The sequence below is a fragment of the Aegilops tauschii genome, chromosome 2, assembly GCF_002575655.3.
Source record: "Aegilops tauschii subsp. strangulata cultivar AL8/78 chromosome 2, Aet v6.0, whole genome shotgun sequence".
Classification (NCBI taxonomy): domain Eukaryota; kingdom Viridiplantae; phylum Streptophyta; class Magnoliopsida; order Poales; family Poaceae; genus Aegilops; species Aegilops tauschii.
The window spans coordinates 648,705,619-648,849,797 of NC_053036.3; the positions used below are offsets into that span (position 1 = coordinate 648,705,619).

Here is a 144,179-nt window from a genome sequence, read left to right on the forward strand (position 1 = left end):
CATGCAAAATGGTAACCAACGGAAAGAAAATGCTACCATGTCCACATGATTTGTCTTGAGTTAAAATCGCCGTCATGCAGATCATGTACAACTTTGAGTTTGGTATATGGACCGTCAGCAGATCATCCAGAAGCTTTCGAAGTACCATCTCTCAGCGTTGTAAGAATGGAAAGGGGAACACACAATGCAATGCACAGTAGATTACATACAGAGCAAATGCAAAATGGATTCCAATGGATCTAGTACATAGATATGGAGAGATCGAAGGCCCCCACAAAACCGACCAATTCTTTAGAGACAATAATCGGAACGCCGACCAGCCTACTTTGCACTATGCGGCAACAGAAAGGGATGGTGGAGACACAAGCAAGCGTGCAAACCAACAGAAGACGAGACCACCAAAAAGCAGAGGACAGAAAGAAACAAGAATGCAGTTTAGACCCGTCTAAGTTTCTGGTTCCGGTCATCTATCCAAGACTGACTTAGCTACTCAATCTTGCAAATTATCTAAAAGGTGGCGTGGCCAGAAAGCAGCAAATAAAGGCCCATGATCAATATATAATACGTACTCCTACATGAGTCTTGACGTGGAAACGACCTGAAGAAAAATTAATCAACAGTGCTAACCAAGGTGGAGACCTTTCGAGATCCGACGAAGACAGAAAGAAATGGTTCAGGATTCTTCTTTGACCAGTGACCAAGACGACGCGCCTGGTTGATGTCCTTGTTGTCATCACTGTTTGCGTCTCGCCATCATGTAATGTCTGGTGCAATAAAAACGATCTCGACTGCAACCTCATTCGCCCGTTCTCTAGATGAAGAAAAGGCTAGAATCAACTAATTAGGAGTAGAAGCCAAATGGGAACCGGGATGTGAGAGCGACCGGTATTGATCGATGCACGCGTATATATTGATTGGGTAGAATGTGTGGCCGGCCATGCATTGCATCATCGATATATAGATCTTTCAAGTGTTTAACTCAGTGAGCAGCTGCTATCTTATCTTCATGACCTGCGATGGGTGCTTGCACTTTGGAAGTTTGGAGGCCAAGGAGAAGAAGAAGATGGAGTATGTCTCCTCGGCTCGAGCCAATCCAGCTGTTCCCGAAATGCCCGACGCGCATATCCATTGGCCTCCATCATTTTCTTCCAACGTGAGACATGGAAAAAAGCATTGGCAAGTTAAACCCACGGTGTAATCTGAACACGTGGAATGCAAATCGGGTTCATAGTAACCCAATAATCGAGTACTTCACCAAAAATACCACGCATCGACACTTAAAATAAATTGTACATATAGAGGACGAGTAAAAACATCCACATAAACTGTAGTTAAAACAAATTAGAGAACTCCTTCTTTTTGTGGTGCTTGCTTTACTAAAACATCTGAATTATTCACATTTATTTTCTAATTTACTGCCGCACGTGGTGGGCCAAACAGCCCAAGCCTCACCATGTCCTATTTAGTTTGAGCAACGATCCTCCTATGCTCAACTCATTATTATTAATATTGATAGAAAAGGATGGAAACAACATTAATTCTCTTTGTTGTTTAGCGCGAAAAAGAAACCTGTCACGTTTTTGTCTGGTTTTCTCACTACTCCTATACTAATAACTTGAATGTCTTGTCCATGTCCATTCTTGACTCAATGTTGAATTATTGTTTGATTTTCATGAATTCATGCACTTACAAGACAATTAAAATGAAATCGGTCGTATTCAGTGGAAGGATCCATCCACCCCAAAAGGATAGCGTTCGTTCGAGTACCATGTGTCATCACCGCTTACGCGGTCCGTGTTGAATCTACTTTTCTTCAATTTGAAACTGAAAAATGACACTGCATGTTCTGTGTTAAAATTTTAGTTACTATGCATAGACTTAACTATCTAGCAACCAACACAAAGATGAAGATGTCCAGCATTGCGTGGCTGATGATTGATCTATCTAGCTCATATGGCCATTAGTCGAGATCCACTTGCAACTGTCACTGGACCATTCATTGATTTATCAATCGGACAATGACTCCTAGTTGCACTGCCCAATTGGGCATGTCACGTCTCGGCTTTTTTTTTTGGAAAAGGAGGCTTGCGCCGGCCTCTGCATCTGAACGATGCATGCAGCCATATTATTAAAAGTCTCAAAGTAGCACAAAGTCTTCAAAGTATTACAGCTCGCAAAAGGAGCAAAGAAACATAAAAAACGCAATGCCACAACCGGTATGAATTAAAGGACTAGGGACATGGACTCCTATCCTGTTATGCGACCGCCATCTAGTAACCAACCGCTCCCTTGAGTCCGTAGGAGTGAGTAAGGACCACGTAAGAATCGTTCGCCAAAGTAATTTGGCGAGAGGGCAATCTATGAAGAGATTTTGTATTGTTTCATCATGATCACAAAAACAACATCTTGAACTGCCTACCCATCATCGCTTTAACAAATTATCTTTAGTGAGGATCACTTGCTTGTGGACAAACCACATAAAGATTTTAATACACAAGGGATCGATATGCACAGATCTCGGGATTGGGCCAGAATTGATGAGATCCATATAAAAAGATTTTACCGTAAACACTCCGTTTCTAGCCAACTTCCAGTGTAATGAGTCAGGTTGGTCGGATTATTGAACATCCATCAATCTCCGTACTAAGTGCATCCAGGAATTCCAACGCTCCCCAACTAAAGATCGCCTAAACTGAATATTCAAGGGAACCGATTGTAATACTGTACCTACATAATCTTCCTTACGTTGCACAATATTTTAAAGGCTTGGGTATTGTATGGCTAATGGCGTCTCCCCTAGCCACGTATCCTCCCAAAGTCTTGTTGTCATCCCATTGTCAACAAGAAATTTGGTCCTACGAAAGAACAAGTCTTTCGTTCTCATAAGCCCCTTCCAGAATGGCGAATCATTGGGCCTCGCGGTGACTTGGGCAAGAGTTTCCAATTGCAGATATTTGTTGTGTAATATCTGTGCCCACATACTGTCATTCCCTACTAATAACCTATAAAGCCATTTAATCATAAGGCATTTATTCTTAATTTCTAGTTTTCAATACCGAGACCTCCCTAATCCTTGGGTCGGCATAATATAGCCCATCGTGCTAGGCGATATTTGTTCATGGCCTCATCTGACTGCCAGAAGAATCGAGATCAAAAGAAATCTAGTCTCTTCTGTACCCCCTTGGGTACCTCAAAAAATGATAGCAGGAACATCGGCATACTAGTAAGTACTAAGTTAATAAGCAGTAGCCGACCGCCATACGACATTAGCTTGCCCTTCCAACAGCTAAGCTTCTTTTCAATTCGATCTTCGATGCATTTCCACTCTTTATTGGAGAGTTTGTGATGTCACTTCTGGGCTGGGTGAGCGTTTCACAAGTAAGCTCGACTCGATCGACGCATTTCTCAGTCTTTTTTGCAGTCTAGTTTAATTGCTACATACGTACTACCTCTGTAACGAAATATAAGATGTTTTTGCTGTTTAATTTGATCTGCAAAAACATCTTATATTTTATTATGGAGGGAGTACATATGTACGGATTCGAGTTTAACATGGTTAGAACTACACTAGTCCGGACACTCTCTGCTCAGTGAACATTTAGACTATTGTCACCGCAGTAGTGAAGTACTACCGATCCATTAAGAGGGGTGGAGCCAGAAATTAAACAAGAAAAGAAGGAAGAGACAGGGATCACAGAAAAGATACTCAGTGTTAAGCTCATCAGCTAGGGAGGCAAAGTACATAATGTGCGATCACTGTTGTAATTTCAGTCGTCATGACGTATTTCCCGAATACACAGTGTTGCTCTGCTCAATTAATATTTATGCATAACGTATATCCTACCATTTGAGATCACCAGAACAATCTGAGATCAATCTACCTCTTTTTCAGAGATTTATTCTGGGACCAACCTACCGTTGACATATATCCAATACCATGAAAGTTGGGCAATTTTCGAAAGTTGGTACTAGAATTCCAAATGTTACCAAAAAAGTTAAGTGACAAATTAGCAATTTGCGAAAACAAAAAAAGGGTGAAAATCGACCGCCTGGGGTGATCACTAAGTTTACCCATGCAACCTTTGTTTTTTCTTTACATAACAGCTAGAAGGAGCTATATCTACCACGAATGATTATTTAGAAAATTCAAACCATGAGATTATAGAACATATTGGAGCTCTGATGAACCTTTAGAGTCGGCAAAATGCAAAGAAAAACAAACAAAAAAGCACTACTCGAGGTATAACGTGTGAACCAGATACAAGCGTGCAAATAACCAGTGCCCAAGAGCACTAGGCGTGTCTCATATTCGAAAATGGCGATGAACAAAAACCTTGAAAGAACTTAGGAAATACGGGGCTCGCCGTGGAACCTCCTTTGATGGATTGATGACAGACACCGCAAACATAAAACACCACGGTGCTAAAGTAACCCCAAATCTAGAATCTTGTGGTCTATACAAAATGATAGCAATTATTGGAGAGGCATCAATGTTCTTAGGGGTATTGATCTTTTGTTTGTGGATCCTAGATGTGAAGGCGAGGGGGGTTGAACTCTTTGGTGGTTGTATTAGATTGATACAAAGTTACAAAGAATCGCTAAATGGGTTCCAATCGTAAAGGAAAAAAACAAGCAAACAAAATTCTAACCGAGTGTTGTTAGATAGACCGGCATGTCCGTGGTGGCCTGCCCAACCCAGCAACAAAACAGTGATGATTGTTGAATTAGACACTGAGAGCAAAATTTGTAAAGTATCCACTAGCCTATTCTGCCCTGGTCCACCCAATAATGAGTTGTATGAACCCTATTGTTGCGACTTCTTTCTACTGGTGCATGGATGCATATCAAATAGGATGAAACCGAACAACTCCTAAATAAATATGCAGATCTGTATGTACAATTAATGAGTAGTAGAGAGAAAAAGGATGGAACACTTGTTCAAAAAAGAAGGATGGAAAAGACATTAACTTCCTCCCGTGTTCATCGTGTAGCTTGGATTGGAACTTGATTGGATGTCTTCTTCAGTTGTCCTTTCATCCTTAATTCCCACTTTTCCAGTGAATTAACATTTTAGATGACACGTCCATTCAGTGATATGTACACCCTTCATAAAGAAATATAAGAGCGTTTAGTTCACTAGTGATCTAAACGCTCTTATTTCTTTACGGAGGGAGTATCATGTATGTATTGTACGGCAGTAGTGCAATTCGACCGAACCGATCGACCAGAGTAATCAGACACACGCTGTACGTTGTGAAGCTGCATGCATTCATGCTGGTCTCACATCTGGTGCAGTGGTACTACACTTTACTCGGTAATTCGGCATGCAAAAGATAGAAGAAAATGCTGGCAGACTTGCGTTTGAACGCAAACGCAGATCTTCTAGAAGCTTCAAAACTGGGAGTATCAGCTGGTCAGTTTGCAACAACAGAAAGCAGAGAATGCACTGCACTGCACACATGATGAAATGCAAATGCAAAGGCAATATGCGGATTACTTAAGAAATGCGAAGTGGGTTCCGATGAATCTAGTGGATACTGAAAGATTATTGCAGGATCCCCACATAACCGACCAGACTGCTGTACTAGTCTGCAACAAAGGGAGACACAAGCAAGCGAGCGTGCAAACAAAAGAGGAAGAATAAACAACGGAAAGAAACAAGAATGCAGTCTGTCTTTCCGGCCGGTCATCGATCAAAGACTAGTCATCTGGCAAAGATCTATGACAGAAAGCAGCATATAAAAGTCAGATGATCAATATAATACGCACACCTACGTGCGTCTTGTCGTAGACAAATTTATCACTAGATATCTGAAGATAAATTAATCAGCAGTGCTAACAAAGGCGAGGTCTTCAGAGATACGAAGCAGGCCGAAAGAAACTGCCCAGGATTCTTCCTTGACCAGTGACCACAACGGACGCGGCCGTTGTGTCCGCCTCCTCCTCCTCATCATCATCACTGTCGTGTCTCACGATCATGTAAATTCCGGTGCAATAAAAACGATATGGACACATAGCTATGAATAGTGGCACTCCTCCTAGTAGCAGCTACCGCTCGTTCGTTCCTTCTCTAGAGAATGAGAAAAGCAGAATCAATTAGAAGCCACTTGGGAGTCGATCAGGATGTGAGAGTGACAGGCCTATATTGATCAAATGGTGCACGCGTATATATGTTGGTTGGATCGAATGTGTGGTCCTGCATTGCAAAGGATCATTCAACTTATCTTCATTGACAGGGATGGCTGGGTGCATGCACTTTGGGAAGGAGAAGAAGATCCATACAATTAGCCTCCATCAATCAATTAGCCTCCATTGTTTTCTTAGAAAGCGAGAGAGAAGGCATCAATGAAATGAACACAGTGTGCAGACAGACATGTTTTTACGTTGTTAATCTGGAGCATCCAAATTTAGAGCAAGGCAGATATCAATAAATCATATCAGTTGTCGTACAAGGATCACATAGGTTTCGTCTCGGATGCAACATCGTTCATCGATGAAATGAATAAGCTGTTGCCAAGGAATGCAAATCGGGTCTGTATGTGCAATACCCCCTGACCTGCCTAGATAAAACCCTAATTTGTATTCGAAATAGTATACAGATCATTCCCAATGTTAGATAAAACCCTAGGCTGGAAACCTAGCCCCTGCGTCGCTCCTCCCGCGGGCGACACGGGCGGCGCCGCCACCCCTTGCCGCTAGCCCTCCTCCTCCTCCCCTTCCCCGCCGCCGCCGGCCAGAGCCGCCGGGGCAAAGCCCCCCGCGGTGGCTAGCGGCGGGGGCCTTCTCCCCTCCTCGCGTTCGTGGCCTGCGGGAGCGGCCAGGCTGAGCGGAGGCGCCGGGGCGCGCCGATCCTGGCGGCGCGGCGGCGACGATCTTGACGGCGACGGGCCCATGGCGCGGCTGCAGATGGCTCGACGCGGAGCTGTGTGGCGGCTGCGTGCGGGTCTCCTCGTGGCGACGGCCTTCGCCGGCGGCGGGGCGGCACGTGCGCGGCATCCGGCGAGGGGTGGGGACGCGACCACGGTGGCTTCTCGTTCGAGTACGCGGAGAAGAGGCTGCGGCGTGTGTCCTTGGGGAGGATGGCTATCCTCGCCCAGATCCGTCGGCGGCACGGCGGCGGAGGTCGCAGTGGCCGGTCGGCGGTGGCGGAACTTGGCCGGTGGCAGCGGCGAGATTCTGTCTGGATCCCGGGGCGGCGGCCCTGGAGGGTGGCGGCTGGTCAAGCTAGGGTTTCCCGCGGCGGCATGGCGTGGTGCAGTCCCTGTCCAAGGCGGATTTGTGATGGCGATCTGCTTTGGATTGGTTCGGATCAGAGACGGTGACGAGCGCGCGGGATCCTTCTCGGCGGCTCTCGCGGCGTGGCGAGGCGGGGTGGGAGCCCTCCTCCTAGGCTCCAGTGGTGGCACACTCAGGCAGTGGCCGGTGCGCCAGGGATCCCACGGTGGCACTGTTGTTGCGGTTGGTCGCCGGATCTAGGCGGCTGGATCTGGGGCTTTGAAGGTGGTCGAGACGGTGCACAGATTGTTGGGTGGATTTCTTGGGACAGATCCGGGTGAAAACCTGGTCTTCGGTTGATGGCCGGAGCCGGTGATGCGATGCCCTTATCATCGTTTCCTTCATGAAGGCATCATCGAGGTGAAGCTCCCAACTCCACTCAATACCTCCGGGGGAAACCCTAGATCAGCTGATCGGATGTTGGCGGCATTCATGTGTCGTAACCCCCTTTGGGGCGGCATTCTTGGAGGTGCACTCGGCTTCACGGGACCAGCGGACGGTTTCTTTGGTGGAGCGGTGCTTCATCCTACACATTGATGGCGACGGATATTGACGGCGTGGTGTAGTGCAGATTCGGAGTTCGATGTGGGTGGATGGACTCACGCAGGAGAACGGCGCTGTCTGGCGTCGTGGTGGCGTCGATGGCAGAGAGACCTGACACGGTAGATGCAACAGTACAGCTCTGAAGATGGACTCGTGGCAGGTGGCTATGGCAGCCTCATACCCGGCAGGCGTCCTGGTTGAGGAGTGCGCCGGACCGGTAGGTGCCCCATACCAGGCAGGCGTCCTGGTTGGGACATCTGGTCTTAGATGTTTAGGTTTGGCTGCGATGTCTGTTTGTTATTAGGCCCAGGCTATCAGCGCCCCTTCATCAATTGGATAGGTGTAGCCATAGTTGTTGCTTAGACGGTGGCTTTAGTCTTGCTGTTGTATGACTTTGTAAGGTCTTGTGAGAATAATTAATAAAGTGGCCGCATGCATCGTCCAGATGCAGAGGCCAAGGGTCATCCTTCTTTTTAAAAAAATTCCCAATGTTAGATTATGAATCATTATACCTACTTTCCTCTGAAAAATAACCCCAAATATCACTCGCCCAGGTTTGTCTAGGCGCTCGCACTAAAAATGGGGCATGTACCAATCCCAGACACTTCAAAATAATGTGACAACCAAATAATACATATAGAAAGTAACAACACACATGCAAGCTATCGTTTAAAATACACTTGTTTATGGCATGTTATACTAAAATTTGCATATTTTTATAAAGATACATTATTTTATTGTATGCTAACCATGGAATAGCTTGATGAGTGATTTTTTTAGGATCAACACTTTTTTTGCGGGTATCTTTTAGGACCAACACTTGATGTGTGACTTATCTCTAGCTCAAAATAATCGTTATTATAAACTAAACAGACCCAGAATGTTTCTCTCTCCTTCCCATCGGCGGCAGGATGAACTCTCCCATCTTGGCTTCACCGAAGAGCACGTGGATGCGCCTCCTCTCTGTCCGAGGCTCCGGCGGCCGGTAGTGAGGATGGGGATCCCGGTACCTCTTCTCCGGCAAATAGTTTTGGTTAGAGTTTACAGACTCGCATATGCAGTGCTTGGGTAGATGGCAATTCTTCTTCTTATTCGAATTTGTCTTCCAGGCTCAGATCCTCGTCGAGTTCGTCCCTCCGGACGGAGTCGACAGAACTCCGGTGTATATTCATGATGGCCCCTTGGGGCACCAAGGTTAGGATTTCTTGTCACACGTGTATGATGGTGTGTGATTTCGTGTCAGGTACTTCAGATCTATTTAGTGGTTCAACACTGAAGACTGTAGCTTCAAGGTGCAGGTCCTTAGAGGCACATGCATGAAGACTTCTCGGCTGTCATAGAAAAGTTCAACCCGGTTCCGGTAGAGAAGCGGTGAGAGCGGCGCGTCGGCGACTCATTCTGATTGCGGTAATGATTGTTTGGTTGTCTAAGTGTCTCGATATATGTTTTAATATGTTTGAGATGTTTTATACTTCTGGTGAACTTTTGTAATAAATCTGAATCTTTTTCACACAAAATTTATTATTATTTGATTAAAATTACCGGATATGATTTTTCAAATAAACATCTGGATATTTATGTATGGTGCAGGAGTGTAGATTCCGAAGGATGGAAAAAAGACATTAGTGTCCTGTCTGGTTCATGGTATGTACTACCTCCGTCTCAAGTACAAAAGCTGCGACATTCATAGCTCGGACCACGACCCACGATCGATAGAGGCTAGCGACCTGTCCACCTCCTATACCACCAACCTGCGCTGGGCTTGGCACGAAGCTTTTCTGAATCTTTTTCTCTGTCTACTTCAACCTGTAGTACGTATAAGTACACACTGATCCGGAGATGCGTAGAGAGCTACAGCCCGTACATATACTCCATTAAACCAACATTTATCTTCTGAGTGACACTGTCCGTGGAGCTACTGTCTGCGTACGTAATTCTTGTGTACGTATACGTAGACATGACACCGGTCCGAACCTAGCGAATATAGTGTTGTTCTTTATGATACGAACGAAACACATATTACCAACATTGTTGCTCTCTACGGACACACCTGAATGACACATGAGTTATGAGTCCGCGAATACAGTGTTGCTCTGCTGAATTATATTAAGCATAACATCCTGTGTTTTGAATTTCGGCCATCTCGGCCTGGGGCGAAAAATATCATTCAGCAAAAAATAGATTTTGGTCAAATTTTGGGCAAATTTTGCCGTTTTTTTTAAATGGCTGAAGTTCGACCATCTCGGCCTGCGGCAAAAAATTTCACAAACCAAAAATCAAAACCTTGTCTTACGATTGCCGTTCACTGTAATATATATAATCTGGGACCAATAATCTATCTATTTTTTTTGGAACGAAGACGCACGGAGCGTCCGGCTTTAAATTAATAAAGCCCCAAGGCAACATCCACACATGGTTCCATCCTTACATACAGAACGACATAAGTTCAGCGGGCTCAACGTTCCGGCAAAGATAAGAGTTCAAACTAGATAGATAGGCAATAACATAGTTCGCGGCAAAGCATAACTAAACGCAAAAGGCTCAAGCGTGTTGTCCTTGCAGTCTTGATTTCGTCATGCACAGCTTGATCTGCTCCATGATCTCGGTCATGCGTCCCTCGTCACGTTACTTCCCCAATGGCGCCCAAGCCTGTAAGAAAATGTGACATTTGAAAAGAATCTCAGCTGGGTGAGTAGGGAACTTGTGTTCTATGGTAATTTTGTTCCTCACTGTCCAGATCGACCAAAGCTCGTGCCATTGTCTGTTCTCGGCGCCATAGGCTCACGGCTCGACTCGCCCATCAATGTGTTTGCCGATTTGGGATGCAACCCTTCGGCAATGTCTCATCGTCGCCAATGTCGGATTCATTGTTATAAACTCAGAAAGTACCATATGTTCGTCCTGCCATTGAAACTACATAATCTTCGACATTATTAATGTTTTTTTAGAAAAGGAGGATGACCCCCAGCCTCTGCATTTGGAAGATGCATGCGGCCATATTATTGGTTATTCACAAAGACCTTACAAAGAGACACATCAATAAGTCTGAAGCCACCATCTTCGCAACATCTGTCGCTACTCCTATCTAACTGATGAAGGAGGTGCCGAGAGTCTGGGCCAAATACCAAACAGACCTCGCACCAATGCCTAACATATAAAACCTGAGGCCTCAACTAAGCCACCTGCTCTGGGGCACTCACCGGTTAGGCGCCCTCTCAAAGGCTGGCGCCGCCATCTTCCACCGATCCATCTTCAGAGCATGTACCGATGCATCAATTGTCAGGCCTGCAGTGGACGCCACCACGACGTCAGACAACGCCACCTCCCTACGCGCGTCCAACCTCACACACCCGTTGCCGAGACCCTGCTGCGCCACGCCGCTGAGACTCCACATCACCGATGCGAACAAGAAACGCCGCTCCACCAATACAACGGTAAAACCGTCCACTGGTCCCTCGATCCAATGCACACCTCCAAGAATGACGCCCCCAAGGAGGGAAAGATACGAGAGAGCCGGGAGGAGCTGGGAGCTTCACCTCGATGATGCCTTTAAGAAGGAAACGATGCAAGGGCGTCGCCATCACCGGCTCCGGCCACCGGCCGAAGAATAGATTTTCACCCGGATCTATCCCAAGTAATCCAGCGGACAACCTGTGCACTGTCTCGGCGGCCTTCAAAGCCACAGATCTAGCCACCTAGATCCGGCGACCATCCACAACAACACTGCCACTGTGGGAGCCCTTGGCACACCGGCCACTGCCTGTGGGTGCCACCATTGGAGGCTGGGAGGAGGGCTGCCACCCCACCTCTGCAAATCGTGAGAGCCATCGAGAGGGATCCCGCGTGCTCGTCACCGTCTCTGATCCGTACCAATCCAGAGACCAAGCCACCATATCGCCGGTGCAGATTCGCCTTGGACAGGGACATCACCACGCTATGCCGCCACAGGCAGCCCGAGCTTCACCAGCCGCCACCTTCCAGGGCCACCGCCGCAGGATCCAGGCCGAACGTCGGCGCCGCCAGACCGACAAGCCGTCGGCCACCGCAACCATGGCCGTGGTGACCACGCGGACGCGCCCAGCAGCCCGCGCCACCCGTTCTCCCATGTCGCCTGCAGCTCCGCCGCCTCCGCCCGCCACCACGCCGCCGCCTTGCGTCGTCGCCGGAGGCAAGTCGCCGCGCCGCCGCGCCCAGATCTGGGAGAGGCGCCCTGGCACCGATGGGTGACCTGCCTCACCCAATCTGGACATGGGAGGGAAGTGGTTCTCCGCCTCCGCCGTCGGCTGGCCGGGGCTTCGCCCGGCGGCTTCCTCCGGCAGCGACGGAGGGGAGGACGCAGGGGAGATAGCCCGGCGGCGCAGACGAGATCTCCGCCCGAGTCGCCCTAGCAGGGGGCGACGCGGGGGACCTTCCGTATAATTCGTCGCTGGTCCTCGACGTTATCAACGTAACTACTTTCTGGTTTAATTCTAGAACTAATGCTATAAAAGTTTGGCCAATCCTCAAACTATTCAATCAATGGCTAGCATGGGACTACTAGAATCGATCAACCAAACTAGACTATATGCGCATGTATATTCTGTTACTTATATATGCATGCACTTCTCTCACCCTGCACAGTCGAGTGCCATGCCATGCAGTTCACCGGCGACGTCGTGAGCGAGTGAATCAACATGGAACGGTACGATGCGTCCTGGTGCACGGCCGCCATCGACGCTGGCGACGACGTCTTGGCACACGGCCGCCGTCAAAGAGGAGTCCACAGGGCCAGCAACATGGGGTGCGGCCGCCGCCGGCGATGAGGTCGTTCGGCTAGTCCATGGACGAGAAGGCCTGGTGCCGTGTGGCCGCCGGCGACTTGATCGCTGGGCGCCGCCATGGCAGAGAGCAACAGGAGGACGCAGGAGGACGCGACGACCGAGCTAACCCTAATTCACTCGACATGTCCAAAAACATACAGAAGAAAGATGACACACATATAAAGAGTGTTCCGGATAGTTCTATCCTGAGCTTCGGCTTGATGGCGGGCCACATTATTATACTCCATAAATTCGGTTCATATCTTCTTTCATAATGGCTTCCACGCAACATCTTACAGATGGAATGTCAGAATTGCAGCTTGTAGGTAGAACTTAAATGTCTACATAAATATAGTCCATAAATGTTTTGGTTCATGTCTTCATTTAGAATAGCTTTCATGCAGACAGAGACATATCTTTCAGATATTATATCATACTAGCATCATGCATATATTTTCGATAGGATTACACTACCTTATCAATAACATTTTTGGATCTCATCTTTCCATGCTATATATTATGGCGTAGCCTATTCTGTTGTACCTCTTTCTTATTTTGCTAACTTTCCTTTGTGACTGTTTATTCTTGAAGACATGGGACGTGTCAAGGTGTCAACTCTGATGTTCCTTCTACTACACATTCCAGTTCTTTTAGTTCCTGGTAAGCGTTTCCTCAAAAAATTACATGAAGAAAAAGGCACTTCCTTAATGCATTTTTTTATATTTGAAAGAAATAAGTGAAATTCATACTCCATGCCCATATTTGTATGTTGTTTCTCGATAGAACATCGTTGGATCTAATTTTTTAAATACCATATTTTCGTTGTTGTTTTGTAGGCTCACATACCAAGATATGCAGAGTATACAGCGTGAGCTATACCACCCCTTTATGCAAGCCGCGTCAATGTGTTGAGGCATGCCACAAGGAGGGGTTTCCCCAAGGGTGGTGTTACATATTAGGTACTAAATACATTATAATTTTGTGTGTGTGCGAAAAACAGTGCTGAAAAAAAATGACGCAACTCTCGCAGGATGTGTGATGTAATAAGTAATAAGGTTGTGTTGTATGATGAAGTGACGTTGAGCATTGGCAGAAGTTGAGCCTCTTCCCTATATTCTTCACTTTTTTTCCTAAATTAAGTTCAAAGATGACAACTCACTACACATGAATATTTATCACATTTAGCAAAATACTAGGAAAAACATCACATTCTAGAAAGGTGAGATGTAACTGAGGCATCGGCGTGAGGCGAGCGGGAACGGGCGACGTGGAGGGCACTATCATGTGTCGATGCGCCAAGGAGGTGGGTTCTCCGGGATCCTTTATGTGAGTATTATTTGGTATCTGATCACTCCAGCCTCCTATCATTAATTTATCATTACACATTACTAAACCTCAAGTGGGAGCTAATGTACGTTTATACTCGTACTATCACAAGTCACACCGCCATTACAAAAGAATTAAAACATAATATTTGATCTCGAACTCCAAGCGGACAAAGAAATTACTACAAAATGGTGTAAAATAATGCAATAGATCATCGAGAAATAATTTGCTGCAACAAGGACCATGAAATGGTAGAGGATTATAGAGATTTAGGGAAAAACAAGGCACTATACGAAGGAAAAAAGATTGCGATGAAGAAGAGGTCGCCTATGTCAATGACGTTTATGCTACTTACCTTGTGATGTTTTGGAGATACACCTAGCCACTCGATGAGGCATCACATCCTATTTTCCTCACCTTCTTTATTATCATGATCCTGATCTGACACGTGTTAATTAGGCACACACACACACACACACCCATGCCTCCTGCTCTAAGGGTACCCTCCAAATAGTCTTTCACTAATTTATATTGCCATTAATTTAGACACAAACCATTTCTCTTTCCTATATTTACTTTTTGTATGTTAACTATCCATTTTTTAGATAAAAATGACATATTAATATCTAATAGTGGCCTTGTTCAATGGAGCAAAACATAAAACTTTGTGTAAAATTTTGTGCTAACTATCTTGGAATGTTAGAAAATCCATATGCACATGTGCACGTCTTTAATACATAGAAGTTAAATGCCCACATTATTATACTCCATAAATTTGGTGGTTCATCTCTTCTTTCATAATGGCTTTCGTGCAGATTGATGCACATCTTATAGATGGAATATCAGAACTGCATCTTGTAGTTAGAAGTTAGATGTCTACATAAATATAGTCCATATATGCATGATGCTAGTATGATATAATGTCTGAAAGATATGTCTGTCTGTATGAAAGCTGTTCTGAAAAATGGTTATGTTTGGAAAAGTTAAAATTTTGTGGAAAAAGTTCACAAAGTTTTCAAACTTTTTAAAATATCTTGTTGCATGTTTTTTTTCAAAAAATCTTGGAAAAGCACAGACACGGGGCACGCTACAGTGCCCGAGCGCTACAATCCTCGCCCCCGCTTGCAAAAGGGCACGAGCGCTACATTGTAGAGAAGTGGGCCAGTTCAGTCGGGGTTTGCCCTGTGCAAAAAGGGGGCATTTTTACGCAGTGAACCCTCCACGGGGCCTACACCAGGATATGTAAAAATCAGAAAACACCACCTCTGTCTCCACTGCGCTTGGTCAACAACGAGCTCCTTCGCTGGAAATCTAGAAAACTCAGAAAATCAATCATGTTTTCAGAACCATTCTGGGAAATTATCAGATGATTTAGGAAACTGGTTTTTGGTTGTTTAAATTCTCATCTTCAAACTTTTGGGGTCAAGTTTCAACATTAAAGAAAACTATAAAATTTCCACAAATCCATTAATGTTTACGTAAACGATCGGGGCACATTCTGCATAATTTATCTGGGCACCTTGAATTACTTTTTTGTAGAATTTATTCCAAGCACAAGTGAAGTATTCCTTCCAGTTCAGAGGATATGTATCAGATGGTATCAGAGACAAGGGCTTGTACAAAGGTTTAGGCTCTCCTAAGAGATAATACCCTACGTCCTGCTTGTGTTTATATGGATCTTGGATTTAGTACAAACACTACGGGAAACAGGAGATTTGCCGTCAGTACTGTTCTTTGCCGTCAGCATTTCGTCGGGCCAGACGGCAAAGACTAATTTTGCCGACAGTGGCTGATGGCAAAGAACAACTGACGGCAAATCCATACTTTGTCGTCTTTAGAAAAACCACAGACGGCAAAGAATATTTGCCGTCTGTGATTTTTTTACAGACAGCAAAGAAAGCTCTTTGCCGTCTGCGATTTTTTTTACAGACGGCAAAAAATCTTTGCCGTCTGTGATTTTTTTACAGACGGCACAGAGATCTCTTTGCCGTCTGTAAAAAAAATCACAGACGGCAAAGAGAAAGCACAGCACACGGATCGATCCCACGGATCGATGACATGGCGTGATCTGCGCCGCCCGCACCCGCCCATGTCTCTCACCACGCGCGCCCCACCCACCCACCCATCCCATCACTCTCTCTCTATCTTATCCCCAAGGCCCACCACGATCTCTCCCACGTCGATCCCATCTCTGCCTCGATCCCCTTCTTCTCTGCCGCACACCCCACGCCCGGTCCAGGCCACCTCCTCGTCCACTGCTCGTCAACTGCCGCGGTCGATCCCGCCCCGCTATCGCCTGAGCCGAGGATGGCGCGGGATCCTCCTCCTCCTCCCCTGCTTGTCAGCCCCTGCCGCTCGACCCCGCCTCGCCGTCGCCTGAGCCGGAGGCCGCCGCTGGGTTCTCCTCCTCCTCCTCCCCACCCGTGACCCGGCGCCTCCTCCTCCTTCCCTGCTCGTCGACCGCCACTAGTCGACCCCGCCTCACCGGCGCGGGATCCTCCTCCCCGCCCGCGACCCCGCGGCTCCTCCCCTGCTGGTCAACCGCCACCGCCCTTTGACACGGCGGCGCCGTTGCTTTGTCAACACCTCGCCGGAGCTCCTCTGCAGCACAACCTCGCGCCTGGTCGACCCCGCCTCGCCGCTGCCTAAGCCGGAGGCAACAGAGGGATCCTCCTCCTAACCGTCCGTGACCCCACACCTCCTCCCGATCCAGGGCTCCATGGCGCCATGGTCAACTCCGCCCGAAGACCACTGTTCGCCTCCTCGAGCTCGAGGCCCGCTCTCGGATCTATGCTAGCAAGGGCCAGTTCATCCATTTTGTAATAGTTTTTTTTTGTGATGTTTCGTTCGTCCGCTCGTCCTGTAAATGGAGAACATTATATCGTGTAAATACTGGGATGATGGATATATAGTACTATGTAAGTAGAGTACTTCTGTCATGTAAAAATCCATTCTTTTGTCATCGCTGTGAAAGATTTTCCCTACGCCTTCGGCCATCTACAGCCCATGCACCTGTACTGTTGTTTCATTTTTTTAAATAAAAATATTAGCTTTGCCGTCTGGGTATATGAGGATGACGGCAAAGACATAGCCTAGCTGACGGCAAAGTACTTGACGCCGTCCGTCAGCGCGACTGCTCCGTCTGTTGGCATATTTTTGCCGTCTGGCTAGTCCGCTGACGGCAAACCCTATTGACTTCTTTGTCGTCATCCCGACAAATAGCAGACGGCAAAGTATTCTTTGCCGACTTATCTTTGCCGTCTGACTTTGCCGTCTGCTTCCTGACGGCAAAGTCTTTGCCGTCTGGAATTAGGTCTTTGCCGTCTGTGATCCACAGACGGCAAATTACCTGTTTCCTGTAGTGAAAGTACAAGTTGATCTACTGCAAGATCGTTGTTTGTTGTCGAGCCCTACCCCTCGGCTTATATAGGTACCGAGGGCCTTAGGGTGAGAACCAAGGCGGTTACCCATAAGGTAAACAAGTTGTAAATGACCTCTAAATACCTGGAGTATAAGTAAAAATCTTTGGGAGTCTTCTTTACGCCATGGGCCGCCTCATCATGGCCTGTTGGTGAACTGACACAGTGTTCCTTGGCCCAGCCCACCCGGCCGGGATACGACCTGGAGAGTGAAACCCAATCTGGGACACCATCACTTAGCATGAATTTTTCATGGTGAAATGAATGCTATTATTTATAAACAATACTAGTATTATGCTAAGGACTACATAAAATGGAAAATTTTGCTCAACTTAATGTTTTGGGGGGAAAACAGGTTAAGTACGACTCATTTTCCATATATCATGAATAAATATATTTATCATATTCACATGCATGTTGCGTACTGTTTTTCTTTAAGATTCTAATATTCATCCCAAAGGACACATGACACATAAGGAGCAGTTTTATACCTGTTTATTTTTTCAAATACATGTATTTTTTTCAAATATATGTTTTGACGTCTACCTTTTTCATACATATGAACCATTATACATACATTTATCTGTTTCATTTTTTATTTAAACTGTTTTTTTTTCTTTTTTTATTCTTTGTTTCTTCTCGGGTTTTTTGGGGATTTTTTCAACATAAGTCTATAGTTTCACTATACACTGGTTTCCTTTTTTAATACACATTTCACATTTTTCAAATACAGGACTATCATATTTGTGAAGATTAGTTTCGATGCATGTTTTCTTTTTCATACACATTATAAATTTTGGTATACATATAAAACATTTTTATATAGGTTCCATATTTTCCACATACATTATTAATATTATTACCAGGCTTATGTTTTGATGTCTAATTTTTTTACATCTTTCGTAGATATCAGGAACTACACATTTAACTTATATATATATATATATATATATATATATATATATATATATATATATATATATATATATATATATATATATATATATATATTGACATCTACTTCTTTTACATACATGTTGTTCATTTTTTTATCCTTCAGAAAAACTTTCCTATATACATTTAATATTTTTGAAATGCATGATTCACATTGTTTTCAAAATTTATTTAAATTGATTTTTGTAATATAAATATTTATCACATTTCGAAATTTAAAAAAAAAGTAAAAACTAAAGCAAAACATAAATAAAATTTGCAAATAAGAAAACGAGAAAAAGCATGCTTAAGGTGTCCGGTAATTTGAAAATACTATTCATACCATCTAAAAATGAACAAGCACCTCGTGGAGGAAATTCAAAATAATACCAAGTTGATCCAACATTTGCTCCAAGAATTACAAACCCTGAAGGGAACACTGACTAGTGTAATGGGAGACAAGGCCACTACTTCATCATCACCATCATCACCAAAGAAAGAAACTTGAGTACACGGGTATGGGCACTCCCATTGGGTTGTGCCAAGCATGTGGGAGGTGCCCCGGTATCGTCTCACCATAACTTTTATTATCTTTACTTACTTTAGTTCGCTCTTTAGTTATTCCATGATTTAGTCTAATAAAAGTTCAGTATGATCTATTTTTCAGTGCTAGTTTTGTGATCTATCTATCTATCTAATCGAGTAGAGAGTTATATAATAAATAGTAGTTTCAGTTTTTATTCTTTACTCTAATGTTTCATTGAGCATTAAAAAGTATTTTTAAAATTCAAAAACTTGTCCCGTAATTTAAAAACACTATTCATACCACGTAAAAATTGTTTTGTACAAATGAAACATATATTCATATAAATGTTCATGGTTTACTTAAGAATGTTCAACCTGTATATGAATAAACTTCAACGTGTGTTTAAATAAAGTCTACATGTATTTAAAAACCACGGTGCAGAAAAAATAAAAGTAAAACAAATGTGTGGGACCTTTTCAAAATTCTGCGGAAAGTTCTAAAACCTCTCTTTAGAAGCTTCCCGAAACTGCAATAGTGAGCCGGCCCACTAAGATGAACGCTTGAAGTGACGCTCCCTTCTGCCTCGCAGTAAGCACTGGCAGTAGCCGATTAGATCCTTGTTGTGACTTTCTACCGTTCGTGCTCATCTGTTAGTGAGGCCGCGCTGAAATGGCCCCTGGCTAAAGAACTAGCTTGTCCCCATGTTGGTGCCATTGGAAACCAATGATGAGTTCTCTCTTAGTCTTCCCAAGTAGCCAATGCAATAGGGAGATGAGTCCTTTGAATTAGTATGTGAAGTCAACAAGCATTATCTTTCTTGATGAGGTGTATGTCTAGCATTTCTGCAATCACATTGGCATGATTAAAATTTGACAGTTTAGGCAGACTGTCATATACTAGAATATGATATGGTACTTGTTGTTTGAGTTGCGAGATGTAAATAACTGGACGAACCAAGCTCCACCATACCAACTTCAATTTGTATGCACCAAGACCAATTCATTCCATGATTTAAAAAGGGCCAAAGTACTCCATATACAGGTTTGGATATATAGGGTGCAACATGTACGTTAGAGAACTATTGGCCAGTTGGTTGCACTTGACAACACCTATTTTCTGGGGTTGGCATGAGAGAATAAAACAATGAGTAGATAGGAGACTCCAAAAAATATGCGCCCAGATTGCTCAAAACGTGGAAACCCTCCGCATGAATTCAGCATGCGGTAATGGATCGATCCCTAATTGTGAACAGAAAATTCTTTGCTCGGTTGGATGCGGCAGGCGACAAATAGGAGAGGCGATGCTTGCAGGAGAGTCGATTAGGTCCGGCGCAGTATGGGGGTGGGGGGTTTCGTGCATTGGCTACTATTTGGTTCTATGCTCCTGCAGATTTTTTTGTTTTTGCTGTGGGTTGCTACTTTTTCGGTTTTCTATTTTGGTTCTTTTTATCGATTTTTTTTCTTTTGGATGTGATTTTTCATATTTTTTATAGTTTTCTTTGCTATACTTTTTATATACAGGAAATATGTTCAAATACACATTTTCATTTTCTTTAATATGCGGTGAACATTTTTGTATATAAAGTGAACTGTTCTTATATACATTCTTTCAATGTACAATGAACTTCTTTTCTTATGCGGTAAAAATTCAATATATGATGGACTTTTCTAAAATAGACAATAATTTTGTTCAAAATATATTTTATACGTTTTATCTCCACAAACAAAGTCCAACAATTTTTTTCTGAGACACCCCAAAGTCCAAGGACTGAACAAAGAGGACAACCAGGTCGTCGAAGAAAATTGTTGACCGCGAACTGGGCCAGTGGCCCATTGACTTAACTATATTACGGCTGAATTTTTTAATCAGCAACTTTTTTAAAATTCGTGAATTTGAGAAATTCTCACGAACATGAAAAAGTTAACAAATTTGGACAAAAAATCATGATTTTTATAAGAAATTGGGAATTTGAAAAAAATCAACCATTTTAAAAAAGTTGTTGAATTTTATAAATGTTTCATAAAAATTCACCAATATGAAAAAAATCATCAATTTCGATTTTTTTTAAACAAATATGAAAATAATTAATTGATTTATAAAAATCCATCAATTTTGACTAAATTTCATGAATTCCAAATCGAAATTCGTCGACTTTTAAAAATTTCATGAATTTCAAAAAACAAATAATCAATTTGAGAAAATTCCAGCAATTCGAAAAAAAGTTCACAAATTTTAGGAAAAGTCAAAAAAATTGAAATGATGACGTCGATTTGAAAAATTCCACCGGTTTTGTGAAAAAGGTTCACCATTATGAAAAAAACTTTTGAATTGAACAAAGTTTCACGCATTAAAGAAACACAGAAAACTCCGTTCAATAGAAATTAGGATTAATCAAACAGAAAGAAAGAAGAAAAGAAGAAAAAGGGATTAATAAATCACAACATTTGTGGTGTATAGGGTGGTTACCGCAACTTATACAAAATAATGTGGTCGCAGGTTCAAATGTCTCATTGTGATTTTTTGCACTTTAACCAAAAAAAAAAAAACAGACCGGCCCAACACGGAGGGAGGGTGTGCGCCGGTTTGTAGATAAAACAGTAACGGACGCTGAAGACACTGAATAGGAAACGCTGCCATAGGGCCATCACGTTTCCTTTTCAGTTAGAGATCAGAGTAGACCTAGGCTTGATTCTACCGCAGCTCTCCCCGGTCTCTTCGAACCGGCTTTGCAATCTTCCCTCGTGTACTGGTTTATCATTTTCACATCACCAGACCGCCTTTTCCTTTTTTCTCTCGTTTCCTTAGCGTGTCCGAATTGACCAAATCTTAATATGTATGTATTCATTTTTAACATTTTCTATCGATAGTGGATGAAAACTTATTATTTTTATTATTCATCCATTCCATGAGAATGACCACATGTCAGAAAAAAGAACGAGATGCAAAATCATACACCTTGAAACATTCTATCTTTTTTTGCGAATTTTTTTGGACCTTTGTTTTAGGATTGCTAAATCTTGAAACACTCTGTACTACTCCCTCCGTCCAATGCGGACTACATACGAAGCAAATGTGTGAATCTACATTTCAAAATTTGTCTATATACATTCGTATGCAGTCCTTATTAAAATATCTAAAAAGACTTATATTTAGAAACAGAGGGACTATATATGTAGCATGAGGATTCGGGAGAAGAAAAAGAAAAACCAGGGATCGATGAGTAGCTGATGTACGTAGTTTCTGGTGGCACCAAAATAATAGGCTGAGGAGAAGAGAAGGATATTGTGGTCCAGTCGTCCTTGATTTTCGTTAAACAGGTAGCCGGCATGTCCATTCATTAGGCAGGCACATAGGTTTTGAATGCTGGTCAAGTTGGATCGAGAACATCGATCACTTAAATTTTATGAAGGGGGAGAGACTTTCCGCGTACTTTTTTTTAACACTAGCAGACAAGGCCGAGACATTTGTCCCATTTGCAACATCAGCAAGCACGAACGAATTGTATAATGTGATGTATGTTGTGAGTACTATATAGGATTCTTTTGACTGAACTGAACTGAAATGAGGGAAATAAGTGTTTGCCACCGATCTGCATAGAGATCTTCCAGAAGCTTACTTTCAATTGGGTAGTATTGCAGGAAAGGGAAGGCAGACCACACCATGTAACATACACCTACTAGATTACGTCAGAGATGCATATAAAGTGGAAGATTCTGACAAATCCATTAGATAGAGATGGTTGGGGTATGGAAGGTCTGCCCCCACAGGACCGACCCGGCCGTCAGCACTAGGCCATTGGCCGGTTTGGGTATGAACACCGACCATGCTGTATTGGCTTGCATGGATGCAACCTCTTTGCATCCAAAAAGAAGAAGAAAATGGGCACCAGGACAGAAAGAACATTACAAATTGGACCCGGTCTTTATTTCTAGTCATCGGTCCAAGTCTTGCAAACAAAGGAGAGGACATAAATTGAGCAACAGACGGCGAAACGTACGCAGGCCAGCTACTCTACGTGCGATTTGAATGTAGATACCTGAGGAACCCGGTCTAGGTCATACGCAAAATGACAATAGCACAAGTGACCATCGTATACAGTTTGTCGTCTTGAATTGTCCATCGATCCATCTCGATTGAAAATTAAATCACGCGTGATGCAAATGGAGGTCGTGCTTCCGAGCTAGCTTCGTCGGCAGTATGCACATTTACCCCCCCCCCCCCCTCCCCGCGCGCAACCTCAGTCCCGGTGTTTTCAAGAAGATCAGCGAGGGGGGGGGGGGGGGGGGGGGGGGGGGACCAAGTAAAGGAGGGATCCGTCCCTGAATTTTAGCACAGCAAAAGTGATATGGCACAAAATATATTGTACATTGTGAAGTGCCACATATATTTTATTCCGCACACGGGCAGTAGGTCTAGTAATGCATGCAAAAGTATAATCAACTGAAAGAAAATGCAGCCATGTCGGCGCGATTTGTCTTAGTTAAAATCGTCGTCACGCAGATCTTCTATAAGCTTTGAGTCTGGCATATGTCCCATACGTCATGCAGACCTTCCAGGGACGCAGCTGTTCAGATCCGAGCTCACATGAGCTTGAGCTTGGATGAACAGTAAAATAAATAAAAAAGTCAAAAAGTTATGAATTTTTGTGCATGAAACTTTGGCAAATGTTTCCAGAGCTTGAAAAATTCCAACACCATATGACACCGAGGAAAAATGTGTCAAAAAAAGATGCATTTTGGAGCAACGGTTTTGTTTTTTTGCCATATTTTACATGAATGTCATCTGGTGATTAAATTTTACAAGATACGGAAACATTTGCCAAAGTTTCAACAAAAAAAATTCTAGAACATCACTTTCGGATCTTCCAGAAGCTATCAGATGCATTATTTGCCAGTTTTGCAGGAATGGAAAGGGAAACACACAATGCAATGCATTGTTAATGACGTAGCGAGCAAATGCAAGACGACGAAAATGTAGAGGATGGAAAGAAACAAGAAACAGTTTAGACCCGTCTTTCTTTTTGGTTCAGGTCATCCAACCAATCCAAGACTAACTTAGCTACTCGATCTTGGAATTATCTATCTAAAGGATGGCGAGGACATAAAGCAGCAAACAGAATATATAATACGCACTCCTGCGTGCATCTTGGCCTGGAAAACGGCTTCAAGACAAATTAATCAACAGTACTAACAAAGGCAAAGATCTTCCGAGATCCGATGAAGACAGCAACAAATTGTTCCGGGGTTCTTCTTTGACCGTCACCACGCGGCCGATTGATGTCATTGGCGTCGTTACTGTCGCGTCTCGCCATCATGTAACGTCCGGTGCATTAAAAATGATCTCGACTGCAGCCTGTGAGGCTGGTCATAGTGGTAGTAACTTAGCAAGTAATATAGCGTATTTCAAGACAAGTTTGTTTATGTGGCATATAGTTAATGAAGAAAGAAGTGTTTGGAGTAACATAATATGTTACTGTAACATAACACAATCCAAAGCAAAATGAGTCTATAATGTAATAAATAGATCCAGGCCATGCATTGGCTCATAGATATATAGATCTTTCAAGTGTTTAACTCAGCAGGCCGTAGCTATCTTATCTTGATGTCCACTGATGGGTGCTCGCACTTTGGAAGTTTGGAGGCCAAGGAGAAGAAGATGGAGTATGTCTCCTCGGCTCGAGCCAATCCAGCTGTTCCCGAAATGCCGGATGCACATATCAATTGGCTTCCATCGTTTTCTTGCAAAGTGAGACCTGGAAGAGTGTTGCCGAGTTAATCCCCCGGTGTGATCTGAACACGTGCAATGCAAATCGGGTAATAGTAACCCAATAATCGAGTACTTCACCAAAATATCACGCATCGACATTTAAAATAAATCATACTTTTTTTTCTAGAAATGAAGGAGGACCCCGGCCTCTACATCTGGACGATGCATGCAACCACTTTATTAATTATTCATACAAGACTTTACAAAGGCATACACCAGTAAGACTAAAGCCACCGTCTAGGCAACATCTGTCGCGCTACTCCTATTCAGTCGATGAAGGGATGCTAATAGTTTGGATCTAATACCAAACAGACCTCGCAACCAAACCTAACATCTAAGACCTGAGGTCCCAATCAGGACGTGCGCCGGGTATGGGGCACCCACCAGTCCGGCGCACTTCTCAACCAGGACACCTGCCGGGTATGAGGCCGCCGCAGCGACCTACCACCAATCCATCTTCAGTGATGTACTGCTGCATCTAGCTTGCCCAGTCTAGCTGCCGCCGACGCCACCATTACGCCACACAACGCCACCATCCTGCGCTCGTCCATCATCACACGCTCACCGGCGAGACCCCGCTGCTCCATGCCGCTGAGACCCGCCGTCGTCGACGCGAGAGAAGGCACGCCACACCACCTCACGCCTCTTCCAGTCGGCGCCGCTTCACAAACGATGCCCCCAAGAGGGAACACGACACCACCGCGCCGCCATCGTCCGATCCGGCGATCTTAGGATTTCTCCCGGAGCAGCACGAGCAGGTTGACGATAGTTGCTTGACGATGCCTTCATCAAGGTAACAACGTAGACGCCGACATCGTCCACCATGACCGGAGTCGGCTCGGTTTTCACCGGCGACTACGTCTCCCCAACTCGCCGCCGGTGTTAATAGTGGGATCCAAGATCCGTCACTACGAGCCTGGCCAACCACCTTCGATTGAGAAGGCCGCCACCACCACCATGTCCGGGCCAAGAGACCCGGACGTCCTCGTGCCGCGAAGATAACCCAGAGGGGTCTCCTCTTACCGTTGTCGAGACGAGGTGCAGTCGCAGTGGATCTCGATCTAAACCCCTCGGGCCCAGATCAGATCTCATCACAGTCAAAATCTCATCCGCCAACGGCCGCGGGAGGTCTCCTGGCCACCGCCAACCCACTGCGCACTGCCATTGGAGGAGGAGGGAGATGTACGCCGCTGCCCCCACGCGTTACCGCCGGCCGAGGACTGCGCCGCCGCCGCCTCACCACAGGGTCTTTGCCCCGCGGCATCCTCAGCGACGGCGGCGGTAGTGGGAGGCGATGGAGGGGGAGGCCTGAGGGCGGTGTGGATGGAGACTCCCCGGGGGCGGCGCGGCGCCGCAGCCTCGGGGGAGAGGTGGGGGAGGGGCCTCAGTTTACTTTGGCTATGACTCCCCCTACATAAAATCATTTTTTTGTGGTGCTTGCTTTACTAAAACATCTGAATTATTAACATTTGTTTTCTAATTTACTGCCACACGTGGAGGGCCAAACAGCCCAAGCATCAGCATGTCCTATTTAATTTGAGCAACGATCCTCCTATGCCCAACTCACTATTTTAAAAGGATGGAAATGACATTAATTCTCTTTGTTATTTAGCTCAAACAAGAAACCTGTCACGTTTTGGTCTGGTTTTCTCACTACCCATATACTAAGAACTTGAATGTCTTGTCCATCTCCCTTCTTGACTCAATGTTGAATTCTTTGCTTGAATTTCAGGAATTCATGCATGTACAAAACAGTTAAGATTAAATCACTTGTATTGAGTGGAAGTATCCATCCACCCCAAAAGGACAGCTATCGTTCGAGTACCATGTGTCATCACTGCCTACGTGGTCTGTGTTGAATCTACTTTTCTTCAATTCAAAACTGAATGAGAAAGGACACTGCATGTTCCGTGTTGAAATTTTAGTTACTATGCATAGGCATAACTATCTAGCAACCAACACAAATTGAAAATGTCCAGTGTTGCGTGACAGATGATTGATCTAGCTAGCTCCACGTATATATAGCCATCAGTCGAGATCCACCTGCAACTGCCACTGGACCATTCATTGATTTATCACTCGGATCCCGACTCCTTGTTGCACTGCCCAGCTGTGCATGTCACGTCTGGGCTGGGCAAGCGTTTCACAGTAAGCTCGACTCGATCGACGCATTTCTCATCATTTTCGCAGTCTACTTCAATTGGTATGTACTCCCACCTTAAAGAAATATAAGAGCGTTTAGATCACTAGAGTTATATTTGTTTATAGAGGAAGTACATACTACTTCCGTAACAAAATATATGATGTTTTTGTGGTTTAATTTGATCTGCAAAACATCTTATATTTTGGTATGGAGGGAGTACATATGTATGGATTTGAGTCTAACATAGCTAGAACTACACTAGTCAAGACACTCTGCTCGGTGAACATTTACACTACTTTTTTGTCACCACAGTAGTGGAGTACTAACAATATTTTAAAAGGGGTGGAGACAGAAATTAAATAAGAAAAGAAGGAAGAGACAGGGATCAGAAAAGTACATAATGTGCGATCCACTGTTGAAATTTCAGTAATCATGACGTACTTCCTGAATACACAGTGTTGCTATGCTCAATTAATATTTATGGATGACGTCTATCTTACCATTTGAGATCACCAGAACAATCTGAGATCAATCTACCTCTTTTTATTCGGAGATTTATTCTAGGACCCAGCTATCGTTGACATACATCCAAAACCATGAATGTTGCGCCATTTTAGAAAGTCTACAATTCCAAATGTTGCCCAAAAAGGAATGTCCCAAAATTAGACCACCAGGGGTGATCACAAACTAACCCATGCGCCCTTTTTTTTCACATAACAGTTGCAAGGAGCTATATCTACCACCAATGATTATTGAGAAAATTCAAACCATGAGATTACAGAACTTGAATGTATATCAAAACAACATACTTGAGTTTTGATGAACATTTCAAGCACTACTCGAGGCACAACATGTGAACCAGATACAAGCGTGCCAATAACAAGTGCCAAAGAGCACCATGCGTGTCTCATATTTGAAAATGGCGATGAAAATAAATCTTGACAGAACTTAGGAAATACGGAGCTAGCCGTGGCACCTCCTTTGATGGGTTGATGAACGAGGTCATAAACTTAAAATACCATGGAGCTAACCTAACCCCAAACCTAAAATATTGTGATCTATACAAAATGATAGCAATAATTGGATAGACATCGACGTGCTTAGGGGGGTTGAGATTTGGTTGGTTGAGCTTTGGTTGTGCGCATCCTAGATGTGGAGGTGAGGGGGTTGAACTCTTTGGTGGTTTGTATTAGATAGATAATTGTACAAAGTATAAATGGGTTCCGATCGCAATGGAAAAAACAAACAAACAAACAAACAAAATAAGATTAAACCGAACTACTCCCGAATAAATATGTAGGTAGTTATAGATATTTATGTACAATGAATGAGTAGTAGTTTGAAAAAGGATGGAAAAGACGTGAACTTCCTCCCTTGTTCGTCGTGTAGCTTGGATTGGAACTAGACTGGGTGCCTTCCTTAGTAGTCTCTTCGTCCTTAATTCTGACTTTTCTAGTGAATTAAATTTTTGCTTTGTATCATTTATGTCATTATATAGTTGTGTCCCACTACTCAGTTTTGCCATTAGGAAATTCAACTGCTAAAAAAGAAGCCATCACACTTTTAGACTCATACTAAAAAATGTTACTAGACACCATTATTGTCAGCTCAAAACCTGTTTACCTGTTATAATGATCCAAATACTTATGGACCAACATGTTGGCTCTCTTTGTAGCTCACCATGATAAAGTGCAGGTCCCATTCAATCCCCAACAATGTTCTTATTTTCCTCCAAAATTATTTGCTCAGTTTCTCCTAACAAGTGCCCCCCACAGTTATCATTGCGAGATTGAGAAAGTTGACATGTGATTCTAGAGGTATTTTGGTCATATAACGTGCTCAACAGGTTATACTTGCAGTAACAAGTCTAATGGTATTTTTGAGGAAAAGTCTAATGGAACAATGACACCTCTTAGCTATCTAATGGCATTTTTGAGCAAGCATCTCACAAAACGATGACATTTTTTAGCAGTTGTAATTTCGATGGCAAAACTGAGTAGTGGGACACGTCCATTCACCACGTATCGTTGGCCACCTGAACGCAGAGCATGCACTGCATTGCACACACGATGGAATGCAAATGCAATATGCGGATTACATAAGAAATGCGAAGTGGGTTCCGATGAATCCAGTGGATAGTGAAGGATTATTGCAGGATCCCCACATAAACGACAAAGACTGCTTTACTAGTCTGCAATAAAGGGAGACAGGAAAAAGAGGAAGAGTAAACAATGGAAAGAAACAAGAATTCAGTGTGTCTTTCCGGCCGGTCATCGACCAAAGAATACTAGTCATCTGGCAAAGATCCATGACAGAAAGCAGCAAATGGCATGCGACCAATATAATACGTAGGATGCGTCTAGTGGGCGCATGTGCGCCAGAGAGGGTTCGTGAGCGGCCTACAGATTTAGAAAGTGTTTGTCCTCATGTGGTTCAATACTGTTAAAAAAATTGCTAATCAATCATCTCACGTGTTCTGGATGCCCGCATATCTCTTGCTGGATACCCACGTTTGTCTTTTGTGTATTTAATTTGAGTTTCAATTCTTTTAAAAGGCATAACTTTCAAATCGCGTGTCGGAATTCATATTCGTTTTCACCGTTGGAACACTCGCGGCGTGCTCTTCGAAACTAGATCCCACATGAGTATGTTTCAACGAATTTTCTTTTTGTGCAATTTTGTCTCCGTTTTGTGCAACTGACTAGCCGTCGATGTGCAACTATCTGACAGGGATGTGCAACTTTTCTCCTACACTGTAGACGTGCAGTTTTACTCTATGATACCTCCACCCCAAACTACCTCCTTCCAGCGAGATGTGCAATTTCGTCTGTTGCCCAGGCCAACTGCATAGTAATTGATATGCAACTTTCCCATCCGTGAATGTACTTGACTGTTTGCTACACCGGCCAACAGCCTAACAGTGGATGTGCAACTTCGAATACTGCCACGGCCAACTGTGTAACAGTGACGTGCAACTTTCTCTCGTACTCCGTGGATGTGTAGTTTCCCTGCTAGAACCCGGCCCAACCACCCCTGCTAGTGAGATTTGCAACTTTAGCACTCTATTTATATGCAACATTTCACTGCCCTCATGAATGTCAAATTTTCACCATTTAACTGTATCTGCCTGTGAGATGTGCAACTTTGTATGTTGCCCTGGCCAACTAACTAGCAGACTATGTACAACTCTATTTGTTGCCCCCGCCAACTGAAAATATATGTCCACAAATAGGGAGGGGGAGGAGTTGCACATTGACTAATAGACAGTTGGCTTGCACAATAGACTAAGTTGCACATATTGCTTGCAGGGAGAAGGGAGAAGGGTGTGCCAACAGTAAAAAAAATACACATCCACGAGTAGGGAGAAGGGTTGCACATCGACTACTAGGTAGTTGGTCGAGATAGTAGACTAGTTGCACATCAAAGTTGACATGATTGCTAGATTGTAATCTCAAAGAAAGTTGAATGATGCAGATCCAAAAGTTTGTTTTGGAAAAAGTTGCACGATGTCGTAGTAAAGTTGCACAATACAGTACTAAAGTTGCACCATATAGCACGAGAGTTGGCATCGAAAAATTTTCGTCAAAATATATCCATGCGGGATCTAGTTTCAAAGATCTCGTCACGAGAAATCCAACGGTGAAGACGGATCTGAATTCCGATGCGTGGTTTGAAAGATATGACTTTTTAAAAATTTAAAAATCCAAAATAAATGCACGTGGATCTGTTTTCCATTCACATGTGACAAATCTGACCGCATTTAATGCCACAATCATATGCACTAGCAAGCAGACAAAACATGTATGCATGCATGCAAGTGGGAGAGCGCGGCCGCTTGTTTCGCCTGGTGCGTGTGCACTCTTGAAGAATTTAGGTAATACGTATTCCTACGTTCGTCTTGTCGTATACAAATTAATCACTAGCAATCTGAAGATAAATTAAACAGCAGTGCTAATAAAGACGAGACCTTCGGAGATACGAAGCAGGCAGAAAGAGCTGCCCTGGATTCTTCCTTGCCCAGTGACCTGGACGGACGTGGCCGTTGTGTGCTCGATCCTCCTCTCCTCCTCCTCCTCGTCACCGTCGCGTCTCGTGGTCATGCCAGGTCCGGTGCAATAAAAACGATCTCGACCCATAGCTATGAATAGTGCTACTCCTCCAAACAGCAGGCACCGCTCGTTCGTTCCTTGGGGATCAATCACGATGTGAGAGTGACTGGCCTATATTGATCGATCGGTACACGCGTATTTTTTCGACAAAAGGTAATATATTAATATCAAGATGATATGAAGTACACCCGGCCTTTGCAACAACTCAATGCCACGAGCAACTCAAGGCATCAAGGGTGCACGCGTATATGTTGGTTGGATCGAATGTGTGGTCGTGCATTGTAACAGATCATTCAACTCAGCAGGCAGTAGCTATCTTATCTTGCTTGGAAGCGATGGGTGCATGCACTTCGGGAAGGAGAAGATCGATACAGTATGTCTCCCCTCCTCGCACCAATCTAGACACTTTATAAAGATCCCCAATATATACGCCAACATGAATACGATGGGGGGGGGGGGGGGGGGGGGGGGGTTATCAATGAAATGAATACGATGCGCATACGACACTTTATAAAGATCCCCAATGTTTGTATCATGCCAACATGAAGCATGCAAATGTAGAACAAATGAGATATATTTTTTATGCAGGAAGAACAATGGAGATATCAATAAACCATATCAGTAGGATCATATAGGTTTCGTCCTGCGTGTAGCATCATTCATCAATGAAATGAATAAGGTATTACCAAGGAATGCAAATCGGCTGAAAAGGCCCGACCTGCCGATAAAACTCCAAATTATTTTCAAAATAGTAAATAAATCATTCCTAACGTTAGATTATGAATCAGTATACCATTTCTTTTGAGAGAAATGGAACATTATACTTACTTTCCTGGGAAAAATAAATCCCAAATATCACTCGTCCGGGTTTGTTTAGGCTCTCTCACTAAAAGTGGGCCTATCACAGACACTAGGTAGGGGTACCAATGCCTAGGTTTAACCTGAGGAATACATATTCTCTACGTTTCAAAGTAATGTGATAGCCAAACAATACATATAGAGAAGTAAAACCAAACATGCAAACTATTGTTTAAAATATACTTCCTCTGTCCCAAAATATAAGAACGTTTTTCATACTACACTAGTATGAAAAACGTTCTTATATTTTGGGACAGAGGGAGTAGTTGTTTACGGCATGTGCTTTACCAAAACTTGTATTCTCTTTTGTACAAAGTTACATTCTTTAATGTATGATAACAATGGAATTACTAGATGTGTGAATTTTTAGGATCAACACTTCTTTGTGGGTATTTTTTAGGACCAACACATGATGTGTGATTTATCTCTATAATCATTATTATAAACTCAACAAGGCCAGAACATTTCTCTCCCTCCCCTTAGCGGCTAGGGCAAACTCTCCCATCCAAGCTTAATCGACGAGCCCGTGGATTCTTTCCTCTGTCTGACGCTCCAGTGTCCGGTGGCAAGGAGGGGGATCACGACGCCTCTCCTTCGGCATGTAGTTTAGGTTAGCAGTTTTATTCTCGCACGTGCGGCGCTCGGGCGAATAGCGATGCTTCTTCTTCGTCGTCTGCTTCGCATTTGTTTTTCAAGCTCCGATCCTCCTCGTGTCCGTCTGTTCAGACGGAGATGGAGGAACTCCAGCGTATATTCATGTCGCCTCTTTGGGACTGTGAGGTTAGGTTTTTCTCTTTGCGTGTGCGTGGTGGCGTGTGATTTGGTGTCAGTCACTTTAGATCTATTTAATTGTTCAACATCGAAGATTGCAACTCCAAGGCTTTGGTCTTTAGGGGCAGGTGCATGAAGACTTCCCGATTGTTATCAACAAGGTCAAGCCGGTCCTGGTAGGAGAGCATTGACCGCAGTGCGTTGGCGCCTCTTTCTGATGGCGATGGTGGTCATTTTGTGCTCTAAGGGCCTCGATATAGTTTTAAATATGTTTGAGATGCTTTATACTTCTGGTGAACTTTCATAATAGATCCAAATCTTTCTCGCAAAAATTCAATATTATTTTAAATAAATTAGTCCGATGTGAATTTTCAAATAAATGATATTTCTGTATAGTGTAGGAGTATAGATTGAAAATGATGGAAAAATACATTAGTTTCCCATCTTCTTCATGGTATGTACTTATGAAACCGGACCCATCTCTATGGATCTGCATTCACACTCGCTCCTCTGATCACAGTTTGAAGACCTTCTTAGGCCTCGTATTGACTCAGTGTTGAATTCTTAGTTGATTTATTATTGAATTTTTCTTTTGCTTTTTCAAGAATTCCTTTACAACGCAATCATGTGGTGTTCAACGAGAGCTTTGCTACACTTACGGATGCTTTACAGGACATTTATGGACAAGGCTAATATGGGTTGTTTTAATTGGTTATTGGATGAGGCGGGCCCCACCCTGAAATTCAGGGGGGGGGGGGGGGTGGTGGGCAGAAGGGTCGGTCCATAACTTCCTGTAAAAACAATCCGTAAGTCTAGCATTTTTGGTTCAATGAAAGGATCCATCCATCCGAGAGGATGGCAACCGATAGAGAGACATACCGTACCATTTCTCATCACCACGTACATGTTCCGTGTTGAATCTGTTTGTCTTAAATTCATCAAAACTGATAAAACGACACTGCATATATTATATGCTCCGTGCTGAATTTTTAGTTACCATGCAGAAACTTACCTGCCTAGAGGCGCAACCAACATGAAGCGAAAATGTTGAGTGCTCCTAAAGTAGTCGCCAATCGTGGTCGACTACAACTGTCACGTTGATACACGAGATCACTGCGCCATTTATAGCTCGGACAACGACCCCCCGATCAACGATAGAGAAGCTAGCCACGTGTCCACCTCCTACACCACCATTCTGCGCTGGGCTTGGCTCGGAAGTTTTTTCAGTCCTTTTCTTGATATACTTCAACCTGTGGGGACGTATACGTACACTGATCCGGACATGCGCGCGTTGAGGTACTGTCCGTACGTACACTCTGCTGAACCAACATGTATCTTCTGACTGACACTGTCCGTGGAGCTACTGTCTGCGTACGTATTCATGTGTAAAGCATACATGCCACTGTTCTATCTTCTGTGTTATGCGTTCTGAGTCCACAAATACAGTGTGGCTCTGCTTAATTAATTAATATCGAACATCCATCTTACCATTGGCGATGGCCGGAATATATAACCTGGGTCCATTCTACCTCCTTTTATTGGGAGATTTATTCTGGGGCTAACCTATTGTTGATATACATCAATGTCTAGCTACAGTACTACTTTTCGGTTGTGTAGTACTTGATCACTGAGTAGTATCACAATTACGGCGCAACACACTTTTCAGCCACGTACGTCTCACAACTTTGCATCGGCCAGCATGTGCAGTGTAGTGTACTAGTATAACCGCGTTAACTATGATATGTGTATTCTACCCGTCCACCCAATCCGGCTCTGAACGTAGGATGCAAGCAAAACAGTGGACAAATATACGTACACACAGCTACAAGGTACAAGTAGGATTATCTAGCTTGCAGTGGTACCTACGTTGCACCCTTGTCTGCCACTGTTGTGTTGGGTCCGTGCATCCTTCCTTCATTATGGATTGATTCCGTCCGGCCTCACCTATTTTAGTTGCGGCTTCAAAAGCAGCCCTACTTTTGAGCATGGGGTGTTTTTAGGGCACGAGAGCACGAAAGTCGGACTTCAACGGCTGGGGGAGGGGGGGGGGGGGCTTTTTTGGATTTATTTCAGACTTTTTTGGCAATATTTTTTTAGTGGTATGAGTTGCACGTCAACTACGAGGTGCCTTTGATGACTTCACTGTTCTCAAGATTTGCTGGTTTGGTCTCTCGAAAGTGCATTGGGGCATGGCAAGTGTATGTGCATCTATGTAAACGTGCATGTCTGTCCTGTTTTTTTATCTCTCTCGTGTTGAAATATATTGCCCAACTCCCTTCATCAGTTCGGACTTTTGGATGAGGTTGCTGGAGCATGAATTTAGTATGATATCCGAGCCAAGAGGTCCTGAGTTCAAGACCCTGTAAACGCAGTATTAAATAAAACGATTTTGTGGCCTACATCGATCCCACGTCTCAGTACTAAAATAGCCTAAACGTGATGGGGAGTGTTGTAATATATTGCACACCTAACCTTTGGATGAGTTGGCCGGAGCATGAATTCAATATCTCGTTCGAGTGGCACGGTGCTCAAAGGGCGCCTATAAACCATCTTTATTAATACATTAACAATGGAAGGCGGCTTAGATTTATTAATTAATCAATATAATAAATTGAAGCTTTTTCAAGTGAGTGGAGTACGGAATTTGCAACAGATGGTATATAGTATTACTGATTTATCCGTATAATCAATGAACGAGATACGAAGCACGCGCGACATGTCCATATCAATGGAAATGGGCGGCCATGGGCATGCTGCTATGATGTGCACAATCTTGGCAAGTGAAAATCCTTTCAACTAGATAAGAGTAGAAGGCATAGCATTCACCAAGTCACTGGAGATGCAATGAGTGGCGGCGCACTGCCCGAGGATGATTCGCTCGCCGGTGCCGGGCCCATAAGAAAGTTTCTAGAGTTGCTGCAAAGAATCAATCAATATAAGTATTATCCTCAATTCCTCGTTGTATAGCACCCAGACTAACTTGAGGTTGAGCTAGCAGCTAGGCCTAGGCTAACGTGTGTTGCAAGCACGTAAGCCGGTCAGTAACAATCAGTCTTGCACACCAATATAACGGCGGCAGTAAAGCTAACTTAAGGACATGCTACGTGATCAGCTGACAGCGAATGATGTGTAGACATGCAACCGAAATATGCTTATGGACTCGTGAGTGGGGGTGGTCGCCAATTAGCTAACTTAAGGACCATGTCTCTTCTTCTTCTCAGCCGACCAAACCAACCGCCGCCACCACCACCACCCGGCTAGCCGTGTAGCCACCCCCACGCGCAATCCATGGCTTTTCACTCACTTGTACTCCCTCCGTTCCCCCGCAAAAAAAAAAGTACTCCCTCCGTTTCAAAATAGATGACCCAACTTTGTACTTACAAAGTTGGGTCATCTATTTTGGAACGGAGGGAGTACAAGAGATTGATTAGTGTGTGTCTCTAATCTGTCACTCTCAGTGCAAAAAATCGACTGGTGGATGTGATCAGCCATGGATGTGCATGCTTTCTGGGTTATATAAATAGGGACCCAATCAAGCTTCCCTAGCAGTTACCAACCCCGTTCATAGTACTACTACTGCATTTGCAATCCAGCTCCTCATCTCTCTCTCTCTCTACTGCATCATAGAAACAACAGCGCTCCTCTGCTCCAACAACCAGCCAGGCAGGCAGGCAGGCAGGCAGCTCTTTTCAAGCCATCTTACTACTTCTCTTTTCGTCTTCTCCTCGAATCGGCTAATTTGGTGAGTCCCCACCTATGATATCGTTCTACTTGTCTATATGTGCTTTGTATGTTAATTATTTTGTCACTTCTACAAGCGGGTTGCATGGCTGATGGATGAGCCTGACTACTTAATTTTAGTGCAGTGTTGTACCACCAGCTAGCTAGTAGTACTTGCATTTTACCATGCAAAAGTGCCCTCATATTCCTGCACCAAATTCCTGCTGGTACTACTCTTATATAGTAGGTAGTGTTGAGTTTGAATTCAGGTTGAAATTAGTCTCTGCAACCATATTCCCTTGCTGGTAGCCTGGTACTCGTAGTACATGCCTGTCGTTCAGTCCTCTAGTCCACCACAAAATTGACCACAGACCCAACCGTCTCTCTAACCACAGTGTTGGTACGTGCCCGGTACCAGTAGGCCGGCGCAGAAAAATGATGGAAAATACACGGATAGAGGTGGTGGAGCGGCCAATCCTGAAGTGCACTCAAAGATACATGCTGGCCTTTGCATTCATGCCCCTAAAAGTTTCGCTCTCACAGCTATAGGCAGCATCCACTGCAGGTCCTTTTCATTCCTCTTTTCTCCTAGATTACAAGCTAGATTACAACTGTACTTTGTAGTTTGTACTCAAAAAATCAATCCAGGACATGATTGCACTAGTTAGACAGATTTGGTGTGGGCTACATAGGCTGCTGGAGCTAGATTACAATATAAATAGCAATTCATATTTGCGTGCGCATACATACGTGTGCTCGGCTTTGCTTGCTGTCAAGTGTCTGTGGTGACCACCTCTCTATAACACTAGCTATCTATAAAGATCTTCTCTTCTTCTCTCTAGCCTACACGCATACATATATACATGATCGATCGCCACTGTTCCTCCTCTCTGCACACAGCTACCTACAGCCAGTAGTAAAAAGTTGAAAAGGTTGTGCTTTGATTTCAGTTCACAGGAGAGCTAGATGCTAGCAATGAACCAACATCAGGAGGAGTCGTGTGTTCCCCCGGGATTCAGGTTCCACCCAACAGAGGAGGAGCTGGTGGGGTACTACCTGGCTCGGAAGGTGGCCGCCCACAAGATCAACTTGGACATCATCCAGGAGGTGGATCTCTACCGGATAGAGCCATGGGACCTCCAAGGTACAAACAAATTTTGGCAGTTGATCTTGGAATTTGTATACGCATGGCGTTCTATATATCAATTCAAGTTACTAATTAACAGTGGTGTTTTTGCAATTATCGATGGTGCAGAGAGGTGCGGCGGCGGCAGGGGTGGCGGCGGAGCACGGCCGGATCAGGAGGACCAGTCATCATCGGAGTGGTACTTCTTCAGCTTCAAGGACCGCAAGTACCCCAGCGGCACCCGCACCAACCGCGCCACGGCGGCAGGGTTCTGGAAGGCCACCGGCCGCGACAAGCCGGTAACCTCATCCAAGAGCCAGGGCGTCATCGGCATGAGGAAGACACTCGTCTTCTACAGGGGCCGCGCACCCAACGGTAGGAAGACCGACTGGATCATCCACGAGTACCGTCTCCAGACAAGCGAGCACGGGCCCACACATGTATGCAATTCTTCTCTTCCTCTTCTTCACCCCCCATCTCCACTGTTTCTTTTCCAAAATCTCCAACGCTTCTTTTCCTTGTTCCTCTTCTTCTTGAGAATTTAGCGATGAAAAAAGTAGCGTGACCTTTAAAATACGCTATTAGGGTGCTATAGCAGGCTATTAGCAAGACACTAACTTATTTAGCGAGACTTTTCTCAGAACACTATAACGTGCTATTAGCGACACTATAGTGCGCTATTTTTTTCACTCCGAATTTAGTTTTGATGATGATGATCATTGTGATGAAGCAGGAGGAAGGTTGGGTGGTGTGCCGGGCGTTCCAGAAGCCGACCCCGAACCAGAGGTCATCCTACATCTTCCCCACATACTCCGCCGCTCCACATCTCGGTGGCTACTACAACGCGCGGCCCTGGCTGTACGACCAAGGCGGCGACCTCGGCTTCCCCGGCCAGGGTGCCCAGTACTCCCCCTATGACCCGCTGGAGAGCAAGCAGAGCATCTTCAGCAACATCCCGCAGCTCATTGAGAAGCCGCCGATGACCACCGCCGCTGCTGGTTGCGGCGACGCCCGCTATGACTTTGTCCAGCAGGGACAGGCGGCAGCCGACATCGACTGGAATTTCCTGGACAGCTTGCTGTCTACGTCTCCGCAGCTAGTGCCACCTCACACCTTCAGCTTCCCTCATGAGGGGGACCGAGAGGCCCTTGGTCTTCCACGTCCACTAGAAGTAGATCAGCGCAAGTTGTAGCGAATGAACTATTGGTATACGTCAGCCTTGGTGCATGTGAGCTTCCTCTAGCGCGAGCTTCCATTGTATCATTGTACCATGTACATTTGCATCTGACCCCTTGATTTGTTGGTCATGTAAATATAAAGGAACCTAGGTGTAACATCCCCGGACAATTTTCATATTCATGAATATTTTTGAATAAAAGACTCAAAAGAAAACTGAAAATATTATATAATCAGAAGAAAAGAGAAGCTAAAAAAACCGAACCGAAAGCATAGAAATATAATCAAGGGAACAGATTGGTGGCCGAAAAAAAATAGCTGAAACTGATCAATACATGGTGTAAGAGCATGTGATCTAAATCAAGAACTAAGTGGATGCATAAAATTAAAGTCGGCGACTACTACCGCATATGCATACGAGCTGAACCAAACCACAGCATCGTGGTGACGGAGTCGAATCCGACAGATTTCGGTAGGGGGTCCCGAACTGGTAGCCTTGACACAATGGTAACAGGACACAGAGGAGACTCGATGTTTACTTATATGTGTTTTTCTTGACAACTCCTATACAATTATGTTGGCATATGTTGTGTTTGTGGAAAAATATAAAAGTGTAAATCGGGACACTGTCGCTTAGCATTGACCTTGTTCCCTCCTCCTGTTAGTTGTTGTATCAGTACTCCCTCCGTACTAAAATATAAGACATTTTTGCAGAGGTAGTACATGACATAATAGCCATTAACTCACGCGCCGCTCCACCAGCAGCTAGGAATATGAAAAGCAAAAAATGCACAGTTAGCGATTTATCGAGGTCGACCAGCCGTATTCATCTGACCCGTGAAGATCAATATCATGCATTTCGTGTTGAAATTTCGGCCACCATGGATGTGCTACTAAACCAATCACAAACAGAGTGGGCAAGACTGGAGAACATTCTCGCCCGGTCCTAACATTAGCTAGAGAACCACAGTGTTGTGTTTGGTGTATGTTTGTGAACCTCCACATAGTGTAGCTTGGATTGGAATGGTGGGTGTCTTCTTCAACTGTCTTTCGTCCTTAATTAACTAGATGATACCCCATGCCGTGCCGCGGAACTCTTAGCTAACATTAAGGTTTTTGTTGTAAAGATAGAATAAAATGCTAAATTGGCTAACAATTCCAATAACAACAAACTGATAACGATGAGTAATTTAGACACGTCTGTGATGCATCTTAACAAAACTGTGTAGTTTTCATTTATATGTCCTATATAGCTCCCATGAATGATGGTCCAGGATAATCAAAATAAATGGTGGTGCGGTTGATTACCAATGTTCTGATGTTAAAAAAAACCATGTTTTGGCTTCTTGTACTGCAAACAATTTCCTGCATATTAAAAATTGAAATGTTATAAATCAAAGTGAAAAGGGGTACCGATGACATATACTTTGTGAGTATTGTTGTGCTAAAGTATATGCAGGAAATTGGTACATTTGGAAGTGAAAGGAATTGTTAGAAGTTTGAAACGCCATGTAATCTCAACTATCTCTCCCGCTATCCCGTATCATTCTCTGTCTCTTTCTCTTGTAACGGGATGAATCCTAGCGATCGTCCTATCTTGTAATCCACGACAGGTCTTCTGTCCGCATCAATATATAGCAACGCGGCTCTCCCCTGGAGAGTAGGAACACTTCCATCAGTCGACCTAATAGGAATGTCATAGCACACATTAGGAAAAACAGAGAAGAGCGAGTGTCGAACATCACCTAGTATCCCATCTCCAGGAGTGATTCTAGTGTCTGCAGGTCTGGCCAAAAGGAAGAACATAAAGAAAAACTCATCTACTCCCACTTCCACGGCACGCCATGCTGTCCGCTTTGCCGAGCTGCATGCTAGAACAAAGGGAAGAGGGACCAAGGTGATGCACGATAAACAGCGGCAAGATCCTTGGCGCTGCTGTGGTGACGCAGGGTGTGTGTGGAACGTAGCCGGGGCCAGGCGAAGACAATGACGGTGGGAGTGCCCGGCCGGGTGAAGCCAATGCAGACATGGAGGTGGTGTTACGGGCATGCAAAGGTGGCGTCTAGGCACGGCATCGCGGCCGGGAGAAACCGGGGCGGGGCACCGAGAGGAGGCGCTACGAGTGCCGGCGACGCACGCCGGGCGTGAGGAGACGTCGTCCAGCCGTCCAGGAGCGATGTGGTGGCGACATGGAGCAATCTTGGCGTGATGATGAGGTGATGCAGACAAAAAATTAACGGATCTGGACCAGGGACACCTAGTTGTGCTGGTGCCGACGGGAATGAGGAAGATGATAAGGAGGAGAAAATCCATCAAGTTCTTAGCTTAAAAGACCAAGAGGGACCAGATTTGATGCAAGCGTATGAAAGAACATACAGGTAGAGGAATCGGTGGACCATGTGAAGACGACGAGGACAAACAATCAGGAAGACCATCCATATGAAAACAGTGCGTGGGCTTTAATACAAGAGGGGAGGTAGTAGAGGAATCGACAAAGAAAGTGAATATGGAGAGGGGAATTAGTTGGTGGTAGAGTAATCACCGTGAAGATGGGAGGCTGCTGGGTTCGTCCATGGTCAGTTCTTTGCACTTTAATATGAGAGGGGAATTAACGCTAGTAATGGAACGTGTGGCGTGACATATGCACTTTAATACTGTGTAGAAGAACGGCTGGGACGGGAGAGACACTGGTCAGGGAGAGAGATAGTTGTAAACTTTTAATTGGTTGGTATCTGATGACATGGCATGTTGAGTTGGACCATTTGCATGTTAAGAGAATGCCTTATAATGGGGAGCAACTTCTTAAGAATGGTAGATTCCCACTTTTTCGATGAATTGAAAATTTAGATGATACGTCCATTCAGTACGTACAAGACATTGATACATATGCACGGATGTACACTAGTACTGCAACGCTACCAAACCGATCAACAAGAGTAATCAGAAACTACGACAATGACATACCGAACTGGCAACAGTCGTAGGCCAGGTACGTTTATTGCACACAAGTTGTGTGATGTGAATTAGCTGCATGCATGCGTACATGCTGGTCTCACATTCAGGTACTAACGATATTTTAGTCCGTATTCTATACTCCGTAGATAGACAGTAGTCTAGTCAATGCATGCAAAAGTTACTCAACTAACTAAACTGGTCTGAAAGGGCTCGCAAAAAAAAAAACTAAACTGAAAGGAAATGCATGCATGCTTATGATTATCAGAATTAAAACCGCTGGCATGCATTCATCTGCATGGGCACGCTTTCCCTTTCTTTTGTGTTTCAGTTCTACTTTTCGACACTTTTTGAAAAACGACGGTGGCAGTTTATCTAATGGAAATCGACAAGGAGGCTCGTTGTTTTGAAAAAGAAAATCCATCTGCATGCACACACGCACGATGAAATGCGAACACAGTATCGAATGTGTTCTTCTGCTCATGAGCTCAAATGGTGATGAATGGTAAAATTGAAAGAAAAAGGAAAAAATGTATCATTGATTACAGAAGAAGTGCAAAATGATGATGAACAGTAAAAGTTTATCAGAATCCAATATATATATATATATATATATATATATATATATACATATACATATACATATATACATATATATATACATATATATATATATATATATATATATATATATATATATAGAGAGAGAGAGAGAGAGAGAGAGAGAGAGAGATTGTTGCAGGATCCCCACAAAAACGACCCTTACCAGATATTTAATCATGAGAATACGGACCAGACTGCTTTGCATTGCACTATACTACAGAAACAAGCGTGCAAGCCGATAGAAGAAGAGACAAAAGGAAAAACAGAGGACAGAAAGAACCAAGAATGCAGTTTAGTTAGGCCCGTCTTTCTTTCTGGACGTTCATCGATCGTCGTCTAGTTTTTCAATTAAAGGAGATTGGTCAATCTAGGACAGAAAGCAGCAAATAAAAGGCAGGTGATCATGAATTAATCTTGGTCGCAAAGAAGCAAATGAAAGGAGGATAATCAATATAATACGTACACCTACGTGCGTCTTGTCGTGGAAACCTGAAGCTAGACCATATTCAAACAACGCAACAAAGGCGGACGGAGATCTTGTGAGATCCAAAGCGAGATCCTGGATTCTTCTTTGACCAGTGACCAAGAAAGATACACGCGTCATGTGTGTCCTTATCACCGTCCTCGGGATTATGTAATGTCCGGTGCAATAAAAATGATTGCGACGGCAACCTATGAATACTACTCCTCACAGTGGCTCCTTCGTTCAAACGTTCTGTATATAGGGAGAAAGAAAAAGGCGCATGTTTATCCACTGGTGCACGGGTGCGAGTCGAATGTGTGGCTGCCAATGAATAAGATTGCACCATCGGTCGATCGCATTAGCTGTCTTATCTTCTTTTTTTAGGTGAAAGTAGCTATCTAATCTTGATTGGCAGTGATGGGTGCATGTACTTTGCCACTATGGAGGCCTAGGAGAAGAAGAAGATGGAGTATGTCTCCTCTGCTAGAGCTAAATCCAGCCGGTTCCCAAAATGCTGGACACGTATATATATTTCCCTATTTCAATCCTTGCATTTAAGCTAGCCTAGATTTTAATCAGTTAGCTTCCATCGTTTCCTTCCATAGCGAGACAAAAGAAATCCCAAGTTATAGCCTTGGTGTGATCTGAAGACGTGGAATGCAAATCGGGTTCACCAATAATAATAATAATAATAATAATAATAATAATAATAATAATAATAATAATAATAATAATAATAATAATAATAATAATAATAATAATAATAATAATAACAATAATAATCAAGTGTCTGCATTTAAAAAACGAACATAAAAATTAATCATATATTATGTACATGAAGCGTCTTATTTCTTGTGTGTGCTTACTATAACGTCTTAATTTTCCACGTTTTTTCAACATGCGTAGCTATTCTATTTCCTAAAGGACTTAAAACCATACAATGTCCATGTATATGGACTCATGTTTAGAAAAAGACATTCATACGTCTTACCAAAACTAAAAAGGACTTGTCATGGATGTAGTGGTTTTTGTAAGTACAAATTTATGGTACATGAAATTTTGTAATAGTTCAAATTACAAATTCTAAAACTTCAAATTTGGTATTTAAAAATCCTAATAGTTTCAAGTTCTAAAAGCTGGGCCATTTTCGAAAGTCAGCATTATAATTCTAGAAGTTGCCAACAAGGGAAATAAGTTGGGCCATTTTTGAAGGTTGCCACTAGCTAAACTTGCAATGATCCTTGGCGTGGCACCTCCACTCTCACCATGCCCACCGTCATGATGCACCAATGCCACCCTATGGAGAGCCGCAACCCATTGCACCAATTTGATTCTATCATCTGATGTTTGTAATCCTGTGCAAGAATGTACTAAACTAGACATGTCTACATCTGGTTTTGTCTCTCACTCTTGTAATAATAGAATGAATATCTTCTCGGTGTCTTCTTGACTCAATGTTGAATTTCCACCTGAAATTCAGGGATATAAAGGGAATGTTCAATCTCAGCGGACCCCTCCTCCCACCCAGCAAGCAGAAATATTCGTTGCGAGGAGTTCTCTAGCACGAGAGAAAGCAGCTCGAGAAGCGTTTCCTGAAGGAGCTCCTCCCCAAAAGCATCATTTCAGGTGCAAAAATGTTGGATCTGTATTTGAACATAAAAGTTGCCAAACCTAAAATATGCCATATGTCAAAATTTAGAAAATTCCTATGCATTAGAATCTAAAATCTAACGCATCTTATAAGCAAACAATAAAAACTTAATTTTTTTTGCTCGGACATAACTTGCCATTGTTTTCATAAGAAGATGATGGCACAAAATAAACTTGGAAAATAAAATGATGAAAATAGCCTTATGAAAACAACTATGCCATGGGATGTTCACAAATATTTTTCTATTATTTTAAAAGACGGTTTTCCCGTGGAATGGATAAAAATTGCCATAGTAAAAAGGGAATTTCACATGGTTTGTTCTTGAAAAAATTGCCAGTTTCCAAAAAAAGAATGGATAAAATTTATCATAGTAAAAAAACCTAACGTGCTACAAATACTAAAAATTGCCATGGTTTCAATAAAATTTTAAATTCGTCCCAAAAATAAAAATTGCCATGGTCATAAAAGTATGCCATGATCCATATATGCTGAATTTATCATGGTCCATACACTAAATTTGTTGTAATCCATAAACTCAATTTTCCATGATCCATAAACTAAATTTACCCTGATCCAAAAAACGTAATTCATGATCTACGATAAAACAATTAGGCATGATGGCAAATATAGTGTAACTTTTCCAAGATGGCATTTAGTACAAAATACCATTATACATTGAAACCAATATCCACAATGCCCAAAGAAACCATCACCTCAATTGCCATGGTCCAATTTTTATTTTTGTCATGGTAAGATTAAATTTGCTATGCTTACAAAATAATTCATGATCTAAAACTATATTTTCTATTGTGCATAAATTAAATTAACTACAAACAAAACTCAAAATTTCCTTGGTCCATGAAGTAAGATTTGCCATGATACATGAATTAAATTTACCGTGAACAATTGGACATGGCAAAATTACTTTTATGGTTCCTTATGAATTTGACACAAATATTTTCATTTGCGCAGGGGAAAAATTTAAGAACGAAACAACTAAATGCCACGGTGCAGAATATAGCAATGTCATGGTAGACTAAATTTGCCATGTTTACAAAAAGGATCGAAGATATAAAACAAAATTTTCCATTGTCCATAAAATAATAATTGCCATGATCCATAAACTAAATTTGTTGTTAACAATTAGTCGTTGCAAATTACTTTTATGGTATCGTAATGGGTTGCAAAAAATATTTTTATTTTGCATCCGACAAATTTATGAAAAATGTTCTTTTATGAATGATGGAACTTTATGGGTTTTGTTAACTAGAAAATAGTAACAACCACTTGGAAAAAAGCATGTGAATAGTTATTCAAAAATCATAGCAACCAGCCTTGTAGCTAAAACACAAGTAAATTTGCCACAAAATGATGGTAGAACTAAGACAAACATGAATGTGTGATGGCAAAAATTGAAGTTGTCGTGGCTAATTTAGATGTAGTGATGTTCTATACCTGAAAAGCTAGCCCCCACTAACTATTTCTCTCAACAAGCAAGCATGCCACATCATCACCCAACATGCATGGGAAAAGGCACACACCCACTAGCATATGTCTCTCAACATGCAAGCATGCAACTTCACGAAACATGCATGAAAAAATACCCATCTCAACATGCAAACATACATGGAATTTTTTTTCTATTTATAATTAATTAACATTTTACAACTATAAATTGATCAAACATAGTAAATTTTTTTCAATTTTAGACTTTTATATTATTACCTAAGTAGTCATGTTTCATGCAACAAATCACATTGAAATATGTTGCAAGATATTTCCGCAACAATGTGAGGGGTATCATCTAGTAAATGTAAGTGTCCACTTCAAGATTTCAAGAAAATAGGTTACAGAAGATGTAAATTTGCCATATGTTTAGTATATAAATTTGCCATGTCAAATTTGAAATTCATAAATTTTTCACTGTGGACATTTACGAACAAATATACAACTTGCAAATGTTTAGAAACCACAAAAATGGGTATACCTTTGCCATGTGAGCATATATGAAATTGCCATCTAATGGACATGGACATAGTAAAAAATGTGTCAAGCAATCTGCAAATTACAAAAATAGACAATCATCATCTGATACAGTGTGAAGATAACAGAGCGAAAATGAAGTGACCTGAACAAATGACGACGTCCGTGCTGCCGACGGAGTACTTGGTGACCACAAGCGCGACTAGGTTGGTGGCGGCCGCGGCGCCGCCGCGACCATGAGCGCCCAGGCGAATGAGTCTGGCGAAAGACACTCTTGACGGTCATAACGGCGGGCAGCGCACCCGATGGCACCGCCGTGGAGTAGAGATCGATGTTCGACAACACACCACTGCATTATTTCTTCCACGTGGGCACCATCTCCCACCTCCGCGCCCCCACACCCCCTTTGCTCTAGCTCGAACTCAATGTGCATCACCTCTGCAGGGATAGCGGGGGAAGAGTTGAGGGGTGGGGGCTGGTTGGGCAAGGCAAGGTCCGACAACGAGGGGCGTGGAGGAGTAGAGGTAGACAGTCGGTGGCGCCCTTTCGTGAGGAGGTTGATAGATAGGGGAGGAGCGGAAACCGGCCATGGAATCCCCTGAATTCACTGCCCATGGAGGAGTTGTTCCACGCAGCCATGGGCTAGTCCACCGCCGCATCAACCACCGGCTCACCTGCTTGACTCTGCAGGAACCAGGGAAACCCTAGAGCCGCCGCAGTTGCCACTAGAAGCTCCCATTGCACAATGCTCATGCACCACCTAGGGATCTGGTCGGGATCTGTGTGCTGGCCGCCTCATCTCACTAGAGAGTTTGTCGGGATCCAGCTGATTTGGGGATCCCTAGGAGAGAGAAAGTGAGTGAATGAAATGAGCCATGCGACCGTTTCGTGGGTGAGGGGGAGAGGGGTGGTGGGTTGCGGTGTTCGCTCGTCTGGTCTATGGATCGAACTGCTCTTGGTGATGACGTGGCTATTCATTGTGTGCCAAATATTAGCGTGTTCGATCCAACGGCGACCGATGCATTCGCTCTAACCCGCTAAAAATGTGACATCATATTTTTAGCCTTTTCGTTAAATTAAAGTTAACACTCCTGTCTGTCTTGTTCGGTGAAAATATACATCCACCCGAAAAGAATGGTGATCGATGGAGAGACCGACCGTACCGTGTCATCACCACATACACGTTCGGTGTTGAATGTACATCTCTTCAATTCATCAGAACTGAAAAACGACACTGCAGGTTCTACGTGTTGAATTTGAGCTTTGCTACACCTATGTAAATTCTTTACGTAAAGTTAAGTACTAGTTGATCTGGATTAATTGGATTGGATTAGAAAGAGGCCCAGGCCCACCCCCCGAAAATCAGGGGGGTGATTAGTTTTATAGGAAGGAAAAGAATGTAAGTTTACATAGGAGGTTACGTAGGTCTAGTGCTTTGGGTTGAATTTTCAGTCACTATAAACTTAACCGTCGAGATGGTAGCAACCAACACAAAACGAAATAATTCAGTGATCGATCCTTGTGGTCGATGAGGGATGGATTCAGTCAGACGTCCATAGGTCCACAGAGATATAGTCGCCGGTCAAGATCGACCTGCAACTATCGTGATGATACACAAGATCACTGCGCCATTCAATCAATTTATCACTCGGAGCACGACTTCGGGTCGATTCGGAAACGGAAGCCACGTACGTGTCGGCCTCCTATACCTCCATCCATCCCACGCTAGGCTGCGAATGTCACGTCGGGCTGGACGTTCAACACTTGACCTCGATCCATCGAAGCAATTCTCGCATTTCTCGGTCTTTTTCTCAGTCTACTTCAACCTGTACGTACGTGTTAATTCAAGCAAAAATGTTAGGACTACAGTCCGTACACTGCTCAATCAGCATTATTTACACGTCCTTGTTGTCATTATAGTCGTGAAGTACTACCAATTACAAGGGGCGGAGACAGACATTAAAGAAGAAAAGAAGGAGAAGTCAGGGATCACAAATATCTACGTGTGCACATATAGATTTAGGCACCCATCTGCATCTCCATGATGATCGGTCCAGAAATTAAAGAAGAAAGGAAGGAAGAGTCCAGACATGGAACAGAAATGCAGTTGCGTCCAAGAGCTTGTGTACGTTGCGTAGTACCTGAAAAATGCAGTTGCAACTTGCAAGCAGTAGCCGGATGCATGTCTCCTGTGCTAATTAGTGTACTATAAGCAGAGCTAACTGTACATAATTGAGTACTTAATCTGCAATGGACTCGCATGATATGTGTATTTTACCCGCACAATCTGGCCGCAACGTAGGATATAAGCAAAAGAGTGAAAAAAAATACAGAGCTAAAAGTATGTAGCTTCTTTTTGTAGATTTTTTTATCTAGCTATAGCTTGCAGTTATACGCACTTTGCACCCTTGTCTGCCACTGTTGCGTGCATCCTTACGGTTTTCTATTAGCGCTAATTAACTATATCCAGTAGTTAGTACACAGCATATTGCATAAACTATCAAAGGGTGGCGGCTAGGATTAATTAATCAATGAACTTTTTGAATTCACTGGAGTACGTAATGTAATTTGCAACAGATGATACATACACTTACGTATTATCTATGCATAAGATTCGAAATGGGCGGCCATGGGCGTGCATGCTGCCATGCCATGATGTGCTAGATTGAGTACAAGGCATACCACCATTCACCAAGCCAGACAGCGACCACTCCATCTCCGGCCTCGGCGACCTGTATGTATGTTATATACGTTGCATATTACTCGATCTACAGTTACACTACCTACAGCCAGACACGAGTACAGAGACAGAAATGGAGGTGCAATGATTGGCTGCGCACTGCCCAAGGATGATTCGCTTGCCCGTGGCAGGCCCACCAGGAAGTGCCTCCAAATTACCACTAGGAATCAATATGTGTAGTATGTCCTCATCCAGACCAACGTGAGCTTGAGCTAGGCAGGAGTCTAACGTGTGTTGCAAGCAGCAGGGAAGATAGTCAGTCAGTCTTGCACACCAATATAACGGCGGCGGTAAAGATAGCTAGCTACTTGATCAGTTGACAGGGACTGATGTAGATATACAACCGAAATATGCTACTCCATGGATATGTGAGTGGTCCTCCTTCTTCCTAGCCGACCAAATCGACCACCACCCCCCTCCGCCTTCTCTAGCTAGCCATTAGCCACCCCCACGCGCAATCCAGGGCTTTTCACTCACTTGCAGAATAGATCGATTATCCCGGCCCCGGCCTGCCCTCTCTCTAACACGTCACTGTTGTAAAATCTAGGGTTGGCTGCGTTAAGCGTGTTGCCTCCTGGCAGGGACGCCTTCGTGTTAATATAGACAGAACGATTACAGGATATGGCGCAGGTGGTTGGTTGGTTATCAACTTGTCCTCTACTCCAAGCTATACACGAGATAGAGGATATCCTAGCCAACAACCTGCGCCCAATTCTCGCGAATACAATCACGTTACAATGTCACGATACAACTACGGTCCTACACTTTTAACGTCCTCCCTTAATCTTAACGTATCAAGGTTCAGATTGCGCTTGAAGGCCTGTAGTTGCTTCACTTGTAACTGTTTTGTGAACCCATCTGCGACTTGATCTCCTGTTGGAATGAACTGAATATCTAGCAACTTTTGTGCAACTCTCTCTCGTACAAAATGGTAATCAATCTCTATGTGTTTCATTCTTGCATGAAACACTGGATTTGCAGACAAATATGTTGCTCCAAGATTGTCACACCATAAGCATGACACACCAGTTCTTCCAATGCCAAGTTCATCAAGTAAAGTTTCAATCCACATTACCTCAGCTGTTGCATTTGCCAAAGATTTATATTCTGCCTCAGTGCTCGAGCGTGACACCGTAGCCTGCTTATTCGCACTCCAGGATATAAGACTCGACCCAAGGAAGATTGCAAATCCTCCTATAGATCTTCTATCATCAGGGCATCCAGCCCAGTCTGCATCCGAAAATGCACTTACTGTGGTTGAAGAAGATTTACACAATTTCAGCCCTGTGTTTGCACTCCCTTCAAGATACCTCAATATCCTCTTTACAGCTGTCCAATGTACAGAGGTTGGAGCATGTAAAAATTGACAGACTTTATTAACAGCAAAGGATATATCAGGTCTTGTTAGTGTCAAGTACAGGAGAGCACCAACTATACTTCTGTACTTAGTTCCTTCTTCTGGGCTTAGTAATTCTCCTTCATATAATGACAACTTATCAGTGATAGCCATACGTGTACTGGAGGGTTTGCAATCCTTCATACCTACACGTTTGATTACATCTTTGGCATATTTTTCCTGAGTTAGCATAATACCATCATGCAACTTTTTTACCTCAATACCTAGGAAGTAGTGTAACTCTCCTAGGTCTTTAAGAGCAAACTCATTTTTCAAATTTTATAGCAATGCTGTGGTAGCTTCCTGTGAAGAGCTGGCAACAATTATGTCATCAAAATAAATTAACATAAATATAATCACCTTCCCTTTCATAAAGAAGAAAAGAGAAGTGTCACCCTATGAAGGCTTGAAACCGAGTTGCTGAAGCTTTGCACTTAATCTTGAATACCAGGCTCTAGGTGCCTGCTTTATACCATATAAGGCCTTGTCCAACTTGCACACATGATGTGGCTTTGAACCATATTCAAACCCAGGTGGTTGTCTCATATAGACCTCCTCCTCGAGAACGGCATGTAAGAATGCATTCTGAACATCCAATTGGCGAAGACTCCATCCCCTGGAGACAACAATAGACAGAACAAGTCTAATAGTAGCAGGTTTAACTACGGGACTAAAAGTATCCTCATAATCAATACCATAGCATTGTTTGAAGCCCTTAGATACTAGTCTAGCCTTATATCTATCTATTGTGCCATCAGGTCTCTTTTTAATTTTATATACCCACTTACAATCAATAATATTCCTCCCTTGCTTAGGAGGAACCAAACGCCAAGTTTGGTTTTTCATAAGTGCATAATACTCTACATTCATGGCCTTTTTCCAATTATAATTTCCTAGAGCTTCGGTCAAAGTTTGAGGCTCACCAGTAGCAGCAAAATTTGCAAATTTGAAGTGCTTATCATACCTGAGTGTCCCATCTTTGTAAACTGTGGGTTTTGAAATACCTCGTTGTGCTCGTGTAGTCATCCGAGGAGGTGTGCTGGAGCGTACGGGTTCGGTTGCCGCAGAAGATCCCGATCCCGCCACAGCAGAACCAACCTCGTCTATCGCGCGGTCGGATGATGTTGGATCGCGCGCTGGTGGAGCAGGAGAATCCAGCGTTGACAAGTCGGCGGGCGCCACATGACCATGGGCCAGCGCGCGGTCGCGCCCGCCATCATTGCGCCGCGCAGCGGGGGACACGCGACCAAGTTCAGGCCCACCCGCCTCGTGACAACTAGGGCGCGGAGACAGAGAGGGGGCCGGCCCACCCGACCGGCCTGGAGACCCGTGCCAGGCGTCACTCGTGGAGTGGATGTCCCCGGATTCTGGCGGGGGCGGCGTCAGAGTATCCGCCTGGGGCGTCAGAGGATCCGCCTGGGGATCTGTTCCCGCGTCAGCTCCAGAATCGGCGCGACCAGGCGAATCTGCCTCGTGTCCGCTGCCAGATGTTTCCTGCTGCTGTTGCATAAAATCACAAGCATTTGGAGTGCAGTTTTTTTCACCGCTATCTCCGTCAAAGGTAGGGCTATGTAACAAATGATCATCAGCATAATGTTCATCCCCATGATCGGTTGGATTTAGTAACTCCGGATTCAAAAGAAGAACTTCTGCCCGAAGCCGTGCACCGGCATTTGGGTGTAGTGTAGCGAAGGAAATACATTTTCATCGAAAATAACATACCTGGAGATATACACTCGTCCTGTTGAAATATCAAGGCATTTAAAACCTTTGTGAAGATTACTATATCCAAGAAAAGTGCATTGTTTGGAACGGAACTGAAGTTTGTGCTTGTTATAGGGTCGGAGGTTAGGCCAACAAGCACACCCAAAAATTCTAAGTGAGGAGTAATTGGGTTTTTCATGGAACAATCGCTCAAGAGGGGTCTCAAGCTTGATAACTTTGCTAGGAAAGAGATTGATCAAATAAGTAGTAGCAATAAACGCCTCATCCCAAAATTTTACGGGCATAGAGGCTTGGGCAAGAAGAGACAAGCCCACTGCAACTATATGTCGATGTTTTCTCTCTGCTGATCCGTTTTGTTGATGCGCAAGGGGACAAGATACATGATAAGATATTCCTATCTTGGTGAAGGAGTTGAGTTTTTCATACTCCCCTCCCCAATCTGTCTGAAGAGTAAGAATTTTGCGATTAAACTGTTGTTCAACAAGGTGCTGAAAGTCATGAAATTTTTGAAAAACTTCAGACTTGTGTTTGATCAAATAGATCCACGTGAATTTACTGAAGTCATCGATAAAACTCACATAATATTTCTTTCTGCCTACTGTTTCAACAGCAGGTCCCCAAACATCAGAGAAAATAAGTTCTAAAGGAAACTTGGATTCACTTATTGATTTTGGATAAGGCAACTGGTGACTTTTTCCCTTTTGACAGGAGTCACAAACAGAATCATTATTGGAAAAACTAGCACAAGGGAGTTTATTCTGACTAAGAATTCTCCTGAGAATGAGAGGAGATGGGTGACCTAAACGTTGGTGCCATCTATCCGAAGATATTTTGGTGGCACTGAGCATCTGCTTCTGGACGTTGGATCCCTTGTGCTTGACGAGGTATAGACCACATCTTCCCCTGCCTCGAAGGAGTACCTTCCTCGTTCCCCGTTCCTTAAGAAGAAAAGAATGAGGGTGAATTTCACATAATGTATCATTGTCAAGTGCAATGCGACTACCAGAGATTAGGCTCTTGCTAGCTTCTGGAACATGAAGAATATTATTTAGGTAGAGATCGCGATCAGGGGATACGAATAGCTAAGTGACCAATATGTTTTATCGCCATACCTAACCCACTAGCAGTGTGGATTTGCTCGTTCCCGGTGTAGCGGTCGCGGACAGTCAGCTTCTCAAGGTCTCCTGTGATGTGATCGGTGGCGCCGCTGTCAAGGTACCAGTTGGTGTCCACCCCATACTGAGGTGCTGCCAGGTTCGCCGTCCTCTCTTCTCCTCCTTGGTAGGCTTCATCATAGCGCTTCCAGCACTTCCACGCTGGATGGCTCAGTTTGCCACAGATCTGGCACTGGATCCTAGGTGCAGGGGCATTGTTGTTGTAGTTGCCCCCGCCACCGTTGTTGTTGTAGTGGCCGCCTCCTCCTTGTCCACCGCGGCCGCCAGACTTGATGTAGGGGCGACCACGGTCACCACCGTTGTTGTCGTTGCCGCCACGGCCACAGCCACGGTCATCGCGCCCGCGGCCTCTGGTGGCAGCGTTAGCGGAAGACTGCGACACTCCGCCGCGAAGCTTCATCCGCGTCTCAAAGCTGATGAGTTGAGAGAACAGCTCAGGCACGGTGATCGGCTCCACTCTGGAGCACATAGCAGAGACCACCGGATCAAATTCCTTGTCCAGGGCAGCGAGGATGTGGGAGACGATGTCATCATCGTCGATCTTCTTCCCTGCAGCGATGAGTTCATCGCACAGAGACTTGAGTTTCCCGAACGTAGTCGGTGATGGAGGAGTTCCCCTTCTGCAGGTTGGCCAGGGTGATGCGCACGTTGACAGTCTGGGCACGAGTGTGAGACGCAAGCATCTCTGCGATCATGTTCTAGAGCTCCGCCGACGTATGACAGGTAGCGACCTGGATGGCCATCTCACGGGGCAGAGTTGTCAGAAGGTAAGAAAAGACTTGCTGATCTTGAGTGTACCAGGTCTGGAACTCCGGGTTGGGCTTCTTCATCTTGGTTTTGCCATCATATGTGGCCTCTTCAAGGTGCATGAGTGGCACCGGGTGATCGACGTCGAGGTACTGCTCCATGCGGGCACCTCTGATCGCCGACAGAACCGTCGCCCGCCATAGGGCTTGGTTGTTCTTGTTGAGCTTCTCGGAGACGGCGTGCACAAACGGAGAGGATGGGAAGGAGTTTGAAGGTGTCGCCATGGATGATCTCGAGAAGGGCTCTGATGACCATGTAAAATCTAGGGTTGGCTGCGTTAAGCGTGGTGCCTCCTGGCGGGGACGCCTTCGTGTTAATATAGATAGAACGATTACAGGATATGGCGCAGGTGGTTGGTTGGTTATCAACTTGTCCTCTACTCGAAGCTATACACGAGATAGAGGATATCCTAGCCAACAACCTGCGCCCCAATTCTCACGAATACAATCACTTCACAATGTCACGATACAACTACGGTCCTACACTTTTAACAACTGTCCCTGCCAAAGATCGTCTGGTACGGGTGCTCTTGGGGTTATATAAATAGGGCCCCAATCAAGCTTACCAAGCTATCAACCTCATTCTTACTTAGTACTACTGCAATTGCAATTGCTGCAGCGCCTCATCTCGCTCTCTACAGCATCATAGAAACAACAGCACTCCTCTGCTCCAACAACCCAAGCAGGCAGACAACATCTTCCCCTCGATCAGCTAATTTGGTGAGTCCCCACCCCTATGTACATGATATGGTTCTATTTGTCTATATGTACTGTTGTTAGTAAATTAATTTGTTTGGTCGACGGCCAGCGGGTTCTGCATGTACATACAAGCTAGCTAGCCATGAGTCATAGCTGATCGATGTGCCTAGCTATTTTAAGAGAACTGTGGTACTCATGAAAAAGTGACCAATTCATGCACTATATTCCTGCTGGTACCTATCTAGCTTTGAGTTTGAATTATGGTTGAAATTCACCTCTAAAATTTTGCAATAAGTATGTAAATTCTTTATGACTAATGTTGAGTCGTATGGATTATACGCACTCTCACCCTTCCACCATTGCTAGCCTCTTCGGTACCGTGCATTGCCCCTTCTCACCTTGAGAGTTGGTGCAAATTAACTTTGCCGGTGCATTCAAATCCCGTGATATGATACGCTCTTTCACATATAAGCCACCTTATAACTTCCTCCAAACAGCCACCATACAGACAGAGGTGGTGGTCTGGTGGATGATTTAGAGAGAGAGAGAGAGAGAGAGAGAGGGAGGGAGGGAGAGACAGAGAGAGGAGACTAATCCTGAAGTGCACTCAAAGAAACATGTTGGCTGGCCTTTGCATTCATGCCCCTAAAAGCACTGCAAGTCCTTTTCATTCACCTTTTCTCTTTTATTTTCTTCCATTCCCACTTTACATTACAAGCTAGACCAGACTACCCACATTCCATGCCATGATGTGCTTGCAATCAGCCTAGATTACAATTGTACTTTCTCCTCAAAAAATGGATCCAGGACATGATTGCACTACACTTATTGTAGATAGATAGATAGCTTTGGTGTGAGCTATATAGGCTGCTAGAGCTAGATTATACAAGATAAATAGCAGCTTATATAAGCGCGTGCTCACCTCTCATTTCAGTGTTGCATTAATGCACCTAGCCTTCTTGTTTGGTCCACAGGCATAATAACATGATTGACCACTTAGTGGACCAACTAGCGCTATTTTCCTCCTCTCTGCAGATCAGCTGTGACCTCCACACATGCATGTACTAGTGGTAGTAAGTTGAAAATGCTGTGTTCTCGATTTCAGTTCACAAGAGATCCAGCTAGCTACAGGCAGAAAGCTAGATGCTAGCAATGGACGAGCACCATCAAGAGTCTTATGTTCCCCCTGGGTTCAGGTTCCACCCCACAGAGGAGGAGCTGGTGGGGTACTATCTGGCCAGGAAGGTGACCGCCCACAAGATCGACCTCGGAATTATCCAGGAGGTCGATCTCCACCGGATCGAGCCATGGGACCTCCAAGGTACTACAAATTCATCTGAATTTTAGTATAGTTAATTTTCTAGTTTGGACATGGTATTCAGTTGATGCCAGTTGGATGTTAACAATGGTGGCTGGTGCAGAGAAGTATGGTGGCGGCAGGGGAGGACGGGGAGCGCGTCAAGCGGCTTAGGACGAGCAGTCATCGTCGGAGTAGTACTTCTTCAGATGCAAGGACCGCAAGTATTCGAGCGGTACGCGCACCAACCGCGCCACGGTGGCCGGATTCTGGAAGGCCACCGGTAGGGACAAGCCGGTGACGTCATCAAGGAGTGATACGTCCATTTTGCATCATGCTTTTATATCGATATTTATTGCTTTATAGGTTGTTATTACACATTATGTCACAATACTTATGCCTATTCTCTCTTATTTTACTAGGTTTACATAACGAGGGAGAATGCCTGCAGCTGGAATTCTGGGCTGGAAAATGAGCAAATATTAGAGACCTATTCTGCACAACTCCAAAAGTCCTGAAACTCCACGAAAGTCGTTTTTGGAAATAATAAAAAATACTGAGCGGAAGAAATACTAGAGGGGGCCCACACCCTGACCACGAGGTTGGGGGCGCGCCCTACCCCCCTGGGCGCGCCCCCTGCCTCGTGGGCCCCCTGTTGTCTCTCCGATGCCCATCTTCTGCTATATTAAGTCTTTCGTCTGAAGAAAAATCAGAAGCAAGCTTTCGGGACGAGACTCCGCCGCCACGAGGCGGAACCTTGGCGGAACCAATCTAGGTCTCCGGCAGAGTTGTTCTGCTGGGGACACTTCCCTCCGGGAGGGGGAAATCATCGCCGTCGTCATCACCAACGCTCCTCTCATCGGGAGGGGGCCAATCTCCATCAACACCTTCACCAGCACCATCTCCTCTCAAACCCTAGTTCATCTCTTGTATCCAATTCTTGTCTCCAAGTCTGGGATTGGTACCTGTAGGTTGCTAGTAGTGTTGATTACTCCTTGTAGTTGATGCTAGTTGGTTTATTTTGTGGAAGAACATATGTTCAGATCCTTTATGAATATTAATACTCCTCTGATTATGAACATGAATATGCTTTGTGAGTAGTTACATTTGTTCCTGAGGACATGGGAGAAGTCTTGCTATTAGTAGTCATATGAATTTGGTATTCGTTCGATATTTTGATGAGATGTATGTTGTCTCTCCTCTAGTGGTGTTATGTGAACGTCGACTACATGACACTTCACCATTATTTGGGCCTAGAGGAAGGCATTTGGAAGTAATAAGTAGATGATGGGTTGCTAGAGTGACAGAAGCTTAAACCCTAATTTATGCGTTGCTTCGTAAGGGGCTGATTTGGATCCATATGTTCCATGCTATGGTTAGGTTTACCTTAATACTTCTTTTGTAGTTGCGGATGGTTGCAATAGGGGTTAATCATAAGTGGGATGCTTGTCCAAGTAAGGTCAGCACCCAAGCACCGGTCCACCCACATATCAAATTATCAAAGTACCGAACGCGAATCATATGAACGTGATGAAAACTAGCTTGACGATAATTCCCATGTGTCCTCGGGAGCGTTTTCCTTTATATAAGAGTTTGTCCAGGCTTGTCCTTTGCTACAAAAAGGATTGGGCCACCTTGCTGCACTTTATTTACTTTTGTTACTTGTTGCTCGTTACCAATTATCTTATCACAAAACTATCTGTTACCTATAATTTCAGTGCTTGCAGAGAATACCTTGCTGAAAACCGCTTATCATTTCCTTCTGCTCCTCGTTGGGTTTGACACTCTTACTTATCGAAAGGACTACGATAGATCCCATATTCTTGTGGGTCATCAAGACCCTTTTCTGGCGCCGTTGCCGGGGAGTGAAGCGTCTTTGGTAGGTGGAATTTGGTAAGTAAATTTTTTTATAGTGTGTTGAAATTTACTGTCACTTGTTACTATGGAAAGTAATCCTCTGAGGGGCTTGTTCCGGGTATCTTCACCCCGACCAGTAGAGCAAAGAGTTGCTCCTCAACCTACTGAACCTACTGAATATGAAAATGTCTACTTTGAAATTCCTTCGGGTATGTTGGAAAAACTGCTAGCTAATCCTTTTGCAGGAGATGGAACAATGCATCCTGATGAGCACCTAATATATGTGGATGAAGTTTGTGGATTATTTAACTTGTAGGTATACCCGATGATGTTATTAAGAAGAAGGTCTTCCCTTTATCTTTGAAGGGAGATGCATTGACATGGTATAGGCTATGTGATGATATGGGATCATGGAACTACAAACGATTGAAATTGGAATTTCATCAGAAGTTTTATCCTATGCATCTTGTTCATCGTGATCGCAATTATATATATAATTTTTGGCCTCGCGAAGGAGAAACCATGTTAAATCAATGTTATATCCTATGCAGCTTGGGGGAGGCTTAAATCAATGTTATATTCATGCCCCAATCATGAGCTCCCAAGAGAGATAATTATTCAAAAAATTTATGCTCGGCTTTCTGATAACAATCGCACCATGCTCGATACTTCTTGTGCTGGCTCTTTTATGATGAAGACTATTGAATTCAAATGGAATTTATTGGAAAGAATTAAACGCAACTCTGAAGATTGGGACCTCGAGGAAGGTAAGGAGTCAGGTATGACACCTAAGTTTGATTGTGTTAAATCTTTTATGGATACCGATGTTTTCCGTAAATTTAACACTAAATATGGACTTGACTCTGAGATACTAGCTTCTTTCTGTGAATCTTTTGCTGCTTATGTTGATCTCCCTAAAGAGAAGTGGTTTAAATATCATCCTCCCATAGAAGTAAAAGTATCTGCACCTATTAAAGTTGAAGAAAAGACTATTACTTATAATGATCCTATTGTTCCTACTGCTTATGTTGAGAAACCACCTTTTCCTGTTAGGATAAAAGATCATGCTAAAGCTTCAACTGTGGTTCGTAAAAGAAATATTAGAACATATACACCTCCTGAGCAAGTTAAATTTGAACATAATATTGCTATTGTTAAAGATCTCTTGTCTGATAATATTGATGGGCATGTCATTCATTTCTGTAATGAAACTGCTAGAATTGCTAAACCCTGTGCTAAAGATAAACATAGACCGGTGGTAGGCATGCCTGTTATTTCTGTTAAAATAGGAGATCATTGTTATCATGGCTTGTGTGATATGGGTGCTAGTGCTAGTGCTATACCTCATGACTTATACAAAGAAATTATGCATGATATTGCACCTGCTGAGATAGAAGATATTGATGTTACCATTAAGCTTGCCAATAGAGATACTATTTCACCAATTGGGATTGTTAGAGATGTTGAAGTCTTGTGCCGGAAAACTAAATATCCTGCTGATTTTCTAGTTCTTGGTTCCCCACAAGATAGCTTTTGTCCCATTATATTTGGTAGACCCTTCTTAAACACTGTTAATGCTAAGATAGATTGCGAAAAGGATGTTGTTTCTATTGGTTTGGGTGACATGCTCATGAGTTTAATTTGTCTAAATTTCGTAGACAACACCGTGAAGAGGAATTGCCTAGTAAAGATTAAATTATTGGTCTTGCTTCTATTGTCGTACCTCCTAGTAATCTTTTAGAACAATATTTGCTAGACCATGAAAATGATATGTTTATGAATGAAAGAAGGGAAATAGATGAAGTATTCTTTAAACAGGAACCCATCCTGAAACACAATTTGCCTGTTGAAATCCTAGGGGATCCTCCTCCACCCAAGGGTGATCCCGTGTTTGAACTTAAACCGTTACCCGATACTCTTAAATATGCTTATCTTGATGAGAAGAAGATATATCCTGTTATTATTAGTGCTAACCTTTCAGAGCATGAAGAAGAGAGATTATTGAAAACTCTGAAGAAGCACCTCGCTACTATTGGATATACTCTTGATGATCTTAAGGGCATTAGTCCCACTCTATGTCAACATAAAATAAATTTGGAGAAAGATGCCAAACCAGTTCGTGATCACCAACGACGGCTGAATCCTAAGATGAAAGAAGTGGTAAGAAAGGAAATACTAAAGCTCCTTGAGGCAGGTATAATTTATCCCGTTGCTGATAGTCAGTGGGTAAGTCATGTCCATTGTGTCCCTAAGAAGGGAGGTATTACTATCGTTCCTAATGATAAAGATGAATTGATTCCGCAAAGAATTATTACAGGTTATAGGATGGTAATTGATTTCCGCAAATTAAATAAAGCTACTAAAAAGATCATTACCCCTTACCTTTCATCGATCAAATGCTAGAAAGATTATCCAAACATACACATTTTTGCTTTCTAGATGGTTATTCTGGTTTCTCTCAAATACCTGTGTCAGTCGATGATCAATCAAAGACCACTTTTACTTGCCCTTTCGGTACTTTTGCTTATAGACGTATGCCTTTTGGTTTATGTAACGCACCTGCTACCTTTCAAAGATGCATGATGGCTATATTTTCTGACTTTTGTAAAAAGATTTGTGAGGTTTTCATGGATGATTTCTCCGTTTATGGATCCTCTTTTGATGATTGCTTGAGCAACCTTGATCGAGTTTTGCAGAGATGTGAAGAAACTAACCTTATCTTGAATTGGGAGAAGTGCCAATTTATGGTTAATGAAGGCATTGTTTTGGGCCATAAAGTTTCTGAAAGAGGCATTGAAGTTGATAAAGCCAAGGTTGATGCTATTGAAAAGATGTCGTGTCCCAAGGACATCAAAGGTATAAGAAGTTTCCTTGGTCATGCCGGTTTTTATAGGAGGTTCATTAAGGACTTCTCAAAAATTTCTCGGCCTCTGACTAATTTATTACAAAAATATATACCATTTGTCTTTGATGATGATTGTGTAGAAGCATTTGAAATACTTAAGAAAGCATTGATTTCTGCACCTATTGTTCAGCCACCTGATTGGAATTTACCTTTTAAAATCATGTGTGATGCCAGTGATTATGCTGTAGGTGTTGTTCTAGGGCAAAGAGTTGATAAGAAATTAAATGTTATTCAATATGCTAGTAAAACTCTAGACAATGCTCAAAGAAATTATGATACTACTGAAAAAGAATTCTTAGCAGTTGTATTTGCTTGTGATAAGTTTAGACCTTATATTGTTGATTCTAAAGTAACTATTCACACTGATCATGCTGCTATTAAATATCTTATGGAAAACCTAGACTTATTAGATGGGTTCTCTTGTTACAAGAATTTGATTTGCATATTATTGATAGAAAGGGAGCTGAGAATCCCGTTGCAGACAACTTGTCTAGGTTGGAAAATGTTCTTGATGACCCACTACCTATTGATGATAGCTTTCCTGATGAACAATTAAATGTCATAAATGATTCTCGTACTGCTCCATGGTATGCTGATTATGCTAATTACATTGTTGCTAAATTTATACCACCTAGTTTCACATACCAACAAAAGAAAAAGTTCTTCTATGAATTGAGACATTATTTTTGGGATGACCCACATCTTTATAAAGAAGGAGTAGATGGTGTTATTAGACGTTGTGTACCTGAGCTTGAACAAGAACAGATCCTACGCAAGTGTCACTCCGAAACTTATGGAGGACACCACGCTGGAGATAGAACTGCACATAAGGTATTGCAATCCGGTTTTTATTGGCCTACTCTCTTCAAGGATGCCCGTAAGTTTGTTTTATCTTGCGATGAATGTCACAGAATTGGTAATATTAGTAGACGTCAAGAAATGCCTATGAATTATTCACTTGTTATTGAACCATTTGATGTTTGGGGCTTTGATTATATGGGACCTTTTCCTGCCTCTAATGGATACACACATATTTTAGTTGCTGTTGATTACGTTACTAAGTGGGTAGAAGCTATTTCAACTAGTAGTGCTGATCATAACACCTCTATTAAGATGCTTAAAGAAGTTATTTTTCCGAGGTTTGGAGTCCCTAGATATTTAATGACTGATGGTGGTTCACATTTTATTCATGGTGCTTATCGTAAAATGCTTGCTAAGTATGATGTTAATCATAGAATTGCATCTCCTTATCACCCACAGTCTAGTGGTCAAGTAGAATTGAGCAATAGAGAGCTCAAATTAATTTTGCAAAAGACTGTTAATAGATCTATAAAGAATTGGTCCAAGAAACTTGATGATGCATTATGGGCCTATAGAACTGCATATAAAAATCCTATGGGTATGTCTCCGTATGAAATGGTTTATGGAAAAGCATGTCACTTACCTCTCGAACTAGAACATAAGGCTTATTGGGCTATTAAAGAGCTCAATTATGATTTCAAACTTGCCGGTGAGAAGAGGTTGTTTGACATTAGCTCACTTGATGAATGGAGAACCCAAGACTATGAGAATGCCAAATTGTTTAAAGAAAAAGTTAACAGAATACAAAAGTGTGAGTTTCATGTAGGTGATTATGTATTGATATACAACTCTCGTTTAAGATTTTTTGCAGGAAAACTTCTCTCTAAATGGGATGGTCCTTACGTTATCGAGGAGGTCTATCGTTCCGGTGCCATAAAAATCAACAACTTCGAAGGCACAAATCCGAAGGTGGTGAACGGTCAAAGAATCAAACATTATATCTCAGGTAATCCCATAAATGTCGAAACCAATGTTATTGAAACCGTGACCCCGGAGGAATACATAAGGGACACTTTCCAGAACGTTTCAGACTCCGAAAAGGAATAGGTAAGTGGTACGGTAAGTAAACCGACTCCAAAACAGTTCTAATGGCAATTTATCTCTGTTTTGGAATATTTAGAAAAATAGAAAAATAAGAAGCAGTCCGGGAAGGACACGAGGTCCCCACGAGGGTGGAGGGCACGCCCTACCCCCCTGGCGCGCCCCCTACCTCGTGGGAACCTCGTGCACTCTCAGGACTCCGTTTTCTTGCACGTTACGTATTTTGGTTGGTAAAAATTCATTATATAATCTCCTGAAGGTTTTGACCACCGTATCACGCAATTATCCTTTGTTCTTGTTTCGAGCTGTTTTCTGTCAGGGTTGTCAAGGCCAGGCATCATGTCGTCCCCCTCCTCTGACAATGGTGACAACGATGCATGGCTAATGAAGATAGAGCTGAAGAGGGAAGAACCCATGGAGATCAACAAGGATGAAGGGATCAAGAAGGCCACGGAGGACCAAGTTCCGGCAACAGAAGACATCCTTCAACTTGATCACAATCTTCTTACCCCAACTGAGATCGAAGCTTTCAAGATGATTGAGCTAGCTCGTATACAAAACAAGTATCTCACACGTGAAAATATTGTGTTGAAGGAGCATATCATCGCACTCAAGGGCATTATCCGCAAGCTGGAGGACCTCTTACGCTCAATGTGCGACTATCCATCATCACCTCCATCTTCTTCACCAACAAAGGAGACATAATCACATGGGTATGGGCACTCCCCTTGGCAACTGCCAAGCTTGGGGGAGGTGCCCCGGTATCGTATCACCATCACACTCCTATCTTTACCGTTTTTCTTAGTTCGATCCTCTTAGTAGTATCTTGATCTAGTAGAATAAAGTTTTGGTATGATCTAGTTTTGAGTTTTGCTTTATGATCCCTCTATGTAATCGAGTCCGTGAGCTATATAATAAATATTAGTGTTGAGTCAAGGGGTTGATTATTTTGCCATGATTTTGAGTGAATAAAACAAAAAGAAAGAATAAAAAGAAATAAAAAGAGATCATATTGATCTTATGGAGAGTAATGACTTCACATATAAAGAGTATGATGATTAAAAGTTGTTGAGAGTTGTCAAACATAGTTCTGGTCATCGTTGCAATTAATAGGAAGTAATAAAGAAAGAGAGGTTTCACATATAAATATACTATCTAGGACCTCTTTTATGATTGGGAGCACTCATTAAAATATGACATGCTAAAGAGTTGATGTTGGACAAGGAAGACAACGTAATGGGTTATCTTTTCTTATATCTGAGATAAAGTATATTGTCATGGATCATCCAACATGTTGAGCTTGCCTTTCCCCCTCATGCTAGCCAAATTCTTTGCACCAAGTAGAGATACTACTTGTGCTTCCAAAAACCCTTAAACCAGTTTTGCCATGAGAGTCCACCATATCTACCTATGGATTGAGTAAGATCCTTCAAGTAAGTTGTCATCGGTGCAAGCAATAAAAATTGCTCTCTAAATATGTATGATTGATTGGTGTGGAGGAAATAAGCTTTATACGATCTTGTGATGTGGAAGAAATAAAAGCGACGGACTGCATAATAAAGGTCTATATCACAAGTGGCAATATAAAGTGACGTTCTTTCGCATTAAGATTTTGTGCATCCAACCGTAAAACCGCATGGCAACCTCTGCTTCCCTCTGTGAAGGGCCTATCTTTTATTATTACCTTCTACCTTATGCAAGAGTCATGGTGATCTTCACCTTTCCTTTTTACATTTTATCATTTGGCAAGCACAGGATGTTGGAAAGATCCAGATATATATATATATATATATATATATATATATATATATATAATTGGATGTAAGTTAGCATGAGTTATTATTGTTGACATTACCCTTGAGGTAAAAGGTTGGGAGGCGAAACTATAAGCCCCTATCTTTCTCTGTGTCCGATTAAAACTCCGTAACCACAAGTATTGCGTGATTGTTAGCAATTATGAAAGACTAAATGATAGTTGAGTATGTGGACTTGCTAGAAAGCTCTGACATAGACTCTTTCTGATGTTATGATAAATTGCAATTGCCTCAATGACTGAGATTATAGTTTGTTAGTTCTCAATAAAGTTTCTGATTCATACTTTGCATTTGTGAATAGATTATTACTTGAGCATAAGAAATCATATGACAATATCCATATATGTTGCTGTTATAAGAATGATCATGATGCCCTCATGTCCGTATATTATTTTATGGACACCTCTATCTCTAAACATGTGGACATATTTATCGTTATCGGCTTCCGCTTGAGGACAAGCGAGGTCTAAGCTTGGGGGAGTTGATATGTCCATTTTGCATCATGCTTTTATATCGATATTTATTGCTTTATGGGCTGTTATTACACATTATGTCACAATACTTATGCCTATGCTCTCTTATTTTACTAGGTTTACATAACGAGGGAGAATACCAGCAGCTGGAATTCTGTGCTGGAAAAGGAGCAAATATTAGAGACCTATTCTGCACAACTCCAAAAGTCCTGAAACTCCACGAAAGTCATTTTTGAAAATAATAAAAAATATTGAGCGGCAGAAATACTAGAGGGGCCCCACACCCTGGCCACGAGGGTGGGGGCGCGCCCTACCCCCCTGGACGCGCCCCCTGCCTCGTGGGCCCTCTGTTGGTTCTCCGATGCCCATCTTCTGCTATATGAAGTCTTTCGTCCGAAGAAAAATTAGAAGCAAGCTTTTGGGACGAGACTTCGCCGCCACGAGGCGGAACCTTGGCGGAACCAATCTAGGGCTCCGGCAGAGCTGTTCTGCTGGGGACACTTCCCTCCGAGAGAGGGAAATCATCGCCATCGTCATCACCAACGCTCCTCTCATCGGGAGGGGGCCAATCTCCATCAACATCTTCACCAGCACCATCTCCTCTCAAACCCTAGTTCATCTCTTGTATCCAATTCTTGCCTCCAAGTCTGGGATTGGTACCTGTAGGTTGCTAGTAGTGTTGATTACTCCTTGTAGTTGATGCTAGTTGGTTTATTTGGTGCAAGATCATATGTTCAGATCCTTTATGCATATTAATACTCCTCTGATTATGAACATGAATATGCTTTGTGAGTAGTTACGTTTGTTCCTGAGGACATGGGAGAAGTCTTGCTATTAGTAGTCATGTGAATTTGGTATTCGTTCGATATTTTGATGAGATGTATGTTGTCTCTCCTCTAGTGGTGTTATGTGAACGTCGACTACATGACACTTCACCATTATTTGGGCCTAGAGGAATGCATTGGGAAGTAATACATAGATGATGGGTTGCTAGAGTGACAGAAGCTTAAACCCTAGTTTATGCGTTGCTTCGTAAGGGGCTGATTTGGATCCATATGTTCCATGCTATGGTTAGGTTTACCTTAATACTTCTTTTGTAGTTGCGGATGGTTGCAATAGGGGTTAATCATAAGTGGGATGCTTGTCCAAGTAAGGGCAGCACCCAAGCACCGGTCCACCCACATATCAAATTATCAAAGTACCGAACGTGAATCATATGAACGTGATGAAAACTAGTTTGACGATAATTCCCATGTGTCCTCGGGAGCGTTTTCGTTTATATAAGAGTTTGTCCAGGCTTGTCCTTTGCTACAAAAAGGATTGGGCCACCTTGCTGCACTTTATTTACTTTTGTTACTTGTTACCAATTATCTTATCACAAAACTATCTGATACCTATAATTTCTATGCTTGCAGAGAATACCTTGCTGAAACCGCTTATCATTTCCTTGCGCTCCTCGTTGGGTTCGACACTCTTAATTATCGAAAAGACTACGATAGATCCCCTATTATTGTGGGTCATCAAGGAGCCGCAGCGTCTTTGGCATGAGGAAGACGCTCGTCTTTTACAGGGGCCGCGCACCCAATGGTAGGAAAACCGACTGGATAATTCACGAGAACTGTCTCCATACCAGCGAGCACGCTCCCACCCAGGTGAGTAATTCATCAACAAACCTTCTTCCTGATCAGTTGCTCTTTTTCTTTAGAGAATTTGACGTTGATGATAATGGTGATGACGTAGGAGGAAGGTTGGGTGGTGTGCAGGGCATTCCAGAAGCCAACCCCGAACCAGAAGCCATCTTACATGTTCCCAGCATATGCTGCCGCTCCGGGCCTCGGGGCCTGCTACGAAACGCGGCCCAGGCTGCACGACCAAGGCGGTGACCTCCGTTACCAGCAGAGCGCCGCATCCATTGCCGGAGTTGGCGGCCTCGGCTTCCCCGGCCAGGGTACCCAGTACTCCTCCGAGGACGCGCTGGAGTGCAAGAAGGGCATCTTCAACAACATCCCACAGCACATCGAGGGCCCACCGCCGCCGACCGCATTTGGTGGTTGCAGCGAAGCCTTTCCTGGTTGTAGTGAAGCCGGATACGACGTAGTCCAGCAGGAACTGGCGGCGGCCGGCATCAACTAGAACTTCCTGGACAGCTTGTTGTCAATATCGCTGCTCCACGACTCCTCCGCAGCTAGTGCCGCCTCAAACCTTCAGCTTCCCCTAAACCAATCTTCGCTAATTTATGAGCGGCATAATTCGCAGAATGTTTAACGGACGTAACTTTTAAATCCTTAAATGTACGGAGTAGCACTTTGATCTCCAGCTGCTGAATGGTTCCTCCCGGATTCAGGTAGCATGTCGATCACCATCTTCCATGTAGATTTGCTTCTGACCCCTTGATTTGTTGGTCGTGTAAATATAATGGAATGGCGGGAGTAAGATTCCTGAACATTTTTTATATTAATGAATATTTTTTAAATGCAAACACGAAAGAGAATCGGAACAAATAAAAAACCAGAAGAAAAGTGAGGCTTAAATAAACTCAACCAAAAGCCAAAAATAGAATCAACGGAACATATTAGTGGCCAGTGAAAATTAGCTGCAACTGATCGATACATCGTGAAAGAGCTTGTGATTTAAATCAAGCACTAAGGGGATGCAATGAATTGAAGTCAGTGACCATCGCCCCATATGCATACGAACTTAACCCGTATGACCTCACCACGGAGCCCTGGCCCAGGTTAAAACCACCAAGGCATGACTCCAGCGCTCCATCTTCCCAGTCACATACACCATCCCAGGGGTATGAATTCACATCTGGTCGAGATCGAATGACGGATTGTCCCACCGAAGTATTCACGGAGACCCCAAGACTCTTTTATCCGAGAGATTGATTTTCGAGAGCAGGTGTAGAAACATTTCCATGAGCAAGTCTGCTGCCTTGTGGCTCAAGAACAATTGGGTGTATAATACTTCTTATAATGATAGGAACGCATACTCGAGAATTTACAAAGCACTGCATTGCTCAGCAACCTTTCCATGCACATACTAGCGAAGCCCGACTCCAAGAACACGCACCATGTGCTTCATATCATACACACACTACGCATGACATCCTTAAACAAATTGAATATCACAACACAGACTCTAAATGGTGACTTGAGAATACATAACACATCTGTTATGCAAGAGCAAGTAGCTAAGTACAAACAAAATGGCTTGAAGGCCAGCCATAACATGGCAGTTGATAAAGCATGAATACAAGAGATGCCAGCCCTGCCATCCCTATCAAAAGCCACAATTTGGAACAAGCTAGTTGACCGAGTGACCTAGCAACTAGGCATCACCCACATGACCGGAATCGACGTAATCGCCCACACAAAGCTCACCCCCAAAGATATTAGAATTGGAATTCCCAATGACCACTTTCATACTTGCAAGACTTGTACATAATTAATAAGAAATTAAAAATGGTATGAACATTGTCATAAAGTAGCATGTCGGGAAAATAAAGCATCACGAAAGTATGTCAAGACATGGAATGAGACAACCCATACACATGGAACAAGTGAAACTCAAATAGAGACTTAAGAAACGAAGTACCGATGTTCACAATATGGATACACATTAGGTCACATCAAGACTTGGGTTAAATCAACCCAACCCAAGTACAATTGTCTCGATGGATTGTCAGTTAGAGTTGGCCAACCACAATTGACAAAATCCCATCGACACCAACGCTCTCATCGTTAGTGATGGCAGAGACCCACAAGTAGGTGATGACCATAGAGGAACCCGCCACCAATCCATCTGTTGGAATCAAACCCCGACAATCAAAACTCACTTATATTACTAAGAGAGTTCGGCACTAAAATCTCTTCGTAGGGGGCTCATCAACACGTCTGGACTTGATCCCATCCATATTTCCCTAATAATAATAAATCAGATATTGCCTCTGGTTGTACGTCGTCGCCAATTTTGCAGAAACGTCCCTGTAATTTTTGGTATTCAACCCGCGATCCTTTTTATAAAGTGAGAAAACGTTTCGAGCCCAGATCCGGCCCGCCCAGCCCCGAGTGCCGCCGCCGCCACGACCAGCGCCCGCAGCGCGCTCGACCCCGAGCTCCTCCGAGAAATTGGATCTTTTGCCCCACTTTACTTCTCCATGGATCATTTGCCCCCCCTAGAGGCTACCGGGTGAGGCCCGGGGCCACTGTCATTGAGACAATCAAAGGGCAAATCATCCATCCCCTTGTAAAGTGGGGCAAATCATCCGATCCCCGCTCCCGGGCCTCCCTCGCGCGTCGTCCGGCGACCACCCAGGTCACGCCCCCGCGCCCCTGCCTTCTCTCTTTCCTCTATCTCTCTCTCTCTCTCTCTCTCTAATCTCCTTGTCTCTCCTTCTCTCCAGGAGCTCAGTGCCAGCGCCATGGATGCCCAGTCCTCGAGCTCTCCTTGGAGGTTCGAACGCCGCCACGGGACTTTCACCGGCCAGATCCGGTGCCTCCCTCCAGGATCCGCGCGCCCTCCACCTCCTCTACCCGATCCGGCGCCGCCCAACCCGCCATGACCTCCACCATGGCGCCCGTCGAGATCCTGTGCATCCTCTCCGTCGACGCACCATCGTCGCATGAGGACTTGGATGCCTGGCTCGTTGACAACCTCCCCCAAATCCTACAGGAGGTTCAGGTACAACATCTACTTGATTGATTTCTGAATTCCACTTCTTTTTTGTGCCTGTATATGCAATTGAGAGAGACTCTTCTTGATGATCTTGTGTGCCAAATCTTACATGTGCAGTTTGAATGTGTGATACGTTGTGTGATCCAGCGACAAAATTCAGTTAGTGCTGCTATGTATCAGTCAAGGGAATGGTACAGAGAAGAGAGAATGAGGACAATACAAAGTGAGTGAGAGAGTGTGAGTGATTCATGAAGGGGTATAGGCTTTGTACTACTACTTAGAGTATATTGTACAAATAAGGAAGTGGGTAGTGTGCTATCTTTGTTGTGAAAAGGGAAGATTTCTTTCCTGACTCATGTACTGGTGGATTGATGATCTAACGACCATATGAATGATTAATGAAGGATAACATGCATATTCAGTTCTCCTCTCAATTTTTATTGTGCCAAGCTTGATCTTTATCCATCTAACTGACTGAAAGTACCTTCTAATCACTACTGTACGCATATGTTAGTTAGTTTGACAGTACACACCACACAAAAAGCAAAAAATGAATTCTAGGGGGATCTGCGTCCGGTGGCTGCGGACGAGCGGCGCTGGGTAAAATTGGAGTGGAGGTCTGTAACTAACTTCACCTTAATTAGGGGCTCTGGATGCAACATCGGCATACTTAATTTCTTCAGACATCTCACCTTTTCCCGATCTCTTAGTCAGTTCCCATCCATAGGAAGAGCTGCTACATGCTCCTTTATCTGCTCACAGTTTCCCTTTTCTTGAGTTGCAATATTAAAGTTTGGTTTCAACGCTTGAGCCCAAAGTCCTGTGCAGCGTGTCAACTCTCAACACCCCTGCATGAGCCCCAAGGCACCACATGATTCCTATGATACACCAACATTGGTTCGGTCCTACATTGCTGAACTAATCTTCGTATGATATATGACATTGGGCAATTTTCTTTATAGCCTGCGGAAGCAGGCAGTGTACTTAATCTAGCTTCAGTTATAGAAAAATCTGACAATGTAATTTGATCCGGATCTTGACTCCAATCTCAGGACAGGACAATGTAATTTCTTTTATATGCAGCTTGCAGTCTTTGCGTCCCGGTGGCATAGAAATTAGGGTCCTATGCATACTAAATGTGCAGCTTGGCATGGCTCTTAGCACACACACAATCCATCAGATGAACAGGAACACTCTTGGAGTACTCCTGTATTTCCTACAGCAATATTACTTACATTTAGTTTGGTGCCGTCGTGGAAAATTCATATGGGCGTTCCGCAGCGTGTTCAGAATAATACTTTGCAAGGGTCAACAGCTCGACGTCGAGCAGCAGCAGCAGGTTCTGCAGCTTCGACGACCCCGATGAGTCCGCGATCGTGCTCAACTCGTACCAGGAGGGTGTGGAGGAGTTTCCCCTTGAACTCCATGACCTGATTCTAAGGTTCGTAATTTAGCCTTTTTTGGCTGTTGATTACTCCTTTGGTTCTTTAACCATGTTCTGATTAATGGTGCTTTGGAACTCTTGTGGTCTGTAGGTCATTGTTCTACTGGCAATCACTTCACCTGAACGGCTGGACCAGATGATAGTGGATATACGCAGTGCAGTATATTGCTATAAGGTTGCGTATTAGCTTTGAGTGATTTTACTCTTATTGGTATCTTGACAAAGCTTGAATTATATGCTGGTGTCTTGATAGATACAAGCCTCCCTCTTCTGCCCTTCTTTTCTCCATCCTCTGCTGGTCGCTAGCACATGTGAATCGTTCTCGTCAAGAGCATGCTTGTGACATCATTACTGTATGTGATGCAGGGCAAAAGGATGTTGTCAAAAGGTAAAAACACATTTAATCATTTCCTATTTTTTTCCTTGCCCGTTTTCGCCGTCATATACACTGCATCTCCCACTGTAACGGATAGCCAAATTTGTATTCTTGAAAGTTTTAATCATCTCTATTGCAGCTAAGTGTTCAAGTGCGATCTCTAGCCAAGTTCCCTTTGTTGTTGTGTTGTATTTTGAGGAAAGGTGGCCGAGCAGCTCGTGGCATCTGTGTCACGCCTGCTCTGCCGCTGCCTTGACCCGCCGACGACGTCGCCGGTTGAGCCGCAAGGGTGCAAGATCATCGTGGGGCCCATTGCATGGGCGTCGGGTATGCTTGATTGCCATGTTGTAGGCGAAGGTGCTAGAGCTTGGTGGTGTGTTTGTGATGTTTTTTTTCTCCCGATGCAACGCATCGATTGATTTATTCATGCATCTGTCGATTTACTCTAAATTTTTTTCAGTCGTCAAACATTAACTGGATTGGTTTGTGGATATGCAGTGTGACAAGTCGTGTGAGATGAAGGTGGTGAACCATCTCAATGTGAAGCCAAGTATGTCATGGATTTGCCATGGATGATGGAAGACTGGTCAGGGTAAAAGTTTGAGCTGTCAAATTTTGTGTGACCGAGGTCCTGGACGGTCAAACCTAAAAAGTTCAGTGAAGATTCAGATTACATATGGATTCCTTTTTGTTGCCTACAATGCTATAATCACGCTAACTATGTGCATGGTGTGTACCAGAGATGATTCAAAAATTGCTTGCCAATAGGCAGCTGGATGTCAAGGAGGCCGAAGCCCATTGTGCCAAAACTAACACATTAGAATCTTTCAATTTGCTGCTACGATATTTCAAAGTAAGAACACGATGATGCAAAGGAATCTTATTATGTAGCCATATGTAATCTCAATTTGTTGCTATGTATAAAGTATGATAGGAGTAGGCCCGTATAGATGTGTATCCATTTTTGCCTTCTACTGATCTATGACAAAGGGGATGTGCTGGACTAAGTGGCCGTTGCTATTGAAGCAAAGGAGTGGAACTCACAATTTTTCAATCAATGGAGGTTATCTTTCATATGGATTTTATGATTAGATACTTGCAGATGTGTGTCACTTTCTTAGATCATGTTTGATTCTTAAAATTTTAGATGTTTCATGTAACCATCAATTATGCTACCAGCAGTCCCTGTACATTCTTTTTTACCCGCTCTAAAAAATTATCTCGGTTTATAACCATCATACATTTTAATGTATAAGTAAGATTATGAGTTGATCCAGTGCCGAAAATAATTCAGTTGAACATGTTTTTTCTAGCAGTTTTAGGCAACAATTCATCTGCATATGAAGTTTGATTCCATGTGAAGTCTATGATTGATTTTTTCTGGGATTCTTCAGGTTTGATTGGTGAAGCTACATTCAGCATAGAAGACATGTTTATTTGTAGGGAATTTTTGCAGGTACAATCCATCCAGCCATACATAAAACTGATATTCTCATTCTTTAACAATGTGTGCATGGCCTCTACTCTGTCGTGTGTTGAGAAAAGGCTCTGTCGTGCGTTGAGAAAAGGCTGGACATATACTGTTGTTTGTATAACCTTACTTTGTAAAATAATCTGTGGTAACAAACATGTTAACAAGGGCGCAATTTTTTTTTTATACATAATTTCAGAAGTACTCCCTAAATATATGACGTTTTGGTAATTTAATTTGAACCACCAAAACGTCAAGGAAACAGAAGGAATACTATTAACTTTTTTGGCTGATTTCCCGAACTAAATCGCTAAAGCTTTTTGAACCATTTATTTTTGAGCTACGGAGGAGAGCAAATATTATTCATGGTATGTTGTAATTAAGAAAGAAGAGTGATTTAATGGGAAGATAAGTATTGCACCGATAAAATATCTATGTCACTAGCCTGATTCTCGCACCTTGTATTCTCCCGTTACAACGTCTGGGCATTTTTGCTAGTATCATATTGTACGTCCTTCCACGCGGCGCTGAGCAGACAAGCGTGCTGGACGACACCATGTTAAGGAGCTCATGGTAGTTTGATTCCACTAGAATCGGCTGCACGCCCCACTGCAGGGCTAGCTGAAATCCTTCCATGTAGGCACTAAGCTCTGCCTTGAGTATCGACCCATATTGGAGAAGGGATCGGAGTAATGCTACACCTGCGTAAGGGATCTTACATGACCTACGTATGATCTTGCCATTGTACTCCGCCCAAGCCTCACCTACTTTCTGGTGGTGCGAAGAAAAGTCACAGGAGAAGAGAAGAATATTCCTGTCCGTTCGTCCATGATTTCCGTTAAATAGGTAGATGACATGTCTTGAGCATGTATTGTGTATTGCACGTGTATTGAATTTGTGACCCATCTTCTAATCTTGTAGTTGAAGTAGAGGTCTTCCCTTGTATTATATATATACGTGCACCAGCACCCCATCAATACAACGTCTATTGTATTGCATACTTTTATGTCTACATGGTATCAATTTTTAGGTTCTGGCCTAGCTTTCCGCTGCCGTCACGCCTCCTCACGCGCCACCGCGCCGCATCTCCCCTGCCGCCGCCTGTCCACTCCGCGACGCCGCCGCAGCTTTCCCCGCAAGCCGCCCGCGTGATTCCACACGCCGCTCCAATCGCGCGCTGCACGCTGCCTACCCGCGCGCCGCCCGTGCAATTCCATCGCACGCGCCGCCGCTCGCTTCTTCCGTGCCCACTAGCGCCAACACGCTATCACGCCGCTAGCCGCCAGTGCCCGATCGCGTCCCGCCGCACGCATCCATCCATCTATTAGCATTAGCATAATTCATCCATTAGCATAATTCATCTAGCTTGCTTGCTAGCTGGTTGCACGTACGTGGTGATTCTACTTGCATCCATCTAGTACTACTACCGATTCTTCTACTCGCAGCAGCCACCCCGGTCTGCCTTCTCGCGCGAGCCGCCGCCCCCGCCGCGCAGCGTTTCCTCGGCGCCGCCGCCACCGCCGCGCAGTGCCTCCCCGCCGCTGCGCCGCGCCTCCCCGCGCGCGCCGCCGCCGCCGCTTTCCACTGCCGCCCGCGCCGCGCAGCGCCTCCTCTCGCGCGCCGCCGCCGCCGCGCGCTCCCACGTGTCGCCGCCGCCGCTCGCTTCCTCTTCCTGCCGCTTCGGACGCCTTTCATGGACTCTCCGGGCTACTTCACCATCTGCGGCGGAACCGTTCCACCGGCAGCGCCGATCCAGTCGCGTCCTCCCGCACCCGCCGGGTGTTACCCGTTGTCGCCACCAGCGCCTCCCTCGCAGCACCCACAAGGGGGAGGGGGCCGCGCAGCCGGCGTGGCGGCGGTCGCCGCCGCCTGCAGCAGCAGCAGGCCCAGGACGCCGGAGGGGGGCGCCACACTATCAGCAGGCTCTCCCCGCTGGCCACGAGGCGTTCATCGGCGCGCCCTTCCAGCCGATTGTCGCCGGCTACGGCGCCCTCCTTGTGCCGCTGCCTCTCGGTGGTTATGGTCCGCCTGTCCCGGCGCCGCCCTATGGGGGCCTTCCGCCGCCGCCGGTACCTGCGCCACGGGACCCCACCCTCCTCGCCGCCCAACACTCCGCGCCGTCGCCGAGTAGCTCTGTCGGTGGTGGCGACTGGTACATGGACTCAGGTGCTACTGCGCACATGGCAGCTCATCCCGGTAACCTAACCTCCTTCACTCCCGTTCACACACCCACTCGTATCACCGTCGGCAACGGCTCCTCCTTACTTATTACTCATATCGGTAGCACTAGCTTTCCCTCCACTTCCACACCCATCACTATGTCTGATGTTCTTGTTTCACCAGATTTAGTCACCAACCTAGTTTCCGTTCGTCTTCTTACTCGTGAGAACCCACTTACTGTTGAATTTGACGGTGTTGGCTTTTCTGTGAAAGACGCTCGTACCCAGATGGACCTTCACCGATGTGACAGTCCCGATGAGCTCTACACCGTGCACGCCGGCGCCTCCACATCCACACCCGTCGCCCTTGCCGCCGGCGTTGACCTTTGGCACGCTCGCTTGGGTCACCCCAACCACACTGTCTTACGTCAAATTCTTAGGAGTTTCTCTTTCTCATGTGATAAGCTCGACGAGCACTCTTGTGAGGCTTGTCGCTTAGGAAAGCACATTCGTCTTCCCTTTAGTGCGTCTTCTTCAGTTTCCACTTTTCCGTTTCAATTACTTCATAGTGATGTTTGGACATCTCCCATTGCGAGTAACACGGGCTATCTCTACTACTTGGTGATTTTAGATGATTATTCTCATTATGTGTGGACTTTTCCCCTTCGTCGTAAATCCGATGCTTTAGCCACACTCACCGCCTTTTATTCCTATGTCACCACCCAGTTCGGTCGCCCCATACTCGCACTCCAAACTGATAACGGAAAAGAGTTTGACAACGTCGCTTTTCGCACACTTCTCGCTTCTCACGGCACCACATTCCGTCTGACTTGCCCATACACTTCCCAGCAGAACGGCTGCGCCGAGCGCATTCTCCGCACTCTTAATGACTGCGTTCGCACGTTACTCTTTCACTCTAACGTGCCCGCTCGGTTTTGGCCCGATACCCTCGCTACCGCCACTCTCTTAGTTAACATTCGTCCGTGTCGCCCTCGGTGGAACTACGCCCCTCACCACCTTCTCTTCGGCACACCACCGTCCTATGATGGTCTCCGCATCTTCAGGTGTCTCTGTTATCCAAGCACCGCGTCCACCACGCCACACAAGCTCGCACCACGATCTGTCCCATGCGTCTTCCTTGGCTACCCCCCTAACACCAAAGGTTACCGGTGCTATGATCCTGTCACTCATCGTGTGTACACCTCGAGGCATGTGTACTTTGTCGAGACGGTGTTCCTTTTTTTCAGGTTCCTACGGCTTTGGCCCCTTCGGCGCCGGCCCCCGCGCCCCCTTCATGGAGCGATGCGTGGCGGCAGCCCCCGGCGCCCCCCCCGGCACGGTGCCCTATACCGCCACCACCTGGCTTTGTGACTCCCTCCCCCGAGGTTGAGTCCGAGCGGGCCCCCGGGTCCCCTTCTCCCTCATACGAGGTTGAGCCCGGCACCCCGCCCGCCCACCCTGCGACGGGCTCGACGTCATCCTCGCCCGTCGCCTCTTCCGCAGCCGGCTCGGCCGACGCTGCTGCCGCTGCGGCCCCCGCCGCCGCCGCCGCGGCCCCCCCAGCCGCACCGGGTGCCCCCGCCGCCGCCACCCCCGCCGGCCCTGCTGCCCCGCCACTTGGCTTGACACTACTAGGAAAAGGGTTATAGATAATATGGACACTAATGGCACACCAGACATGCGGTGCGCCACTACTATATAGCAGTGGCGCACCGTGTGCTGGTGCGCGATTAGTGTGATAGACACTAATGATGCACCACAACCATGGTGCGCCACTACTAACATTTTTTTCTTTTTTCCAAAATACTAATGGCGCACCACAAACATGGTGCGCCACTACTAACAAAATTTGTTTTTTTTTTCAAAAATACTAACGGCGCACCGTGGCACAGTGCGCCATTACTAGTTTTAACTAGTAATGGCGCACCAGCCACCCCGTGCGCCACTACTATCATTTTTTTTGCAAAACTACTAATGGCGCACCGCCAGCTGGTGCGCCATTAGTAACCAGAGTTACTAATGGCGCATTTGTTGGTGGTGCTCCATTAGTAACCTGGGACCAGCTAGATATTTTGGACAGCCACCTACACACTCACTTTCCCGACTTCATTCTCTCCACCTCCTCCTCCAAGCTTGTCTCGGCTGCCTCCTCCTCCTCACCTCATTTGCACCATAGATTCATCCAAATTAAGTGGTTAAATTACCTTTTTTTGATAGGTAAGTAAGGGGAAAGCTTTCTTTATGTTGTAGATCTACTTTTTTCTCCCTCCAACAACGTGCACATGCACCTTTTATGGCCTAGCTAGATCTATGTATGTTTGTGGTGTTGCATATATGTTTGTGTTTGCAGGTACCGGTATTTGAAATGCGATAGTTGCCAATATTTTGCCGGAATGTTGATTCATTTCCGTTTCGGCGAGAATTTTGGCACTATGCATTCTTTTTTGTCCTATTTTTAGGCAAAGTCATGCCAAATTTTTTCTTGGTTCTAAAATATCGTTTTGCTCTACCCCGCAGGCGACCATGGTCCGCACGATGACCGAAGGCATCGCGAATAGGTTTTTGATCTCCGCGAAGGCCGAGATGCTTCAAAAGAACGAGACGGAGATAATATGTCCGTGTCGAAGATGCAAGCTGAGGAGCCTTATGGACCCGGATTCCGTACAGGTGCGGGACCACCTGCTCTTGCGTGGTTTCATGGATGGCTATCGGTGGCAAGGTGATGAAGATGATTATGAAGTCGTCCATGGGGGCCGGCCGGCAAGAAATGAGGAAGGGCAGCAAGACAACCGCAGTGAGGGCGGGCGAGAAGACGAAGAATCTCCAGGACATGATCACGAAGTAGATGCAGTACACAGTCATCATGTAGAAGATGCCGGACATGATGATGAGGAAGATGCCGGTGCAGACGAAGGGCATGATCATGAAGATGAAGATGCCGGAGCAGACGACGATGGACCATCGATGGGCTGGGTGCAGGACCCGCATATTCAAGAGCTGCTTCTCAAGCAGACGGATAACGCAAGAGCTGCCGCCCAAGAGAAAGCCAAGCTGGATCAACTGGAGATCGACGCGGTTACTGCATTGTATGAAGGATGCAGGCCCGAGGATACCCGCCTGAAAGTAACGCTCATGGCTCTGGAGATGAAGGTAAAACACAAAATGACCGATGCATGCTTCGACGAGAACATGTCATTCTGGCACCAACGTCTTCCCAAGGGGAACAAGTGCCCGACCAGTTTCGAGGAGGCAAAGAAAATCGTGTGTCCTCTGGATTTACCGCACGTGAAATACCATGTGTGCATGAACAATTGCATCATTTATCGGGACGAGCACGCGGAGTCTACCATATGTCCGGTGTGCGGCGTCACTCGATACAAGAAGAGGAAGAAAGCTCCTCGAAAAGTGGTGTGGTACTTTCCGATCACTCCTCGTCTGCAGCGGTATTTCGCGGACCCTAAAGTAGCAAAGCTCTTGCATTGGCACGCGGATAGGGAGGAGAAGAAGCGAGAAGATGACGCAAATGATCCGGAGATAAATAAAAAAGACAAGATGTTGAGTCACCCTAAGGATGGGAGCCAGTGGCAAGCGTTGAACTTCGAACACCCAGAATTTGGGAACGATCCAAGGAACATCGTGCTGGGCGCGAGCACCGATGGAGTCAATCCATTTAGCAGCCAGAGAAGCACACATAGCACCTGGCCTGTGTTTGTGTGGATGTACAACCTTCCCCCCTGGTTGTGCATGAAGAGGAAGTACATTCACATGAGTATGCTAATTGAAGGGCCGAAACAACCAGGGAACGACATCAATCTGTATCTGGGGCTGCTGAAAGAGGAGCTAGACACGCTGTGGAAAATGCCAGCCAATACGTGGGACGCCGCAGAGAAAGAATATTTCCCTATGAGAGCCGCACTGCTCACGACGGTGCACGACTATCTCGGTTACGGATATGTCGCGGGGCAGGTGCTCCACGGATTTTCTGGATGCGTCAGGTGCATGGATGACACAACGTATCGCCAGCTAGATAGAGATCCCGGGTCTTCGAAAACCGTGTTCATGGGACATCGAAGGTGGCTTCACGATGATGACTCATGGAGGAAACGCAAGGATCTGTTCGATGGTGAAACCGAAACCCGAAGACACACGCGTACGAGGAGCGGCGAGGAAGTAGACGAGCTGTTGAAAAATTGAAAAGATTGCCCACTGCCGGAAAGAAGCAAAAGGCGCCAGAGCCGGGAAAGAAGCGAAAGGCGCAAGAGCCGCTGCTGAAGGTATGGAAAACGAGGTCTGTTTTCTGGGACTTGTCGTACTGGAAGATCTGCCGTGTGCCTCACAGCCTTGATGTCATGCATATCACGAAGAACGTGTGCGAGAGTCTGCTTGGTACCCTGCTCAACATGCCAGAGAGGACCAAAGATGGGCCGAAAGCAAGGGCAGACTTGAAATCAATGGGCATCAGGGAGGAGCTTCACGCTAATGATGATGATGATGAGGCGAAGCAGGACACGGAAAGTCGTCGCAAGGGCGAAAAGGCCAAGAAGACCAGAAATGACTTCCCTCCCGCGTGCTTCACTCTAAGTCAGGAGGAGATCGATTAGTTTTTCACCTGCCTCATAGGAGTAAAACTTCCTAACGGTTACGCGGGGAAGATAAGCAGATACATAGACTCAGCGAAGCAGAAGTTCAGCGGGATGAAGTCTCATGACTGTCACGTGCTGATGACGCTGATACTTCCAGTTGCAATCCCTGGGATCATGGACGCGCACGCCCGTGAAACGCTATTTGGCCTATGCAACTTTTTCGACGTCATCTCTCGGAAGTCGGTTGGTGTGAGGCAACTCAGAAGGCTACAGGAACAGATCGTGGTGATACTATGCGAGCTTGAGATGTACTTCCCGCCCGCATTCTTCGACATTATGGTGCATCTGCTGGTCCATATCGTGGAGGATATCATCCAACTCGGGCCGACGTTCCTCCATAGCATGATGCCGTTCGAAAGGATGAATGGTGTCATCATAGGATACGTTCGCAACATGTCACGTCCAGAGGGAAGCATAGCCAGTGGCTTTCTGACCGAAGAGTGCATCTCCTACTGCACGAATTATCTAGGCATCAAGAACCCCGTTGGTCTGCCCGTCAACAGGCACCTCGGCAGGCTCGCTGGATGGGGTCACCGTGAGGGTCACCGCGAAATGCATGTCGACTTCGAGGGTCGACTCGCCGACTTTGAAAGAGCAAACCTAGTCGCTCTACAACACATAGACGTGGTCGATCCTTGGGTGGTAGAGCACAAAACCTTTATTGAGAAGACGTACAATGACCGAGGCCAACAGAGGACGGATGGAGATATAATCAAAGAGCACAACTCATGTTTCACGCGTTGGTTCAAGCAGAAGCTTTTGTCGTACCCTTTACATGAGGATTCTTCCGCGGAAGAACAACTCATATTCGCCTTGTCACAGGGCGCCGAGCACAACCTGATGACGTATGAGGCGTACGATATCAACGGCTACACATTCTACACCGAGGGAAAGGACATGAAGAGCGATGGTTATCAGAACTCCGGGGTAACGATGGAATCCTACACCGGTAACGACAAGGACAGATACTACGGAAGGATCGAGGAGATCTGGAAGCTGAGCTACGCTGGAGAGAAGGTCCCGATGTTCCGTGTCAGATGGGCCAAGAGCGTCCTAAAAGAAGACCGGTATTTCACCACCATGTTTATACCCGTAGCCAAATCCAAGACCGCGGGCGTAAACGTCACCGCGAAAAATGAGCCATGGGTACTGGCTTCCCAAGTGGACCAATGCTTCTTCATTACCGACCCGTCAAAGCCCAGTTGTGTTGTCGTGAGGAGAGGCAAAAGGAAGATCATCGGAATGGATGGAGTCGCCAATGAGCAAGACTCCGACAAGTACGGCGATCCGAAGATGGAACATGACGACGACGATGAAGTACCAGCATACACCACAAGAAGAAGCAGGACCACCCTACCTAAAGACCGTCCGTTCAAGAGAACAACTCCATTTACGAAAACTAAGGGCAAGAAGATTGTGAACAGATAGCTAGCTAAGATCGATTGTATTTAAATTATAGCCTTCATTTCTCGATTGTATTTCGACATATTGAAATGATATTTCTTCTGTTCTAGTGTCCTCATGAATATTTATTTATGTTTATTATGGTATTGAATTTCTAACTCACAAAAAGTATTGAATTTGTTAATATTTTTTGAACCCATGAATATTTTTAAATTTCATGGGCACTTTTTGAATTCATGAATATTTTTTCAAATTTGATAATATTTTTTCATATTCAGTATGAAAAAATATTGAATATTCATGAGGACACTCGATCTCGATCCCCCTCCATCTCGATCGCTATCCCCCTGGCCAGATCCCCCTCGCCGCCAAGCACCCCCCCCCCACCCTCCCCCGCTCCACCGCCGCCGCCGACCCCCGCACCCTTCCGCGCTCCACCGCCGCCGAGCACCCACCGCACCCTCCCCCGCTCCACCGCCGCCGCCGACCCCCCGCACCCTTCCCCGCTCCACCGCTGTCGAGCACCCACCGCACCCTCCCCCGCTCCACCGCCGCCGCCGACCCCCCGCACCCTCCCCGCTCCATCGCCGCCGCCAACCCACCGCACCTTCCCCTGTCTCCTCGCTCTGTTCCCCCTCCCTCCCCGCCGAGCGCCATTGCTATACAAAAAAAGATTACTAATGGCGCACCTCTCTGGGGTGCGCCATTGCTATTCAAAAAAAGATTACTAATGGTGCACCTCTCTGGGATGCGCCATTGCCATACAAAAAAAAGATTTCTAATGGCGCAACGCGTGTGGATGCGCCATTGCTATCAAAAAAATATTCTAATGGCGCACCGCTCGGGGGTGCGCCATTGCTAACCCTTCCCCCCACTAAAAAATTTCTATCTTCCCCATCTCTCTCACCCGCCCACAGCTGCCCCGACCCGTACTGCGCCGCCGCCGCCCCCGCGCCCCCGCCGCCTCCCCCGCTCCGACCCTCGCCCCGGCGGCGACGAGCCCTTCCGCCCCCACCATCTCCGTCCCGTTCGAGGTGAGGCCCTCGCCCGGCCGCCCAGTCCTCCCCTTCACCCCCCTCCGCCTCTTCTTCCTCGGGGAAGCAGACCCGAAGCGGAAGCAGAGCCGAACTCGCCGCTGTAGACATGGTCGCCGTTGTAGACGTGCTCGTCGGGGCCTCTCCTCCGACGTCACCGGTGAGCCACCACGCCCTACCCTCTCCCTCTCTGCTCCTTCCTCCTTGCCCTCTCCCTCTCTGCTCGATCCCCTCTCTTCTCTGTCTCCACCTTCTGTTCTTGCCTGTGAGGTGTTTGATTAAATGTCAATTCAAACGATTGATGCAGCCGCGTCCATCGGAGCACCACGACTGCGTCTGCGACCACCACCACCACGGCAACGGCAGGGGCAACGGGAAGGCCACGACATGCTGGATGAGGAAGTCACCTTGACGCTGCCGCACAACCAAGGTCTGCTCTAATCTGCTCTAGCTTCCTTCGTTGCTGCACAAGGAAAACAGAGACAGACTTGTAGTATTTGCTCCTGTTATTATTACCTATAAGTAACATGGCTACTGGTGGATACACATTGCTGCTTGCCTAGTGATGCCCCTGTTCAGGGTGTGGTGGACTAAACTTGTTTTTGTTCAGGAAATGTGTCTGTTGTAGGGCATCTTACTAATTATATGCTGGGGCTGCTAGTTATGGAAATGTGTCTGGTTGCAAGGCATTAGGCCATAAACTTCCATTACACCAGTGATATGCTACCTCTCTGCTCTTGCTGGTGTGCGCCCTTAGATTACCAAATCCCAATAGCATGATTGTTTATAGCATATAACAAAAGTGAGCTGCCATTTTTCACTAGAGCCACATCATGAAATTCTGTTATTTCTAGTGCTCTTGTAACCATCTACTCTCATACCAGGATTTTCTTGGCTGTCATTGCACTCACTTTGGTGTTTAACACGGATGTCTAAGTTTGCTGATTTATTTAGCAGTAAACTATTAACCATAATCAAATGCTCAGCCCAAGCCTGACTGGAGTACATAATTTCTTGTAGCAAATTTTCCATATAACTTATTTCAATTGGTCAAATAATATTATTTCCAGTTTCAGAAAGTAGTATTGAAAGTGGTTCCTAACTCAATTTCATTTTAATATGAGTGTCTGCTTGATTGCTAGGCATAAGTAACACCACTACATTTCTGAGCAATACAAATGGTTGAAGTCGAATGCTTTACACTGTTATGCCATCGTTTAGAAATTTGAATGTAAAATCTTTCTTATCCATATGGTCTTAACAGCTGGTATAATATTGCGATTCTTGATAGGAATTATTTTATACCCAACAGATCAGGAAAGCAAATTCATTCACAAAGACAGAAAAGAGTAGTCATTTTGCTGAAGTATTGCAGTTCAGTTAACCACTAGTGCAGCAGGACTATTCAGTGCATACTTAGAACACTAACTTATTGTACCCACAAGCTTAGTGAGTTTTGAACCTAATTAGGTTCAAATGATAGTGCAGCAGGACTTCCCGGATTGGCGATTCAGGGCTGCTAGTGGTTTAGTGTGAATATGCACAGTAACTACCATTTTTATTCAGCTTGCTTTCTGCTATTTCCAAAGCCAGCATACTAAGTCATTTTTATTCAGTTTGCTTTCTGCTATGCCAAAGCCAGCATACTAAGTCATTTTTATTCAGTTTGCTTTCTGCTATGCCAAAGCCAGCATACTAAGTCAATTTATGGCTAGAAGATATATTGCTGGGTTTTGTCTCCGACCATCGTGTCGTGTTGTGGGGTTGCAGCCGGGCGGGGTGGGATAATGATCTTGCAGGTACCCCGAGAGGCCCTTGAGTTTGCCGGAATGTCGATTAACTTCCGTTCCGGCAAATTCGGGTACTCCATATGTCCTATTTTCAGCAAAGGTCATGCTGAAATTTTCCGTGAATTTTAGCATGACGCTAAAAATAGGACATATGGGGTACTTGCGACTAATGCATGGGCCGGGGTATCTTAGTACTTAATTAAGTAGGATCCTCTTTGTTTATTTGCCTGCGTAATCTCACGATTGGAGTTGGGGGCGGCCACATGTGAGCCATCCACGAGTCGTTGACCTCGCTCCTGTCCTGCCTGCCCACCTCCCCTACCTGGCCCTAACCGCCATTAAAGTAACCAATCAAGCTCCTCATCCACTGTGATCACAAAGAAACTATGAAAATGACACAAAGACAATACCCGCCGATCTAGTCTAAACACAATGGCTGGCTAATAGTTAGTGTAGGTGTATATATACACATGAATCCACCTACATCCTGGAAATCCATTTAATCAGAGGAAGACGACGAAGAAGAAGAGGAGGAGGAGGAGGAGGAGGTGAGGTTGGTTAGCCAAGAGTCAAACCCTAAATGATAAAACCTTGGCTTTTAGGGTGCCTCGGTGTCGATAAAAACCTAAACGATCAATTTTCAGCCCTTGGATTAGTTTAGTATTTTTTCACACACTCAGACACTCTTGCTTGCCATGTGTGTGAGAGAGATAGTGAGAGGAGACAAGAAGAAGGGGGTTAGGAAGGGACTTGGACCTTAGCAACAACACACTAACAGCGAATTCCTCGAGAATTAGGTTATTTGGTCAACTTAGAGATCTTGTTCCTTGACAATAACCAACTTTTTGACCAAACTTTTTTCCTATTTAGAGTGAAACATGGCCCACAACGATGAGGCCGGCGGTTCGGGCGGCAAGGCATTCTGGGAGCTGTCCCAGGAGATGGAGGAAGAACCTCACTGCTATGAGGACGCTGCGGAAGACACCGATCCTGACTACACAACCCCTAGTGGTGTCGGGGATGACACCACTGATGGTGCCGCCGAGGATGCCACCACTGATGATGGCAGCGCACGCACAGATGGCAGCCAACCGAAGAGGCAACGGAAGGACCGGCGCCCGAACGTGCTCGGCACCGTCAAGGAGGAATTTACTGAAGTGAACTGCGACGGGGATCCAACGGCGCCCAAAGAATTAGTCAAGGGGTACTCGGTTCAGCTCGGGTGCATTCTCCGGAGCACCGTCTCGATCAACACCGAGAACCTAAGGCATAAGGGCCGAGGGAATTTGCGCAACCTCCTCTTCACGAAGCTGCACGAACGATACAAGTTCCCCGCTGAGTTTGCAAACACACGCCTCTCAGGAAATAAAGTGAACAGTGCCGCGCTCACGAAGATGAGCACGACCCTGTCTACTTGGAGAAGCACAGTGAAGAGAATGATTAACAAAGGTGATAGTTATGAGAAGATCAAGGCGAAAAATCCTTCGATCAGCGAAGATGAATACAAGGAGTTCAAGATCAACTGCGAGAGCGGCGCATCCGAGGAATCAAGTCAGTGGGGGAAAGAGATGCGGGACTTGAACTTAGGGGTCCACAAAGTCGGTCCCGGCGGTTACAGAGTGGCGGAACCTATATGGGACAAGGAGGACGCGGAGCGTGCCGAGCAAGGCCTACCGCCCCGCTTCAAGAAATACCGTGAGAAGCAGATCAGGAACTATGTCAGGGCCCGGTACAAGGAGGACCCGGTAACAAAGGAGCTTACCACGGATCCGAAGACCAAGGCGCTTGAGAAAGTTCTGGTAAGGAATACACCCCCGCGTAATTAGCTACATATATGGTTGCATTCTAGTTAATGAAGCCAAATTTCTAAATGGTTCACATTCCTTCCACAGGAGATTGAAAGCAGTAGCGCAGGGTCGTCTCAGAGCTCCCCAGCTTGGGACAGCACTCTAAATAGGGCGTTGAACATAATGAAAAACAAGGATAAGCTCAGTAAGCCGTCGTCAGCTGGTCGTGTGGCCGGCAAAGGCTTGTCCACAAAATGGTCGTCATACTATAACGCTGGTGGGCGAAAGGAGAAAAAGACCAGCTCGGAAAGCCAGTCGCGCGAGGTTCAAGAACTCAAGGCACAATTGGCGCGGACTCCGGAGATTGTCCAAGAGCAAGTGCAACAACAATTGGGAACGACGCTCACCGCCATTGTGCCTAGCTTGATTGAGGGGCTGCAGGCGTGGATTGCGGGCGGCCAACAGGGGCCCCCCAGTTCCCAGCTTCACGGCCAGCAACTCGCACAATGCGCAGGCGGCACCATTGGTGTCTCCGGCAGAGGCGGTATTGGTGTCTCCGGCGCCGGCACGGGCATTGGAGCTTAATGCACCCGGGTGTACACCGTCCGGCACCTCGGCAGCAAGCGCCCCCTCCGTCAGTTGCACGCCCGCCGTTGGCGGTGCCTCGACATTAGCCGAGCTCGACGCCATCACGGTAACTAAGCCTCTCGGCCGATGACTTCATCTCCTTGCCTTTGACTGAGCATCCCTGACGCCCTACATGTTTTCGCAGGGCGCCGCCGATGTTCCATGCATTCTCCTGCACTTCGTGGGCGGCGAGTTGATAGATGTCGCCAAGGGCAGAATCGTTCAACCGGGCAACCCCGTGTTCCACGGTAATCCGATGCCACCCACTGTGTATAGGGTTGAACTGGTTCGGGTGCTGCCAGGCTGCGACGAGTTGTTACCTCCAATTCGACCCACTGGGGCCAACGAAGATGATGTGATGACCCTCAACGCCTACGTAAGCTAGCCCCTGCTTTGGCCGAAGAGCCAGATTCGTTTGGGGGCGGGGGACACCACCCCACAGACAACACCGCCAGTCGTGCCAGCGCCAAGCCATGGCAAGACCACCGCAACGCTACCGGACATGCCGGACATCCCTATGGCACAGGATCCGGACATGCATATGGCACAGGATCCAGACGACGACGACTGTACATTTAGCAACATCGATAAGTACTTTGCCGAACATGGGTACGGTGACGAATTCTTCGGGCCTCCTTCTCAAGAACCCAACCCTGAAAAAGACGACCGCGATCGAGCTGGTACCGCGGAGAAACCCAATTACAACAGGCGTCGTCTGGCGTTCAGTTCTCAGGAGACGCCTCCAGCTGCCGCCTTCACCGAGCCTCAGATAGCCGAGGTGCAGAATATTATCAGCCCCAACACACTCAAGAAGGCGGTCTCTGAGCAGAACTTGATCCCATTACAGGAGATGAGGAAGAAGGGACGGAAACGAAAGAATAACAAGGGCGGTGCGAGCCAGCCGGCACCGAGTACGATCCGTGCTCAGGACGGGCCACCTTCACCTAAGGATATCTCGAGGAGGGTGCATGTGGCGGGTAGGCCGATGCTACCGACTAATCCGCTCAATGCTGCAACCGGTGCTATGCGGAGTCTGCATGACAATGTTCTTTCTTTGGAGAAGCGGCGTCTCTCCGAGAATGATGTGGCATACCCGGTTTTCGTGTCCAAGGTGCCGAGGGCAAGGGCTTTGTGGATAGCGCCGTCGGGGGTACGATCGTCCTGCGGTTTGATGACATCTTCGCTATGTTTAACCTTCATCCGCTGCACTACACCTTCATTCGGCTATTTTCACTGAGTATGGAGATGTGGATCATTAGAGACAAGACCCCGAACATCGTGATAGTCGACACCTTCTACATGCGTGCCAAGATATTGGGCAGCGCTGGGGACCGGCAAGTCGCGAGTTCATACCTCGAAGGCGTCAATCTGGCAAACCCAGATAAGGATAACTTCCTCGTGCCTTACTTTCCCGAGTAAGTCATCCCCTCACCGCCCCGTAACATATGATTTCTTAGATTTCGATCGTTCTTTATTTTCCTAACATTCCGTGTTTTGTGCAGTGACACATTGCACACTCATCCTCTTAAGCCCGAAATATTCCATGGCCACGTATTTCGATCCGGACCGTCAGTCGAAGAAAGACTACACAAATATCAAGAAAGTTCTTAATGATGTTCTCCCCGGCTACGCCAGATCTGGAGGCACCTTCAGCAGGCCAGTTCGTAGGTACGGCAAGCACATCTTCAGCCACAATACGACGTTCTCCTGCGTCAAGCAGCCGCCTGGCGGTCAGAAGGATGCCTACTACGCCCTCCATCACATGCGGGCGATCGTACGGGACCATAATCACCTTCTGCTACCAAGTAATCTCAAAGATTGGGCCGCATGCTTGTTGACAATCCAGGACGCGAACATCAGACAAGAATTCTTTCGCATCCAGTCGGAGTTTGCGGAAATCATCCATCAAGATGTCCTTCGTACCTCGGGGCAGTTCTATCTCAGACATCAACCGTCCAATAGTGAGATAGAAACAACGCTAGAAATGCAGGCTGACAACACCCGCGATTTCATGACCATCACGAAAGACGGCGGCTTCATCCACGCTCCGGTCCCTGAGGCGAGTCGAAAGTAGTGATGCTATGTAGTTCTGAAATGTCGATTGGCTCATGTTGTAATATTAAACTTTAATGAACTTGTATGTCTCTTTGGTTTGGACAGTCGTTCAACTTATATGTAATTGATGCTATTTATTAGTAGGACCATGAATCGTGTTATTAATGTGTTGTTTTTCTCTTTCGATCCTTTTGTTGCATACTTATATATTGCTTATGTATTGTCTGTGAATTGCTACTAACTTTGTGTTTGGCTAATGCATAGAGATGCCATCGTATGTCGTGTACAAGGGTAAGGTTCCCGGAGTCTACGACGACTGGGAGGAGTGTCGGAGACAGGTTCACCGTGTCAGCGGTAACAGTTACAAAGGGTACACCACTAGGGCGGAGGCGGAAGTTAGATACGCGCGCTATCTAGCGGGAGAGAGGAGGGAGCGGAGGAGGAACCGGATGAAGACCAGTTTCATTGCGATGATGCTAATCGTGATGACCGCAACTCTCTTCTATGTGATGGTAGTTTAGATGATCGATATCGACTTGTAATGTGAAGACAAACTCGCTACTCGCGGTTTTGAGACTTGTAATGTTCTAACTTTGTTCGGTCTTTTGAATTCGGAGACTAATATGATGAATTTTATTCGGAGACTAATCTTCTATTGTATTCGATAACTCTGCTGTTTATATGTTGTGCTGTCTATATTCGGTGCAGTAATATGTTTTGTAACCTGTGCAAATATCAGAAAAGAAAAAAAAATCCCTAATATTCATACTAGTGGCGCACAACCCAGAACTTTAGTGGCGCACTGCAAAATGCACACTAGTGGCGCATCAGCAACAAGTGCGCCATTAGTAAGCCAGAGACATGGTTAAATATGGCCCCCTGGGAGGCATTCTAATGGCGCACCGTATGGTCTACTAATGGCGCACTACATGGTGCGCCATTAGCATCTGGTATACTAATGGTGCACCTGTGGTGCGCCATTAGTAATAAAATCTAATGGCGTGGTGCTAGTGGCGCACCTGTAGTGCGCCATTAGTAGGCAAAACAGGTGCGCCACTAGCAGGCCTTTTCCTAGTAGTGTGACTACACGTGCGCGAGCAGGAGTGCTTCGGCCCAGCATGCACTACTCCGCCGACGAGTATGTGTGCGCCGCCTCGACGTCGACGCCATCACCCGTCCCCACCTTCGCTCGCGCTGCCCTTCGGGATCCCCACTGACTAGCTGCGATGCAGGAGGAGTTCGACGCCTTACAGCGCAACCGCACGTGGCAGCTTGTTCCGCGACCCCCTCGTGCCAACATCATCTCTGGCAAGTGGGTGTTTCGCCACAAGACTCGCCCGGACGGTTCTCTCGAGCGCTACAAGGCTCGGTGGGTGGCTCGTGGTTTTCGGCAGCGCGCGGGCGTGGACTTCACCGACACCTTCGCCCCGGTTGTGAAATCGGGCATGATTCGCGCCGTGCTTCAGCTGGCGGTCTCGCGCGCCTGGCCTGTGCACCAGTTGGATGTCTCCAACGCCTGCTTGCACGGCCATCTCGCTGAGCAGGTGTTCTGTGAGCAACCCACTGGTTTCGTCGACGCCGAGCACCCCGACTTCGTGTGCTTGCTCTCGCGTTCTCTTTACGGGTTGAAGCAGGCGCCTCGGGCTTGGTACCAGCGTATCGCAACCTTCCTGCAGTCTCTCGGATTTCGGTCCACTCGCTCCGATGCTTCACCCTTCGTGTATCATCAGGGAGTTGACACTGCATATCTGCTGCTCTATGTCGACGACATCATCCTTACGGCGTCCGCCCCCGACCTCCTTCAGAGGCTGACTGCTCGTCTTCGTGATGAGTTCGCCCTCAAGGACTTGGGGCCCCTGCACTAGTTTCTAGTCTTGTATAGTTGAGGTAGAGGCCTCCCTTGTATTATATATACGTGCACCAGCACCCCATCAATACAACGTCTATTGTATTGCAAACTTTCCCATCTACAATATCCATTCAGTAGGTAGGTACATAAGGCAGTACTGTAATGCTAACAAATAGTGTATGTGCTATTTATGTACGCTTGGCCCATGTCCATGGGCATTGAGCAGAGAGTGACCAGACTTGAATATATACGCTCGTACGTACGTATACTGAAGCTGCATGCATGCATGTTGGTCTGGCATCAGGTGGAGTACGTCACAATTTATTCTGCCGGCGCCATACTGTGCCAAGCTAGGGCACGGCGGAGGAGGAGGACAGGTCCCCATGCGGCGGTGGCGCAGCAAATTCCCCAGGCGGTTGCCAGCGACGAGCAACCCAGGCAATCAACACAAGAGCGCAGAACCAGTCAGCCAGTGCACAATAAATTTCCGTTCTTTCTCTAAATTTTAGTACTTCACACCAACTGGATACTAGCTTCCCTACGTAGTCCTGGGTTGTAGTACCGCTGTAGCAATGTGAAATTTCTAAGGATTAAAATATTGTATGTTTGCTGAGTTGGATGAGAGAGAAGAGGAGAGAGAAGGGGAGCGGGCTGCAGCACGTCCTCCAAGAAACAATGTGAGACTGTAAGGTGGGCATCTATTAATGAAGTAGTAGTAGTTTATAAATTGCTACTATACATGTTGGCTATTAGGTTGGCTATAGATGATGTGGCAACTTCATATATAGCCGATTGTTGGCTATACTATTAACCATGCTCTAAGGCTAGTCATAGTGAGGAGTAACTTACACTAGTGTCAGGCACTAGTCTATGTTACTATATTTATAGTGAGGAGTAATATAAAGCTAGTGTCATAGGTGACTGTATTTATTAGGTGCTAGACTCATTATGCTACTTCAAACAACTCTTTTCTCATTAACTACATCCTATATAAGCAAATTTATGTTGGGGTGCGTTATGTTACTTGCTAAATTACTTCAATTATGACCAATTTTATGGTTTATGATCAATTTTCTTCTGCCTGCCCAACTTATTTGTTGTAGCTCTGCCACTGCCCATACATACAGCTTTTAGCTTTTGAATTACCAAATATATATACTACGCGGTCCAGATGGATCATCGAACAGTTCAATTATAAGAAGGGGAAGAGCCTTTCTGTATATATTTTTTAACACTAACAGACAACGACAAGATATTTATCAAATTTGCAACATCAGCATGCATGAACGAATTGTATAATTGTATGATGCATACTGTCTGGTGCGTACGATAGGTACCATATATTGATACATAGGATTCTTTTGACCAAACTGAACTGAAATGAGAGGAAGTTTGCGGCGTTGTGTGAATCAAATTATGTCTCTGTCATCAATCTGCATGGAGATCTTCTAGAAGCTTGCTTTGAATTGGTTACAGATATTATATACTACTCCCTCCATTTCATAATATAAAACATTTTAGCTATTTCAAAATATTAACTACATATATACTAAAATATGTCTAGATACATACGAATCTTTACCTAATAATAAAGGACGGAGACTTTCATAGTTCTTCATACGTCATCCCTTTATATCCGTTAATTTTGTGGTAACAATAAAAATTGACGGCTGAGATTGAATAATAGATCTACACACGTGCAAAAGGAAAAAGAAAAGGGAAAAAAAGAATCGAGAAACCCTATATATCATCTGTGGCTCAGCCTCACTATTTTCATTGGTAGGTCACCTCCCTTCTGCCACACGTGCACGTCGCATTGTGCTTCGGCTGGGCTAAATCGGCCGACGCAAGGAAGACTCCCTTTTTCCTATGTCAACTCGATCATGATCGGCCGACGGTTGCAATAGGAACTTTCTCCCCCATCATATAATTCCTCTCCTCTTGTCTCCCAACGAAGTAGGACCATCGATTTCCCAGTAAAAAATATTAGACCATCAATTCTGAGAATCTCGAGCCCTTCACTTCCAGATCGCAAACCAGGACCCCCACATCCCGATCGATCGAAGCTAGCCCGGCGAGATGAAGGAACGGCAGCGCTGCATTCTCCACTGGCCGTTTCACGGAGGCGGCATGTCACTTTTGCGATGCCTTCCAACTCGATCCCCGACAAGCACATCATGTCCCGAACGTGGAGAAGACCACCGCGCTTAAGCCAGGTTGGGCCAAGGACCACTCGCGTCACGACGCCGCTCACCTCGGCCTCGGGACGCCCTCAAGGCAGTCGGGGTCGGCAAGAAGGGACTTGCCCTCGAGGCTCAAGCCCACCAACAAGCCCCTCGAGGACGGGCTCACACATGTCCATCTGGCCCTCCTGCCCCGACACCATCGGCAAGCTGTTACAGCGTCTCACCTCTAGAGCAAGATCGCCCCCCACCACAGGCTTCTATCTCGAGCAGCTGGAGTTCTGGGAGATGATGCGGGATGTGAAGCGGAATCCCAATAATCTCTTACCAATAATCTCATAAACTACCTCTCCGACCCCGCATGGTGCATGTCCTCAGCTTGCGTCAGAGTTTGATGTGGTCCTGCGTTGTTTTCAAGTTCATGGCTGAGTATAAACATAGGCTTCTATCCAGATTTTCTAGGTCTCCCTAATCTCATTGTTTATAGCTGGTGGCAGCTCTATCATCTTCTCCCGTATCACCTCCATCACATGTTGGTTTGGTCTATCATCTACACGGCTCCATTTACCTTTCATGATTCACACTAAATCTTATCTGATTCATATTGTTAACTAAAATCAGCCCTAGATCACAACCATTGGTGGATCTGTCATTGCTGAAACAAAAATTCATGCTCGTACAGTTTAGGTCAGGTGTGGTCAATCTCAACCCCGTGAGAATGCCGCCTAGATGTGGCGGTGGTGCGCAAGCTTTTCGAGGACACTCAAAATCCAAAATAATTATAGCACAATTTGGATAATTATGTATTATTTGGAAGAAGAATTAGAAGCTCGTAAGGCGGTGTTGGATGGCGCACCACGCAGACGCACAGGCAAGGTCGAGCCGGTGGCTAGGCCTAGCCACGAGGAGCGCTTTGGAGGCCACGGGGTGACAAGGGTAGTAAGTGCAACACGAATGCGGCACCATGTTGAAATAGATGGCGTGAGTTGGGTTTCTTCAATTATGCTTACTAGGTTAAGGACATCTGAATTGTTTTCTTCTCCCATTGCAACGCACGGGTCTTTTTGCTAGTCAAGAAAAAGCTAAAAGATCTTACATTAGCGAATGGAGGGGGTACGTGCTGCCAGTAAGTTTGCAGGAACGGAAAGGCAAAACACACAATACTCAATGCAATATATATACTCCTAGATTACGAGACGCAAAGTAGATTCTGGTAGATTCGCACAAAGCCGACTCCTGACCAGAAAGTTAGAGACAATCATCCATTGGATTGGCCGGTTTCGTTTGGTCTGAGCACCGACCATGCATCTATTAACTTTTGAAGCAGCTTATTTGCATCAAAAAGAAGAAATAAAGCAGACGATGACAGAAAGAATAACGCAATTTGGACCCGTCTTCAGTTCTAGTCATGCAATTTGGGCCCGTCTTCAGTTCTAGTCATCGGTCCAAGTCCTTCAAATTAAAGGAGAGGACTGAAATCAACATGCGGCGATACGTAAATAGGCTAGCTACTCTATGTGCGTTTTGATTGTCGTAGAAACTTAAGAGGGACCCAGTCTAGGAAACTTGTAAAAGACAATCGCGTAAGTGGCGTCGTAGTACATCGCCTTGAGTCGTCTATCAAGAATGAAATCAAACGCGTGATGAAAATGGAGGTACTGCTTTCGAGCTAGGTTGGTCGGCGGCATGAACATTTATCCACACACCAGTCCTGGTGTTTTGAAGAGTTTCCATTGAAGTAGGAAAAAAGAAGAAGAAGAAAAGGCAAGATCCGTCCACGGACAAATATGCAATTACTGCAGGAATTAGCAGCTAGAATTGATAGGTGCGAGTGAGAGTAACTGACATTGACGAGTGCACGCGTAAGCGTGTACATATATCATTGCTAATTCAGAGAAAAACAAAAAAAATCTTACTTTTTGTTTAGTTAGCTTGATCTTCTCGAGCGATTGATCGAGGCATGTGTGGTAATGGCATCATCCCTTCCTCAACTCGTAGAGCTATCTTAATTAACCTCCTTGGTAGCGATGGGTGCATGCACTGTACTAGTATAAATAATCGAGCGAGGACTCAATAATTAATCAATGAGCAAAAACTATGTCGCGCCGATGGATGGATGGATGGAGCTCAGCCCTGTTCCCCGAATACTATGCCCGACGCGCTAATTCAAATCATCTTTAACTACAATGAAAGTGATATCCTTTTCAAAAAAACTACAATGAAAGTAATATGGCACAAAAATTATATTGTTGGACACTCAAAAAGGCTACTAAACAATAAAAGTGATTCAGTACAACTGGATGGAGGGAGTGCGTAGAGAGTAGGGCGTTTTGGTGACCGAGCTCGATTGAGACCGAAATTTTGAACAATTCAAAATTCAAACTTTTCAGTTTTATAAAATTCTGAAAAAAATATATATAAATGTATGTATATGTGTGTCGAATTTCCTGATGAAATACTTTCGAGTTTGAATTGCAACCTGTACAAAAAATCATGGTCTTTGAGCAATGATCAGTACATGCGTTCAACAGCCACATGTATATTTTTACAGCCCTCACTTGAACATATTTCATCATGAAATTTTACACAGATGTACAGTATGCCTCTAGGTATTTGTGTATTATTTTTCAGAATTTATCAAAACGTAAAATCATGAATTTTGAATTTTTATCAAGATTCGGCCTCTATGGAGCTTGTCCTAAATTAAAAAAATTCCGTGTGTAGAAGCCTATGTCTTTAGTAAGCTATTTTCCCAAAAGAAAAGACTAAACAAATGTGATGTTTGCTTAAGTTCCTTTGTTCCCTCCCGGCTGTTCATCATCCTATATCATACTCACGCGTACAAGACAGGACAACAATCAACTCACGCTTCCGCCCACTACAGGAAAAGGATAGCTAGGTAGGGACATGAAAAGAAAAGGAGACCACGCACTGTTATAAAGCGATCCATCTTTGGAGACCAACAGCACGCGTTTCATGTTGAAATTCTCGCTCATTCCGAGCTTTAGCTATGGACGCAAATGCCTTGGGTTCTGGTAACCTCTTCGTGTATAGATCGGAATATTGGGTTGGGTGCCTTCTTATCTCTATCGTTCCTAACTCCCATTTTCCCAGCGAATTAATCTGTCGATGGCCCGTCGATTCAGTACATGAATGTTGCTTTAATTGTGATGTGAGGTGTTGCACGGACGCAGGCAGGCAGCCAGGCTGGTGAAGTGGCACAAATATTAGTATTTTTAGGGGAAGTGGCAGCGATATTTATTTATTTTGACGGAAAGTGGTACAAATAGTTTATGCTGCACACAGACAGTAGTCTAGTCACGCCCATGCATGCAAAAGGTAAACCAACCGAAAGAAAATGCTACCATGTGACATGATTTGTCTGAGTTATACTCGTCGTCATGAAAATATTCTGGAAGCCCTCAGTCCCAAAATAAGTGTCTCAAGGAGCTTTCAGAAATAGTATTTTGAGACGTATGAAGTATCATATACAAATCTTCGAGAAGCTTTCAGAAGTAGTATATGTCTGTTTAAGGAATGGACAGCTGAACGTGCATTGTAGATTAGGTCATCTTCAAAGTGGACCCTCAAAGCGCCTGTATATATCCAGACCAAGGTGTTTGGACCATTTTAGCCATTCAACTAGGTCCAAATGTCTGCGGACCAGTCCAAGTGTTTGATTTTCGGTAAACTGTCCACAAACTTGGAGGGACATTTGTGCAAGTCCGGACATCCGCCTGACAAATCAAAAGCCATCACGTAACCTCACTTCGTCCAAAGGTGGAAGTCCACTAGTTTTCGATCAAAGATTAGCACGTTAGTTTTGGCAAAAGGTGGCCATGCATCAGACTTGTACTGATGCATCAATCTTGCTCGGTCTAGCTATCGTCGACGCCACCACGGCGCCCAACGGCACCTCCTCCCTGCGCGCAAACAGCTGAGCACGTCGCGGTCGCCACTGATACACCTCAGCGCCATCCTGTCAAGTACTACCAGCCAACACAGCTTGAAGTCCTTGGAAGATCTGTCGTGCGTAGCACCTGCTGAACAGGCATGACAAAGCGTAGCACCTGTCGGTCAGGCATGACTTGACATCTCCACCGAAGCTCCGTGCAAGACGAAGCCGCTCCACCTCCTGCCTCTGACTTCCAGCGCTGCTCCACAAACGATGCTCCCAAGATAGAAACGACACCGCAGTGCCGCCATCGTCCGATCTGGAACACTAGATCCTAGGGTTTCCCCCGGAGCAACACGAGTGGGTCGACAGTAGTTACACGATGATGCCTTCATCAAGGTAACGGCGTAGAACGCCGCCATCGCCTGCCGTCGGCTCGGTTTTCACCGGCAACCATGTCTCCCCAACTCGCAGCCGGGACTAGATGATGGATCTCAAGATCCGATCACCAAGCTTCTGGCCCGGCCACCGCCGACGAAGAAGATGACCACCACCACTGGCTACACCGGCCAGAACAGATCTGCCATGGGTGCAGCCAAGCAGTCCACCAGGCCCTCGACGCCGCCGCCGATCTAAAGCCAGATGACATGCCGCCGAAGACCGCATCGCGCCGCCGTCCAATCCAGGCCAGCCACCGCAGCCGCCGCCCGTGGCCCGAGGCAGGGCCGACCGCCGCCGCCGTCGAAGCCAACGCCGTCGCTTCTAGATCGGCCGCACCTCCATGCATGTTGGGGCCCCGCCACGCCTGAGACGCGGGAGGAGGAAGAGCCCCCGCCACCGCCGTCGGCCTCCGGGCGCAAGCCGGCGGCGTCCTCCGGCGGCGGCAGGAGGAGGGGAGGAAGATGGGCTAGGCCCAGCGGCGGCTAGGGTTGGGGAGCCCCCGAGTCGCCCGAGCGGGGGGCGAGCGGGGGTCGAGTCGAGGAGCGGGCGTTCCAGCTCCAGTATGCTTGTTCGTTCCTTTTCTAGAAAAAGAAAAGGCCAGAATCAATTAGAAGCAAAAATAGTGAGAGTGACCGGCATGTATTCGATCGGCAGATTGGTGCACGCGTAGTAGTGAAATGTGTGGCCATGAATTACAGGCAGCATCGATGGACCGTTCAACTCAGCGGGCAGCAGCTATCTCCTCTGCTCGTGCCAATCCAGTCGGTTCGCAGAATGCCCGACGAACGCGCAAATTTCCATTGCTGCATTTAAGCTTCATAGGGCAATATTACCATCCATCAGTTTCTTCCAAAGCGAGGCACATGCTTTCAAGTTATACTAGCCCGGTGTGACCTAAACACGTGGAATGTACATAGGGTTCATAGTAACCCGATTATGAACTGTACATAAACAAATCAAGTCTCTACATTTCAAAAAATAAAAAATCATACATGTATAGAGAGGATGAGTAAGAACATGCACATAACTTATTGTAATAAAATTTTCGAAAAGTAATTTTTGTGTGGTACTTGCTTACTAAAAACATCAGAATTGTTCACGTTTTTTTTTTAATAATTTGTGGTACTTGCATACTAAAACGTCAGAATTGTTCATGCTTTTTCCTTTCTAATTTGCTGCCACATGTGATGGACTAAAGAGCCCCGGTTCGAGTCTCACCACCTCTTGTTTTATTTGAGCACAGCTGTGCTCAACTATTTTTTTAGTATAGATAGAAACGAATGGAAAAGACATTAATTCTCTTTTTTTAATCGTAACAATGGCTTGAATGTCTTGTCATTTGTCTCTTCTCTGGGCTCAGTTGAATTCTTGCTTGATTTTCAGGAGTTTATGCATGTACAGAAAAATTAAGATAAAATCAGCCGTACTCAGCGGAAGGATCCATCCGCCCCAAAAGGATAGCGATTGCTCGAGTACCATGTATCATCACCGCCTACGCGGCCCGTGTTGAATCCACTTTTCTTCAATTCAAAATGGAAAAATGACACTGCATTTCCGTGTTGAAATTTTAGTTACTATGGACAGACTTAACTATCTAGCAACCAGCACAAAACGAAAATGCCCAGTGCTGCGTGACTGATGCTTGATCTAGCTAGCTCCACGTTTATGTAGCCGTCATTGGAGATCGACCTGCGACTGTCACTGGACCATTCATTGATTTATCACTCGGAGCGTTCCACACTTAAGCTCGAGTCGATTGACACATTTTTCTCAGTCTTATTCGCAGTCAACTTTAGTTGGTACGTACGTACAGATTCTGAGTTTCGCATGGGTAGAATTACACCCGTCCAGACACTCTGCTCAGTGAACATCTACACTTCGGCACCAGTAGTACTCGCGATCAATCCCCCGGCCCCCGCGTCGCTCCCGCAGGGGCGACTCGGGCGGCGATAACCTAGCCCGCCGCCAGCCTCCCCTCCCCCCTTTCCTCTCCCTCGCCACCACCGGAGGGGGTCGCCGGAGCGCCGCGCGTCCGCCCGGGGAGGGTGGTGGCGAGGATCTGTGCCGCCCTGTCGCGTGCAGGGGGCTTTGGAGCCGAGGCGGCGGCCTCGGGTGGTGGAGCGACGGCGCCCTCAGCCAGCGGCCGTCGCTAGTGCTGGCCGTCCTCCTTGGCCGCGCGGGTGGCAAGGCGGCGGCGGGTGGTGGCTGTGGGGCGCGGTGGCCGCGGGGGCGCCCGTCCCGGATCTGACGCCTCCGTCTCCAACCCTTTCGGCCCCTGTCAGATCTGGTCTCCGGCTGGCCCAGGTTGCCGGCGCCGCGTCTGTGCTAGGGGTGGGGAAGACGTGGAGCCCGGAGAAATCCATGGCTGGCTCTGCCGGCCACGACGACGGCGACGCCTGAGGGCGCCGTCTCCTACTTGTAGGCGCCGTCAAGGTTATCCCTTTTCCCCTCCGCCTCGTTCCCCTGCTCGTATGCCGGGGTGAAAACACAAATCCTTTTGGATTGGGCGGCAGCGACGCTCGCGGCGCCGTCACCCCCATGGTGGTGCCGCCTTCGGTGAGTTTGGGGCGGTGGTGAGTCCGATCTGGTTGGTGGGCGTTTGGCGGCGACATGGTTGGAGCAGGTGGGCGTTTGGCAGCTTCGTCTCCATGTTCAGTCCAGTGGCTCCACTCCATTGTTGCTCTGTCATCGGCAGCCCCACCGTGCTTTTGCTTCTCCTTGAGTGTTGGTTCCCTCCCATGTTGCCCTTCGTTGAGCTCGGCGACGCGTGTTGGTGGTGCTCTGGTATGGCATTTCGTGTGGCCATGGCGTCGGGTGTACACCTTTGCTCTTGGGAGAGCGTTCTCATCGTCCGACGGATCGGCGCCTCGTGCCAGGCGAGGGGCTAGGGAGCCCCTTTCGGAGATGTAGGAGGTTGTCGCCATTTCGGCAGGAGCCCATGGAGCTGCCATCGTCACTCCCGCTTGCTAGCTGGGTCTCCTCAAGGTCAGATGGTGTCTCGGTGGGGTGGATCGCACTCGGTGGAGGGCTTCATCGTCTTCAAGCTGGTCTTGTTCTTTAGATTCTGCATCTTTGCTTGTAGATGGTAGGAAGCCTATTAGCTGTTAGCACAGCACTCTTGTATCCTTTTAGCTGTTTTCTGTTTTCGTCTCTGTACTTGGTGCTTGTTGTAATCCTGGCCGGTTGATGGCTTTGTTAATTCAAAGCCGGGCTCGTCCTGAGCCTTCGTTCTAAAAAAAAAAACATCTACACTTCTATTTTGTCATGACATAGTCTAGTACTACCGAGTTACTAACCCGGGCGGAGCCAGAAATTAAACAAGAGAAGGAGGAGACATGGATCACAAAAAGAATACTAGCTAGCTAGGGATGAATTGGACCTTGAGAGCAAAATTGGTAAGGTATCGATTAGCCTAGCCATTTACACTTGTGTAGCTTGGATTCGAAAGGGTGTCTCCTTCAGTTGTTTCTTTCATCCTTGACTCACACTTCTCCAGTGGACTAAAATTTTAGATGACACGTCCATTCAGTACGTACATAAATGGGTAGCAGTACTGCAATTCTACCGATCTGATCGATGAGAATAATTAGATATGAAAGCGGATTTGTAGCACCCAGATGCTCCACACCCCTATATAAACATTAAATTTAAAAAATACCGAGAAATTTGAAAGAAAAATCTGAGATTTTGGGATATCAAACCTGGGGTCCCGGTCTACTTCCATGTGAAATTTCGTGAAAAAAATACTAGAAAATGTATTTGTGGCAAAAAAAAAATCCTATTTATAGAAAAATAACTATTTGGGCGGGTTTTGTTCGGACAGTATTTCCTGCGCCACGGATACGTTTCCTGGTATTTTTTTCACGAAATTTCACAAGGGAGTAGATTGAGAACCCACGTTTGATATCGCCAAATTTCAGTTTTTATATATTTTTTGGTATTTTTTATGATTAATATTCGTATAGGGATGTGGAGCACCCAGGAGCTCCTCTGTATTTTCGGACAATGGTACCACTACAATATACCGTACTGGCAAGGGGCCGGGTACGTGCATTTCTTCAACGCACACGTTGTGCATTGTTGTCCCTTAAAAAAAACACGTTGTGCGTTGTGAAGCAGCATGCATGCAAGCACGCATATGCTGGTCTCACGTCGTCTGGTGCAGTGGTACGGGCATTTAATTATGCAGAGGGACAATAGTCTTATCATTTATGTGATCGTTGGAGGAAAGCTACAAAATCCAACCAACCAGACTCTTTTGCAGGAGTAGTCTACTTAGTACACTGCAACAAAAAGAGGCGCAAGCAAGCGTGCAAACGAAAAGAAGAGGAGACGGCGTACGACAAAAGGCAGACGAGCACAGAAAGAAACAATAACGCAGTTTAATTGGACCCATCTGTTGTCTGACCAGTCATCGATCCGAGACTAGTCATCTTGCAACTAAAGCAGAATGGTGGATTTAGGACATAAAGCAGCGAAAATACAAAGGTGAACATGGGTGCGCGCGCACCCACATGAATAGTAAATTCATAAAAAATACTAGAAAAATTAAAAATTTGTGAAACTTCGCGGTATAAAACTTAGTAGATCATTCTATTCACGTGTGAAGTTTCATCATGTATTGACACCCACGGTATTCCTAGTGAAGAAAATACAAATTCGACCATATATACTATTCATTAAACAGTGTTTTTTAATATAGTTTCGATTTTGTCATTTTTACCTAGATTACCACGGATGTGATTTCTTCGTGAAACTTCATATGCGAGTATACCGGTTTGCTATGTATATTAAAAAAAATCAGATTTTTTTGAATTTTTCTTAGCATTTTCTCAAATTTACTATTCATAAAGGGTGCGCGTGCATCATGTTCACCAAATCCGCGTCCTAAGAAGCTAATAAAAGGTAGTAGATGGTCAATATAATACGTACTTGTACGTGCGTCTTGTCGTGGAAACTCGAAGGCAGGTTAACCAACAGTGCGACAATGGCAGACGGTGATCTTCCAAGATCCAAAGAAGAGAAAAAGAAGTTCTCCTGGATTCATCTTTGACCAGTGACCAAGCTAGTCGGACGTACGTGGTGCCCTTGCTGTCCATCGTCGCTGTCGCGTCTCACTGTCAAGTAACGTCTGGTGCAATAAAAACGATCTCGATTGCAACCTATGTATAGTAATACGTACATATTTTGGTTGGATCAATCAGGATGCAAGGGTGACTGGCATTGATGGGTGCACGCGTATATTTTGGTTGGATCGAATGTGCGGCCCTCCATGCATTGCAGCAAACCGTTCAAACCCGGCAGCAGCTTTCTTTTCTTGCTCTGCAGCGATGGGTGCATGCACTGTGGAGGCCAAGGAGAAGAAGAAGATGTAGTATGTCTCCCCTCCTCGCGCCAACCCACACGGTTCCCGGAATGCCCGACGGACTTGCGTGCCAATTTTCATCATCGTTTTAAAACAATTATTTAGCCTCCGTCGTTTTCTTAGAAAGCGACACCGAAGATATCAATGAACGAAAATGTTGTGCATACGGCACTTTTACCATACGACGCTTGTCCTCCCTTCAATCCATATTACTTGTCTCGGATTTATCTAGATATGGGTGTCTATCCGAATCTAGACAAATCTAAGACAACTAATATGGATCGACGGGAGTATGATGTTAATATTGAGCCAGCAGAATGGTAAATTGCACAAGCCACGCAGCAACGCGTGGGGTTTCATCTAGTATATATAGACCCGGACAAAATTTTCTCTAGTTTTCTCACTCACTCTCGTAATGGTGGCCTGAATATCTTGGCCGTGCTTGAGAATTCAACATTAATAAAACAAATTTGGTTGTTTTCTTAGTAATTCATTTACAAAACAATTTATTAGTCGTATTCAATCGAAGGATCCATCCACCCCGAAGAGGATAGCGATGGAGCGAGGGACAGGCCGTACCGTGTCATCACCACATACACACTCCGTGTTGAATCTGTTAGTCCTGGACTGAAATTAAAACTGAAAAAAGATACTGCATGTTCCATGTTGAATTTTAGGTACCATGCGTAAACTTAACTATCTAGAGGAGCAACCCACACAAGACGAATATAACACCAATTATTCATAGCTCCAAAAACGATCGCCCCCTCCCCCCCCCCCCCCCCCCCCCCCAACGATACAGAAGCTAGACTCGTGTCCACATCCTACACCCCAATTCTGCGCTAGATTTTGCTCCAAAGCCTTTTTCAGTTTTTTTTTCTTGATCTACTTCAACCTGTGAAAACATATACGTACACACTGATCCTGACATGTGTAGTGTAGAGCAACTGTCGGTCTGTACACTCTGCTCGACCAAAATTAATCTTCTGAGTGACACTGTCCGTGGAGCTAGCTACTGTCTGCGTACGTGATCTGGACCGTGCATGCTCGCCGCAACTAGCACCGTCAATCTTCCACGAATCCAGTGTTGCCCTGCTCAGTTAATATTTACGCGTAACATCTCGCTTACCATTGGCGGTCACTGGAATATATAATCGGAGACCAATAATCTATCTCTTTTTATAGGAAGGTTTCTTCCGGGACCAACCTATTGTTGATATTTATCAATATCTAGCTAAAACTCCACCAGACCCCTCAAAAAAAAAAAAGCTAATACTCCACCACTGATTAGCATCCCAATTATTACAGCACAACACGCTTTTTAGTGTTGTGTACGTCTCACAACTTGCATCCATCAGCATGTACTCCAGTGGTCAGTAGTGTACTATAAACCTAGTAGTTAACTATGATTTGTGTATTCTACCCGCCCAGCCGTAACGTAGGATGCAAGCAACACAGTGGAGAAATATACATACAGCTTGCACTGGTACGTACGTTGCACCCTTGTCTGCCACTGTTGGATTTCTAATTATTTTTCCGATAAAGGATTGTTGGATTTCTATTAGCGCTAATTAACTATCTAACCTAAGCGATTTCTTTATTTTGTTTTCGCTTTTTCCCGGTACTGTAATTTCCAGCTTTTTTCAATCAGTTTTACTAAATCTCAGTCGACTTAAACTTGGTTATATCCCAGTCAATGCAATATGCGTGAGATATTACATTGAGATCTATGTAAATTTTCTTTTTGATTTTTTCTCTTTCTTACATTTTATGTCACTTGGCTGAGACTTGGTTAAATCTCAGTCTGACCGCCATAGGTGCATGAGCAAAAAGAATCATGTCAGTTCCAATCCAACAGGTGGCCTCTACCAAATTCTTCCACCATTGACTGATCCAGCGCCGTCTAGACCACTGGCTGCCGCCATCCACGGCCGGCGACGCCCCATATCAACCTCTGGCAACCTTCCAACTGAGGTGCCGTTGTTGCGACGTCCCAGGCTGGGGTCATTCTCATCCTGGGCCTCGCCGGCGTTCCTGCGTCTTGCTCTGCACGCCCGTTGTCACCGTCTTCAGGCCCGGAGCTATGTGTAGAGAATCGACACATAGCTCATCCAGCAACTTCAGTTGCCTGACAAACAGCAAAACTGTTGATAATTTATTCATCCGATAGTATTCTCTGTCTGGTGGTGCTCATCCAGTACTACTATTGGTTAGATTATGAATGGATGGCGGCTCAGATTAACTAATCACATAGCGCTAATATGCAACATATGTTGAATGGATCCGTCTAATCTATGCATAAGATACGAAGCATGCAGCGACAAGTCCTGATCAAAAGATCAAAATGGACGGCCACGGCCATGCACATGCCATGATGTGCACAATCTTGGCAAGTAAATCCCAGATTGAGTAGAAGCATTGCCTTCACCAAGCCAGACAGCGACCACTCACAACTTCTACCGTCATACATACGGTACAGCACAGTGCGTACGTAGTCTTTATCGAAAAAAAAACAGTGCATATGTAGTGTTTCTAGTAAGGCAGCGGGACTTGACCCCTAAAACGAAAAGATAGTGTGACAGTATGTAGATGCAATGATTTGCTGCGCACTGCCCGAGGATGATTGGCTCGCCGGTGGCAGGCCCACCAGTAAGTCCCTCCGATTTTCCACAAGGAATCAATATGTGTATATCCTGTAGTTTCAAATTGCCGGCAATAGCCCCGCTATAGCTGTTTGTGCATGTTGCCGCTATTTGATTTCATGTACAATTTGCCGCTATAGCCTCGCTATAGCCCGCTATAGCTGTTTTTAAGCTGCCGCTATATACCATAGCCTGCTATTTAAAACATTGGTATATCCTCCTCATTTCCTCGTTGTATCTGTACGAACGTGATATTGAGCTAGGCAAGCTAACGTGTGTTGTCCCCGCAAAAAAAAAAGGCTAACGTGTGTTGCAAGTAGGGAAGATAGATAGTCAGTCTTGCACACCAATATAACGGCGGCGGTAAAGCTAGATAGCTACTTGATCAGCTGACAGAGACTGATGACTGATGCGGAGCGACAGACAACCGAAATATGCTACTGCATGGATTTGTGAGTGGGGGTGGTCGCTAATTAGCTAACTTAGATCATATGACATCTTCTTCCTAGCCGACCAAATCGACAGCCACCACCCCCCGGCTAGCCGGGTAGCCACCCCCACGCGCAATCCAAGGCTTTTCACTAGAAGAGATCGATTATCCCGGCCCCGGCCTGCCCTCTCTCACTAACCTGTCACTGTCAGTGCAAAAAATCGACTGGTGGATGTGATCAGCCAGGGATATGCGTGCTTCCAATCCAGTGCTTTCTGGGTTATATAAATAGGGCTCCAATCAGGCTTCCCTGGTTACCAACCTCATTCTTACTTAGTACTACTGCAATTGCAATTGAGCGCCTCACAAGAACTACAGTCTGGTTCCCCTGCTGCTACCTCGTTCCCCAGCTGCTTAGTTGCATCTTTTTCTTCATCTTCTCCACGGTTTGGTGAGTCCCCACACTATGACTAATATGGTTCTATTTGTATATACTCCTATGTACTTTGCATGTCAATTATTTTGTTTGGTCGAGGACAGCCAGCGAGTTCTGTACACAACGGTAGCTATTCATGAGTCATGGCCAACCGATGAGCCCGGCTACTTTTAGTGCAGTGTGGTGTGGTACCACCAGCTAGCTAGTACGTACATCCATGTATAGCTAGCATATGCTACTATACCGGTAGAGAAGGGGACAATATGCACTTGCATGCTAAAGTGACCACACCATATTCCTGCTGCTACTCCTCATAGACTCATACTGGTACGTACTCCGCGTTGAGTTTGAATTGAGGTTGAAATTCGTCTCTGCAACCATAGTCCTGCTCAATGGATCGACGTACCTCCGAAACCATATTCCTCGGCTGGTACTCATAGTACATCGATGCAGTCGAGCTGAGCCTGAAAAAATTCGTCTCTGCGAGGCCTGCACGTACACACCTGTAGTTCAGTCCTCTAGTCCACCACAAAATTGACCAGAGACCCAATCTTGTCTCTCTAACCGTAGTCCAGGTACATGTCCAGTACCAGTAGGCCGGCGCAGAAAAATGATGGAAACTACACGGAGAGAGGTGGTGGTGGATGTGTGGAGGGGAGACTAATCCTGAAGTGCACTCAAAGAAACATGCTGGCTTTGCATTCATGCCCCTAAAACCTTCACTCTCACAGCTCCTATAGGCAGCATCCACTGCAGGTCCTTTTCGTTCCTCTTTTCTCTTCTATCTTCTTCCATTCCCAACCTAGATTACACTACGCGCATAAATCCATGCCATCAAGTGCTTGCAATCAGCCTAGATTACAATTGAACTCTGTCCTCAGAAAATGGACCCAGGACATGATTGCAGTGCACTAATAGTAGATAGAGAGACAGATTTGGTGTGGGCTATATAGCCATCTAGAGCTAGACTACAATATAAATAGCAGTTCATAGGAGCGTGCGCGTCCGTGTGCTCTGCTCTGCTTGATGTCAAGCGTCTGTGGTCACCTCTCATTCCAGTGAGTGCAGCAGCCATGATGCTTTTCTATATCTCTAGCTATCTATAAAGATCTTCTTCACCTTCTTTGGTCCACACGCATACAACATAGATGCACGATCCATCGATCGGTGAACAAGCTAGCACCATTTTTGCCCCTCTCTGAAGAACAACTGTGGCCTCCACACATGCATCTACTAGTAGTAAGTTGAAAAGGTTGTGCGCATGATTTCAGTTTCGAAGACATCAAGCTAGCTTGCTACCAGGCAGGAAGGTAGATGCTAGCAATGGACCAGCACAACCATCAGGAGGAGTCGTGTGTCCCGCCGGGGTTCAGGTTCCACCCCACTGAGGAGGAGCTGGTGGGGTACTACCTCGCCAGGAAGGTGGCTGCCCAAAAGATCGACCTCGACATCATCCAGGAGGTTGATCTCTACCGGATCGAGCCATGGGACCTCCAAGGTACTACTCATCTGAATTTTCGCACTTCATTTTGTAATTTTTATTACTCCCTCTGTTCCAAAATACTTGTCGTGGTTTTAGTACACAGTGTTCTAGTGAGGTGGTGATTCAAGTTGAATATTAACGATAATGGATGGTGCAGAGAGGTGCGGCGGCGGCAGGGGAGGACGGGGAGCGCGTCAGGTGGCGGCGGAGGACGAGCAGTCGTCGGAGTGGTACTTCTTTAGCTTCAAGGATCGCAAGTACCCCAGCGGCACGCGCACCAACCGCGCCACGGCGGCCGGGTTCTGGAAGGCCACCGGCAGGGACAAACCCGTGACATCGTCCAGCAGCCGAGGGGTCATCGGCATGAGGAAGACGCTGGTGTTCTACAGGGGCCGTGCACCCAACGGTAGGAAGACTGACTGGATCATCCACGAGTATCGCCTGCAGACCAGCGAGCACGCGCCCACCCAGGTACGCAATTCTCCACTTCTTCTTCCTCTGCTTCTTCTTGAGAATTTGGCGTTGATGATCAAGGTGGCATGCAGGAGGAAGGCTGGGTGGTGTGCCGGGCGTTCCAGAAGCCAACCCCGAACCAGAGGCCGTCGTACATCTTCCCGGCATACGCCGCCGCTCCGGGCCTCGGGGGCTACTACGAGGCGCGGCCATGGCTGCACGGCCAAGGCGGCGACCTCCATTACCTGCAAAGCGCCACATGCGCTGCCGGAGCCGGCGGCCTCGGCTTCCCCGGCCAGGGCATCCAGTACTCTGACGACCTGCTGGAGTCCAAGCAGAGTCTCTTCGGCAACATCCCGCAGCTCATCGAGAGCCCACCGACGACCACCGCCGTTGCTGGTGGCGGCGACGCGGGCTATGATGTCGTGCAGCAGGGACAGGCAGCGGCCGGCATCGACTGGAACTTCCTGGACAGCCTGCTATCCACGTCGCAGCTGCACCTACAGCAGTGAAGTAGAGTTAGCAGACATACCGAAGCAGCATCGATTTCATTGTATACATGATTTTCTAATAATTAGTACTATCATTGAGTACAGATAGTAGATGATGTCCATGCGCATCTGTTGCACTGGACACTTGTACCTAGATAGACTACTCTGTTCCACTTACCGAGTCCATGTGTTTTACTGTAGGCCACTCTGTTCCACTTACTGAATATATGTGTTTCACTGTAGGCTACTCTGTTTCACTTACTAATTTTCAGAGACAGTTGATTTATCGTCCGCATGATTTTCTAATAATAGTCCACTCTGTTTCACTCAATGAATTTCTTGAACAGCTCATCATCATCACTAAGTGTACGTATATGTGTTTCACACAATGAAGAACCTTTCATTTGGCCATACGCGTGAGATAATTTTGATTGATCTGTGTGGACCGTTCACGAATGGTTAATTAAATGTGTGATGTGCCCACGGGGATTAGTTAACATCGTTCAAGCGCGATAGTGAGTTGATTAATTGAGTCTCCCTGTCAATCATCTCTTCTGATGTAATTAAATTTACGCGTCATGGGATTGTTTGAGTCACAATTAACTTGAGACAGATGGATGGGTCTCCTACTCCCCATCGAGTACACATCGAGTTATCGATATAGTCAACAAACTAACAGGGACTTGCACTACCTAGATTAGTACATATCTCGAGTACATACTGTTGCTTGTGGCTGTTGTATAATGCTGATCATTAAAATGTTCTTTTCTGAACGGGGTCAATCCGTTCGCGAATCCTTACGAGATCGATGGAATACCTACTAAACAGAAAGGAAGTGGGCCTGGTAATAACGAATTCCGCTTCATTAACTTAAAAAAAGTCGTATTTCTGAATTATGATAAAATACGGGAAATAAAACAAACGTGTAGGTATTCCTTTGAAACTTATTGATGGGAGTTTCTATCGTGTGGCAATGGTATTTCGAAAATAAGCCACTAATAACAAATCCTCTTTTCATGTTGCAACATCACTAATTATCGTGCTATGTTGTGCGTAGGCCGTTGACATTATCGTCGTCGCCATCCCCATTACTACTTTGTGGGGCAATATTCACAAATATTTTTTTGAAGTGAATTGAGAGTAGCTATACTTGACATGGATGCTCACATTTTTTTTTTCATTTTATTCCATGCTATCGATACTATTTATATAGTGGTACCCTGTGTGCATCAATTGCAAGGTATCTGTGGCAACTTCATCAATCTCAAAGTCTACCAACTCAATCTGTCGAAGGTGCTCATAGGGTTGGGTATGTCCGTATGTGTGCATGTGTTTTGTAAGCATCTACGTATGTACTATGTTTCTCAACCGAATGTATCTTGCCAAAATGAAATACATGCCACACTGTTTGAAATTTATGTGGAGACATACATTTTTATTGCCTTCTTCCCCATAAGTATACATGCAATCATATCTACTGAAAAAAATATTCTTCATGTCTCGCAAAATTCTTATTGTGGTGTAAGACAAAAGATATTATAAAAACTCAAACTATTTCAAAAACACAACAAAGAAAAATATGACACACCACAGTTATCTGCCACAATTTCTTGCTATTAGGTGCAACAATCTGCAAGTGCTTAAAGTTGTTCTTGTGCTATGTCATGCATGATAATAATTTGTGTGTGCAAATCACCAAATTGGAGTATAATGTTTACCATGGACATCAAAACACTTCATTATACTATGTTTATCATGGACCATTTTGAAAGTGATACATTGAGAAAATGTAAATGTAAATGGAACATGTTATTAAAAAAATTGCATAAGAGATTGCGCATTTTGATAGCCGTAGAAACTTATCGCTTTCTTTAATTGCACTTACATTTGGAAACAGTTGGATATGCTTAAGGATAACACTAGTCTGTAGAGTGACTACCTCTCGTCACCCTCTGTGCAACGCCTTGTAAACGTACCACATATATAAATATATTCGGGTGGGGACCCCCCCCCCCCCTCCACTCCGGGGTCCATTTAAAGACATTCTAGGTTTTTGGGTCCTAGGTTGTTTTTCGATGGCAAGAACAAAAGCATAGCATGTATGGATCAACTACAATAAGCTTGGCAAGATTGCATATCATGATAAGAATCTGCCAGAAATATTTTATAGCAAAAGTAGAGCAAGATTGTGTCATGCTATGGCACTCCATAATTGCAAGCAATTTCAGTAATGGATCAATTACAACAATAGCTACAAAACATACTTACTGAGAATCTCCAAAATATGCATGGATCTCTCTGTAGCATCAAGTTTACATGGCAACAAAATAACAGCAGACAAGGACTTAGAGAAATCACTAAGTCCCTGAAATCAGAAATATTACGGGGCCTACTTTGCATGCTTGTGCTAGTCACCACAGAGATCACAAAAATATATGGCATAAACCCTTGGAAAGATGGCATGGCATACTTCAAAACACATGTAGAGCTCAAGCCCATAAGATGTACAGATTAAAAGATACAAAAATGACAAATCTCCAAGTTCTGCTAAGAACCAGAGAATAACAGCAACTAGCCCTCTTCCAACAGAGATTTGGGCATCAAGATGACCTGTAATGAACATTGTGCAATTGAACAAAATGTAGAGCATCACGAGGCGAACAATTTGACATATTACACGCGCGAATCGGCACTACATGCAAGAAGTGGTGCGATGATGAACAAAGGCATATTGCTGTAAAAATTCCAGACTTGGAAATATTTGGGGGGGCGGGGGGGGGGGTACGAGAAAGTCAACGCCGGAGCGTATGGATCTGGATCGACCTCGGGCTCGAGCTGCCGACGGCGGCGGCGATGGGGGTCGACGACGGCGAGGTAGGGGACGGCGGGGCCCAGCGCCGGCGGGATCCGGGCGAGGGCGGCGGGCTCCGCTCGGGCAGGGACGCGGCACGGGCGGCGGGACCCCCGAGGCGCGGCGGCTGCAGTGGCGAGCTCGCTGGAGCGCGGTTTGCCGGCGCGGCGGCGGAACGCCGGCGGGTCGCGCGGGGAAGGAGGCGGCGGGATCCTCGAGGCAGGCGCGGTGGGCGGCGGCGGCGTGGGCCGGGAGGGCCGCGGGTGGGCCGACGGGCCTCGACGGCGGCGACGAACGGCGACGTGCCACGTGGCGGCGGTGGCGCGGGCGGACACGTCCGGCTCCGCCCGGACGTGTCCGGCGGCGGAGAGGGACGAGGGTTAGGGTTGGACTGCGATTGTATTTCGGGATGACCACATATTTATAGGTAGAAGGAGCTAGGAGGCTCCAAATGAGGTGCGGTTTTTGCCCACGCGATCGTGATCGAACGACCTAGAGCATGGAAGAGAGTTTGGTGGGTTTTGGGCTGGTTTTTGAGGGGGGGTTTTGCTGGACACTCAAATGGACTTTGCGGATGCCCGGTTAACCGTTGGAGTACCAAACGACCTCCAAATGGAACGAAACTTGACCGGTAGTCTCCGGGTGGTATAATAAAGCCACTTGACAAGCCTCGGTCCATTCCGAGAAAGTTTGACACACGCACACGAAAGAAAACAAGAGGGGTGCACCGGAGGAGATAGGAGCGCCAGATTGGAAAACGGACAACGGGGAAAATGCTCGGATGCATGAGACGAACACGTATGCGAACGCAATGCACATGATGACATGATATGAAATGCATGACATGAACAAAATGCATAAACGAAAAACAAAACCCGACAACGGAGGGAAAATCATAACACATAGCCGGAAATGGCAAGAGTCGGAGTTACAAATATGGCAAGTTACATCCGGGGTGTTACAACACTCCACCACTACGAGAGGATCTCGTCCCGAGATCTAGGACTGAAAGAACTCCGGATATTCGGAACGGAGGTGGTCCTCGCGTTCCCAGGTGGCTTCCCGGTCGGAATGGTGCGACCACTTCACTTTCAGGAATTTGATTGACTTGTTGCGAGTCTTGCGCTCAGTTTCTTCAAGAATAGCAACGGGGTGCTCATGATAAGACAAATCTTCTTGGAGGTCAATCTCTTCGAAGTTGATAGTGCGCTTAGGCGTCTTGAAGCACTTGCGGAGCTGTGACACGTGGAACACATCGTGCACGTTCGCGAAGTTGGAAGGAAGCTCAAGTTGATAGGCGAGGTCGCCTCTTTTACCAATGATCTTGAAAGGACTCACGTATCTAGGGGCAAGCTTCCCTTTGATACCGAAGCGACGAGTGCCTTTCATCGGAGAGACGCAGAGGTAGACATGGTCTCCGATCTCGAAAGCCAAATCACGATGCTTACTATCATAGTAACTCTTCTGGCGCGATTGCGCGGCTTTGAGATTATCACGGATGACTTTACACATTTCTTCAGCTTCAGTGATTAAGTCATTGCCAAGAAGTTGGCGTTCACCAGTCTCTGACCAATTGAGAGGAGTACGGCACTTTCTGCCATAGAGAATCTCGAATGGGGCCTTGCCCGAACTCGCTTGGAAGCTGTTGTTGTAGGAGAATTCAGCATATGGGAGACAATCTTCCCATTTCATGCCAAAGGAAATGACACAAGCCCTGAGCATATCTTCAAGAATTAGATTGACTCGCTCGACTTGGCCACTAGTTTGAGGATGGAAAGCTGTGCTGAAGCGAATGTTTGTGCCTATGGCCCTCTGGAAGGAGTCCCAGAACTTGGAGGTGAAGATGCTTCCACGATCTGAAGAAATCAATTGTGGAATGCCGTGCAAGGACACAATTCTGGAGGTGTATAGCTCTGCCAGCTGAGCTGCTGTGATGGATTCTTTGATTGGAAGGAAATGAGCCACTTTAGAAAGCTTGTCAATGACAACGAAGATAGCATCATTTCCACGCTTGGACTTTGGAAAACCAGTCACGAAGTCCATTTCAATATGATCAAACTTCCATTCTGGGATAGCAAGAGGTTGGAGGAGACCAGCTGGTCGTTTATGTTCTGCTTTCACTCTTCCGCAGACATCACATTCATTCACGAATTGAGCGATCTCTTGCTTCATTCGAGTCCACCAATACGACTGCTTGAGGTCATGATACATCTTCGTACTTCCAGGATGAATGGACAGGAGAGAATTGTGTGCCTCGTTCATTATGACTTTCCTTGGATCACCTTTAGGAACCACAATCCGGTTCTCGAAGAATAAAGTGTCTCTGTCATCAATGCGATAGCACTTGTATTTGGAAAGACCCTTGTCGATACCACGTTTCACCTTCTTCACCATGGCATCAAGGAGTTGTGCCTCACGAATTTGATCTTCCAAAGTAGGAGAGACTATGAGGTTGGCAAGAAAGCCTTGAGGAACAACTTGGAGATTCAGCTTGCGGAAAGCTTCACAAAGATCCGGTTGGAACGGCTTGAGAATTAAGCTGTTGCAATAAGCCTTCCTGCTTAAAGCATCTGCAATGACATTGGCCTTGCCTGGAGTATATTCAATACTCGGATTGTACTCTTGAATCATTTCGACCCATCGAGTCTGCCTGAGGTTGAGGTTGGGTTGAGTGAAGATATACTTGAGACTCTTGTGATCGGTGAAAATGTCCACTTGTCTTCCCAACAAGAGATGTCTCCACGTTATTAATGCATGGACAACTGCCGCCAACTCAAGATCGTGAGTGGGGTAGTTCTTCTCGTTGGGCTTCAACTGACGAGAGGTATAGGCCACAACTTTCTTCTCTTGCATTAACACAGCACCGAGACCTTGGAGAGAAGCATCACAGAAAACTTCAAACGGCTTGGATTCATCAGGAGGAGTCAAGACAGGAGCTGTGACAAGTTTCTCTTTGAGAGTGTTGAAAGCAACGTCACACTCAGGAGACCAGACATACTTCACATGCTTCTGAAGGAGGTTGGAAAGAGGCTTTGCAATCTTGGAGAAATTCTCAATGAATCTTCGGCAATAGCTTGCAAGACCAAGAAAACTGCGGAGCTGCTTGACATTTTGAGGAGGTTCCCAATTCACAACTGCAGACACCTTCTCGGGGTTAACAGCGATGCCCTTGGCAGAGATGATGTGACCAAGGAAAAGAACTTCATCGAGCCAAAACTCACATTTGGAGAACTTCGCATAGAATTGATACTCTTTGAGCTTGTCGAGCACCAATCGGAAATGTTTGGCATGATCCTGCTTATTCTTGGAGAAGACCAAGATATCATCGAAGTACACCAGAACGAATTCATTGGTATAGGGGTTGAAGATGAAATTCATCATCCGAGAGAAAATTGGAGGAGCATTGACAAGGCCGAAAGACACGACAGTATATTCGTAAGAACCGAAGCTTGTTCTGAATGCTATCTTGGGAATATCTTCTTCACGAATGCGAATCTGATGATAACCCATACGAAGGTCAAGCTTCGAGAATACTTTAGCCCCTTTGAGTTGCTCAAATAGCTCGTTGATGTTGGGAAGTGGATACTTGTTCTTGATTGTCTTCTTGTTCAATGGACGGTAGTCGACACAAAGTCGGTCTGTGCCATCCTTCTTCTTGACAAAAAGAACACCACAACCCCATGGAGAAGAACTCGGTCTGATCAAACCCAGACGCTCTTGTTCATCGAGCTGTTTCTTCAATTCCTTCAGCTCGTGGGGTCCAAGCTTGTATGGACGCTTGCAAACGGGTTCAGTGCCAGGCTCTAGTTCGATAACGAACTCAACTGGCCGATGAGGAGGCATACCCGGAAGCTCTTCTGGAAAGACATCTTGATACTCACAAACGACTGGAATTTGAGAGATGGCATTCAATTCGCCCTTCTCATTGAGAGAAAAAAACCGAATGGTTTCATCACGAGCGGCATAAATAATCACATCCTCAGACGAGCGTGTCAATTGAATTTCCCTGGCAGCACAATCAAGTTGAGCCTTGTGCTTAGAAAGCCAGTCCATCCCGAGAATTAGATCAATATCCGAGTCACCAAGAACAATTGGAGAAGACTGAAATTTATAGTCGCCCATCTTGATGGTAACATTCGGAACCATGGAACTTGCATTCATGCATTTTCCCGGAGAGACAACTGCTAACGGCCTTGGCAATCCTTGGAAATGCAATTCATGCTTGGATGCAAAAGGTCTTGATATGAAAGAAAGCGATGCACCAGTATCAAAAAGAACTTTTGCGGGAATATCATTAACAGGAAGATTACCCATTATCACATCAGTAGATTCCTCCGCTTGAGCTGAATTCATCATGTTCACCTTTGCAAACTTTGGATTATGCTTGACCACTGCATTGCTGGAAGATCTGACAGGAGGAGGAGGAGGCAGGCGCCTTTGGTTGAAGCACTTGTTAGCATAGTGACCTTTCTGCTGACACTTGTTGCAAGTCACCTCTGAGAGTGGACGGTGATAAGGAGCATTGGACTTTGGAGCTTGATTCTGAGACTTGTTCTGATAGCCAGAGTTGGAAGAGTTGGAAGAACCATGGCCACCTTTGTTCTTCTGCTGGTAAGGCCGACGAAACGGAGGAGGAGGAGGCAACCAGAACTTCTGTTGCTTAGCTGTCACAAGTGAGGAAGAAGAAGACTGAACTGCGTCTCTGACTCTCTTCTTAGAAGCCTCACACTTGAGCTGAGCAGCCTCTTGCTTCAGTGCCATATTGTAGAGTTGATCAAACTGAGTAGGCTCAACAAGAACGAGAGCTAACTGCAGATCCTCTTTAAGGCCACCTCTGAAGTGATAGACCATGCTCTTCTCATCAGGAACGTCTTGTTTAGCGAAGCGAGCAAGTTTCTAAAACTGAATGTTGTATTGATACACAGACATGTTGCCTTGCTTGAGATTGCGGAACTCCTCACGCTTGCTCTCAACAACACTTTGTGGTGGTGCGCTTTGAAGTCCCGACAGAAGTCAGTCCAAGTGATCACACGACCTCCTCTGGAATCTTTGTATTGCTGAAACCAATCAGCAGCTTGGTCCTTTAGCTGGAAGGAAGCGAACTTGACATAATCCTCAGGCCTGACATTGCTACATTCAAAATGCTTGTTGATGTCCACGAGCCAATCATCGGCATCCGTGGCCTCGGCACAGTAGCTGAAAGACTTGGGCTGATTTGCGAGAAACTGGTTGAGAGTGGCAAATTGAGGCTGATTGTTTCCTTGACCTTGATTGCCTTGATTGCCTTGCCCTTGAGTACGTTCTTGCAAGAGTTGCAGAATCATCTGAGCATTGGCGTTGGTGGCTGCCATGATAGCTTGCCATGCCTCCGGAAGTGGAGGTGGTGGCGGAGGGTTCGCTTGACTCCCATCATTGCGATCCGGATTCTGACGCGTTGGCGGAGCCATCCTGAAGAGGGTGACATCCGTTAGCATCTTGATAGACAAATAGATAAGTAGAATCAACGGATAGAAATTGCAACATATAGTCTTCACAATAAACATTCGAACGAAGATGAACGAATGAATTCCGTAGTAAATCATCACACTTCCATAAGTTGAGAAGCCACTCGAAAAAGATATGGAATCAACGTATGAATTCGAAGCAACTCGAATACCACAATACAAAATAAAACAAAGTATTGGCTTGGAGAATAAGCCGGAACACACATATGATCGAGATTTCGTCCGAAATTTTCGTGGTGGGGCCCACACGGGCTCAATCGTACAACACCATCATGTACAAGGCTGTGCACATGACATACGAAGCGTCCCCGAGTCGGCATAGCCATGGACTCTTTAAGACACTACGAGACCACTGTAAAATCAACCGTGGAAAGGCGGACCACTAGACGTCGAACCCCAATCTCATATCATGCGTCTGTCGGAAAGATATCCTAAGGCTACTTGAATTCCCACTTATAAACTCCCGAAACTTTCTGGTTATGCAATCTGGTGTAGGGGATACAGGGGACACAAAATATATATCACCCAAACTAGCAATCCCTAGATCCAGCTGTATCCATCCGTCAACACATAACCAAGAAACCTTTGGAAATCGTTTACCTCAACCTCCGAAAAAACATCCGTTATACAAGTTATGGCAATACTCCCGAACTCCCGCCCCAGTACTGGGTGGCGTCGAGGTGATCTCACCAACAACTGCATAAAAGAGATTTCGATGTCGGCGAAACTCAGGTATTCCAGAACTGCAACGATAAAATTGTGACGACAACACCTCGGAGCTCAACTCCCCGGGACACTGCCACAACCCCTAAAGGTCAGGAGGCACCAAGAACAATGTTCTCGTCACAAAACCATCGGAACGATTCCAAGATACGCGCGTGATCCTAAAAATGTTTTTAGTGAAATTTGAGGAGAGAATAGTCAAAACTTCTACATCAGGAGACCTCACCAGAGCGACGAAGGGACTGAGGAGTAAAAAGAATCCTACTCTCCGATATATATAATCCTAAGACTCAAAACATTTTTGTTCTAGACTCGACAACGCCAGCGATTCGATCAAGCAGGGGGCTCCTAAGTCAGGGATGGCTCTGATTACCAACTTGTAACGCCCACGATGCGGCTATATCTCCCACGTGTCGAGGCACGACTTAGAGGCATAACCGCATAGTGGTTTTGTCGCAAGAAGGGTCATCTTCACACAATCCCATGTAATGAACAAGAATGGGATAAAGAGTTGGCTTACAATCGCCACTTCACACAATACATAAATATTATTCATACATCATCCAAAATACAAACATATAGACCGACTACGGTCAAAATCCAGATGAAAATAAGACAACCCCAAATGCTAGATCCCCGATCGTCCCAACTGGGCTCCACTACTGATCATCAGGAAAAGACACATAGTAACGACGGCGTTCCTCGTCGAACTCCCACTTGAGATCGACGCCATCATCTGCACTGGCATCGTCGGCACCTGCAACTGTTTTGGTAGAATCTGTGAGTCACGGGGACTCAGCAATCTCACACCCGCGAGATCAAGACTATTTAAGCTTATAGGAAAGGGAGGTGTAGTGAGGGAGCTGCAGCGGCAAAAGCATATATGGTGGCTAACTTGCGCAAATGAGAGCGAGAAGAGAAGCAACGGAAAGGTCGTCATCTAGCAAAGACCAAGAAGTGATCCTGAACTCCGACTTACGTCATACATAACACAGACCGTGTTCACTTCCCGGACTCCGCCGAGAAGAGACCATCACGGCTACACACGCAGTTGATGTATTTTAATTGGGGTCAAGTGACAAGTTCTCTACAACCGGACATTAACAAATTCCCATCTGCCACATAACCGCGGGTAACACTAGTCTGTAGAGTGACTACCTCTCGTCACCCTCTGTGCAACGCCTTGTAAACGTACCACATATATAAATATATTCGGGTGGGGACCCCCCCCTCCACTCCGGGGTCCATTTAAAGACATTCTAGGTTTTTGGGTCCTAGGTTGTTTTTCGATGGTCCTACTTCACGGGATCTCTCTATTCTTCTTCCGATTACTCTGATTTTGTGTACACCTTTGTTTGTGCGTCCTAGCGGCGATTGATACGTCTCCAACGTATCTATAATTTTTGATTGTTCCATGCTATTATATTATCTGTTTTCGATGTTTATGGGCTTTATTAAACACTTTTATATTATTTTTGGGACTAACCTATTAACCCAGAGCCCAGTGCCAGTTTCCGTTTTTCCCTTGTTTCAATGTTTCGCAGAAAAGGAATATCAAACGGAGTCCAAACGGAATGAAACCTTTGGGAGAGTTATTTTTGGAACGGAAGCAATCCAGAAGACTTGGAGTGTACGTAAGGGAAGCAACGAGGAAGGCACGAGGTAGGGGGGCGCGCCCACCCCCCTGGGCGCGCCCCCACCCTCGTGGGCCCCTTGTGGCTCCCCTTACCGACTTCTTTCGCCTATATATATCCATATACCCTAAAACCTTCGGGGAACAGAATAGATCGGGAGTTCCGCCGCCGCAAGCCTCTGTAGCCACCAAAAACCAATCGAGACCCTGTTCCGGCACCCTGCCGGAGGGGGGATCCCTCACCGGTGGCCATCTTCATCATCCCGGCGCTCTCCATGACGAGGAGGGAGTAGTTCACCCTCAGGGCTGAGGGTATGTACCAGTAGCTATGTTTGATATCTCTCTCTCTCTCTCTCGTGTTCTTGAGGTGGTACGATCTTGATGTATCGCGAGCTTTGCTATTATAGTTGGATCTTATGTTTTTTCTCCCCCTCTACTCTCTTGTAATGGATTGAGTTTTCCCTTTGATGTTATCTTGTCGGATTGAGTCTTTAAGGATTTCAGAACACTTGATGTATGTCTTGCATGTGCTTATCTGTGGTGACAATGGGATATCACGTGATCTACTTGATGTATGTTTTGGTGATCAACTTGCGGGTTCCGTGACCTCGTGAACTTATGCATAGGGGTTGGCACACTTTTCGTCTTGACTCTCCAGTAGAAACTTTGGGGCACTCTTTGAAGTTCTTTGTGTTGGTTGAATAGATGAATCTGAGATTGTGTGATGCATGTCGTATAATCATACCCACGGATACTTGAGGTGACATTGGAGTATCTAGGTGACATAAGGGTTTTGGTTGATATGTGTCTTAAGGTGTTATTCTAGTACGAACTCTATGATAGATCGAACGAAAAGAATAGCTTCGTGTTATTCTACTAGAGACTCTTGAATAGATTGATCAGAAAGAATAACTTTGAGATGGTTTCGTACCCTACAATAATCTCTTCATTTGTTCTCCGCTATTAGTGACTTTGGACTGACTCTTTGTTGCATGTTGACGGATAGTTATATGATCCAATTATGTTATTATTGTTGAGAGAACTTGCACTAGTGAAAGTATGAACCCTGGGCCTTGTTTCCTAGCATTACAATACCGTTTACGCTCACTTTTATCACTTGCTACCTTGCTGTTTTTATATTTTCAGTTTACAAATACCCATATCTACCATCCATATTGCACTTGTATCACCATCTCTTCGCCGAACTAGTGCACCTATACAATTTACCATTGTATTGGGTGTGTTGGGGACACAAGAGACTCTTTGTTATTTGGTTGCAATGTTGTTTGAGAGAGACCACCTTCATCCTACGCCTCCCACGGATTGATAAACCTTAGGTCATCCACCTGAGGAAAATTTGCTATTGTCCTACAAACCTCTGCACTTGGAGGCTCAACAACGTCTACAAGAAGAAGGTTGTGTAGTAGACATCAAGCTCTTTTCTGGCGCCGTTGCCGGGGACGTGTGTGCTTGAAGGTATATCTTTAGATCTTGCAATCAAATCTTTTTGTTTCTTGTTTTATCACTAGTTTAGTCTATAAAAGAAAACTAAAAAAAATGGAATTAAGGTTGCCTCATATGCTTCATCTTTTTAATATATTTCGTAAAAATGATGGAAAGGAAAATTGTGCCCAAGTGCTAGAAAAACAATTATATAGAATGCTTGGCATAAAATATGTGAATGATGAGCATGATTGCAATGTTGTTAGTATGAATTCTTTGAATACCCATGATGCTAATTAATGATATGCAAAGCCACAAGCTTGGGGATGCTATGTTTTATGAAGATGATATTTTTAGCCTCCCAAGTTTTGATGAGCAAATTTATTATGATGATAGCATGCCTCCTATCTATGATGATTATTGTGATCTCACGTATGCTATAAAGAATAATGATAACCATGAAACTTGTCATCTTGATCTTAATTTTCAATCACATGATAGTTATTTTGTTGAGTTTGCTCCCACTACTATTGATGAGAATAAATTTGCTTATGTGGAGAGTAGTAAAAATTCTATGCTAGTAGATCATGAAAATAATGCTTTATTTGCTGGTTATATGGTTGAATTCATTCATGATGCTACTGAAAATTATTATGAGGGAGGAATATATGCTTGTAGGAATTGCAATAATATCAAGTTTCCTCTCTATGTGCTGAAAATCTTGAAGTTATGCTTGTTTTACCTTCCTATGCTAGTTGATTATTATTCCCATAAGTTGTTTTCTCACAAAATACCTATGCATAGGAAGTGGGATAGACTTAAATGTGCTAGTCATATTCTTCATGATGCTCTCTTTATGTTTCAACTCTTATCTTTTATGTGAGCATCATTGAAATCATCATGCCTAGCTAGGGGCGTTAAACGTTAGCGCTTGTTGGGAGGCAACCCAACTTTATTTTTGTTCCCTGATTTTTGCTCATGTTTAGGAATAAATAATTCATCTAGCCTATGGTTAGATGTGTTTTCATGTTTTAATTAGTGTTTGTGCCAAGTAGAACCTTTGAGAAGACTTGGGTGAAGTCTTTATGATCTTGCTGTAAAAAACAGAAACTTTAGCGCTTACGAGATTAGCTAAAACTTTTTACTGGAGAGTGCTATTTAGTTGATTATTTTTGCAGATGATTACTAGACAAATTCCTCAGGTCCACGAATTTATTTTAGAATTTTGGGAGTTCTAGAACTATACGTTTCATACAGATTACTACAGACTGTTCTGTTTTTGACAGATTCTGTTTTCTATGTGTTGTTTGCTTATTTTGATGAATCTATGAGTAGTATCGGAGGGTAAGAACCATAGAGAAGTTGGAATACAGTAGATATTACACCTATATGAATTTTTAATGAGTTCACAATAGTACCTAAGTGGTGATTTATTTTCTTATACTAACGGAGCTTACGAGTTTTCTGTTAAGTTTTGTGTTGTGAAGTTTTCGAGTTTTGGGTAAAGATTCGATGGACTATGGAATAAGGAGTGGCAAGAGACTAAGCTTGGGGATGCCCAAGGCACCCCAAGGTAATAAGGATAACCAAGCATCTAAGCTTGGGGATGCCCCGGAAGGCATCTCCTCTTTCGTCCTCATCCATGGGTAACTTTAGTTGGAGCTACATTTTTATTCACCACATGATATGTGTTTTGCTTGGAGCATCATTTTATTTTCTTTTGTTTTTCTTGATGTTTGAATAAAATACCAAGATCTGAGATTCTTAAATGTTAGAGAGCCTTCACATAGTTGCACAATTATTCGACTACTCATTGATCTTCGCTTATATCTTCCGGAGTAGTTTGTCATTTGCTCTAGTGCTTCACTTATATCCTTTTAGAGCACGGCGGTGGTTTTATTTTGAAGAAATAGATGAACTCTCATGCTTCACTTATATTATTTTGAGAGTCTTAAACAGCATGGTAATTTGCTTTGGTTATGAAATTAGTCCTAATATGATGGGCATCCAAGAGGGATATAATAGAAACTTTCATATAAAGTGCATTGAATACTATGAGAAGTTTGATTCTTTATGATTCTTTTGAGATATGAAGATGGTGATATTAGAGTCATGCTAGTGGAGTAGTTGTGAATTTGAGAAATACTTGTTCTAAAGTTTGTGATTCCCGTAGCATGCACGTATGGTGAACCGTTATGTGATGAAGTCGGAGCATGATTTATTTTTTGATTGTCTTCCTTATGAGTGGCGGTCAGGGACGAGCGATGGTCTTTTCCTACCAATCTAGCCGCCTAGGAGCATGCGCGTAGTACTTTGTTTCGATAACTAATAGATTTTTGCAATAAGTATGTGAGTTCTTTATGACTAATGTTGAGTCCATGGATTATACGCACTCTCACCCTTCCACCATTGCTAGCCTCTCTAATACCGCGCACCTTTCGCCGGTATCATACACCCACCATATACCTTCCTCAAAACAGCCACCATACCTACCTATTATGGCATTTCGATAGCCATTCCGAGATATATTGCCATGCAACTTTCCACTGTTCCGTTTATTATGACACGCTCCATCATTGTCATATTGCTTTGCATGATCATGTAGTTGATATCGTATTTGTGGCAAAGCCACCGTTCATAATTCTTTCATACATGTCACTCATGAGTCATTGCACATCCCGGTACACCGCCAGAGGCATTCATATAGAGTCATATTTTGTTCTAAGTATCGAGTTGTAATTCTTGAGTTGTAAGTAAATAAAAGTGTGATGATCATCATTATTAGAGCATTGTCCCAGTGAGGAAAGGATGATGGAGACTATGATTCCCCCACAAGTCGGGATGAGACTCCGGACGAAAAAGAAAAAAAAAAGGAAAAAAGAGGCCATAAAAAAAAGAGAAAGGCCCAAATAAAAAAAATAAAAAAAAGAGAGAAAAAGAGAGAAGGGACAATGCTACTATCCTTTTACCACACTTGTGCTTCAAAGTAGCACCATGATCTTCATGATAGAAAGTATCCTATGTTGTCACTTTCATATACTAGTGGGAATTTTACATTATAGAACTTGGCCTGTATATTCCAATGATGGGCTTCCTCAAAATGCCCTAGGTCTTCGTGAGCAAGCGAGTTGGATGCACACCCACTTAGTTTATCTTGTTGAGCTTTCATACACTTATAGCTCTAGTGCATCCGTTGCATGGCAATCCCTACTCACTCACATTGATATCTATTGATGGGCATCTCCATAGCCCGTTGATATGCCTAGTTGATGTGAGACTATCTTCTCCTTTTTGTCTTCTCCACAACCACCATTCTATTCCACGTATAGTGGTATGTCCATGGCTCACGCTCATGTATTGCGTGAAGATTGAAAAAGTTTGAGAACATCAAAAGAATGAAACAATTGCTTGGCTTGTCATCGGGGTTGTGCATGATTTAATTATTTTGTGTGATGAAGATAGAGCATAGCTAGACTATATGATTTTGTAGGGATAGCTTGCTTTGGCCATGTTATTTTGAGAAGACATGATTGCTTTGTTATTATGCTTGAAGGATTACTGTTTTCATGTCAATATTAAACTTTTGTTTTGAATCTTATGGATCTGAATATTCTTGCCACAATAAAGAAGATATCATTGATAAATATGTTAGGTAGCATTCCACATCAAAAATTCTTGTTTTATCATTTACCTACTCGAGGACGAGCAGGAATTAAGCTTGGGGATGCTGATACGTCTCCAACGTATCTATAATTTTTGATTGTTCCATGCTATTATATTATCTGTTTTCGATGTGTATGGGCTTTATTAAACACTTTTATATTATTTTTGTGACTAACCTATTAACCCAGAGCCCAGTGCCAGTTTCTGTTTTTCCCTTGTTTCAGTGTTTCGCAGAAAAGGAATATCAAACGGAGTCCAAACGGAATGAAACCTTCGGGAGAGTTATTTTTGGAACGGAAACAATCCAGAAGACTTGGAGTGTACGTAAGGGAAGCAACGAGGAAGGCACGAGGCAGGGGGTGCGCCCACCCCCCTGGGCGCGCCCCCCACCCTCGTGGCTCCCCTTACCGACTTCTTTCGCCTATATATATCCATATACCCTAAAACCTTCGGGGAACAGAATAGATCGGGAGTTCCGCCGCCGCAAGCCTCTGTAGCCACCAAAAACCAATCGGGACCCTGTTCCGGCACCCTGCCGGAGGGGGGATCCCTCACCGGTGGCCATCTTCATCATCCTGGCGCTCTCCATGACAAGGAGGGAGTAGTTCACCCTCAAGGCTGAGGGTATGTACCAGTAGCTATGTGTTTGATCTCTCTCTCTCTCTCGTGTTCTTGAGGTGGTACGATCTAGATGTATCGCGAGCGTTGCTTTTACAGTTGGATCTTATGCTGTTTCTCCCTCTCTACTCGCATGTAATGGATTGAGTTTTCCCTTTAGTTATCTTATCGGATTGAGTCTTTAAGGATTTGAGAACACTTGATGTATGTCTTGCATGTGCTTATCTGTGGTGACAATGGGATTTGAGAACACTTGATGTTTGACTACGCCCGGTCCTTGTTGAAGGTTAAAACAACACATTTGATGAAAAATCGTTGTGGTTTTGATGCGTAGGTAAGAACGGTTCTTGCAAAGCCCATAGCAGCCACGCAAAATTTGCAACAACAAAGTAGAGGACGTCTAACTTGTTTTTGCAGGGCTTGCTGTGATGTGATATGGTCAAAACGTGATGATATATAAATTGTTGTATGAGATGATCATGTTTTGTAACAGTTATCGGCAACTGGCAGGAGCCATATGGTTGTCGCTTTATTGTATGCAATGCAATCGCCATGTAATTGTTTTTACTTTATCACTAAGCGGTAGCGATAGTCGTAGAAACAATAGTTTCGAGACGACAACGATGCTACGATGGAGATCAAGGTGTCAAGCCGATGACGATGGTGATCATGACGGTGCTTTGGAGATGGAGATCAAAGGCACAAGATGATGATGGCCATATCATATCACTTATATTGATTGCATGTGATGTTTATCCTTTATGCATCTTATTTTGCTTAGTACGGCGGTACCATTATAAGATGATCTGTCACTAAATTTCAAGGTATAAGTGTTCTCCTTGAATATGCACCGTTGCGACAGTTGTTCGTGCTGAGACACCACGTGATGATCGGGTGTGATAAGCTCTACGTTCACATACAACGGGTGCAAGCCAGTTTTGCACATGCAGAATACTCGGGTTAAACTTGACGAGCCTAGCGTATGCGGATATGGCCTGGGAACACTGAGACCGAAAGGTCGAGCGTGCATCATATAGTATATATGATCAACATAGTGATGTTCACCATTGAAGACTACTCCATCTCACGTGATGATCGGACATGGTTTAGTTGATATGGATCATGTGATCATTTAGATGACTCGAGGGATATCTATCTAAGTGGGAGTTCTTAAGTAATATGATTACTTGAACTTAAATTTATCATGAACTTAGTCCTGATAGTATTAGCATATCTATGTTGTAGATCAATTGCTCATGTATAGCTTCCCCGTTTTATTTATGATATGTTCCTAGAGAAAACTAAGTTGAAAGTTGATAGTAGCAATGGTGCGGAATAGGTCCGTGATTTGAGGATTATTCTCATTGCTGCACAGAAGAATTATATCCTTGATGCACCGCTAGGTGATGGACCTATTGTAGGAGGAGATGCATATGATATGAACGTTTGGCAAGCTCGGTATGATGACTACTTGATAGTTTAGTGCACCATGTTTTACGGCTTAGAACCGGGACTTCAAAAAACATTTTGAACGTCACGGAGCATATAAGATGTTCCAAGAGCTGAAATTGGTATTTCAGACTCATGCCCGTGTTGAGAGGTATGAGACCTCTGACAAGTATTTTGCCTACAAGATGGAGGAGAATAGCTCAACCAGTGAGCATGTGCTCAGAATGTCTGAGTACTACAATCGCTTGAATCAAGTGGGAGTTAATCTTCCAGATAAGATAGTGATTGATAAAATTCTCTAGTCACTATCACCAAGTTACTGGAACTTCGTGATGAACTATAATATGCAAGGGATAACGAAAACGATTCCCGAGCTCTTCGCGATGCTGAAATTAGCGAAGGTAGAAATCAAGAAAAGCATCAAGTGTTGATGGTTGACAAGACCACTAGTTTCAAGTAAAAGGGAAAGGGAAAGAAAGGGAACTTCAAGAAGAATGGCAAGCAAATTGTCATTCTCATCAAGAAGCCCAAAGATAGACCCATGCCTGAAACTGAGTGCTTCTACTGCAAAGGAAATGGCCACTGGAAGTGCAACTGCCCTAGATAGTTGGCGGATAAGAAGGATGGCAAAGTGAACAAAGGTATTTTGATATACATGTTATTGATGTGTACTTTACTAGTGTTTATAGCAACCCCTCAGTATTTGATACTGGTTCAGTTGCTAAGAGTAGTAACTCGAAACGGGAGTTGCAAAATAAACAAAGACTAGTTAAAGGCGAGGTGATGATGTCAGTTGGAAGTGATTCCAAGGTTGATAAGATCACCATCGCACACTCCCTTTACCTTCAGGATTAGTGTTGAACCTAAAATAAATGTTATTTGGTGTTTGCGTTGAGCATGAATATGATTGGATCATGTTTATTGCAATACGGTTATTCATTTAAGTCAAAGAATAATTGTTGTTCTATTTACATGAATAAAACCTTCTATGGTCATACACTCAATATAATGGTTTATTGAATCTCGATCGTAGTGATACACATATTCATAATATTGAAGCCAAAAGATGCAAAGTTAATAATGATAGTGCAACTTATATGTGGCACTTCCGTTTAGGTCATATTGGTGTAAAGCGCATGAAGAAACTCCATGCTGACGGACTTTTGGAATCACTTGATTATGAATCACTTGATGCTTGCGAACCATGCCTCATGGGCAAGATGCCCAAGACACCATTCTCCGGAACAATGGAGCGAGCCACTGACTTATTGGAAATAATACATACCGATGTATGCGTTCCGATGAGTGTTGAGGCTCGCGGCGGGTATCATTATTTTCTGACTTTCACAGATGATTTGAACAGATATGGGTATATCTACTTGACGAAACATAAGTCTGAAACATTTGAAAAGTTCAAAGAATTTCAGAGTGAAGTGGAAAATCATTGTAACAAGAAAATAAGGTTTCTACGATCTGATCGTGGAGATGAAAATTTGAGTTATGAGTTTGGCCTTCATTTAAAACAATGTGGAATAGTTTCATAACTCACGCCACCTGGAACACCACAGCGTAATGGTGTGTCCGAACGTCATAACCGTACTTTATTAGATATGGTGCGATCTATGAAGTCTCTTACCGATTTACCACTATCGTTTTGGGGATATGCATTAGAGACGGCTGCATTCGCGTTAAATAGGGCACCATCTAAATCCGTTGAGACGACACCATATGAACTGTGGTTTGGCAAGAAACCTAAGCTGCCGTTTCTTAAAAGTTTGGGGCTACGATGCTTATGTGAAAAAGCTTCAACCTGATAAGCTCGAACCCAAATCGGAGAAATGTGTCTTCATAGGATACCCAAAGGAGACTGTTGGGTACACCTTTTATCGCAGATCCGAAGGCAAGATATTCGTTGCCAAGAATGGATCCTTTCTAGAGAAGGAGTTTCTCTTGAAAGAAGTGAGTGGGAGGAAAGTAGAACTTGATGAGGTAGTTGTACCTTCTCTCGAATTGAAAAATGGTTCATCATAGAAATCAGTTCCAGTGATGCCTACACCAGTTAGTGAGGAAGTTAATGATGATGACCATGAAACCTCAGATCAAGTTACACTACTAGGGAAAACCCTAGTAGTAGCGCTTGTTTTATAGCTAGTAGTAGCGCTGGTACCAGCGCTACCACTAAGGCGCTACAGCTAACTAGTAGCAGTAGCGCTGGAAAGGGAGCGCTACTTCTATACCTAGTTAGCAGTAGTGCTTTCCTTTGGACAGCGCTACTGCTACTAGTAAGTAGCAGTAGCGCTTGTTCTAAAAAGCGCTGCTGCTAACTTTTCCTGTATTTTTAAAAATACAGCTTATTTTCGTTGTGTGGTTTTATATAAAGTACTTCCATCATATGATTTTATGACCATGATTACTTATTATATATAACAGTGGGTGAAATGAACGTGGAGTAGAGTCAAGTGGAGGCAACATGTGGTGCATGTCGAAAGTACTACTCTAATCCAAACTTGATCTAGTTTGGATTAGTAGTACTTTCGATGTGCACCACATGTTGGCTCCACTTGAATCTAATCCATGTTCATTTGACCTAATGATATATATAATAACTCAGCATGCTCATATAACAACTTAGCATCATGCATCATCGATCATAATAAAAAATAACTCATCATTGGTATCATAATAACAAGTCATACTCATCATCACTGATCATACAACTTGTACTCGATACCACATCATCATCATAGTCATCTAACCAATCCTACTTAGTTGTTCTTAGCACATGATCATGAGTATTATTAACTAGCACCTACTACCTTCTCTTAGGTAAAATAGCATAAAACAAGATAGGCCCTGACTCTCCATTATGGAGAATGGAGATTATCATGTCTCCAATTCTTGCCTTTCGCACAATGTTGCTTCCAAGTACCTCCTTATGACTGTCCATACATTTTTTCCATTCTTTGATTTTCATGTCTTCACTTGTTTTAGAAATCCGATATGGACAGGTGAGATTCGTAGGATGACCTGGTCGTATGTTCAAAACATCAAGGCGACCATTCTGATACATCAGATGAGTCACACAATCCTTCGGGATTTTCTGTTCAAAAACATAGTAATGACTTCGTAGTTAGCAATATAGTTAAGTTTTAAAAGAATTTATGCAAAAGATGCACGGATGTCGTAATAGTAAAAAATCTTACCATGGCATCTCCATGGATGTTACCGTAGTTCAACACGTGCACTACTGGCACGTATTGACCATAATGTGGAGGAGTTTTATAATAGATATTGTAATTCTCAAGATCAGTACCAAATGCGACCAGATGATTGTTCTCCTGATAAGTTAACTCGGAGCCATCGGTGTAGTAGGTTCTGTCTACCATGTTCTGCACATTGTTTGAAGAATGGAAATAAGCTGTCAATTGAAATAAGATGTCAACTATTTTGAAATGAACAATATAAATTAGTTAATAACTATGTTTGAGAAACTCACATAGCGGTAGAATTGGAAGCGTATCAACAAGGACCCAAATGTCCATATTGTCATGGTCGATGTCAGGATCACCAAGATCCATGGTGACAAGCATACCATCATAAAAACCATACACCTTGCAAAGTGCTCCCAATTTTTGCAACCAAAATGGGTTACGGTCTCAGAATTATACAGATTTACTTCAAAATCCATACCATGATGGGTCCTAAGGTGATTTTTCTTTGTTTCGAAATTTTCATGGTCTTCAAAATTCATCCTCTCCAAGACATAGCGTCTTGCATGGCTTGGGATAAGCTACTCGAATTGTAAAAGATGAAAATTACACGTTGAAATAGTTGAAGTCATGCTTAATTACGAAAAAAACACTTGTCGTCGTTGCATACCGTTTCAACATCGAAGGTCTCTTGGAGCTTAATGCTGAAGTGTCGATCTTCATCCAGGTGAGGCCTGTTGCACAGACCTCGGTCGTCATTGCACCAGCTGCACTCTGCCGGGAGACTTTCGTCGTCCGATGACGACATTTCCTACGTTCATAATTCAAAGATTTAACTTGTACAATTCAATATATATACTACAAAAATTAAATTAGATCATTATTATTCATCACGGGTTGACTATCGGTCTGTCGAGTCTTTTTCTTGAAAACTCTCAGCTCGCGTGGTGTATATATTCGACCGTTGGTGATGGTCGCTCCTCCTTTCGTTCCCGAGTGCATTACACCAAAATGTCTAGCACACGGGAACGAAGGAGAAGCGACCCCCACGACAAAAGTCGGGATCTCTCGTCCTCTCATATGTGGTGGATACTCTCACTCATTGATTCCTCTCTGACATTTGCGACCGTCTGTGATGGTCGTTACTCCTCCTTCCCCTAGTGCATAACAAAGGTCTAGCACCCGGGGAAGAAGGAGAAACGACCCCCACGACAACAGTCGGGCTTCTTCGTCCTGTCTCATATATGGTGGATACACTCCCTCACTGATTTTTCGACCTTCGGTGATGGAGCTTCGACAGACTTAAAGTCAACCCAAAATGTTGTTTAATTATATTTCTAGAAAATCTAGGCCACTCGATATTTCCTACATATTCTAGCACAAGTCATGCCAGAATTCACGAAAAAATCCGGCATGATCTTTGCTGAAAAAGGACATATCGAGCGCCTGAAATTTGCCGGAACGGATATTAATCAACACTCCGACAAAACATAGGCCACTATAGGAGGTGTAACCTGCAAACATGACCGGCCACTTGGGCAAGCACATATCCTATTTGAGCAACATAACATATACATGTTTATATCTACATCATATGAGCATTCAAACTTGATGGAGTAGTTTTCCAATTTGAGCATTCAATAAGCAAAACCAAATTGTAAAATAAATTAGTATTAAAATTAGCATTCATTCAATAAGCAAAACTAAATCATCTCTTTCGTTCGTATGTTGTCGAATATTATCACTAATAGATCTCGAATAGTATCATACATATAACATCACTAATACAGCTAAAACCGTAGCGAACGACGGGTATCGGCGCGGGCGGTGGACACCCAAAGAGAAGGAACCATCACAGGATCATAGCTCCAGTGAGATCCCTGAAGAACCTCCCAGGTCTTGGAGAACCTTCCCTCCAACGCAACCATGTAGCGATGGACGTGCTCATCCTCCTCGCTGACACGGTGACGTACCACCTCCGCGGGGTCCTCAAGCCTCCGCACCGTTGTCGGTGCCAAAACCGGCGGATCTCGGGTAGGGGTCCCGAACTGTGCGTCTAAGGTCGATGGTAACAGGAGACGGGGGACACGATGTTTACCCAGGTTCGGGCCCTCTCTATGGAGGTAATACCCTACTTCCTGCTTGATTGATCTTGATGAATATGAGTATTACAAGAGTGATCTACCATGAGATCGTAATGGCTAAAACCCTAGAAGTCTAGCCTGACTGACTATTGTTATGATTGTTCTCCTTCGGACTAAGCCCTCCGGTTTATATAGACACCGGAGGGGATTAGGGTTGTACAAAGTCGGTTACAGAGAAAGGAATCTTCATATTTGGTCACCAAGCTTGCCTTCCACGCCAAGGTGAGTCCCATCCGGACATGGGTAGAGTCTTCGGTCTTGTATCTTCACAACCCATTAGTCTGGCCCATGTCCAACAGGCCGGACGTCCGAGGACCCCTTAGTCCAGGACTCCCTCAGTAGCCCCTGAACCAGTCTTCAATGACGAGGTGTCCGGCGCGTAGATTGTCTTCGGCATTGCAAGGCGGGTTCCCCTTTCTGAATACTCCAAGATGGTCTTCGGATGTAACGAACGTGTCCGGATGTGGGTAGCGTATATCATGTTCACCGCTTTGACCTGAGGGGGAAACTTCTTCTGCCCCCCTGTGTTCGGCGGACGGGGCTCCTCATCATCGTCCTCGCTTTGCGATCCCTTCTCCTTGTTTTCGGCATTTAACTTGCCGGCTGTTTAAAAACCCAACAATCCCTGTTGGTATGGTTGGCTGGTTTGTCTGGGGTGCCATGAATCTGTCACTGACGGTCGAGTATGCGGTCCAAGCTGGATGGTCCCAGGTTATTTCTTTTATATGGCTTCTTCCGCTGACCGGGCTTGGAGCCACTGAATCCGGCGTTGACTATAGTGTCATCGGTGCTATCGCCATTGCTTCGACGTTTGTGCCTGTTGCGTCGGAGCTTGCCGTTGCTGTTTTTGACCTCGGAGGTGCCCGCTTCGCTTGCCGTGTTTTTGCTACAGGCCAGCCAACTATCTTTACCCGCGCAAAAGTGGGTCATGAGTGCCGTGAGGGCTGCCATGGATTTCGGTTTTTCTTGGCCGAGGTGGCGGGCGAGCCATTCATCGCGGATGCTGTGTTTAAAGGCCGCTAGGGCTTCGGCACCTGGACAATCGACGATTTGGTTCTTTTTGGTTAGGAACCTAGTCCAGAATTTCCTGGCCGACTCTCCGGGCTGTTGAACTATGTGGCTTAAGTCATCGGCATCTGGTGGCCGGACATATGGATCGGTTGTTCCATCGTATGATTCGATATTTACGGGTTTAAACCCTTCTGGGAATTCATGATCCATTACTTCGTCAGTGAAGCAAAGAGGGTGTGCGGCGCCTCTATATCGGGCCACATCGCAACGTAGCTCCGATGGAGTCCGTCTGCGGTTTTCGGCCCGGGTGTGACTAGGCTTGTCACGTCCGAGTAGATAGCCGTCGTCACGTGTCGGGGCACGTCCTCGTGATCCGTAGATCGATCTGGTATGTTCTGCTCTATTGTCCAGGTCCTACCACAAGTCATGTGTATAACCACGAGCTGTGTTATTTCTGCCTTTACGGTGAGGTGGGGCGGGCTGGTGTTCAGCTTAAGTTGCCGCTTTATCCCGACCACGTGGTGGTCCGTCAGCCGCATTGTGTGATGATGGTATGGGCTCCAGCGCCTCATCATCGAACTGAGGTAGCAATTTGCGCTTCGGGTAACTTTTGGCTGGGCGCTTGAGGCCGTATTCTTCGGCTGCCAGGACATCAGTCCATCTATCGTTGAGCAGATCTTGGTCAGCTTGAAGCTGCTGCTACTTCTTTTTCAGGCTCCTTGCAGTGGCTATTAGCCGGTGCTTAAAGAGCTCATGCTCGAGAGGTTCCTTAGGCACGATAAAATCCTCGTTGCCGAGGCTCACCTCATCCTCGGATGGTGGGAGATAAGTACTGTCCTCCGAGTCGTCGTGTATGGCGTGATCATCAGGGCTAACTTGCCCGTTTTCCCGTTCCTCCTATTTGTAAGTTATCTCAACGGGGTCTTCGTTGTCTTCGGCATCGTTCGGAGTATTGTTTTCTCCTATGCCGGTATTGCTGTTTTTCTCACGGCGCGGTTTAGAGCGGCGCCGCTGACGTCGACGCTTTGGCTGTATCTCAGGAGGTTTATCCCCGACTGAGTCCTTCTCATTGTCGCCGTTGTTCTCTTTGGGTGTATCCACCATGTACACGTCATATGAGGAGGTGGCTGTCCAGCGCCCTGTGGGTGGTGGTTTTTGTGCCTGCTCCTTTCCGGCATCGTCATCCATACCGTCGATGTCTACGGAGCCATAATCAAGCTCATCGGTTAAGTCTTCGACGGTGGCTATGAAGTGGGTGGTGGGTGGGAAGCGGAATTCTCCGTCATCAGCTTGCAATTCGAACCGGATATAGTTCGGCTGAGCGTCTCCTGATAAGGAGAGGGCTTTTAATGAGTTTAGCACATCGCCTAAAGGCGAGTGCCGGAAGACCGCGGAGCTGAACTCGATGATCGGCGCCCGATTAGGATCGATGGGCGTGGATGAGCGCGGTCCGGATCCTAGAGCCGGAGACGAGTCCGAGGTTCCGGTAACACAAACCTTGCTCAAGGCTGAGTCTGTGTGCGGCTCCAACGCCGCTGAGTGTGCGGCTTCCGTGGCGGGGTTAAGCTTCCCATCCTCGGCCGGCGCGATCTGCTCCGGATCTAAGGCCAGAGCAGTTACAGGTGCTATCTCCCGGGTATAGTCCGATGACAGATTTAAGTCATGTTCATTGTGGTGGCTAGGAGAGGCTGCCATAGGCTCGAATCCGTCGAAGATCAAGTCTCCACGGATATCGGCAACGTACATCAAGCTTCCAAACCTGACCTGATGGCCAGGGGCGTAGCTGTCGATCTGCTCTAGATGGCCAAGCAAGTTGGCGCGCAGTGTGAAGCCGCCGAATACGAAGATCTGTCCGGGGAGGAAAACCTCCCCCTGGACTGCGTTGTTGTGGATGATTGAAGGGGCCATCAAACCTTTTGAGGACGGCATAGTGGAACTGTCAATGAAAGCACCAATGTCGGTGTCAAAACCGGCGGATCTCGGGTAGGGGGTCCCTAACTATGCGTCTAAGGTCGATGGTAACAGGAGACAGGGGACACGATGTTTACCCAGGTTCGGGCCCTCTCTATGGAGGTAATACCCTACTTCCTGCTTGATTGATCTTGATGAATATGAGTATTACAATAGTTGATCTACCACGAGATAGTAATGGCTAAAACCCTAGAAGTCTAGCCTGTCTGGCTGTTGTTATGATTGTTCTCCTTCGGACTAAGCCCTCTGGTTTAAATAGACACCGGAGGGGACTAGGGTTGTACAAAGTCGGTTAGAGAGAAAGAAATCTTCATATTTGGTCGCCAAGCTTGCCTTCCACGCCAAGGTGAGTCCCATCCCGACACGGGTAGAGTCTTCGGTCTCGTATCTTCACAGCCCATTAGTCCGGCCCATGTCCAACATGCTGGACGCCCGAGGACCCCTTAGTCCAGGTCTCCCTCAACCGTCACTGGCCCACGCGACCGCCACCAAAGAAGGTTCGGGTCAACGACGGGCTTTCTCCTTACCAAGCTGCGCCCCCCCGAAAGGTAGCACCTCCCAGTACCAGCCCGGCGGAGCCCAGTCCCGGACATGGCACCTCACCAAGCCCAGGCCTCCTCCGCCGAGTCGACGACGAGGATGCGGGATAGGCATCGTCGACGTGATGCGGGAATAATTGCTTTAACTAAAAAAATAACAACAAATGTGACACCTAAAACACCTAAATTCTATTAACTACACCTAATTAAAAACCTACATTTTGAACATGATTCGATCATAACTAGGGTTCATACTACATTATTCTAAGATTAAACACCTAAAATACCTAAATTAAATTAACAACATGGGGTGGCTGCTCTCACCTCAATCGAGGTCGGAGGGGGTCGGTGATGGGGACGACGGCGGGGATGATGCAGGGGCTCCTTGATTTCTGCAAAAACAAAATATAAACAAAATATTATTATCGTCATCTTAGGACTTAGTGAAACTCCGTCAGCTACATTAAATTATTCTATTCAAATTTACTTATTCAAAATTTCTAAAAATTTCCTATTCTATTCAAAAGACCTACATTTACTTTTTTTTTTAATTTCATATTTTATTCTATTCAAATTTACTTATTCAAAATTTCTAAAAATTTCCTATTCTATTCAAAAGACCTACATTTACTTATTGTTTTTAAATTACTTATTCAAAATTTCTAAAAATTTCCTATTCTATTCGAAAGACCTACATTTATTTATTCTTTTCAAATTACTTATTCAAATTTTCTAAAAACAAAATATACTAAAAACCTACATTTACTAAAAACAAAAACCTACATTTAACAAAAACTAAAACCTATTTACAGAAAGGGGGAGGAGGAGGCCAGGAGGAGGAGGAAGGAGGGGGAGGAGGGAGGAGGAGGGGAAGGAGGAGGAGGAGAGAGCAGGAGGGGGAGGAGGAGAGACGAGGAGGGAGGAGGAGGAGAGAGCAGGAGAGGGAGGAGGGAGGAGGAGGAGGAGGAGGGGGCCGCCGGAGAGAGAGGAGGAGGAGGGGGCCGCCAGCGCCGGAGAGGGAGGAGGAGGAGGGAGGAGGAGGGGGAGGAGGAGGAGGAGGAGGAAGGAGGGATCGACCTTGGGGTGGAGGAGGAGGACGGCGTCGGCGGCGGCGAGGGACGCGAGGGCGACAAAGAGTGTGAGGGGGAGAGTGAGATGACGCGCGTGGCGGTTTGGATAAGCGCCCTTAGTGGTAGCGCTTGTACGTAAAAAGCGCTACTTCTAAAGTTAATAGAAGTAGCGCTCTCTGTATAAAAGCGCTACTACTAAAATCAATAGCAGTAGCGCTCTATGTATAAACGCGCTACTGCTAACGCTAAGCATGTAAATTTTTCAAAAATACATTGGTCATCAATGATCTTTTCGTGTAGAATCTAAATTGTCAATAGGAATCTTCTCCGATTTAAGAACCGGCGAAGATTCCTATTGCGGCCACAGATCCTACACATAGAGTTCAATGAAGATCAAGTGGTTGTGATGGTTTGAGAAGCACCATATTTAAGGTGTTAAAAATTCTGTTCACGGAGCGAGGTGGGACTAAACTTTGGTCTTATTAGGAGGGGACTGCATATATCAGTATCGCTGTTAAGGGAAAAAGCGTTGTTGCTAAGATCAATAGTAGTAGCGCTTTTTCTCATGAGCGCTACTAGTATCCCTAGCATACCTGGAACGGTCTGTCAGTTTTAGTAGTAGCGCATTTTCCAGTTCCAGCGCTACTGCTATGCTCATAGTAGCAGCGCTTGTAGTGCAACAACGCTACTGCTAAGTAGCAGCAGCGGTTACTATTTTACAGCGCTACTACTATGCTACTGTGTATAAGCATTTTCCTAGTAGTGTTACTACCGAACCTCGTAGGTCAACCAGAGTACGATCCGCACCAGTGTGGTACGGTAATCCGGTTCTGGAAGTCATGTTACTAGACCATGATGAACCTACCAACTATAAAGAAGCGATGATGAGCCCAGATTCCGCGAAATGGCTTAAGGCCATGAAATCTAAGATGGGATCCATGTATGAGAACAAAGTATGGACTTTAATTGACTTACCCGATGATCGGCGAGCCATTGAGAATAAATGGATCTTCAAGAGGAAGACATATGCTAATAGTAGTGTTACTATCTAGAAAGCTCCAATTGTCGCAAAAGGGTTTTCGATAAATTCAAGGTGTTGACTACGATAAGATTTTCTCAGTCGTAGCGATGCTTAAGTCTGCCCGAATCATGTTAGCAATTGCCACATTTTATGAAATCTGGCAAATGGATGTCAAAACTGCATTCCTTAAATAGATTTCTTAAAGAAGAGTTGTATATGATGCAACCAGAAGGTTTTGTCTATCGTAAAGGTGCTAACAAAATGTGCAAGCTCCAGCGATCCATCTATGGACTGGTGCAAGCATCTCGGAGTTGGAATATACGCTTTGATGAGTCGATCAAAGCATATAGTTTTATACAGACTTGCGGTGAAGCCTGTATTTACAAGAAAGTGAGTGGGAGCACTACAACCTTTCTGATAAGTATATGTGAATGGCATATTGTTGATCGGAAATGATGTAGAATTTTCTGGAAAGCATAAAGGAGTGTTTGAAAGGAGTTTTTCAAAGAAAGACCTCGGTGAAGCTGCTTACATATTGAGCATGAAGATCTATAGAGATAGATGAAGACGCTTAATAAGATTTTTCAATGAGTATATACCTTGACAATATTTTGAAATAGTTCAAAATGGAACAGTCAAAGAAGGAGTTCTTGCTTGTGTTGCAAGGTGTGAAGTTGAGTAAGACTCAAAACCCGACCATGGCAGAAAATAGAAAGAGAATGAAAGTCATTCCCTATGCCTCAGTCATAGGTTCTATGAAGTACGCTATGCTGTGTACCAGACCTATTGTGTACCTTGCCATGAGTTTGGCAAGGGGATACGATAGTAATCCAGGAGTGGATCACTGGACAGCGGTCAAAGTTATCCTTAGTTACCTATTGACTAAGGAAACATTTCTCGGTTATGGAGGTGATAAAGAGTTCGTTGTAAAGAGTTACGTCGATGCAAGATTTTACATCAATCCAGATGACTCTAACTCTCAATCTGGATACATATTGAAAGTGGGAGCAATTAGCTAAAGTAGCTCTATGGAGAGCATTGTAGACATAGAAATTTGCAAATATATACGGACCTGAATATGGCTGACCCGTTGACTAAACCTCTCTCACAAGCAAAAACATGATCACACCTTAGTACTCTTTGGGTGTTAATCACATGGCGATGTGAACTAGATTACTGACTCTAGTAAACCCTTTGGGTGTTGGTCACATAGCGATGTGAACTATGTGTGTTAATCACATGGTGATATGAACTATTGGTGTTAAATCACATGACAATGTGAACTAGATTATTGACTCTAGTGCAAGTGGGAGACTGAAGGAAATATGCCCTAGAGGCAATAATAAAGTTGTTATTTATATTTCCTTATATCATGATAAATGTTTATTATTCATGCTAGAATTGTATTAACCGGAAACTTAGTACATGTGTGAATACATAGACAAACATAGTGTCCCTAGTATGCCTCTACTTGACTAGCTCGTTAATCAAAGATGGTTAAGTTTCCTAGCCATAGAAATGTGTTGTCATTTGATGAATGGGATCACATCATTAGAGAATGATGTGATGGACAAGACCCATCCGTTAGCTTAGCACTATGATCGTTTAGTTTATTGCTATTGCTTTCTTCATGACTTATACATGTTCCTATGACTATGAGATTATGCAACTCCCGAATACCTGAGGAACACTTAGTGTGCTATCAAACGTCACAACGTAACTGGGTGATTATAAAGATGCTCTACAGGTGTCTCCGATGGTGTTTGTTGGGTTGGCATAGATCGAGATGAGGATTTGTCACTCCGTGCTTTGGAGAGGTATCTCTGGGCCCTCTCGGTAATGCACATCACTATAAGCCTTGCAAGCAATGTGACTAATGAGTTAGTTAGGGGATGATGCATTACGGAACGAGTGAAGAGACTTGCCGGTAACGAGATTGAACTAGGTATGATGATACCGACGATCGAATCTCGGGCAAGTAACATACCGGTGACCAAGGGAACAACGTATGTTGTTATGCGGTTTGACCGATAAAGATCTTAGTAGAATATGTACGAGCCAATATGAGCATCCAGATTCCACTATTGGTTATTGACCGGAGATGAGTCTCGGTCATGTCTACATAGTTCTCGAACCCGTAGGGTCCGCACGCTTAACGTTCGATGACGATTGGTATTATGAGTTTATGTGGCTTGATGTACCGAAGGTTGTTCGGAGTCCCGGATGAGATCACGGACATGACGAGGAGTCTCCTAAAATACTCGAGACATAAAGATTGATATATTGTACCATGTTGTTCGGACACCGGAAGTGTTCCAGAGAGTTTCGGATAAAACCGGAGTGCCGGAGGGTTACAGGAACCCCCCCCCCCCCCGGGAAGTTAATGGGCCACCATGGGACTTAGAGGAGAGAGGGCCACCCGTAGTTGGTGCCCCCCCTAGTCCGAATTGGACAAGGGGTGGGGGCGGCGCCCCCCTCCTTCCTTCTCTCCCCTTCCTCCTTCCTTCCCCTCCTTGTTGGACTAGGAAAGGGGGAGTAGGTTCCCCCCCTTGGGTCCGCCCCTTGAGGCCGTCCGGCCCCCTCCTCCCCTCCTTTATATACGGGGGAGGGAGGCACCCCATAGACACACAAGTTGATCTTTAGCCGTGTGCGGTGCCCCCCTCCACAGTTTTCCACCTCGGTCATATCGCCGTAGTGCTTAAGCGAAGCCCTGCGCCGGTAACTTCATCATCACCATCAACATGTCATCATGCTGACGGAACTCTCCCTCGGCCTCAGCTGGATCTAGAGTTCGAGGGACGTCACCGAGCTGAACGCGTGCAGATCACATAGGTGTCGTACGTTCGGTACTTGATCGGTTGGATCGCGAAGACGTTCGATTACATCAACCGCGTTACTTAACGCTTCCGCTTTCGGTCTACGAGGGTACGTGGACACACTGTCCCCGCTCGTTGCTATGCTTCTCCTAGATAGATCTTGCGTGATCGTATGATTTTTTTTGAAATACTACGTTCCCCAACACCCAACACACCCAATACAACGGAAAATTGTATAGGTGCACTAGTTCGGCGAAGAGATGGTGATACAAGTGTAGTATGGATAGTAGATATAGGTTTTTGTAATCTGATAATAAAAAACAGCAAGCTAGCTAGTAACAAAAGTGAGCAAAAACGGTATTGCAATGCTTATAAACAAGGCCTAGGGTTCATACTTTCACTAGTGCAAAATCTCTCAACAATGATAACATAATTAAATCATATGACAATCCCTTAACGTGCAACAAAGAGTCACTCCAAAGTTGCTATCGGAGAACGTAGGATGAAAACGTGCATCGACCCCTATGCATAGATTACCCCAATGTCACATTGGGAATCCACGAGTTGAGTGCCAAAATATAAATCAAGTGAATCAATAGAACACTCCATTGTCACCACGGGTACCCACATGCAAGACATACATCAAGTGTTCTCAAATCCAATACTCAATCCAACAAAACGAAACCTCAAAGAGCAAGAATCAATTCATCACAAGAAGCTAGAGACGGAAGAACACCATAAGATCCAAATATATTAACAAAGATCGCGATACATCAAGATCGTGCCAAATCGAGAACACGAGAGAGAGAGAGAGGAGAGAGAGAGAGAGATCAAACAGATAGCTACTGGTACATACACTCAGCCCCGAGGGTCAACTACTCCCTCCTCGTCATGGAGGCCGTCGGGATGATGAAGATGGCATCCGGTGATGATTTTTGGCGTCTGTCTCACGTCAAGGAGGTGCCTGAGGGGCCCACATGCTCGGGGGGCGCGCCCTAGCGGGTGGGCGCGCCCCCCCAGGCTTTTGGCTTCCTCGTCCACTTCCTGGCCCGGCTCTTGTCCTTCAGGGGTCTCTTTTGGTCCATCAAAAATCACCGTAAATTTTCAGCCCATTCCAAGAACGTTTTTTTCTGCACAAAAAACGACACCATGGTAGTTCTACAGAAAACAGCGTCAGCCCTGGTTAGTTCTAATCAAATCATACCAAAACCATATAAAGTTGTTGTAAACATGGCATGAATACTTCATAAATTATAGATACGTTGGAGACATATCAGACCCAAAAGTGACAATAGTTGCGATACTCTCTAGGGATGACCGTAATTCGAGGAGATCATGTATTCACAATTTGTTAATGTTTTGCTCCGGTTCTCTATTAAGATGAAGCCTTAATATACCTTACTTCCCTTATTGACCCCGCTGCGACGGGATGGTAGGACAAAAGATGTCAAGCAATTTATTACTATAAGCACGTATGACTATATACGAAATACATGCCTACGTTACATTGATGAATTGGAGCTATTGTGTATCGCTCTAGCTATTACATGATGAATGTCATCCAACATAAATATCCATTACTGATCCTATGCCTACGCTTTTCATATATTGATCTTTCCTAAGTTAAACTGCTACTATTGCTACTACTATCAAACTATCATACTACTGTGCACCTAAACACTTTTTACAGATATTTAGTTCTCCATCCATGGTTGAATTGAAAACTCAACTTCTAATACTTACAAATATTCTTTGACTCCCCTTGTGTCGAATCAATAAATTTGGGTGAAATACTACCTTCGAAGACTGTCGCGATCCCCTATACTTGTGGGTTATCACTGGCATCTCATGATATTCCCATGCAAAACAGCAAACATATTCTTTCAACAGCTCGATCAACTGAGCATTATGATCTGCTCTCAAATTCATGTTTACAAATGTCGGCCTATGAATTGAACCATCTCCTATATCTATCTCTTCTAATGGATCCGCCAACGTAAAACCTTGTCCAAGTTTATCCATCTAACTATTCTATAGACTCAAACATATCGTTCTCACTTAACTGATATTATGTAAGTCGCTTGTAACCACTCGGAGTTAGGATCCATGTAAATACATTATACTTTGGATCTGATTGGCACCAACCAGCTCTAAAGTAACGGGCACAATACCACTCTTTTTAGCACTGAGAAAATCAAACTCTGATAGGTCGCGCCCCATCAAGCAGATAGCATTGCGATGTTGCCAATCCACCGATGCTTCGGCCAAAGCAATGCAGGACGAGTTATCCGCATGAATGACTTCCACTTCATCATCAACCCACTGAAATTAAAACTGGTGCATGGTGGAAGCACGCATTGGTTGGCATGACCCCAATCATGGCCTAATATAATGTTGTAGATACCTTGCAGTTCGGCGACAAGGAACACAACAGCCAAAGTTTTGATTCCAACTGTAAGCTGCACAAACATCACAACTTTGGCTTCAGTTTCTATTTACCTTCAAATCCATTAAGCACGATATTGGTCTTTATCAACTCTTCGTCGGGCAAACCTGATTTTTTGAAGACTGAATAGGGCATGTGATTCAACACAGCACCACACCATCAACAAGCATCCGGGTGAGGGTGACCCGTTAATATGACCTCTGAGATACAACAGTTTCACGTGTGCCACTGATTATTTTGGCTTCTCGAATATTGCATTTTTAGGACCATAATCTAGCCGAGCCACTTCCCCTTCTTCTTCTACAATACGAAACTCAGTGGGTAAGTAATACGCCATATTAATATTCATACCTTCATGAACCGGTGTACATTCATAGTCCAACATACCATCTTCGTCCTCGGGCATGTGCACCAAATCTGAAATTTGTCCGAGAGAAGAGGAAGTAATAGGTGATGGAGATGATGTCAAAGCTGCATCGTCCTCTTTTGGTGGTGTAGGTGCTGCTGTGATAGATGTAGAAGCCGTTGCATCTTGTATTTGTTTAGACTTTCACACTTGTTTTGTAGGTACCATAAGCCAAGTGTCATTGAACAATTTATCCCTTTGTTTCTCAGCCTCCTATTCCGCCATCTCTTGATTCATTAACCTTTATAGTTTCCTCTTCTGTGTCTTTGTTAGCCTTGGAGGACACCACTTTGGCTGAGTGTATTTAGGATCTCTTGGCTTTGCATGGCTGGTGCTTTCTTCATGGTCATTAGCGAGTGCTTTGGCGCGATAGCAAGTATCGCCCTGAGTGGTGCAAATGGAGGTACTGCTTTGGAGCTAGGTTCGTCGGCGGCTGGTGCTTTCAAGAGTATCCATTGAAGTAGGAAAAAGGAAGAAGAAAACAAAGGCAGGATCCGTCCAAGGACGAAGATGCAATTACTGCAGGAATTAGCAGCTAGAATCGATCGGTGTGAGTGAGAATGACTGGCATTGACGAGCGCACGCGTAAGCATGTACATATATCATTGCTAATTCAGAGAAAAACAAAAAAGTTCCTATTTAGTTGATTAATTAGCTTGATTTTCCTCGAGAGAGTTGGGGAGGCATCTGTGGTTATGGCATCATCCCTTCCTCAACTCGTACAGCTACCTTAATTAACCTCCTTGGTAGCGATGGGTGCATGCACTTTACCAGTATAAATAAACGAGCAGGGAGTCAATAATTAATCAACGAGCAAGAAGATAGATGGATGGATGGAGCTCAGCCATGTTCCCCGAATACTATACGGGACGTGCTAATTCGCATCATCAATAACTACCATGAAAGTGATATGGCACTAAAAATATATTGTTAGACACTCAAAGAGGTTACTCCTTCCGTCTAGGTGTATAAGACTACCCACAGTGGGAGTAACATAGATAGTAACATCACACATATCTAGATAAAATAGATGATGTGACAAGAAATAAATGAAGAATGAGAGGCATGTGGTAACACATATCAAGGCAAGATGAGTCTATAGCCTAATAAACAATGTGTTATATGTTATCACACATATGTTATTCCCCACTATAGAGTTAGTAACATAGTGTAGTAACATGGGCATGTCTAAGTAATCTTAGGTTGTGCATGGCAACCAAGGTGGAGGGAAAAACGAGATCCAATACAACCATCGCTAAGTATTTTGAAAATATTTAGTTTTCATAAGATGACTTATACACCTGAGTACTAAACAATAAAAGTGATCCAGTACAACCAGTTGAAGAGAGTATGTAGATATTTTCTCAAGTCACCTTGTTCCCATCCGGCTGTTCATTAATCATTATACTATCGTACTCACGCGTACAGGACAGCAATCAACTCACGCCTCCGTCCACTGCCGGAAAAAGATAGCTAGCTAGGGACATGAAAAGAAAAGGACACCACACACTGTTATAAAGCGATCGATCCATTTGAGTATTATAGACAAGTAATATAAAGCGATCGATCCATTTGAGTACTATCTGTATAGTGAGT

At 45.0% G+C, this 144,179-nt stretch overlaps 2 protein-coding genes, 3 long non-coding RNA genes, 1 other non-coding gene and 1 pseudogene across 12 annotated transcripts; 6 read left to right on the plus strand and 1 right to left on the minus strand.

Moving 5' to 3' along the window:
- The first annotated feature begins 13,131 nt into the window (after positions 1 to 13,131).
- Positions 13,132 to 13,729, plus strand: LOC120974783 (uncharacterized). The gene is made up of 2 exons (XR_005770120.3): positions 13,132 to 13,277; positions 13,454 to 13,729. It is a non-coding gene; the product is annotated as an uncharacterized lncRNA (long non-coding RNA).
- A 22,283-nt stretch (positions 13,730 to 36,012) lies between these two features.
- Positions 36,013 to 38,648, plus strand: LOC109769815 (NAC domain-containing protein 30). Of its 3 annotated transcripts, none has more exons than XM_020328522.4 (4): positions 36,013 to 36,210; positions 37,139 to 37,332; positions 37,444 to 37,754; positions 38,045 to 38,648. In XM_020328522.4, the coding sequence occupies exons 2-4, from the start codon at positions 37,155 to 37,157 to the stop codon at positions 38,504 to 38,506; spliced, it is 951 nt and encodes a 316-aa protein (XP_020184111.1). In that variant the 5' UTR covers positions 36,013 to 36,210; positions 37,139 to 37,154; the 3' UTR covers positions 38,507 to 38,648. The 3 variants fall into 3 exon arrangements, with proteins under 3 accessions (XP_020184111.1, XP_040256164.1, XP_073365503.1); XM_040400230.3 differs by having other exon boundaries at positions 38,048 to 38,648; XM_073509402.1 differs by lacking the exon at positions 36,013 to 36,210 and having other exon boundaries at positions 36,895 to 37,332.
- A 14,935-nt stretch (positions 38,649 to 53,583) lies between these two features.
- LOC120975130 (small nucleolar RNA Z247) lies at positions 53,584 to 53,722 on the minus strand. Its single transcript, XR_005770967.1, has one exon. It is a non-coding gene; the product is annotated as a small nucleolar RNA Z247 (small nucleolar RNA).
- A 2,113-nt stretch (positions 53,723 to 55,835) lies between these two features.
- Positions 55,836 to 67,196, plus strand: LOC109769820 (uncharacterized; annotated as a pseudogene).
- A 1,921-nt stretch (positions 67,197 to 69,117) lies between these two features.
- LOC141041867 (uncharacterized) lies at positions 69,118 to 70,042 on the plus strand. The gene is made up of 2 exons (XR_012203656.1): positions 69,118 to 69,614; positions 69,726 to 70,042. It is a non-coding gene; the product is annotated as an uncharacterized lncRNA (long non-coding RNA).
- A 336-nt stretch (positions 70,043 to 70,378) lies between these two features.
- Positions 70,379 to 73,074, plus strand: LOC120973922 (uncharacterized). 3 transcript variants are annotated; one of them, XR_005769597.3, is made up of 3 exons: positions 70,425 to 71,049; positions 71,144 to 71,785; positions 71,927 to 73,074. It is a non-coding gene; the product is annotated as an uncharacterized lncRNA (long non-coding RNA). The 3 variants fall into 3 exon arrangements; XR_012203655.1 differs by having other exon boundaries at positions 70,431 to 71,049; positions 71,144 to 71,440; positions 71,568 to 73,074; XR_012203654.1 differs by having other exon boundaries at positions 70,379 to 71,049; positions 71,144 to 73,074.
- Positions 73,075 to 105,515: 32,441 nt separating this feature from the next.
- Positions 105,516 to 108,392, plus strand: LOC109769816 (NAC domain-containing protein 30). Of its 3 annotated transcripts, none has more exons than XM_020328527.3 (4): positions 105,516 to 105,654; positions 106,911 to 107,137; positions 107,280 to 107,593; positions 107,668 to 108,392. In XM_020328527.3, exons 2-4 carry the CDS (start codon positions 106,954 to 106,956, stop codon positions 108,085 to 108,087), a joined length of 918 nt encoding a protein of 305 aa, XP_020184116.1. In that variant the 5' UTR covers positions 105,516 to 105,654; positions 106,911 to 106,953; the 3' UTR covers positions 108,088 to 108,392. The 3 variants fall into 3 exon arrangements, with proteins under 3 accessions (XP_020184116.1, XP_073365504.1, XP_020184117.1); XM_020328528.4 differs by lacking the exon at positions 105,516 to 105,654 and adding an exon at positions 106,509 to 106,697; XM_073509403.1 differs by lacking the exon at positions 105,516 to 105,654 and having other exon boundaries at positions 105,873 to 107,137.
- Positions 108,393 to 144,179: the final 35,787 nt, after the last annotated feature.

Coding starts and splice junctions, on each gene's coding strand:
- LOC109769815 (XM_020328522.4), top strand. CDS start 37,155: ATGCTAGCAATGAACCAACATCAGGAGGAGTCGTGTGTTCCCCCGGGA. Junction 37,333..37,443: donor AGAGCCATGGGACCTCCAAG/GTACAAACAAAT, acceptor TCGATGGTGCAG/AGAGGTGCGGCGGCGGCAGG. Junction 37,755..38,044: donor GCGAGCACGGGCCCACACAT/GTATGCAATTCT, acceptor ATTGTGATGAAG/CAGGAGGAAGGTTGGGTGGT.
- LOC109769816 (XM_020328527.3), top strand. CDS start 106,954: ATGCTAGCAATGGACCAGCACAACCATCAGGAGGAGTCGTGTGTCCCG. Junction 107,138..107,279: donor CGAGCCATGGGACCTCCAAG/GTACTACTCATC, acceptor TGGATGGTGCAG/AGAGGTGCGGCGGCGGCAGG. Junction 107,594..107,667: donor GCGAGCACGCGCCCACCCAG/GTACGCAATTCT, acceptor GGTGGCATGCAG/GAGGAAGGCTGGGTGGTGTG.